Source organism: Ctenopharyngodon idella, chromosome 7 (genome assembly GCF_019924925.1).
Source record: "Ctenopharyngodon idella isolate HZGC_01 chromosome 7, HZGC01, whole genome shotgun sequence".
In the NCBI taxonomy this organism is placed as follows: Eukaryota; Metazoa; Chordata; class Actinopteri; order Cypriniformes; family Xenocyprididae; genus Ctenopharyngodon; species Ctenopharyngodon idella.
This window is the reverse complement of record NC_067226.1, coordinates 48318350-48440245: the sequence shown is the minus strand read 5'-3', so window position 1 is coordinate 48440245 and position 121896 is coordinate 48318350. Positions and strand designations below refer to the sequence as shown.

Here is a 121896-nt window from a genome sequence, read left to right as displayed (position 1 = left end):
GTCTCAGTCAGGTTTGCCACTTGTTTGGGTCCCTTTGAAACATTTCTGTTGTCGTCTGTGCTTGCAGCGTGTTTCTGTGTTTGGTCTTGGTTAAGTTGCTGGTGTTTTCACGTTGAGCTCTCTCAGCCACCGTAGGATATACTGAAGATGCAACTGGAAACTGGAAACCAATCAGAAGTCTGGACATACTGCTTATACTTTATTATGAATATGGACATTTTTTACTTTCTTATGATCATAACTTGGTTTTGATCAACAAGCATGATGCTTTTAAACAGTATTTTCTCTAATCAATTTCGATTATGATATATTATTGTCAGCATGTCATGTGGGGCTCTGTAGTACGGAAAATTGCAAGTACAATTTAAATTTCTATACAAAATGTAGTTTTTAATTAATTTTAACATAATGTCTGTAATTAATGAGCTCATAAGAAACAAATTCAGTCATGCATTTTGTGTTCTCAAAACATGAACTCTTTCCCTGCCATTTGATGGAATTTTATGTTATACGGTAGGGGGCGCTGTTATGCATCTTCTAAAAGACTACAGAATCTGGATCAAAACAAGCGAAAAAGAAGCAGAAACAAGTGATAGAAGCACATAGTCTCTGATAAAAGCGCAATTTTCTCAGCTTTTTGTTCAAAATGTTGCTTTTTTTAATGAAACACACATTCAAAAGAATGCATGAAGATAGAATAAAACGTTTTTGTTTGTTTGTTTAAAAGCAGAGGCTGTGTTCTTTATTTTAATATATATTGTATGTTCAGATATTCATACAACAAAATATTCTGGGGGCCATGAAAGTTTTGTGAAAAAATGATCAAAAATGCTGATGCTGGCTGGCAACTTTTTTTTAAAAAACTGGCGGGAAAGAGTTAAAAAATGCTAATGTAAGATAAATTGTTAAAAGAAACTGTAATGTCTAAACGAACATAAAATCCAATTTTGATTCTCAAGTTATGCATATTCTTCTTGACAGAAAATAAGGTAATGGGGAGATTAACGTTTCATTTTTTATTTTACATCGTTGCAACAGCAGAGGGGAGTATGAACAAAACTGCCAAATGTTGAATCACTCGTCCTCCCGCTCTGCTGTAGAGATACAAGTCGAGCAGATTCAAATCATACATTCAGCCATACTTTAAAACATGGGACAAGACGGAAAATGGGATGGAATTAAAAATTCATTCATTCACCCATTATAGTGAGTTTCCAATAAACACAGATGTTGCTGTATTGTCACACAGGAGATCTGAGAACACACACACACACACACACACACACAATGTTAGGGCTCGTACACCAAAACAAATAAATGACAGAATAACTGGATGTTTAATGACAGCATTCTTGATGAAAAAACAAGCAATTTCATCCACCGAATATATTCTCAATCTAAATAAAAACCATTCAGAAGCGTTCTGGGATTAAGAAAGACTACAGCATGATATTTATTCTTTGTTTTTAAATCTCAGTATAAATACATAGCCGGTTATTTCAGATATCTGATTGCTTGCACTTGGTTAACTGTGGTTACAAACTCACATGCCCAGAGATATTCAGATGATATTTGATCAGGTCTGCAGTGAGATTTTAAGCGAGTCATCTGAGATGTTTTAATTATACAGCAGTCCATCGATGCAGTTGTACAGCAGATACAGGAGACAAAAGAGTATAAGTCCAGTATTTACAAATGTCTGTTGAGCTCAGCGTCCAAACCGACTCTTCTTTATGTTTAGTTCTGCTTCTACAATAACACCGCAACCAAAATGACACACACTCACACACACAAAACATCTATGTTTTCATACAGTTCACTCCGCAATTCAGAAGGAAACACTATCTTTGGTCACAAAATGAGAAAATAAATTCAGTCAGGAAAATAAGAAAGACATTCAGCCATGGAGCAGTTAAAATGTTTACATTATTTGCCATGAATGAGAAGATCGAGCAATAATAAATAATAAAGGATAAAATGGGATCCGGTGAAGAATTATTCTGCGTGTAGAAAGGCCTGCAGAAGTCTGTGGTAAAGCCCGCGGCGGTTTATTGTTTGTCCTGCTCTGGCGCGTCCGGGTCTTCGGTGGGTTCGGGCGTACAGTAGCGCTGAAGCAGCTGGTGCAGGTGTCGCTGCAGGTCGTCGGGTCGCAGGGTGTCCGGGGCGTCCTCCAGCCGTTCCAGGTGTGTTTGTTTGGTTTGGCCGTCCGTCACTACCGTTTGTTTCTGGGTGCGCGTCTTATGCATGCGGGTCCTGCAAATCAACATATCAGAGTCACGACACCTGTGAACATCGCTGAAATGGGATGATTAGATGATCACTTGTTAATCATTCCTTTAGTTACACTCTCCAGATATTAAACAGGCCAGATTATGCCCTTTTACAAACTCTTGATGTTGTTTTTTGCTTGAATGTTGATTATTTTCCTCATATTCTCCATTGTTCAGCTCCTCTCTTCCCAGTCTGTCAGTAATGCTCTGTTTAGTTCCTGTCTCTACACCTTAAAACATGCTGGGTTAAAAACAACCCAAGCTGGGTTGAAAATGGACAAACCCAACAATTTGGTTGTTTTAACCCAGTGGTTGGGTTAAATGTTTGACCAACGTGCTGGGTAGTTTTATTTAACTCAACTATTGTTTAAAAATGACTATATGTCTGGCTTAAAATGAACCCAAAATAGGTTGGAAATTAAAAATCAGACACATAACTACTAGAGGCAACAATAATAATCAAAAGGTGAACATTTATAAATAAGAAATTTAATGTTTATTAATTATTATTAATTAAACATATTAATAAATGTTAATTTCCAACATATTTTGGGTTCATTTTAAGCAAGCAGTAGCCTACAGTGATTTTTAAACAATAGTTGAGTTAAATAAAACTACCCAGCAGATTGGTCAAACATTTAACCCAACCGTTGGGTTAAAACAACCCAATCGCTGGGTTTGTCCATTTTCAACCCAACTTGGTTTGTTTTTAACCCAACATTTTTTTAGTGTATGAAGCCCCTCCTTCTGAAAAGCACAATGTGCTCTGATTGGTCGGCTGGAGTAGTGTGTTGTGATTGGTGTTTGGGAAATGTCCCGCCCCTCACCATAACCGCCAGTTTCAACACACTACTAACTAACTCAACCAGGCCCCGCCCCTTTATTCTGCGTATGAATTATTTAAATGAGGAATATTGTGAAGAAAACTCAAGACTACAGTGGAGGCGTTTCAGAAACACTGACACTGATATAGAGAAGAACTGGGACTTTGCAGAGCTCTTTCATGATCAAACAGCAACATTACACACTAAAGAGAGAGAAGTTAAAAAAAGCATAATAGGTGTTTTTTTAAAAGTATTGATTTGCAAATGACACGTCGGCTAAGAAATACTACACCGAATGCATTCTTGAAATGAAATTGCATTGAAAATCATGTTCTGGAGAGCTTGACAGTGTGTGAAAAGTGACCAATGCAGGAGGAGCTTGAGTGAGAACTGAATCATGTTAGTAAAATAACACACTGTAGTTTAGAGGGACACAGGGCAGGATGGTTTTTAACACAAACATGCTTCTATAATGCCATCTAGACTTGATTTTAGCATCAACTTTCAGAAAACGATGAAAACACAAGCAGCAGATAAAGTCCAGTCTGTGGTCTTAAGAAATGCATTATGTTGCAGCACTTGGTGGATTAGGTATTATTAACTGCTCTTTATTATCATCACACTTTTCTCCTAGTCAACTACATGTTAAACAGTCATGCCACCGTCCAGACCTTCTGACCACTGATCCATCCTCTTTCACCGTCTCTCTCTCAACTAAATGAGGCAGGTGCACTTTCCCAAAGCTTCCTACATAGCTCAAAGCCTGGACATACGAGAGAGACAGTACTGAGCTCAGGAGAGAGAGAGCAAATACGACATTTAACACCACTTACAGTTCAGTGGTGAACACTAGTGACGGGCGCTTTCCAAACAGCTTTGAAACCTTTGTGAATCATTTGTTTGAACCAGTGATTCAGAACACGAATCAAACTGCCAAAGTCACGTTATTTCAGTAAACGAGGCTTAGTTACGTCATGTCAATATTTCACCACAACGGGACGATGATTTTTGTGAACCCGTGAACCACTGTCTATGACTTTTACTTGATCTTAGATCAGTTTTATGCATTTGTAGACATTTAATGACACATTTGTATAATTAATAATTATTCTGATTAACTCTATATAAAACTAACCAAACAAGCTCTACAATTCAATAAAATAACATATTATAGAAACACTTTATATTTAACAGTATTAAATGATTTATTAATTGCATTTAATAGATGACACCTTCAATGAAACATCGCAGTTGGTTTGTAAAAGGTGTTTTTATGCATGAGTTTTCGCTGCATTTACACTGTTCTGACCAGCAGGGGTCACCAGCGTGTGGCGTTTCCAGCCATTTTGCAAAGCAATTGGTTCAATTGATTCAAAGTTTCAAAACGCTTCGTTTCTCCAATCACTAGTGAACACTCTGAACCTGAGCTAGTGGTAAAAATACATACATAATATTTACTATACTATTAACTCACAACAAAAACGTATTTGGATACCACCCATAAAATGTCAGAATGTCTTTGAGATAACCAAATATCTAGACCTTTTCAAAGTCGTCCTTGGCTGACGGGAGATCCGATGAGAGTGAAGGGTCTCCGATTAGTTTTTCCATCCGTTCACCTTGCACTACCATGGTTTTGACGACCTTGCTGACCTTTCGACCTTGGGCGGGCTCTTCTTCGAACTCAGAAGCTGTCGCACCAATGTAAGAAGAAGGTTCAGAGAAGGTCACCTGAAATGCACAGACATGAGAAGACAAACAATTAGCATTACCTTCATAGAGGAGGCTTATACTGTGTGGATTAATGACAGTGACATTTATGCATTGGCAGACTCTGTTATACAAAGCAACGTATTGTACAGTGCATTCAAGATATATTAGGATATATAGAAACACGTACATATGAAGAGGCATAATTAAGCATGAAAATGACCACCAAGAACGATAACTATATTAGCGTTCACACCAGTGGACATTATTGTTCTGTTTATTCTGCAGTTTTGTCGTCTGTCTCTTTAAATGCTCGAGCTGTTAAAGCATGATGGATTCTGATTGGCTGTCAATGTTTTTATCGTTCATCAGCTGGAAAAAAATGTTCTGAAAGTGATTCCAACAATATTGTGTCTCTGTGCCGTTATCGTTAAAGTTGTGATGTGGACGCTATCCTTTTATATTTAGAATGATTTTAGAAAGATATCTTTATCGCTATAGTTATAGTTATCGTCCTCGGTGTGAAAGGGCCTTAAAGGAAACATCTGTTTACTAAACAAATGAAGCCAGCTAACAGGATTCATATCCGTTAGGTTTCTCTACCAAATGACAAACTCATTGAAAATACAGGTATAGGTATCAGCAAGCACCAAAAATGAAAGTATCGGTATCATACTCGTTCTTGAACAAAGCAGTATCGGAACATCCCAAGAATATACAGAGTATAGGTTACCCACCTCGGTCTGATCTCCCCCGCTCTTCACCACTGTCCTCTTCACAACTTTAGAGAAACCGTCAGCCTCGTCCACAGCGACAGCTTCCTGCTGCGGTCCCTCCAACATCACTTCCTCTCGCTCTACTCCGTCTGCGGACACATACTTACGGATGACTTTCCTTGTTATCTGTGCGGAGAAAATGACACACGGTTGAAAATGATCATGGTTATCAAGTAAACTTTAAACATGAGAAGACCTCACAACCTTTAAAATAATAAAACATTCTTTTTATAAAAAAATAAAAAAATAAAAACTTGTGGTGTAATACTAATTTTCACTGAAAATTATTTGGTAATTCATATTTCTCTCAAATAACGTGAATTATTCTAAAGAGATCCTACAATTAACCAATTAAAAGGTTTCTACCGCAGCATTTTTACAGTATTTTACCAAATATAGGGCAAATAAAAAAGCTGAAAGTTAAAGCATTTACCTTTTTGACCACCATGTTTCCAAACTCATCAGTGTATTGCTCTTCTGTCACTGTCTGAGGAGGGATTTCGGGCATCTCGTCACCCTAAAAAAAATAAAAAAATAATAATAATAACCATACAAAATTGACATGTAACACAAGCAAAATTTACATGTAAACTGTTTGTAAAACATGTTCTAAATGAACAAATTATTTCCAAAGAAATGTGTTCTGTTTTAATGAGATCATGAAGTGTTGCTGTAAGAATATAATTTAAATTGACTCCACCTACATTCATAGAAATTGATTTATACAAGCACAGTTTTATTTTATTTTATTCTTTTTTTTTTTTTTTTTTTTTTTTTAAACTTCAGTCCTGAGAGACAAATACTTTTATGGGAAATGAAATATAGTTTATGTTTTCTTTTATTATATCAGCAAATGAAAATACTTCCATTGTTCAATATCCCCCCAAAACATGTAAATGGAGGTCCATCGACACCAACTCACACATCCAGAACAGGTACCTGAATTATAACTCGGCGGCGCACCACCCTGGTGGTCAAAACCTCCTCCTCTGAACTATCAGACAGCAAACCTAGTTCCTCAGCTATTTCCTAAGAGTAGCAGAGATGCATTGTGGTCGCATGTCTCAAGTACTACTGTATATCTCATATACTTGCATGTCACACCATGCAAAGCCAATGTACTCTGAAAGTTCATTTTACTTTTTTTTTTTTTTAGTAAAAACAGTTATTTTCAGCAGTGTTATTATGTCTACATGTGTCTTCTCAGCAGTTTAACAGCTTTTGATGTAAACTGTAGACAGTTTACTCTGTCTGTTACTCTGTCAACAGACACTGTCAAATGATGACAATAAAAAGACTGCACTGCTGGGGATAGAAACCAACCAAAATCATGCAGTCAAGAAAATAAGTTAGTTTCAAAAATGGATGCTTGTCAATTGTCACATTATATCCAATAACCAAAGTTACTTCAGATAAAGCAAAGGAATGCACCAACACAATCTCATTTCAGTTTGTAACTATTTTACATTTTGGTGAACTGGTGATCTCATTCATATGTTTTTGTACGATCTGCTTACGCCCCAGTGACGGGTATGTTAGGGTGGGGTTAGGGGTGGACCTTCATGCTTACGTTTTTGTCTAATATTCATATGTTTTTTGTACAATTCACATCATACAAATTCACATGAAATCACCACCCCGTAGGATAGTTTTCCCGTGAGATCAGATTGCGCGTACACATATAAACTGATTTTAAATTGAAACACCAAACATTAGCTTGCTGGCATTTTGAAATGCTCCATTAGGGCTTAAATCAGTTTGTTAGCACAGGCCAGGGAGTTACAGCACTGAGGTCATGCTACATGGCTTACCCTCCCTAGAAAGTCATCATCGTCATCATATTGAAATCTCTCCATTGGAGGTAGCTCTTCAGCAAATGAATGATCACCTGTATAATCGTAAGGGAAAGACTTCTCACCAGCCTCACCAGTGTATTCATCCTCTGGCTCAAGAACTATGGGTAGGTCCTCACTGCCCCAGGATAAGGGCCGATCATCCTTTTTCAACTGGGTGTATTCTCTAAGTTTAGGTATGTCTGTCAGGTATTCAGGGCTGCTTGATAAAGATGGAAGTTCCTCAACTTGGTAAATTGCTTGAGGAACATCTAAAAGTTCTGATAATCCAACCTCTGGGTCAGATGTCTCAGAAAATGTTTGTTGGCAATCAAAAAACTCTGCATCTGACTCGGTGCTATCCGTGTGAACAAGTCTTGGTCTGGATTTAAGATTGAGACTATAAAGTGGAGAGTCAACATCTAAAACTGCAGTGGCATCTAACTGCATCTGGTCGCATGTCAGTTTTGTAGGCATCTCAGAGGCTTTGAGCTCTTGAGTCTCTTCCAGAGTACAAGGTGTCATGGCAGCTACAAATGGATAAGTTCCAGGTAAGGCTAAACTTGATTCAGGCTCATCATCACCAAATGATGGTAATGTCTGTTCAAATTTAGAGACAACGCATTTAAAGTCAGGGGAAAGCTGAACAACCTCTGCAGTACAAGGAATCATCTTGCCTAGAGATTCATGGGACTCTGGCAAATTCCCTTGATCAGAAGAGGATGTGCTAATTATTGGAGAGATGGAACTTAAATCAGTTAGTGACACCTGAAAACTTGTTGATGGTGTCTTCACAGATCTTGAGAGCAAATTTTTGTGATCAGGTGATTCGAGACTCAAACTAAATACAGAGGATTCAATTTGATTTAGTTCAACTCTTCTGTGAGAGTCTTTGAGATGAAACTGAAAAGAATTTACTTGCAGTACATGTGATGCTTTAGGCTCTTCAGGTGATGAATCAGAAGTGGATTTGTGGGCTTCCAAGTCAAAGACTGGTTGAGATCTGTTCTGCTCAGGTATGTTGGGGACACATGTGGCCAGAGATGACTCTTTCAATGATTCACGGGTCAATAAGGATGCTGTCAACTTTATTTGAGGCTCTAAACTTTTTGAAATGGATAATGCATCTCCTTTTCTTAAACATAAATCTTTCACTTGAGGCTCTAAACGAATGTCCTTTGAGACACTGTCCTGTGCAAAATGAAAGGGAACAAAACAATGTTTCTCCCCATTTGTAATAATTACTTCACACAAATTCAATAGATTTTATTGCACGGAAAGATTGAAAAGATTAACATGCATTAACATCCGATGCAAAATACGGATGTCTCTCCAAGGCAGGTGTTCCCAATCCTGTTCCTGGAGATCTACCTTCCTGCAAAGTTGAACTCCAACTCTGATCAAACAGAAATGAACCAGCTAATTTCGATCTTCAAGAGAACTTGATAATTACAATCAGGTTTGCTGGATCAGGTTTAGATCTGAACTCTGCAGGTAGGGAGATTTCCAGGAACAGCATTGGGCACCTCTGCTCTAAGGCTAAGATTCAAACATGCAGTTGAGAATAAGTCTTATGACAAATTATAAGAGTCTTAAAATTAGACAAAACCATTATGGTGTATTAGTTTACATTCTGAGAATGGACCATTTTCTCAACACTGCTAAAAGCTACATTTAGTCTTGATTTGTTAGTAGATACAGAATTGTGATAATCTGTTTCGGGGTAGGTTTGACACCACATTCATCTTAGTTCATACATTGTTATAAACTCACAAGATTCACAGCTGCATGCTCAACCTCTTACCCTTTTATTGGTGTCTTGAGGGAATAGTTTTCTTGAGTCATGCCCTAGATCTTCTCTTTGTTGCTGTGAACTTTCCGTGTGTTGATTGTCATCTCTTTCATGGATTATGAGGCCTTTACTTTCATTCTTTGCATATGAGCCTGTTGCTGTAATTACATCCCTTTCTTCACAGTAAGTAATTGTCTTTGTTACACCTTCTGTGTCCTTTTGTGCTTGCTCTAAGGCTATATCATGAGATGGGTTTGGTTTTAGGCCATCATCAAATGCACATTTAATCTTAATTTCAGAAACCGTTTGAAGCCCCTCTGTTTCAGGTGGAGACTTGATTTGTGCTGTGCATTGTTCAAATGTCACTAGATTCAGCAAAGCAGAATCATCTTTGAGGACAGATAGATCTTTCTTTATCTCATCAATGTCAGAAAATGTCAAATCATTCAAATTCTCATAAAACTCCTCATATTCAGATTCAATCACTGATTCAGGAGATTCAGATTGATAAATTGTCTCAAAAAGTAAAGGTTCTGGAGTAACCATTTCAGTTAGTTCTGTTTCTAATGTTGCTGCTTCAGGTGATGGGTTTCGCAGTTCAAGACAGAACATCTGGGGTGATGAGGACCTAGAATCGGTATCTGAAATATCGGCGATAGATGATAAAGGTCTGTTTTCAGACATGATCCATTGGGGCAGTGGATACCATGATGAGCATGATTCCGGAAACACTGAGTAAATATCAGAACTCTGATCATTACACAATGAAGGGGACAGTGGAGTGAAAATGGATTGGTGCTGCATGAGTACCACACTAAACTGTTCATTTGGAACTGGTGATGGAGTTGAGTATTCAGGTATAGGTGAATCAGATGAAAGACTTCGAAATTCATTCAGTGAGCATGTTGTCTCAGGAGATGAGGGTCGACTTTCGAACAAAAACTCTGCACATGGTAAAGAAGGTCTGTGCTCAGGAACTGGTGAATCAGGAGAGAGTTGTCTGTACTCATTCATGGATGTATATGATTCTGGTGAGGATGCTCTCCTATCTGAATTGTCCATTAGACATGGATATAAACTTGTACAATAAAACAAAGAATCTGTGGAAAGTGCTTGATCAAAGGATTCTGCTTGCACATGTGATTGCAGAGAACTGGTGTAAACAGGTGAAGAATATTTTTCAGAACTGCTTTGTTCAGTGTATTCATTATTTGCCTTAATTTCTGGAGAAGTCTTAAAAATCTCCTTTCTACGTCCAGCATACTCAAACACACCTGGCTTTGAACAGAAAGTTTCACCTCTATATTGAGGATCATACATATTGGATATCAATGATGAGGGTACAGCTTTGTACACAAGCTTATACTGAGGCACAGTCTTGTGTAATGACAGATATGTCACAGTATTGGATACTTCTTGGCCAAGTGATTCTTGGCTTTCATCAACAGTCTGATTGTGTTCTATTTCTAAATGATGTTGATCCACAGGAGATATTTTACCTGACTCAGGAGACAAGGGTCTATTTTCAGTCCATGTATTGCTCTCAGATGCTAAGCTTGCCATGTCAAATTCTATATCAGACACAATTGATTCTAGGGAGGATGATCTATATGTGGCTTTTTGGGTGACATTTACATACACTGACGATTTAAAGTCATAAATAGGTGATTCTGGTGATAATGGTCTTTTTTCATTCAAGGACATGATTGATTCAGGTGAGGATGTTCTTTGTTCAGTAGTTTGAGGTGCAAAAACCCAAAGCTCAATGTCTGTGTCTGATGATAGTGACTCAGAAGACTCTGATCGGTATAAATTCATTGCTGATATTTTATGTATACAAGAAAATTGTGGAACTGGTGAGTCTGGAGATAATGGTCTACACTCTTCCAATGATATAAAGGATTCTGGAGATGCTCGATCTACTATAGACATTGCTGTATGAGGTGACATTGGTCTGTAATCACTTTCTGAATCAGGGGAGAGTGGTCTATGCTCAATTTCTGATATTACTGATTCAGGAGAGTCAGGTCTTTGCTCTGTACTGATGTCTGACTGATAGAATTCATTTTCGACATCCAAAGAGACTGGAGAAGCTGACTGGGAATCTGATTCTGGCATGACAAGTGTCAATGTTAATGGTGTGAACTCAGGAACAGGTGAATCAGGGGACAGTGGTCTGCTTTCATTTACCGATGCCAGTGAATCAGGTGATGACAGTCTAAGATCAATCAGTGAGTCATTAAATACATCTGTGCTTATATCTAATTCTGATAATATTGGCCCTCTAGTGAACAGGTCTTCAAAGTAACTTTTGTATTCTGTATTCTCTGAGCACAGCGATTGAGGTGAACATGATCTAGATCCTGTTACTGGCAAAGTGCTCTGAGCGAATAATGCACCGAATTGAATTACAGGTGAATCAGGGGACAGTGGTCTAATCTCAATTTCTGATATTGTAGACTGAGGAGAGTCAGATCTTTCCTCTGGATTAAGGTCAGAATAACACAATTCATTTTCAACATCCAAAGTGACTGATTCTGGGGAGGTTGGTCGGGAGCCTGAAAGTGGCATGATAAATGTGTGTGTGGCCGGTGTGAAATCAGGAATAGGTGAATCAGGGGACAGAGGTCTGTTTTCATTAACTGATGTGATTGACTCAGATGAGGACCTTCTAAGGTCCATCACCAAGTCATCAAATACATCTGTCTGCATATCTATTTCTGATAGTATTGAATCAGGAGATAGTGACATGTAACCTGTTACTATTGTTGGTTCAAAATGATTGGTATAATATTGATATATTGGAGAATCAGGAGATAAAGATCTAGAGTCAGATCTCTCTCCATTTATAGACTCTGTTGATTCTGGAGAAGAATCTTGGGTTAAAACATTTAATTCCCATTCTTCATCTGATAATGCAGATTCAGGGGATGAGGACCTATAATCTGTTACCGAAATTGATTCAAAAACTGCTGGAAAATACTGTGGTGTAGGTGAGTCTGGAGATAGGGGTCTACATTCATTCATGGACCCATTTGACTGTGGAGAAGACCCTCTAATGTCTTCCAAAAGCATGGCAGATTCATGTGACATGGGTCTCCATTCAGGCAAGGAATCTGAGGAAAGTGGTCTTTTGTTAGTATCTGATAAAATTGAATCTGGGGAATCTGGTCGATTATCTATAGTTAGCAATTCTTCAAGGCAAGGTTCATATTCTATATTCTCTAAGCACAGAGATTGAGGTGAACATGATCTAGATCCTGTTACTGGCAAAGTACTCTGAGGGAATAATGCCATGAATTGAGGTACAGGGGAATCAGGGGACAGTGGTCTTATCTCAATCTCTGATATTGTAGACTGAGGAGAGTCAGATCTTTGCTCTGGATTAAGGTCAGATTGACACAATTCATTTTCAACATCCAAACTGACTGTTTCTGGGGAGGTTGGTCGGGAGCCTGAAAGTGGCATGATAAATGTGTGTGTGGCCGATGTGAAATCAGGAATAGGTGAATCAGGGGACAGAGGTCTGTTTTCATTAACTGATGTGATTGACTCAGACGAGGACCTTCTAAGGTGCATCAACAAGTCATCAAATACATCTGTGTGTATATCTATTTCTGATAGTATTGATTCAGGAGATTGTGATATGTAACCTGTTACTATTGTTGGTTCAAACCAATTGGTGTAATACTGATATATTGGAGAATCAGGAGATAAAGATCTTGAGTCAGATGATTCTTCATTTAAAGATTCTGTTGATTCTGGAGAAGAATCTTTGGTTAAAACATTTAATTCCCATTCTTCCTCTGAAAATGCAGATTCAGGGGAAGAGGACATATAATCTGTTACAGAAACTGATTCAAAACCTGCTGGAAAATACTGTGGTGTAGGTGAGTCTGGAGATAGGGGTCGACATTCATTCATGGATTCATTTGACTGTGGAGAAGACCCTCTAATGTCTTCCAAAAGCATGGCAGAATCAGGAGACATGGGTCTCCATTCAGGCAAGGAGTCTGGGGTAAGTGGTCTTTTGTCAGTATCTGATAAAATTGAATCGGGGGAATCTGGTCGATACTCTGTAGTTACTAATTCTTCAAGGTAAGATTCATATTCTGTATTCTCTGAGCACAGCGATTGAGGTGAACATGATCTAGATCCTGTTACCGGCAAAGTACCCTGAGTGAATAATTCACTGAATTGAGGTACAGGGGAATCAGGGGACAGTGGTCTAATCTCAGTCTCTGATATTGTAGACTGAGGAGAGTCAGATCTTTGCTCTGGTTTAAAGTCAGATTGACACAATTTGTTTTCAAGATCCAAAGTGACTGATTCTGGGGAGGTTGGTCGGGAGACTGAAAGTGGCATGATAAATGTGTGTGTGGCCGGTGTGAAATCAGGAATAGGTGAATCAGGGGACAGAGGTCTGTTTTCATTAACTGATGTGATTGACTCAGACGAGGACCTTCTAAGGTCCATGACCAAGTCATCCAATATATCTGTCTGCATATCTATTTCTGATAGTATTGATTCAGGAGATAGTGATATGTAACCTGTTACTATTGTTGGTTCAAACCAATTGGTGTAATACTGATATATTGGAGAATCGGGAGATAAAGATCTTGAGTCAGATGTTTCTTCATTTATAGATTCTGTTGATTCTGGAGAAGAATCTTTGGTTAAAACATTTAATTCCCATTCTTCCTCTGATAATGCAGATTCAGGGGATGAGGACCTATCATTTGTACCAGAAATTGATTCAAAAACTGCTGGAAAATACTGTGGTGTAGGTGAGTCTGGAGATAGGGGTCGACATTCATTCATGGACCCATTTGACTGTGGAGAAGACCGTCTAACGTCTTCCAAAAGCATGGCAGATTCAGGAGACATGGGTCTCCATTCAGGCAAGGAGTCTGGGGTAAGTGGTCTTTTGTCAGTATCTGATAAAATTGAATCGGGGGAATCTGGTCGATACTCTGTAGTTACTAATTCTTCAAGGTAAGATTCATATTCTGTACTCTCTGAGCACAGCGATTGAGGTGAACATGATCTAGATCCTGTTACCGGCAAAGTACCCTGAGTGAATAATTCACTGAATTGAGGTACAGGGGAATCAGGGGACAGTGGTCTAATCTCAATCTCTGATATTGTAGACTGAGGAGAGTCAGATCTTTGCTCTGGATTAAAGTCAGATTGACACAATTTGTTTTCAAGATCCAAAGTGACTGATTCTGGGGAGGTTGGTCGAGAGCCTGAAAGTGGCATGACAAATGTGTGTGTGGCCGGTGTGAAATCAGGAATAGGTGAATCAGGGGACAGAGGTCTGTTTTCATTAACTGATGTGATTGACTCAGACGAGGACCTTCTAAGGTCCATCACCAAGTCATCAAATACATCTGTGTGCATATCTATTTCTGATAGTATTGATTCAGAAGATGGTGATATGTAACCTGTTACTATTGTTGGTTCAAACCAACTGGTGTAATACTGATATATTGGAGAATCAGGAGATAAAGATCTTGAGTCAGATGTTTCTTCATTTATAGATTCTGTTGATTCTGGAGAAGAATCTTGGGTTAAAACATTTAATTCCCATTCTTCCTCTGAAAATGCAGATTCAGGGGATGAGGACATATAATCTGTACCAGAAATTGATTCAAAAACTGCTGGAAAATATTGTGGTGTAGGTGAGTCTGGAGATAGGGGTCGACATTCATTCATGGACCCATTTGACTGAGGAGAAGACCGTCTAATGTCTTCCAAAAGCATGGCAGATTCAGGTGACATGGGTCTCCATTCAGGCAAGCAGTCTGGAGAAAGTGGTCTTTTGTCAGTATCTGATAAAACTGAATCGGGGGAATCTGGTCGATACTCTGTAGTTACTAATTCTTCAAGGTAAGATTCATATTCTGTACTCTCTGAGCACAGTGATTGAGGTGAACATGATCTGGATCCTGTTACTGGCAAAGTACCCTGAGCGAATAATTCACTGAATTGAGGTACAGGGGAATCAGGGGACAGTGGTCTAATCTCAGTCTCTGATATTGTAGACTGAGGAGAGTCAGATCTTTGCTCTGGTTTAAAGTCAGATTGACACAATTTGTTTTCAAGATCCAAAGTGACTGATTCTGGGGAGGTTGGTCGGGAGCCTGAAAGTGGCATGATAAATGTGTGTGTGGCCGGTGTGAAATCAGGAATAGGTGAATCAGGGGACAGAGGTCTGTTTTCATTAACTGATGTGATTGACTCAGACGAGGACCTTCTAAGGTCCATGACCAAGTCATCCAATATATCTGTGTGCATATCTATTTCTGATAGTATTGATTCAGAAGATGGTGATATGTAACCTGTTACTATTGTTGGTTCAAACCAATTGGTGTAATACTGATATATTGGAGAATCAGGAGATAAAGATCTTGAGTCAGATGTTTCTTCATTTATAGATTCTGTTGATTCTGGAGAAGAATCTTGGGTTAAAACATTTAATTCCCATTCTTCATCTGATAATGCAGATTCAGGGGATGAGGACCTATAATCTGTACCAGAAATTGATTCAAAAACTGCTGGAAAATACTGTGGTGTAGGTGAGTCTGGAGATAGGGGTCGACATTCATTCATGGACCCATTTGACTGTGGAGAAGACCGTCTAATGTCTTCCAAAAGCATGGCAGATTCAGGAGACATGGGTCTCCATTCAGGCAAGGAGTCTGGATATAGTGGTCTTTTATCAGTATCTGATAAAACTGAATCGGGGGAATCTGGTCGATACTCTGTAGTTACTAATTCTTCAAGGTAAGATTCATATTCTGTATTCTCTGAGCACAGCGATTGAGGTGAACAAGATCTAGATCCTGTTACTGGCAAAGTACCCTGAGCGAATAATTCACTGAATTGAGGTACAGGGGAATCAGGGGACAGTGGTCTAATCTCAATCTCTGATATTGTAGACTGAGGAGAGTCAGATCTTTGCTCTGGTTTAAAGTCAGATTGACACAATTTGTTTTCAAGATCCAAAGTGACTGATTCTGGGGAGGTTGGTCGGGAGCCTGAAAGTGGCATGATAAATGTGTGTGTGGCCGGTGTGAAATCAGGAATAGGTGAATCAGGGGACAGATGTCTGTTTTCATTAATTGATGTGATTGACTCAGATGAAGTCCTTCTAAGGTCCATGACCAAGTCATCAAATACATCTGTCTGCATATCTATTTCTGATAGTATTGATTCAGGAGATAGTGATATGTAACCTGTTACTATTGTTGGTTCAAACCAATTGGTGTAATACTGATATATTGGAGAATCAGGAGATAAAGATCTTGAGTCAGATGTTTCTTCATTTATAGATTCTGTTGATTCTGGAGAAGAATCTTTGGTTAAAACATTTAATTCCCATTCTTCCTCTGAAAATGCAGATTCAGGGGATGAGGACCTATCATTTGTACCAGAAATTGATTCAAAAACTGCTGGAAAATACTGTGGTGTAGGTGAGTCTGGAGATAGGGGTCGACATTCATTCATGGACCCATTTGACTGTGGAGAAGACCGTCTAATGTCTTCCAAAAGCATGGCAGATTCAGGTGACATGGGTCTCCATTCAGGCAAGGAGTCTGGGGTAAGTGGTCTTTTGTCAGTATCTGATAAAACTGAGTCGGGGGAATCTGGTCGATACTCTGTAGTTACTAATTCTTCAAGGTAAGATTCATATTCTGTATTCTCTGAGCACAGCGATTGAGGTGAACATGATCTAGATCCTGTTACTGGCAAAGTACCCTGAGTGAATAATTCACTGAATTGAGGTACAGGGGAATCAGGGGACAATGGTCTAATCTCAATCTCTGATATTGTAGACTGAGGAGAGTCAGATCTTTGCTCTGGTTTAAAGTCAGATTGACACAATTTGTTTTCAAGATCCAAAGTGACTGATTCTGTGGAGGTTGGTCGAGAGCCTGAAAGTGGCATGACAAATGTGTGTGTGGCCGGTGTGAAATCAGGAATAGGTGAATCAGGGGACAGAGGTCTGTTTTCATTAACTGATGTGATTGACTCAGACGAGGACCTTCTAAGGTCCATCACCAAGTCATCAAATACATCTGTGTGCATATCTATTTCTGATAGTATTGATTCAGAAGATGGTGATATGTAACCTGTTACTATTGTTGGTTCAAACCAATTGGTGTAATACTGATATATTGGAGAATCAGGAGATAAAGATCTTGAGTCAGATGTTTCTTCATTTATAGATTCTGTTGATTCTGGAGAAGAATCTTGGGTTAAAACATTTAATTCCCATTCTTCCTCTGATAATGCAGATTCAGGGGATGAGGACCTATCATTTGTACCAGAAATTGATTCAAAAACTGCTGGAAAATACTGTGGTGTAGGTGAGTCTGGGGATAGTGGTCTACATTCATTCATGGACCCATTTGACTGTGGAGAAGACCCTCTAATGTCTTCCAAAAGAATGGCAGATTTAGGTGACATGGGTCTCCATTCAGGCAAGGAGTCTGGAGAAAGTGGTCTTTTGTCAGTATCTGATAAAATTGAATCGGGGGAATCTGGTCGATTATCTATAGTTAGCAATTCCTCAGGGCAAGGTTCATATTCTGTTTTTTCTGAGCACAGCGATTGAGGTGAATATGATCTAGATCCTGTTACTGGAAAGATACTCTGAGAGAAAAATCCAGTGAATTCAGCTACAGGCGAGTCAGGAGATAGTGGTCTGAACTCATTAACTGATGCTACTGATTCAGGAGACAAGGGTCTACACTCGCTTACTTCAAGTGTATCATCCAGCACAAGTGATTCTGGAGATATGGGTCTAAATTGATGATGTGACTCGGACAAAAGTGGTTTGTGTTCACATTGGAACATTGCTGGACTTTCAAAATTCACTTGTATCTGAGGTAAATCCTGAGCCAAAGTTATTGACTTCAAAGCAACAAGCTTGGAGCAGAATGTCCTGCCCTTGTAGTGTGGATCAAATATCTTAGCAATACGATTACTAAGCATAGCTTTAGACATAAAAGTAAACTTTGGTTTTGGCAATTGACTTGTGCTTTGTTCTTCATTGTATAAAGATTCAGTGGGCTCAATAGCTAATATTTTTTGAGAGTATGTTTCCTCTATTGGCTTGCTTTCAAAAGTGACACTTTCTACTATAACCTTGGACAAAGGAACCTCCTCAGACTCTGAAATGTAAGATTCTGGGGATTCTGATCTTGGTTCGTAGAGCGAGGACTCACACTGAGAATATTCCATATCTGATGTTTCTAATTCAGGAGATGAGTCTCTATGGCTCCAAAATGGAATGACATTAAAGTGCAATGTGGTTCTATATACAGGTAAAGGTGAATCAGGTGAAAGGGGTCTGTGTTCATTAATCGATGTAAATGATTCAGGAGATGATAGTCGGGTTTCAGGTAGTTCTTCTGATATTGCTTTGCTTTCATTGTCTGAGAGGCCTGACTCGTCTGAATCAGATCTATACACTTTAGTAGGTATGAACCATTCCCACATTGTTTGAGTAAAGCTGGGAGGAGGAGAATCAGGAGAGAGGCATCTCTGCCTATTGAGAGATGCAGTTGATTCAGGGGATGATGGTCGACTTCCATCTAGACACTCTAATGATATCTGATCACAATCTATGTCTGAAACTTCAGACTGCAACGAGGGTGATCTATATCCTGTCATGAGTGCCGAAGAGTCATTTTTCACTTCTGTTGCAAAACAAGGTATTGGGGAGTCAGGGGAAAGTACTCTGTATTCATTTACAGAAGCTATTGATTCTGGAGAAGATGGTCTTAATTCAGTCAAGAATACATATGGAGATGAAGTATAGCTTTCTATACTCATCTCTGTGGATGGTTCCCTATCTGAAATGTCAGAACTGATGGACACAGGAGACCAAGATCTATTTGATTCAGGCGATAATGATCGGTAGAGAATCACAGAACCAGGTGAAATTGGTCTTTCTGTGTCATCAGTCATCAGCAAATAAGATGCTGATGGTGTATCTTCTGTATATCCTGCAAGAGGGACCATTTTTTCACCAGGTACAGGGAATGTTTTGTATTCTTCAACATATATTTTTAATTCAGGTGTGTCATTTTCAAAAGCAGTTGGCAAAGGTGTAGCTGGCCTAAAATCAGGCAATGGAGAGTCAACAGAGAGAAGAGTGCAGTCATTTAGAGAAGTTACAGATTCAGGTGAAGATACTCTTAATTCCGCCATTAATATGCACGAGTCTGGAGAAGATGGTCTGTATTCAAATGGTATTGGTGAGTCTAAAGGCAAGGAGACCACTGATTCTGGTGAGGATGATCTATATTCAGATGAAGTCATTCCAAGGTTGTCAACATACTCAAACTCTGGAGACAATGATCGTAGCTCAAATTGGGATGTTAAAGGTGTAAGAGTTCTATACGTCACAACTTCTACTGAGCTAGGGGTTGTATATTTAGTTTTTGTGAATTTAGCATTGGTTTGTTTGATTAGAGTAATTGGTATGGTTATTTCAACTCTTGCTTCTGAAGACCCAGAATCAGTTATTGGAAGTGATAATATATGTGGCTGCTCAGTAACTGAATCAAGTGACATTTGGTTGAGTGTAGAGGTGGTAATCTTCTCTGTAATTCCACTTTCAAATGCAGCAGGCATGCTAAGTTGCTGAGGAGGACTGGAAATTGTTTGTGCTAAGCTTTGTACTCCTTCAGTAGACAGTTCTGTAAAGCTGACTGATTGGTTGACATCAATATCTTTGGAAACATCTGGAGACTCTTGTACACAGGCAGGGTTGATGTTACAATTCACTTCCTCCACAGAAGAAATCTCATTTTCAGGGGACTTATAGGTCTCTGCAATTACACTCTTTTTATGTAGCTGAAGTGAAACATAACTTTCACCAAAAAGGGTTCTATAGAATCTGTCAGAAACTTCCTCAACGTGGCGCTTTATATACTCCTCACTTTCACTTTCAGCTTCATATTTAATAGGTGATGTAGATACAGTTTCTGTCTTTTCACTTGACAGAGATGTAAAGGAAGTAATTGTACTAGAGACATGTGTGGTAAGATATTCTTCAGAATCTTGCTTGAGTTCCACATACAACTCACTGAAATCTGGTTCGACATTCTCTGATTCCAACAGTGTGTGCCCAAAATCTGACAGGGTTGATTGTCTCTGACTCAGTTTGTACCCTTCCATTGAATTTATGGGTGGGACCTTCAGTTCATCATCCTGTTGGGTGGAGACTGGGATAAACTGACCCCCAGTTGCTCCTAACTCTTGGAGAGGATCATCCACAGTTTCATGTATATCATTTGATGATTTGTCAGGAATAGTACCACCTTCGTACACTGTGTCACAAACGTGAGACTGTAGTCTCCAGGGAGCAGTTTTGTACAGGGTAAAGAAGGGACTTACTTGTTTGATAGTGCCTGGAAATTGTTTCTGCAGTCCAGCCATATCAAAAGAACTATGTGTTGGGGCCCTGACCACCCTGACAAATACAGAATCAAATTTAAATTGCTTAATATATTTTAATACATTTTCAATGTATAGGTCAGAAATAAAATTGACTTACTCTGAACCCATCTCTTTGTCTGTCAACAACCTCTCTTTCTGGGAATCAATGAGGGAAGACACATTGCAGGAGAGATCCTCAACAGATGCCACCAGAGGCCCAGGTTCTGACCCTCTTTGCTCAGCGCGACCCGGCCTGGGGCTGTCCATATCCTCCTGAAGCGCTGAAAAACCTGCAAAGGCCAATATAGTTTCTGTTGTACGGCTGTAAAATAATTGTAATAGTAATGCAGTGGATCATCATCTTCTGTAAAGTTAGAAATAACATCAGCCATACCTTCACTATGATCCAATGATATGGTTTGCTCAATTTCGGCGTAGGTGTGTGATGACTGGTCTTGACTGGACTGGATGATTTTTGTTTCAATGAGATGCACAATGTCCATGCGATTTATTTTTGTAAGTGTCTTCATCAAAGTGTTCTCTGCTGATAAGTGGAGAGATCTTATGTATACTTTTGTCCACTAGAATGCAACATACAACTAGATATGTAAATGAGTGATTCCCTTCTGATTGAGTGATGCCATAATATCATAATTTGTTCCCCTTTACTGTGCACATAACAAGCATCACTACACTGCCCTGTGATTAATGGTATATGTCCACTGGTACATTGGTGGTGGCTGAGGGGAAATCCTAAACAAATTATTTAAAGTTCACTGCTCTTTGATTCAATAGTGTTTGTTATATCTGGTGATTAGAACAATGAAAATTCATAGAATCTAAAGGAAAACATGATCAGTAGTCTTACCTGCAGTGTTTTTGCCCTCTCTTTCTTTCCATAGCCTTATGAGTGCATGGCTTTGGTCTTGTAGAGAATTTGGATTCTCATTTCTTATCTGTTTGATCTGTATCTCACTGAATTCAAGTTCTTGAGCCAATTCTGTTTGAATAAAAACACATTGGTAATGAGTCATGCATTTAATTCAGGACAACAAAGTATCCTTATGAAACAAAGTGACCTTATGACTGCAATGCAATATGTATTAATATATAATAAGGTTTACAACAATAAAGAGTCAGCATGACAATTATTGCAAACCAATGCAACCATTACTTGAATGTATCCCAACTTAATAAATAATTCTACCATTTTAACCAAGTACTGTACCACATAGTGCATTTCAAAAATGTCTGTATAGAGCAGACGTTTCCAAACTTTTTGAAACCAAGACACCTCTTATTATACATAGACTTTGTCTAGCTCTGTCAATATCTAAGCTCTCTGCTCATAGTCATTGTTAACTTAATTAATGTAATGACAAAAGTACTGTAAGTCAGTTAATTGATATTCAAATAAACTCCAAAATATTCATTTTAATTATAAATATTAATTTTAATGTTACATAAATATTTTATATTGAACCTTTTGTTTTTTAAAGAATTACATTCCCTGCCATTTCATTCAGTGTCATGTTGGAAATGTTAGTTCCTCTTATATTTGTTCTCCCTTGTACTATGCTGCCATAACTACTTAATGTATTGTTTTCTGACTGAGATGCCACATTGGATATTCAAGTGTTTCAAAATTGCTGCCCCTCTCGTGGTTTGAATAGGTTCATGTTTTTGTCTGCTAGTTCATGGCCGTTCGATCACAGCATGCTTCCAAAACTTAAATATATATACATATTTAAAATATTGAAAGGAGCAGAGATTGTGTAGCACTCATAGTCAGTCATCGGGGCAACCAGGGCTCTGCAGCACCCAGTTAGGGAACCACTGGTATAGAGGTAAGCTGCTTACCTGACCAGCTGAAACCAAGGTGGTCTGCTATTACAGCCAGGCGTGCTTCTTTCCTGTCAGCCTCATCCTGTGGATCTACTGCAAATTCCAGCAAATCAGCAAAAGACACATAAGCACACAAATCTAATACTGGTAGTCATGTACAAATAACTATTTACAACACTAAGTTAAATAAGGTCACTGGCTTTCTCATGTAAAAGATATTCATTTTAAATTATACTTTTAAAACTAACATTTCTGAGCAAATATGCTACAGAAACCATTATCATTTTAGATTAGTTTCAAGCAATGAGCAAAGACAAAACTATCAATCATGAATAAATACTATGAATAACTGTCCCAGGATTTGTGAACATGATAAAAATGTAATATCAACTGCAACTCATAACTGATGTTTTAAATTGAATTAATTTTGTCATAAACCTATATGCAGTCAGTAAATACACTGGCATTACAAACATTAGATAAATACTCCCCACTGCATCTGGTTTTATATTAATCTTGAGACTTATGTCAGATAAAAGGAAAGGAGACAGTCACAAACATAGCCCAAACATCAAAGAAGCACCACGAAGAGTTGAAGCATTAGTTACAACACAGAGAAGCAGCACTTTCATCACTGAGGTGCTGAGGCAGATGAGAAAGAGATAATGGGCCCCAAGAGATGGGGGATACCTTGACTTCGGACTTTATCAGCAGGGATTCGTTCCATCTGCGTCTCAACAGGGTTGTCCCATCTGGGCCTAATGACCAAGGAATCCTCAGGGAAAGGCATTTGCATGTCAAGGAAAGGTTCACTCTCTATTACTGAGGCATCGATGGTGATGCTTTTATCATCAGATAAGGCAGCAGCCCCCTGTTTGTCTTTCTCTGCCTGAGCCAAACTCTCCACTACCTTAGCTGCCTCATGACTAATCTCTTCACAAAATGCAACAGATTGTTTGTTTGTGTCAGTGGGCCGGGACTTTTTTTGTTTTGCTGGTGTGGAAGTTTGAATTGGCTGACCAGGCTTTCCCCTGACTGGTAGTCTTGAAGGAAGTGTCTTAGTTGTGCTGGATAGGTCAGTGCTTGTTGGACGTCTCTGGTCCTTTTTTGTTGGTTTCTTGGTGGAATCGCTTTCACAGAAGCTCTTGGCTTTGGAAGACTTTGTTAAACTTGAGGTTATGGGTGGGCCTGTGTCTGTCTCAGATTTTCTCCTCGATTGAGGTTTTATGGGCAACTTCGACTTCTTATCCTTGGAAAGTTCTACACTTTCAGACCTGAGGGAGCTGGCCTTAACAGGGATTCGGGATTTTGGTTTCTCCTCCTCTTTGGAGGTGGACATATCTTTTCTAGTCGTAGATGTTTGAGAGGTTGCAGTATAACTTTTAGAGACAAGTTTACTTTTAGATTCTGTCTTTTCTATGATTTTGGTTTGTTCTATAACTGAGTGCTGATCCTCTGGGGAGGAATCTGAGAACTCTTGGTCCTGTTGGGAATGAACTGACCTAGTAGTAGTTGACATTGCTGTCTGAACATTGGCTATGACCGTATCAGTGTAACCAGGATCAGATATTAACTGTCCCTCACTCATTACTTTGTCTGATTTAATCTCTGCTGTTTCTGGCATTCTTTGATCCTCCTCTGAGGTTTTGGTTGATACAGGAACACCCAATGTAATGGGGGTTTTAGACTTTAAAACATCTGACTTTGTAGCTGCAGCCAGATTAACCTCAGTAGGAGAATGTACAGATAAATCTGCAGCCTCTTTAGAGAGGTCATTATCCTCCTCTGCTTTTATCTGCAAAGAGAGGTTACAACCAACCTCATTCTCATCCTCATTCCCTGCCCTACCAGGTCCACTCCCTCCTTCTTCAGCTATGCCCTCTTCAATAGGTTGCTCTATTTGGTAAAATGCAAAGCCTTCCTCCTCGTAACTCCTTTTTGTCATGTCTATCGCACCACTTCTTGTCATCTCAAAAAGTTTTCCCTCTTGGAAGAGGAAAGGATTTTGTTCACTTGTTGGTGTACCCTCCTCAGTTGGTGTCCTTGCTGGTGTTGTGTCTGGAGTCGCCCCTTGGGAATGCCGTTCTACAACCAGACCCAAGATCTTTTGCTCTTCCTCTTTGACTCTTGCTGCAAATGCATCATCATCTTCTCGCATTGAATTCCAGGTGTCTGTCTCTGCTTTTGCTGTAACTCCTCTAGACTCAGTCTTAGGAGGTTCCTCCTCAGCATCATCTTCCTCTGTGTCATCATAAATACATATTTCTGGTTTAAATGTTTCTCCTGTTTGCCCAATAACAATTGGAATAGAATCAATATCTAGGCTGCCACTACAAATATCAACATAAGATGCCCCTGTATGCCTCATGTAATCACCTTTAATCTCATCTGTTACATTAGACTCTTCCTGACTAGGCAATGTGTAATCAACGTTTTGGTAATTAGCTGCCTCGTTCTGCTTTTCATGACTGTAAATTTCTTGATTTCCTTTTGATCTTTTTAAGCTTTGCTCTTTTTGTTCATCAGTTATATTTGCAGCCAGATTGTTGCTGTTAGAGGCAGTTTTATTCAACTGTACTAACTCTGAATCAACATATTCTTTGTCCTTAAATTTCTCACTATGAGATTCTTGAAGGTGTGGTTTTATGGTATGCTTTTCTGAGACAGACTGAGGTCTCCTCATTGCTGATTCAGCTGAAGATGCTGCACTTTGGGCCATGGTTTGTTGAATGTCCTCAGCAGTTTGGGGGCTCTTACGTATACCTGCTGGAAAAGGAGAGGGAGGTTGTACTTTAATGATCGGTTCAACAGACCGTGCTATCTCTGATGCTTGGTTGGGTTCAGTAAACCCAACATCATCCACAGAGGATGTTTCATATTTGGCTGTAAGCGCAAACAGTCTGATGCTGTCTGATGTCTGAGAAGATTCACTATCTTTTCTATTGTCCTTTTTGTCTTTTTCATCTTGTTCCATTTCATCAAATGTTTTTATTTTGGCAGCCATTTTAAACATCTCTTCCTCTGGAGTAATTTTCCTCTGTGTCAGGCCACACTTCAACTCATCATCTTCTACTGTCTCCTCTGGGATTACTGATGGCTTAAAGGGAACAATCAGGACCATGGGGTCTGGGGTTTTGGGATTGACCTCATAACTTACCTCTTCAGAACTTGGTGTGTCAGGGGAGAGAGGACTCTTACCCGAACTTGTCATCAGGGACGTCTGCTCACAACTGTCATCGTCGGCATTACCCTCCTGTTCTTTGAGCATTCTACTACGCAAACTCTCTGGGGGGATTTCAGGGGCTTTGGAGGATGTCAGGGGCCCTGTGGTCACACTGGGTTGTTCTACTGTAGGTGGAAAAGCCAGGTTGGTTTTCATCTCTACGGGACTGTTTTCTAAAGAGTCACGGCAAGGGGATTCATTTGTTGGACTAGGTTCAATAGAGTCTGGGGTTTTATGGGAAGAGTTGTCTTCCATCAAGGGACTACCCTCTAAAGAGTCTTTGTGGCTAATGGTAAAAGAGTCATCAGCTACTGGACTAAGGGTCTCTGAATCTTGGTGTCTAAGAGGCAGCACTAAACCACCATGATCCTGTGTAGCTGCCCTTGAGGCCAGGAAGTCAGCAGAGGTTGGTGTTGCTTGACCATCAAAGGATTCGTCATCACTCAAAAAACTCTCTAGTGTTTCAGATGCTCTTTTAGTTAGTTTTCGAGATTTAGATGGCTTGGATGACACAGAAACAATGTCCATGTCAACAGAAGTTTTTTCACCCTCAAAGTTCACCCCCCTATTCCTATGAGGAATAGACATAGACTCACTTTTTGTTGGCTCATCCACTGCTTTGCTCAATGCTGGATGATGAATTGCAGCCTCAGATGCCTGTTCATTAGTTGTCATCATCTCAGTAGAAAAGGAAACAGATATTTTACTTGTCTTGACCTTAGGGGTGACTGCTACTGATTTTGAGGACTTTGAGAGTATAGACTGAGCTGGGCTTTTTGGTGATAATGAGAGGCTCTCAGGGCTTGTTTCTGGAGTTTCGGCCATGCCCTCATGTTTGCAACTTTCCTCAGAACTCAATGGGGCTTCCACTTCAGCAAGACTGGCACTGGGTGAGTCGATCAATGCTTCATGTTTTACACTGTCAGAGCTGTCATCAAATGCATTGTTCTCTGTACTATCAGGCAAAAGATCTCTGCCATGTTTTGATAAACTTTGAGGAACAGTTGTTGTCGTGCTTGAGTGAGTAGAGGGACCTGCTGACTCTATTCCAGAAACCACACCCTCACCACTCTTCTGACTTGCTTTTGCATCTTCTTCAAAGTCTTTAGAGTGTTTTACGTGTGGACTAATTTTGACTTCTTTTTCTTCATGGTGACCTTCAGGCTTTAAAACGTCAAGAGACACTTCTTCATGTGATTTAGCTTGGGGAAGACATTGTGACTTTGTGAGTATAGCCTCTGGTTTACTCACTGTTGTGTGTTCTGTTTTGGAAGATGATTTGTGCTCAAAGAGCCCAGACTTTCTTTTTGAGGGGTCTTGGCCAGTTTGAAATGCTCTCATTAATTCTCTTACAGACATGGTTTCTTCTAGACTTCCAGGCTCAGGCTTAGGTGACCTAGAAGGAGACTGTTTCTGGGGTGTAGAAGTTTGTTTTTTCAGGCCTGATGTTTTCTGGTCTTTGACAACAGAAGATGCTTTGCCTTCTGTTGCTTTATATGGAGGTTTTTGGCCTGTCTGTTTTTTATGACCTTTTTGTTCTTCCTCCACTTTCTTTTGAAGAGCTTTAACTTTCTCTTTAATGGAACCAATTGGTGTCTCCTCAACCACTGGTGATACAGGAGACTTTTTTTGGTCTCCAGGTACAGGTAGGAAGGCATCCCCTTCGGAAGACTTCTCGGTACTCTTACTAACGTTACTTTCTTTTGTGCTAAATGATTGGGTTTCTTCTGTGTGTCCTTGAGGCCCTTTCCTCCTGACTGGCTTTTTCACTTCTGTTGTATGGGCTTTAGAGTCTTTTGTCACTGTAGCGACTATTTTTCGACCACCTCTGCGCAGAACAACCTCAGTGAACCTTTGCTGTGATGGAGTCTCTTGGGATGCAGGCATAGATGATTCAGGTGCATCCAATAAGTATTCCTTAACTTCACCAGTGGAAACAGTGTCCATGCCAGACCTGTCCCTAGCACCCTTTGGTCTCTGTGATCCTCTGTTGACTCTAACTTCCTTTAGAAGCGATTCTTGAGATTCGAAAGCAGCCATCATTTTGGCTTCTTCAATTTCACTTTCTGTTAGGAGAACCCACCCCTCATCCTTCCTATATGGACGACTCTCTGTTTTTGCAGACTCTTCCTTGTCAAATGTTCCACTTCTCAGAATTTCACTAACTTTCTCCAAATCCTCTTTGACTTTTTCCATGATCTCAAAAGGCTCTGCTGACACCTCCTCCACCCCCTTATCTAAATAATCCCCTTGCATAGGACCTGCTTTCTCTGAGGAATCAGTGGTCAGAATAGCAGTCATTTTGATAAGGTCTTGTTTCATCTCTGACACTTCAGAGAGTAAATCTGGACTTGCAAGCGCCGGGGAGTCTCGGATCAAGTGTGTTTTCAGGAATGATGTTTCAGTTGTTTCAGTGTCTTCATCATCTTCCATTTGGATGACATTTAAGGAGCAAATTAACCAAAATTTAAATTAAAGGGACAGAGATTGGAAAAGGACATAAGGGATAAATTCATAGCTTCAAGGACCAGAAGGCATCAAGATGACAAAAATGGTATGTGGACTGTGGGAGGATGAGTGGAGAGTCTACTGGACTTATGGGAGAATAACAACTGCAAAGCAAATACTAACCAAATCTTAAAGACAATGGAAGAATAAGCAAGAAACTTGCTTATCCACATTTGGTTTAACAACGCACTCACACACACACAAAAAGACAAACTAATGTGATATTTAAAAGGGAGACAAAAATAAGCCAACCCAAACACTGGGACATATACTGAAAAACAGTAACACAAAGTAGACATTGCTCAAGATGTATAACTCATGTCTACAGAAGAAGAAAGAGAGAAAGAGAGAATTCAAGAGAGAACTCAATAAAACTGAACTCATAAAAACAAGTATTTAATGTTTTTTAAAGAAAGCCAGTGATATGCAACTGAAACTGAATTTAATATCAAATTAAAGGTGTTTTTAGGATATGGAAATAAACGCATTTGAAAAACATAACATACACTCTCAGAATAAAATGTGCAAAAATTTGACCTTTAGGGGTACAACATCCTGTCATGGGGACAGTGGCCTTAAAGGGACATCTTTGTACCTTATTTACCCATTAAGGTTCATAATAGTAAAGGTACATATTACTACTCTAAGGTATTAAAATGCACCTTTTATGAGTAAATTAGGTACAAAGTTGTCATTTTAAGGGCACTGCCCCAGTGACAAGCTGTTGTACTACTAAAGGCACGATTTTTGCACGTTTTCAGACAGTGAACTGAAAGTAAAATATTGAAAAATTATTTTGAATATTAGTAGTTGCAATGATGAACAATGTTAAACAAAGATCAGTACTGAAAAAAATCATACACACAAGACAGCATTCAAAACATGAATGTTATTTCCTTGGTAAATTTGGTAAACTTGTTAGTGTGTAGTAAGTTTGAGGTAGTAATAGATTTGAATTCCAATTCATACTTACACCTGAACTGAGACTAGTGTATGTACTATACTTACAGGTTACATTACATAGTGTGGTGATTTAAATATTCTCTAAAGCAACAGTAAGCAAACTATGCAATATTAATATTCAACCGATGAAGCCACATATCTACAAAAAAGGGCACTGACTAGTTTAAACACAGGTTTATATTATATGCAAACTTTAATGTTTTGTACATTCATACATAAAGAGAGGGAATCCTCTTACTAGGCTGTCTTACATGAACACTTTGTTTATGTGTAAAAATGCAGGGGCACCAAAGAAAAGGTACTAAGGAGGGTGACTGCTACAGATTTGGATGGGAATCATAATTTGCTTTGCAGATTGTTATTGTGTTTAATGAAGGGAGTAGGGATCTAAAACAGTTGAAAACATAAACATCACCACAGTATGAATGAAGTTCACATTGTGTGCAAAGAGACAGAGACAAAAACTTCTCTTTCTATCAAAATTCAGAATAAAACATCAATATATATTTATATTAGGTGTGTAACGGTACCAAAAATTTTCATTATGGGTCTTTCGGTTCAGAATAGTGTTGTTTTAACCACTGCACATGCAGAACTTCTGTGTTCTGTGTGTTTAACAGACCTCAATGAACGAGTGCCACGCATATGTGTCAAATAGACGGAACGGATTGGAATGGGGCCGCAATAACTCTAACCTAATTCTAATATATGTTGCTAACGTATTTTGCATTCAGAATTGTAAGCACTTCAAATATCTTCTCCTAATTACAACAGCACCAGCATAAATTACAACGGCATAAACTGCAATGTGTGTTGCTGCCAGTTGCAGCAATATTGATTGAGAGAGCCAAAAAAAAAAATTTGTTAAATAAATAACATGGTTATTTATAGTGTTTTTGTGTACCGTTACACCCCTAGTATGTCGATAGTTAACTCACTCAGACACACGGTTACTTTACAGAATGTTAATATCATGCTTAGTGAGTTATTTTACAGTGGTGACATTCTCAGTTAGTAAGTTCAGTGGAAAAGTATCAACATATTTTAATTAATTAAACTTGATATCTTACATTTCTCAAGCGTTCGGCTCGTCTGTAAAGAAAAAAGAGGTGAAGAAAATTCAATTGTATACATGCTATGAATGAACAGACGTATATGTTTAGCTTAAAACTGCCAATTTACTTTCTTTCTTCATGCTATTTGACCCCACATAAGTTGTCTGCGTGATAACATTACAGCTGCTACACCAAACAAAGTACAGTTACAAGAAAATATGTGTAAACCCTTTTGGAATGAGCTGTATTTCATGCATGAATGGCTTCTAAAACAAACAAACAACATAAAATAAGGAGCCATTCGTGAAGTTCTAAGGGTTTCGAAACATTTTCTCACTATTACTGTTCACAAAACAACTTCTCTCTCTGCAATAATCATAATAATAATAATACTAAACAATTAAACCCAGTGGGACTGGACAGAGTTTTGAACTGAGAAAATGGAGGAAAGCAAAGGATCTTTTGTTAATTAAAGTGCAAAATCGCAGTTACCTCCTCATCAGGTTCTTGTTCTGAATCTGATTCCTTTGAGGAGCAAGAAGCAGCAAAAGAGGGCGAGAGCACCAGAAGATAGAAAGATGGACAGAGGTACAGGAGAGACAGAAGGGGACAGAGAGAGCAGGCTAAGCAGTTATCACAGCAACAGAACATGTCTGAGGCCAGCCGGTGAGGCGTGGTGGGACGGGTTAGGTGCAACAGAAACGCATTAAAGCATTTATCAGATGTTGATCCAAAAATGTTGTAAATAAAGATACAAATAATATGAGGCCTTCCAAATATCCACAGCAATAAGTTGTGTAATTGACTAATTACATTTAATGTTTCTTCAACTATGCAGATATTGTGGTATAAAGCAATCATATCATGGCAACAAAATGAACGTATAGAATGCATGCAAACCTGCCAGAAAAGCGGACGACAAACAATCACAAAATAAATGGAAATGAAGTTTTGTTGCATTTTGTAGCATATGGCATGAACTTACCTTTGAGTAAGCTGGCAGGGTGATGTTTAGATTGCATATTGCACCATGAGTCAAAGTCCTGTAAGATCTCGGCTCTTTTGTGAAGGACAAACGCCCGCAAGGCTCTTGAGTGTTGTCTCGGATCTACAAGTGATTTGCCAAGTGTGCAGTTAAATGGCTATATGGATCCTATTAGTATTATAGTAGACATATGAATGCATAGTTGACTTACTTTGATGAAAAGAGCCAGTCGGTTCTCTTTAAAGGCATAGAAGCTGAAGACATGATGCTGGCCACTTTTTGTTAAGGGAACCAGGTTTCCAAAGCAGTCTGCATATATTGGTTTTCCTTCTAAAACCTAGAATGCAACATAATGACAATCTCTATGTTAAAAACCCATTCAATTATGTCAGTACTACAGTGGAAATATTTCTCAATTTCTAATAGTTAAGACTACAAATTGTGACAGGATTTATGCGTTTATGCATTAATGCAGGATCTTAGAACAAATCAGGCCATGATGGCTTAATTAAAACTGTGCAGAATCAGGATCAGAATCAAGATGTCACATCCAAACTTCCAACCAATCAGCAAACCTTGGAAACCTCTTTCAGAGAAGCAATGCAACAGAGGAGAATGCCTAAAGATGCAAAACAAAGCAAGTGATACCTCCAGATGTGGAGGTATACTGAGAAGTCAGTACTCTATTTTATACCTAAAGCTGATCGGGCTGCATAGAAATATATTAGCAGGAATCCATTGCAGCAATACCCATTCAGAATTCTCAGTGTTGTTGACCAGGGCCTGTCCATTACTCACCTCCACGTCTCGGCTACGTGCCACTTCTGTGAAGTTCTCTTGCTGCTCCAACGTTTTATCCATTTTATCATCAGTCATACAGAAACAGCGCAGTCGAGCCTCAATAGGGTCATGCGTTTTGGCAAAGATGACGAATTTGGCCATGTAAGGTACACAGATGATCTCACGATACACCTGAGTGGCGAAGTTCACCGACTCCTGTACTTGCCTGCAGTCGATCAGCCAGAATCTGATGAGGAAAATATGGGATATATTGCTGCTTTTGTGAGCTTCAACCAGGATTGGCACATTTGCCCAAAGTATACTTCAGTTTTGACGCAAAAGTGTATGTGCAAAGTTTCATCCTCGTCAGGTATCTGCGCTATTTCTCTCCATAAGTTATGACTGATAAAAACATCTTAGTACTCATTTAAACTAGAGTTGTGGATATGTCTTAACCCCACACAAAAGTGCTCATCAATGCAGGTACTGCGTCTGCAGTACCACTAAACACTTTCATGTACTGTGATTCCTTCATACTGAAAACTAAGGGGCGCTCTATGCACATTTAGTCCACTCGTGTTGAACAGCCATATCATGTGACATTCCAGGAAATCCTTTACATAAACAAGGCTTCCAGAAATCACTGTAACATGCAGATAAGGACGTTTTGGAGACAATAAACACACGATTGCAACAATTTATGTTTTATCTGTGTTCTTCAAGCCATGTCGGGTATTTTCATAATAATAGATTATATTTATAATGCAATGCTAATCGACATAACCTTTATCATTGTGCAGAATACTATAAAAGAATATATTTTCTGTCTGATTTTTTGAACCGAAGCCACATCAGATCACAGAAGGTTATTTATAAACTTATAAAATAAGTTTGGAGCAAAAACATGGTTTTAATCTCATAAATTGATGTATATTGATGGTGTGCAAAGCTAACATGCTAGCTAGCCCTAACATGCACCTCCCACCTTGCTGATTATTTTTATGAATAATTTTGAATAGTAAAGCTCACTGAAAAGTTTCTTTTTTCAAGAAAGGCATTTGATATAGTTTCAAAGAAGGTGAAGTGAGAAGTTTGATCAAAGAAATTAGGGATTAAAACAGTGTGAATAGAAAGTCGTCAGTACTTATAATGAAGACAAAAGAAAAGAATAATTACAGCCATAACCAAGCAGGAGAGGTGTGAATGTGCGCAGGGGAGACTGAAACTGAATGGGGCAGTTTGCACCACAAAACAATATAGACAATACACTTAGAAGATTACAATAATAAACAGTTAGCATTTTAGAGACTTCTCAAAATAAAATCACCTGACATGGTCTTTAAAAACATTTAATAAAATTCAGAGTTTTAGTCTCATCATCTTCAGATTTGAAATGGCTTTAGCTGCAATGCACTTCAATTTTATTTTCATAAAGATATTTCATAAAAATAAATTTCTAATAACTTTACAAAACTTTGAAGCTATTTATATATTTTTTTCATTATGACAATAATTAATTCTGATTTTACAATAAACTTTCACTGCTTTTAAATGAGACCATACTTTTCAAAAGTGGGGGTGAAGGCTAACAGGTTAACTTAGTGCAAAAAAAGTTCAAGGGGGCATGTGTAAGCTGAGCGTACAGAGTATGTAGACAAAATTTGACGAAGACTAAATTTCCATCACGTGTACTGTATCGTACACAAGCATACGCATAAAAACCGGAGTATATTTGGGCTTTACAAAAATTCATCATTCAAAACATATATTCAGTAATGCTCTTCTGTTGCTTCTAGAGAATATACCTGGCAGACACATTTGTGGTGAAAGACACACAGTCATTGGTGAATGTTAATGGTGTAGTTCCAGTGATATCCTCCCATTGAGCCGGAGTGGTCCCACCTATTCATGGAAGAAACGTTTTTGGTTACAAAATACAAAAAAGTCAATATTTTTGGTATTTTAAAATGAGTCGCAGTGTTTGTTGTGTGTCGTGGGTTTCGTGATCACGGAGATTGAATGTAAACACATAATTTACACGACTGAAAGAGCAAAAAGTGGAGCTAAGAGACGAAATCTCCTATGACATGATATCATCGAGGCAGAGAAAAGGTGTTATCGCTGTTTTCCATGTTCGTGAAGTAAATATGTTTACACTGCTTTTAAAGATGCCGGGTGCCGGTGTTTGGCATGCGTTTGACCAATCAACGCACACTTACGTCACTGATAGTTCCTATAGTGCTGGTTTAGACCCTACTAGGAGCTAATTTAGTTCCCCCTAAAAAGTTCCTAGAACTAAAATCATTCTTAGTTCCTGCGGTGCGAACACGGAAAAATACGGGGACTTCAGCCAATAGTTCTAGGAACTGTGAAAAGGTTCCTCCGGTGCGAAAGCCCCTAATATAAACTGAATAAATCCTAAATTTATTCTTATAACTCTGGATCGTGACACTGTGTCAGCAATATTTTGATAGCACTGCAGTGTTACACTTACGAATGCATTACTGTATAGTTGCCTCTGCAGGGGTTGGGATTAAAAATGTATTCTAATACACCATATCATGCTACAGAACGCAGAGTTTTGTTTGTGTATGTCCCTGTGTACTTTCTCACCTGTGATGCTGCATAGCAAACGTAACGTAGGAGTATCTCCACCTCCGAAGCCGCCCAGGACTGGGTCAGCAGAGCTCTTCGGGACAGGGATGGTCATGGTTATGGGTTTGTGGAATTTCCTCCTCCGTGGTTCCAGAGTCACTATAGGGCTGAATGTGGCTTTATTACCCAAATTCTTCCTCACTACATCAACACTCATGGGTTGAGCCTGACCAAAAGGCAATAATGAATAAAATGATCACAACACTGTTAAAGCATCTGTTTAAATCTATTTCAGTATTGTCGCTGTTAGCAATAGAATGCTTTTGACAGCACATACGCTGAATTCCGATTCTACGATCTACGATTTCCATTGTAAAAACTAAATTTGCTACCTGCAGGCCGACCCGGATGCGTTTAGTGAGCGCTCCCTCTGGGAAGACGGCCTGTACTTGAGGAACCACTGTGCTGCTCAGAACTCCACCTTCTGGACCAATGAGATTACTGTCCTGCTTAATTCGCGACACCACAGCAAAATACTGTGGAAAGTCTCGAGTGATGATGCGACAGATGCGCTTCCTCTCCAACTCTTCTGGCGGGTCCAGTCCTGAAATTTAAGATGGATGTACTGTACAGCATCTGTCCATTTCTTATATGTATTCAAACTAGTGGAAACAAATCTCTATAATGGGAGGTTATGATTTGTAATTGACCATGTTATGTTTATACGTAGATTCTTTCCTCACCCTCGTCCATGCCGTTGAGGATCTGGTTGAGCTCTTCTTCTGTGTACTCACAATGATGCTCCTTCCAGCTCTCTCCTGTTTCACTGCGTAAGATCACCAGCTCCCGCTCCTTCCCTCTCAGAGCCGCAAAGTGAGGGATCTCCACAATCACCGGCCTAACAGCAAGTTACGAGAACGTTATTCATACAAATGTGTGTGTGTGTGTGTGTCTGTTTGTGTGTAAATGTCTCCAATTTTACCTGCAATTAGGCTAATACATTTAGCTTTAAATCACTGTAAAAATGGCCCTAAGAGGCTTATACTAAAACAATAATAGTATAATATACAGAGGAATCAGAAATTTCTCATTGTATTTACTTGTTTCTTGTTCAGTAATGGTAACTGCAAGCAACAACTGGATATTAAATAAAGTCTATGTCATGTAATAATAAATAATGTGTATTATATTGTTTTGTTTCATTGAAAAACACAAAAAGAAAAGAAATTTTATCAAAAGCAATTGGACTTAGTTACCAAGTCTCGATACTTTTGATTAAAATTCTACTGGGTGTAGTATGGCCTAAATTAATGAAATCTTTCACAAACGTACTGAAAACCGCCATAACAATAGTCATGTTATGTTCATACCTAAAAAAATGCACACAGCCACAGAAACTCATGCTGCAACTAAAGTAGCTCAGCAAATGGCAAAACAAATAAAAATAAAATAAGATGAGCACAAACAACTGGGCACGAACAGTCACCTAAAGGAGCTAAAGGACACACAGATATTCAGAATGACACACTTGTGACAAATCACTACAAACACTATGATGTTTTGGTCATGAATTTCCCAAACCTGTGACATTTTGATGGCAAAATATAGAAGTATATTTTGCTTGGAAACAAGTTTGGAAACAATCATGAGTAATCAAGGCTAAAATGAAAAATAAAAATGACACCTATGGTACCATTTACTACTAAACAGAGCTACTTTACAACAAAAGCAGAACCAATACAACACAATTAAAAGGAAGATAGTGAGAAAGGAGAAAGTGGGGTGTGGGACTGGCATCCATTGATTGTTTCATGTGTCACTCCTACCCCAGAAATTTTGTCCCTGGTGGGCCCAGTTGCAGAATGCGGCTAACCAAACTCTCGCCCTCATTCAGAGGGGGCGGGGCAGTAGGGAGGTGGAGCTTACTGTCATCCAATAGCAGCAGTGAGAAAAGAGAGCATAGGTGGCATATTGTCGAGTTTGTTTTGTAGACACCTTCCATTTAGAAGAACTTTTCTTGAAACAAATGTTTAAAAAAAAAACAACCCTGGAAGGGTTTAAATTTCTCTGTAAGTTGCAAGTAATAAACAAAGATGATGATGATTTTCCCTGTTTAGTTTTGTAGTCCACACTAAAAGCCTGTTCCTAATGGCACCCATAAGCTCTTGCACACAAGCTTCAGAGGGGGGTGAAAACTTCTGAAACCTAAAATGACAGACGGGACACTCTGCAGTCTTGTGGAATTTATGGACACTCGAACATGACTACAAGTACACATCAACTCTGCCATTTGGGAGAGAGTTTACTTGACAACAATGCCGTTTTGGCAGAGGCTAAATTGAAGAACTCTGTCACACCGCCAACGCATATCTGCCCTTTTCCTCATTGAAATTCTGCTCTGTCAGTTCCTACACATTCAGTTTTGCTCTGGCACTTTGCAATGACGCCTTCAAAGGATATTCCACCCAAAAATGTAAATCAGTGACTGTTTTTTCATTAAAATAATCCATCTCTGTGAGTCCATTTAATGCAAGTGTCTGGGACCCCCTAAATTCAAAAAGCCGGGGTTTGGTAATCCAAACAACCGCAGCTGATGAATCCATGTCTTCTTCAGAAAAGGTGTGTGTGAGAAAAATAATAATATTTGAAACTTTTTAAACTATAAACCATCACTTCCGGTCAACGGTCATACACACATTCATGAGTTTATGCTTGATGTAAACGTCAGCATGTTGTGATGAATGATGTAAGCAGAAGTTTTGGATTACCATCGTGTTTGCTTTGTGTGGTTTTTGATGTGTCAACTTAGAGGGTTCCATCCAATGCATTATGCGGACTCACAGAGATGGAATATTTTTCTAAAAATCTTTGTTTGTGTAGATCTGAAGAAAGAAAGTCATATACATCTAGGATGTATGAGGCAGGGGCATTTTCTCTGAGGAGGCAAGGGAGGCAGTGCCTCCTCAAAAAAACTGGATGAGAAAATAATCGATATTACAAAAAAAATAAAATAAATAAAACAACGCAAACATTACAAAATGTGACATTAAAAAGTGTAAAAGTCAATCGTTTTTTTATAAAGTAACAATGTCCAACAGCGACACCCGCAGGTGAAGTTACAGCGGGAGGCTTGCCTCCTCTGTCCCCATTGAGTTAAAACAGACACCCTAAAGTGTGCGGGGGTAGTGGGGGGTAATTGGGAATCAGTGGGGGAAAGTCACATGAGAGGAGGCAGTGCCTCCATCACGCTGTGATTGGATATGATCAGTTATGATTGAATATGATTGGTTCACGTGATAAATCCTGCCTCTTGTTTTTGTACACATTCTCATCGGCCTGAATGAAGACAATGATAATGGGAAGACTAATTGAAAAGTAAGTAAACAACCATTTCAACTCTTTATATCACGTCAAAATCACATTTAAAATAGCCTGAAAACACGATGACTGTGGGGGGGGGGTTTAGTGAGCAATCAGCTTAAAGGTACATCTTCATGTCTGTGGCCAGTGTGCATAAGCTTGGTGACTGCTGAAAATAAGTTGACAATTAAAATGAAACGCCCTCATACTCGGGCTTCAGCCATGAAACGCTTGACGCCTCTCTCACCTCATTAGGCAGCATGGTGACGTCTGCAGAATATGTCTTGTTAAAGTCTTAAAGAAGAGTATTTGGTCGCTCCAATTTTGACACCAACAAAGAATGGCAGTTTATGCTCAATCATGGGACTTACATACTGATGAACTTCACTCTGGAACACAGAAAGTTCCTTAGATCTGTATTTGGGGGAAAAGTTTACCAATCCCAAGTACTTCTTTCAGCCTGACCTTAGCATTTCCTACCTTCACAAAATACTCTGGCTCCACTGCAAATCCAAGGGCCACAACAATCGAGTTTAGATCAATCGGATACTTTGGTGTCTCAGAATAGAGACCTTGTTCTTGGTCACCTTCAGAGACTATATTTGAGAATTAACCTTCAGAGGAGTGTTTTGTTGCTGAGAGACTATATTCCTGCAGGTGCTCGAACCTAGAAAGATCTATATACTGTGCAACTTGAGCACATGTTGATAAAATTTTCATTCATTGGAATGTTCACTGTGCATGGGTATTCTTTAGTAGTTAATCGTTGATTTTACATCGGTTGTACACTCGCTATTGAGGTGCATTATGGGATTGAATGAGTGCACTCGATAATGTCCACTATGGTTTCGGACACCACTACAAATGGCTGTCCACCTCAAATAGTGCATAGACTTTATGTAGATTACCATTCATCAACTGTTAGTAAGGGAAAAACATATTAAATCAATTCAAGAAGGGTTTTTTTTTTTTTTTATGGTACATTGACCCCACCCCCCACCCCTGGAAAAAAAATAAAAAAATCAGGTGGTACAGCCTTGTTAAATACAGAAAAGCAGAAGCAGCATCAGTAATTTTAACAGGAGGTGAGTAATAAAGGCAGCAAAGAACACATGTAGACAAATGTACTGTACATTTTTTCATTAAAGCAGTGTTATAGGTGAAAAAGTGTTGATACTCAGAAAGTAGTTGAACTCATGTTACACCATAAACCAGAGGTGTGAAACTCAGCTCCCGTAGGGCCGCAGTCCTGCAGAGCTTTAGTTCTAACCCTGCTCCAGCTATCATACCTGCAGTTAGTGATGGGCGATTTCGAAACCTTAACAAATTTTTTGTTTCGAATCGGTGGTTCGGAGTGTGTATCAAACTGCCAAAGTCACGTGATTTCAGTAAACGAGGCTTAGTTACATCATAACTGCTTCCAAATGTGCGGATTCACTGAGATCGGCTACCAGCGGCAAACCATTGAACAAGTGTTTATGGGTTTTACCTGATCTCTGATCAGTTTTATATATTTGTTGACGTTTTAATTAGACATTAGTATAATTAAAAGGATTAATAGTATTTAATAGTCTTTTATTTAATTTATTTTAAATTTAATAGCCTGTTTAGCTGAGCCGTCCATAGAACAAACAAAACAATCCCTGAAAATTGATAAAAGAGCACATATTATACAGATACTTGATATTTAATCTTATTAGATGAGTAGTTAATTGCATTTGATAGATTTTACTTTCAATAAAACATTTGCAATGGGTTTGTAAAAGGTGTTTTTATGCATGTTTGGCCTGAGTTTTTGTTGCATTTACACTGTTCTGAGCAGCGAGTGGCGTTTTGGGCGCTTTGAAACAGTGAGTCATTTTGCAAAGCAATTGGTTCAATTGATTCGAAGCTTTGAAAAGCTTTGTTTCTCCCATCACTACCTGCAGTTCTCAAATAATCTTGATTAGCTGGATCAGGTGCATAAATTAGGGTTGCAGGACTGTGACCCTGTGCTTCCCTGCCATAAACCCATTTGTCTAATTTGGCATTAAATTTTTGCATAGTTCAGCCATGAAACTCTTCCGGGTAGCTGATTTGTTCTTTTAAGATGGCAGTGCCGCCAATCTATCTCTCTTTCCTATCTATTCAACCTTATATATATTCCCTTCCTGACCTGGTCCAACTCAGTCCTGTGCACCATGAGAATTTTCTTTACTCCTCCTCCTCCCCAGCACCACCTGTCTAGATCTGCTGCAGGAGTTCTCTTATACTCCACCTTGCAGAAGTAGCATTGTAATTCTGAGTGCATTTCAGAAGTAAGCTTTACTTCAATTGTTCCTACACTTCATTCTTACATAAAATTTTGTTTAATTAAAAGTTCACTAAGTTTACCAAAAGTTTACAAAGTTCATGGCTTTAAAGGGGCTATATGTAATAATTTTTCATGTATTAATCACTTTTTTTTTTTTTTGCTAATGTGTGAACAGCTTGTAATGAAACTTAAAAAACTTCCCTAACTTCCTAGGTTGTCTATGAAAGCCAGTAGACTGATTTTTATGTGAAGGACTCGGGTCGTTTTTGCCAGGGAAATCGAAAGGATGTGACTTTTACGATTGTATAATGCTTATACAATGTTCAGGGTAATGCCCAAAGATCCGTTCTGTACTGTAATGTCAATGTGTCATGCAAAGAAAAGGGATTCATTCAAACTATAGTGTCACACAGCCAGATCTACACAATCTCAAATATACTTTATAATCAAACTATCATAACAGTGTGATTTTAATGACCTCATCTGTCGCCATGAAAGCGCATATTTACATATTCATCTAAACATCGCTCTCAGCAGCGTGGACGGCGTCAGGATGATCGCTAACAGTATATCGCTGCAGAGGTATTTTCAACTTTTGACTTCTAAGCACAAGAAAGACCTTTGCAGTGAGTATATCAGGGACTTGAATCACGTTTAGTCTCGTGTGCAAAATAATTTGCTGCTGCAGTTCAATTAATGGCCACCGGTGTCGCTAATAATAAGGGTTTCTAAATTCTACATACAGCCCCTTTAAATATATATCCATGAATTTCATTTGAGGGATACAGTTAGAAGTAATGATTCTAGCATGTTTGCTGAAATACCACTTTTGATTTAGTTTAAAATACTCCAGCATTGTTCATTGACGAAAAGTCAGAATGTCATATTCTGATCATTCAAACAATCAATATAAAAATTATCAACATGTTCAGAGTTTAAATAGTGATGAGAGACTGCAATCATACTTTCACTCTCCAACACTTTGATAAAATAAACTCATATCAACGTTTGCTTACCCAAGGAACTGTGCTCCAGAGGGTCCAACCTCGATCAGCCTGCTGGCTAGACCGTCTCCCTCTACCATGGGGGGCATGGTTGCCAATCGGTGCCTTTTGACCAGTCTACAGGTGACTCGAGTAGGGGCGCTGCACTTCCGCGGCGGAATGAGCAGTCGCAGACCATTGTGGCGACATCCTCGCATGGCACCTCCACGGGCGTCCACCATGAAGCTGACCAAGAAACTGCAGTGAGGATGCACAATGTTAAAATGCATCTGAAAAAGGGATCGCATCTTCAGATGAAGGAAGAGTTTAGTAATAATAAACAAAAGAAAAACATATGCATGTCATGGAATCACAAGTCACTTCGAAAGGTGATCATGAAATTCCAGTCTCAGTGTTTATATGTAGGTATTAGTACGTAACAAGTACAAAAACACATTTGAAATATACAATATGGGCGTATAGACAACATCGAAAATGCAAACATTATTGTGTATTTACAGCTTTAGAATTTATGTTTATAGTTATAAATTTGTATACTTATATTTTTACCATTTTTAGATTAATTTAAGATCCCAAACTAAACATTACCACTGTTATAGAGAGTATAAAAAGAATATATAAAACATAACGGGCAGAAAAATGCTTTCCATTTTCAATGGAAAGTGGCTAAAAGTAGCCTGCTCAAAAAGTCTATAAATGTCACCAGATGACGTAATGCACCAACTGTCGACACTTTCCATCTGCTTTCTCTCCTAATCCATGTTCACATACTGTATTTTAATACAATATATAGCCGAATGTTCAATAAAGTGTCTAATTTACTTATTTTCTGTCAGACAACAGAACAGGTGTGATATAGTGACAGACTACATGTTAACCAGCAGTCTAAAAAGTGGCTAGATTTGTTGTTGTTACATTTTTGAGAAAAAAGTCAATAAAGGCGTGTGCAAAAATCTAGTGACGAAGTTGCTAAATTGGACAACACTGAACAGATGTCCTCTAATCACTATCATTTAATTATTACTAAACTGTCAAAAAGCAGTATCTAAGTGTCATGATTTGTCTGTTTTCATTGCTTGGGTTTAGAGTCAGTCCTTGGTTTCTATGGTTACTTTTTTTGGTCCTAATTAGTCTCACCTGTGCCTTGTTCCCCTCAATAATATGGATTATTTTTTATGATCATTTTATGTTTCGTTTTTTGGTGTATTTCATAGTAATTTTTTGTCACAGTATATTGAGAAAATATTTTGTGTATCCCACGGCAAACAACATAAATATTACGTGATAAGTAATGGATAAACGATTACAGAAAAGTTATTCATTTTAAGTTTTTAAAGTGTAGTCTTGTTTAACATTATGTAATAATTTGAATCAAGTTAATGTAATCGAGTCAACTATATTAAACAAATGCAACTGAGACAATACTGTAATCTCCATGATAATAAATACATAGTATCAAACGATTAATTCCATGAATTCAGTATTCATAAATAAGGATTTGTAAACGTGTATGTCAATAAAGTTGTTCATATGTAAATAATTTACATTTTAGATGCTGTCAGAATGTCAGTATTGTACATTTTGTTGTCTACTGTGTATGGAAACCACACTTTACATAAAATACATACGAATACCCATAAAATCACAGTGGATATTCAAACGCATCAACATTATCAAAACAACATATATCACTGTTTGATTTTCATGCAAACACACACACACACACACACACACACACACACACACACACACACACACACACACACACACACACCTGCACAGATCATCTGGAATTATGATTTAGAGATACAATCCTGGAGACACAACATGCATGGCAAACAAAAAAGTGCCTGTGTGATTTTAATGTAAATATAATGTAAATTTTACACAGTAATTACAATACTGAAAATTCTTATGCTGGTGAACTGTTATGGAAATGCACATATTTCACTTTCAGTAATTATAAGGCTTTTGTAAACACAAATTAACATGATCTTAAGTATATACTTAAATTGATCATTTATTTTGTTATATAATTTGTTATTTTGTTCTTCTGATCTCACTTAAGTGCTAGTGATTGAGAACCACCACTGGGATCATAGTAATGCTGGAAAGAACTAATGGCTGGATGATGATGTTAATAATGATGATAATAATAATAATAATGTTACTGTAATGGTGGAATATCACATCATACAGGATGAGTTTCGTCAGTTCCAAAATCTATGATTAAAAACATGAACCCTTTCACACAGAGAGCTCACTACGGTAGAGATCTATTAAAAACAAACAAATGAGAAATAAACAACAATATTGTGTTAGTCTCCAAGACGAGTTTGTGAAATGACCAACAACATTCAGATGACTTCAAACTTGCAGTGCCTTTTGGCATCTTTAGGGTCCTTTGATAAAATGATGTTATAAGATTCTACACATAAATCTAAAAGTCAAGTATATTAATGCCATAAGCCTGGTGTATATATATATATATATATATGTGTGTGTGTGTGTGTGTGTGTGAATTTGATCACAAATTGTAATATTCCAAGAGGCATAGCAAGAAGAACTAAGTGGTCCTTGTGCACACTGAATGGAGCAGAGGAGGTCAGAGGTCAAATGACACGTCGCTTTAGTCACCTGCTATTGTCATGGTCATGACATGGAGAACAACGGCTGAAATACCATCCATCAGAGAGAAAGAGTCAGAAAGAGAGAATGAAGTTTGAAAAACAGAGGAACTTACAGTAAAGTGAGCAGTGATATAGCAAGAAAACTGTAGGTTTCTGGTTATTAAAGATTTGTGCAGAATATGTACGCATATTTTGTTAAAAACCTTAGGCAATATCAAGAACAAATATTTAATTGTGATTTAAAAGAAGAATCATTCACAATAAAACCAGAAACATGTTGACTGTCATGTTTTTGATGACAGATGTTTTTCATACCCAGAATGAGCAGGACTTGAGGAAAGTGCGATGTTGTCCAAGTTTTCCATGTCCCAGCTCAGTCTGCACGAGTCCTGTTCATTTTCTCTTGCAAGAGAAGACACCTGGAGTGGGAAAAAGGCATCTCTGTTAAAACTGGGAATGATCCTGTTTAAATAGCAGCAGTTTAAGTGACTGATATTATTCACATTAAGTGTAAATAGTTGTTAGATGCTATTTATACTTAGTGCAGATAGTGGCAGATATGATTTGCACCTCAGTGTATTGTAGTATATTATAAAATAGTGTACAATAATAACAATATTGCAATAATAACAGTGTATATGATTATATATTTTTTTAAATCATAAATGGATGCTGCTTTATTCTATCCCTAAAGTCCTGTTAAACACTTTATTCTCAATATTAAAGCTGCAGTCCGTAGGTTTTGCCTCTTTGTCGCCATCTCTGTTTGAAACCTGCAATTGCAGTTATTTGCGGAAGTATCATCTTTACGTGTGTTGTGCATCCGCACGGCTCCTCAGCGTGTATGAATCTAATGTTTGCTGTCAGATTACAGATTCTACACCTTGGAAAATGACCAAAATAAGAATTTTCACCGGAAAATGTCATCTGAACAAGTAAGTAACATGTCTGCCACTTTTGTTCTGACCAACTGAGAAAAAAAAGCATTACAATAAATCACACTGCCAATGGTGATTAAATCTAATGATCACTTAGCTCATATCACATCAAACCGTGCAAATTATTATTATTGTTGTTATGCTTTCTTCTCAAATTGTTAATGATAACAACATCGTTTAATTATTCCAGCTGCTGTGAGAAAAGGCTATAAATGATCCATTACCTGCAGCATCCTCACATGATTTAGCCTATTAGCTGGGACTCCTTCTTCATGTAAACAGACGTGACGTAATGACGCAAAGACGAACGGCGATATGCTCAAATTTCCCACGGAAACCTACCAGTACCACTCGGATTAGGAAACTTTATTACAAGCTTACCGTTGTGAATCAGGCTAAGGTAAGGAGATAGTTTTGAACACTGGCTGGTTATGTACTTGCTCAAAAATTGATTTTAGATTATTTGTAACCAATAAAAAGTTACAGACTGCAGCTTTAAATACCCATTAGGCACTTTATTTCCACTTTTCAAATATGTTCTTAATTTTTATTTAAAATAAATTCCTCTCCGAGCTGATATGCGATGTGAATGAGTTTGGAAAAAGGTGGATTCGAACTTGGGTTGGTTGCGTCAAAAGCTAATGTCATCCGCCTTCCTTTCCACGCCGCTGATACTGTTATCAGACAGGTTTCTTTTGTCATTTTGTCTGGACCAATCAGGCCATGGTGGGCGGAGTTACTGTAAACAGCCTCTGCCAACAAGGCAGCCATTTTGCACTTGGTGTAAATAGACACTGTGTATGTTATATTGCTTTAAATACTTTGATACCAGGTAGTATAATACTCTAAATGAGCATTATGTTATAATGTTCAGCGTTTCTTCATTATATGTTATAATACGTATGACTACTGGTGCGTCCCAATTCATGTACTTGTGCACTATTCTATGCTGTTTTATAGTATAAACAGTGTGAGTAGTGTGTTCACACTGAAAATCCCAAATAGAAAAAGTGCATTTTAAATACCCGGATGATGCACTTAATTGTCACAGCTTTAATTATGTAGCAGAGGGGGAGGGGCTTCAGCCTCTGATGATGAATAACTAAATAACCGTATAAAGTTAAGTGCATAGTGTATAGTGCGTCCTTTGGGACACAACTTATATCTTTAAATTTCTGTCTTTTGTACTCAATTTTATGACTTTTAAGAGCAATTCACTTTCACTTTGATTAATTGCTGTCCAAAACTAAAGAATTAAAACTTTAGTTTTCAGTTTTAGTGGGTCGAGTTTTTTGCTTACATATTAATCCTTACAAATTCTTGAAGGGCACCAGAGGGTACATATACATTTATTATATGATTATACAATTATATTATATTTACATATTGCATTTTACAATATTCAAAAAAGCAAAAAAAAAACAAAAAAAAATTCTCAACTTCACCTGGTTACTGTACATCATCTCCTCCATCATCCCATAATGTTTTGCAGGATAGTAGCTTTGATGAGTGGGTGTGTAGGATCTGTCCAGACTGAAGGAAAACACACAGTACACATCCATCAGTAGTCCTCAAAATACACTGTATTGGAACCAAAATAGTGTGTCATCATAAAGGGAGTGCAACATCTCTCACATACCTTTGTAAGCGACTATGTCAGCGTTAGCAGAAAGAAAAATAAGTGGATTACATTTAAATTTATACATTTACTGTGAGTTCCACTAAGGAACTGTAGGTGATTACAACGTGTACACAAAAGAAAATTCGACAGTATCCAAACTGAAGTACCTGTCGGATTGGCCTCCTTCTAAACTGAAGCGCAGGTAGTTCATGCCGTCCAGGTACTGCCCAGGTAGAGAGTCGTCTCCTAACTCTCTCAGATCCTCTGCTCTCAGATATTCTCCACCATCACCTGTCATGGTGTCATCACCTGGTGACAGACAAACCATGTTATTACTGTAATTCCATATATCTATTTAAGCATTAACAAGCATTTATCCAAAAACATAAGAGACCTTGAGAGAAAACACCTGAGAAGCATCATATACGCACACACAAACGCAAACACACAACCTTCACTTTAGAGATTCTCTGTTCTTTCCATTTACACTATCAGCAAAGCCTGTCTCAGCAGTCTACTGTACACTGCAGCACTTCTAGGATAGGATAAGCTAAATGAAGCAGCCGCAGTTCTCAAGTCTGGCCAGCAGGGGCAGCATCTCTAGCATGTGCTGTAAGCCAATGACTGACAATTAAATCAAGACATACTGTAGACCGACAGTGGCGTTTGCCTTTCAGTTGCATATTGGCTGCCTGGAGTGTGGAGCAATGAAGAAAAAAATAGTTAAGTTGAAGTAACTAAAACTAAAAAGTAATAAAAACTATATAGACATTTTTTTTAACAAGAACAACAAAATTACAAAAAAAGAAAAAAGAAAAAAATTAAAATAAAAACAGAAAATGTAAAAATAAAGTATTAACAAAAAACATAAAAGTATATCAATGATACTAAAAATGTTAAATAACACAAATACGCTTTATGTATTTAATCTCACTTTATTAACCAATGTCTTTGCTGCTGATCTTCGATGATCCAGTTCAACCATACGAATAAGATAAACATCACATTTGAACTGCCAAACGTAGTTATTGTAAAGCATTACTTTTAAAAGTAACTTTCCCCAACACTGCGAGATAATTACTAGACAGACTTATAAATTCATATTTCAACTTATAAAATACTCCAATATTTGGCATACAACTAAAACCTTTTGACTGCACTAAATTCCAATCAACAATAGCAAAAATAAAATAATTTAATACATATCACTGTGTTAGGTTAGTCAGTCATTTAGTAAACTGCATAAATGTAACCAATCCCATCATGCCATGCACACTTCTTCCATATCATCACTGTCGGGCGGAAACCTTGTAACCTCATATTTTGTCTTTTTTTTTCAAACTGTCAGTCAAACCTCTTAACTCCGCCCACCTCTATCTTGAAGAAGTGCCGCACACAGTTTAGATTGTCTCTGCTTGTTTGCAGTGCAAGGGTAAATAAAGAACTGCTTGTTTGAATATGTACAGCGTTTTTCTTTACTCAAGAAACAATATGTATAAAGGCTAATGTTTTATGTATTTGAGGAGCGGAGAAGAGTGTCTTAGTCTAGCATCTGTGACTGTCATCGAGTCTTTAGAAGTAGCAGCCTTTGATATGTTTCACCCGTTTTACTTGAAACGTGCCTCGTAACTGAAGGAGCGACAAAGAGCCCCGCCTTCGCCATCACACCGCACACACACAACAGGGTTGGAAATTAACAGGGCCTCAGGGCAAAAATGCCACCAAAAATAATAAAAATGCTTCCAAAAACCAAGATATGGTGCAAAAAAGTTTCTGTATAAGTTCTTGTTTTTAATATTTATAAGCAATTCTACAAGAGCAAAAGTGCTGTTTTCCCGAATATCATCACGTTTGCAAATGTGAAATTGATTTTATACAACAATTCATTAAACAATAAGTTAATAGGCTATTAGGTGACTTACATTTTAGACACAATTTTGTCTGTTTTCCCTCTATTTTGCAAATGAAAATAATTCCAAACAGTAGAGCCATTGCACGTCTCAGAACAACAGTTTCAGTTTCGTTACTGAATGAATCCACGTTTTTGAAGGAATCGTTCTAATGAATAAATCGATAACTCACTTCTTATCGTCACTTCTGCTTAGTCTCTGAATGAATCAGCCATTTTGAATGAATCTTTTGACTGAATGATTCAATGACTCACTGGTTAAGACAATGATTTGCCACCACCTACTGGCGGTTTTAATATCATTTCATTTTAGCTAAGGGACGAAGATTGAATGCTGTTTTTGTTTTTGTCGTGATTGTAATAAATGTGGATATTGTTATGTATAGTCTCTGACTATATATAAATCCACAATATCAACTCTGACAACACAGTGTTCAATTATTTAAAAAATACAGTGTTTTTTCCATTTTGCTGAAAAGTATCGGTTTTGGACAAGGTTTCCGCCCGACAGCGACGACATACAACTATTATTAACATCATTAAAACCACAATCAGAAGTTTGAGCAGTTATTACACCACACCAATCCACGCTTTCTATACCTTCAAAATCAATAGAGTCATCTGACATAGCCTCATCATCTATCTGTATCTCTCTCGGAACTGCAGGAAATTCCACGTTAATACACATAATTAACCCGATCACAGCAGAATACATTCAACAGAAAACTTGTCAACAGATTACAAGAGAAAACTCATCAGACGTGCCAAGAGATCCTCGGGATTGACTGATTGATTGATTGACTGACTGATGGACTGATTGAATAAAGCAGTTTAATAAAATAAAAAAGCAATAAAGTAATTGTTGGTCACACTCACCCTCTTCATCAGACACTTCGAGCACTTCCGTCATGGTCTCTGGCACATTTAGCTTGTGTTTCTCTGTCACCGTCTGTATAGAAGCACATTTTTTTAAATACAGTAAAAACCAACAGTGTATTTATTTGCAGGACCTTCTTACAAATGCATATTCGTAGGTGAACTTGCCGTTGTTGTAGTGATAATTTCTTCTGTCACTACTTTCAGCGTGTCAACCACAGAAATGTAACCAAGACGACGTGCGATGGCAAGAGCGGTGTTTCCATTCTACACAATAAAGGACGTGACATCAACGACAAGATTAGTCAACGCCAGCTGCTTTTTTACATTTTTCTTCTTCTCAGGGTAACTTGTATTAAAGTCAGTATGGTCTATTTTGCCAGTGTGTGTGTGTGTGTGTGTGTGTGTGTGTGTGTGTGTACTTACCACAGTGACAGCATTGGGTTTGGCTCCATACTGGAGCAAGACGTTAATTAAGTGTGTGTTGCCTTGTTGTGCAGCCTGGTGTAGAGGCGTATAACCATTCTGACAAGAATGCAAATATTATATTTCACAATATGCCCACGTTGCAATCTTTTGTGTATTTCATATATATTTTACTTATGATTATATAGTATGAGTGACAAAACTGTCTTCATATTAATATAAAACATGAATAGATTAAGAAATACCTTTGTTTTAGCATTGACACTTGCCCCGCTCGTCAATAGAAAATTAACCATCTTAGCATTTCCATAGTGACACGAGACAATAAGAGGTGTGTATCCCAACTGCAATAGAGATCATATCGTCACAGTCAGTGAAATGTATTAAAGAATGTAAAAAGCCTTGTTTTGGGGTATAATAACGTTCTTCTTACTTTGGTTTGCTGGTCGAGGTTGGCACCATTTTTAACTAAGATCTCGCCAACACCGACTTTGTCTTCTTGGGCAGCAAGATGAAGGGATGTGAGTCCACTCTTAGAAAACATTAAAAACATGAACCAACCAAACCAGATATTTACTAGAGTTCAGCATCACAAAAAGAAGAGCTTAATAACAGTCTTGGTTATTCTCAAACAAATGTAGGGTCCAATAACACATAAAAGAAACTGAACAGGACAAGCACAATAAACAAGCTCCTCTATTTCTAAAGCACTTGAGAGCCTTTTATCAAGAGAACAAACACAAACCGTCATTCAAACCTCTAAATCATGAGTCTAGGGTCAAATGGCTTATATGTCCTTTCCTTTTCATTGCTTTGTGTTATCGTTATTTCTTTGCTGTTTGCTGTTGCTGTCAATCATCTTCACAGTGAAAATCCTCCACAGTCAATTTAATTTAATTTCCTATCGTATCAGAGAGAAATGTAGCAGCACGTTGATCTGCCAGTCGTAATGATGCATTTAATAGTTAATGACCAAACGTATCTTTATAAAAGTTCGCAGTGCTGTTGCAGAAGAAATATAATGTGGATACCATGAGGTATCTTTTCATGAGGTTAGATACTAATTTTTAATCACTCAAACCCCTTTATCTCAACCTCTCTACTTAACCGTCAGTCTCGCATATCCACCATGTTTGTAGTTTTTTAACACTTTTTATTTGCGTTTCAACATCGGTCGTTGGAGTGTGTAAACGGAAACTGTCGACCATCTTTGGAATACTCATTTCAACATTGTACGATTTGAGACACTAATTCTAATTTCGAAAACTATTTAGGACGGATATGCGAATTGGGACGCAGCACGGATATCGAATTTTATTACCTGACAGCATACTGACTTATCAGTGGATGCAAAATTAAAATTCTTAACTCAAGTTTGCAAACTCTGCCTCAAATATCATTCTACAATGTTTAAAAATGATATCTGTAGTATTTTCATAGCCATTCACCTTAGTGGTTACATTGACGTGAGCTCCTCGCTGCAGAAGCAGAGCTGCCATCTCACTGTGTCCCTCCTGCGAAGCCAGATGCAGCGGCATCACCCCTTGTTTGGTCTGGATGTTGGTCTCCGCTCCATACTGCAGGAGTGTGGTGGCTATTTCCATCTGATTCTTTTTCGCTGCGATATGAAGGGGAGTGTATCCATTCTACATGAATGGAGAAAAGATACGGAGCACAGTTAGGCTGGTGTGGCTGGATAGAGTTTTCATATCATCAATATTTCATCCATCTTCTCACCTTTGCTGTGGCATGGGGAGATGCTCCTTTGTCCAAAAGCAGGAGCGCCACCTTCTGGTTATCATAGTGAGCAGCGACATGTAGAGGAGTGAGACCGTTCTGCTGGGATGAGGGTCAGTGCAACATGATTAAGGGGAACTGTTAGCGTGGCAAAAGCATTAAACCAAACCCAAAGACACAAATCTGATGTTAGCAGGGAATGTTAGTTTGAAGGCAAGGTTATCGTCTATATTAGAGTGCAAGCTCGAGAGCAAACAAAACCTGGCTCCTTATTAAAGAAAAGAGGAAGAAAACAATGTTGTTTCCTTTTCTTAACAGAATGTTATCAGTAAGTGAAACGATGCTTACCAGGACTCTTGCAGTCAACATTGCCTCAATGTATTTCTTTTAAACAACATCCCAAACAAACCAGTCATGTCAAATATGCCCTGACAACCCATTATGTCTTCATCTAAAATCTACAGCGGTTTGCTTGTGCCTACCTTCCCAGCAGAGTCCGGTGGTGCACGTCGCTGCAGAAGTAGTTTCGCCACGTCCAGGCTGCCGTATTTTGATGCCACATGTAAAGGCGTGAACCCTTTCTGTAGATATTTAAATGCAGAACACAGATAAACCAACTAATCCTGGTCAAACACACTAATCTAACTGGATGTAGAAATAGAATGAGGCATCATTTCACTGTTGTGTCGCGTAACATCCAGTGTAGACAGCATCACTGATTATAATGGGTTCTATTGTCTTTTGTAGACACGTGTTACAGTGTGTTTGTAATAAATGTCAAACCAGCATTTAATGCTATTAACACACCTTTCCAACAGTGGCTATATGATTTAGAGATTCATCTTTTTACATTTACGACAAGAAAGGGACTCATACACAATTATTACAAAAGGTGCAATCATTCATTGATGCTCAACAAGGTAAAACTATATTAAGAGGCAAGGGTGTAATCGTTTTCTAGAAGACAAAAACATTTTGCAGATTCTGTAAGATGTATGTAAATGTATAAACTGGTCTTTTCACCAGGGTGGTAAAATCTTGCATTCACTGACCTTGGTAGCTAAGGAGTGGGAAGCACCAGCCTCCAACAACACTGTAGTAACGTCCAGATGTCCCTCGCGCGCAGCGATGTGAAGAGGAGTGTAACCGTTTGTGGTCGCTGCATCTGGATGAGCCATGTGTTGTAGCAGGAGCTGGACGATCTCTGTCTTACCCAGACGAGACGCGATGTGAAGCGGTGTCTGATCCTCCTGACGGGTGAGAAGAGTTCGGATAAAATTTTCTGTTTGGATGATATTAGATCAGATTTTAATATGTGAAGCACTCAGGTAGGAGTCTGTGAAACACCAGTCACGATAAACTTGTAGACGCAAGCTGAAATGGCATGGCTGCTTCAGCAAATGTGCTTTTATCTCTCATTTGCTTTTATTAACACTATCGGGTATTTTTAGGGTCTAGTGTTGGTGGTGCGTTATTTTAAAATGTGATGTAATAAAACATTACCAGATTCAGATTCATCTGTTTTGGATAAAACTGAACAGGCTTTTAGTGCCGATCGCTGGACATTTCACTTTTAAACTGTCACAAAACATGCAAAAGGCAACATAATATCTTTCAGAAATGTCACCACAGGTACGTACGGAGAAGAAAGCAACACTGTAAACAACAATGGACTGGAGGACATAGAGCAGATCTTGTTCTTCCTTCTCGACATGTGGCTGTTTTTCACAAGAAGCTTTGTTTGCTGCGTGGCAACATTAGGCGTTTCTCTTGCGTCCTTGGTAGTTCGCACTAGTTTGGTATCTCGCACATGCCAGCAAGCGTAAATAGCGGCGTAAATACTACTTTATTGTGTCATGAAATGTAGTTTTAAGAGTTTTTTAGGCGAGAATGTAGTTGTTTAAAGCTCAAATCTATGGTTTATTGATAAAGATAGCGCCTATTTGAATATTCAATCTGACGTTTTTGGAGTTGTGAGATCCAGGTGATCACCGGTCACTCAGTGCTCATGTACCCGCCGAGAACAGCTTTATCTCAGCTAGTCCTTCTGACATTTGCCGCTGGCTCTGGTGTCTCTGTATTGGTTAAACATGAAATATAATTTCTCTTGTGTATATCTAATGGGCAATCTTTAAAATTTATTTAACTGAACCACATTTGTGCGGCGCCTCGTGTTGTCATTCCCCTTGTAGCACGTGCAAGTGACGATTCTCTGTCAACTAATCAATGTTCTGCAGTGAGTTTAGCTCCACCCTTTAGGTACCGGACTACTGTGCTAGGTACCCCAACAGAAGAGTCCCAAAAAGTGGTACGGTACGGTTTGGGATTTTGGTGCCATTCACAACTTCTGACAATGGATGCAGTACCGTACTGTACTGTATTGTACCATACCGCTATAATTTGACAATATTGTTGAAGCATGCCTTTGTCTTACCCTTGCTCTAGCGTCCACCATGGCTCCATTCCTCAGAAGACAGCGAACAACTTCCATCTGTCCAGCACGGGCAGCCATGTGTAAAGCGGTCTCTCCACGCTGGGATAGAATACAGAGGGAGTTCATGATACAGAGATTCCTTCCCTTTTTTGTTAGCTGAACCCCACTGGTTTAAATAATTTACTTAATTTACTTGTTTATTAGAATATTGAGCTATCAGGTTAGCAACATGTAAACCTTAAACTCTATTGAAAATCAATTGCAACTTGATTCTTCTGCGTAGAGCGATATTTGTGTGGAATGCCTATATAGAAAATTCCACATTGGTCTCTTAGGGTCACATGATGGAAAAGAGGCGGCTCAGTGTTTACTCACTATGTTGCTGACATCAGGCGAAGCTCCATTCTGCAGCAGCAGAAGAACGATGTTGAGGTGACCCATGAAGGCTGCCACATGGATCGGTGTGAGACCAGACTAGAGAGAGAGTGAAGACATTAGCATAATTATCTAATCAGATCAGTACGTTAGATGAATAGCTTTCTGAAGAATGAGAATGCTATGAGAGCCAGCACCAGTTATAGTTTCTATACAATCATCACACCTACTGATGAACCTATGAAAGTAAACTGCAGATCGTTCTAAACAGATTCTATGCAGGCTTAATGATGATTCTGGCACATCACCAAACTACAAAAATAACTAAAACTTTCATACAAAAATGAGAAGAAATACCTCCACGCTGATCTCTGTGCTCATACCTCAGTGACGGCTTGAATAAAAGCTCCATACTTGATCAAGAGCTCCATCACCTTGACTCTGTTTTTCTTACAGGCGATGTGTAGAGGAGTGAAACCATTCTAAAAACAAACAAGAAGAAAGATTATAAAAAGCTTTATAGAGGACACAAGCCTCACAGGAATCAGAATGCACCTACCAATGCTCGAGCGTTCGGGTTGGCTCTCTTGTCCAGCAGGAGTTTGGTAACTCTGTAGTGACCACAGTGGGCGGCAACATGGAGGGCTGTCAGGTAGTCCAGTGTGACATCATCAACGGGCGCCTTGTGCTGCAGCAGGTGTTTGACACACTCCACATGGTCACCCTGCGCTGCCATGTGGAGTGGAGACAAACCATTCTAGACAGAAAAAGAAAGTAAGGAGAAATAACTTTATCATTGATACAAATTAATACTGTGTATGTGTAATATATTCATATTTGTCTTTGAACATTGAAACTTTAAGGGGAGAAAAAAAAAACTGTTGTTGGTAAGCGTTAGGGAACATTATAATATAAAGTAACACATCACATTATTGCGTTACTCTTAACAGGATTGAATTTAAAGGGGACCTATAATGCCCCTTTCACAAGATGTAATATAAGTCTCTGGTGTCTCCAGAATGTGTCTGTGAAGTTTCAGCTCAAAATACCCCACAGATCATTTATTATAGCTTGTCAAATTTGCCCCTATTTGGGTGTGAGCAAAAACACACCGTTTTTGTGTGTGTCCCTTTAAATGCAAATGAGCTGCTGTTCCCGGCCCTCTTTCCAGAAGAGGGCGGAGCTTTAACAGCTCACGCTTCGGTCGCTCAACAACAACAAAGCTGGAGAATCTCACGCAGCCAAAATGAGGATTGTCAGTAACAAATTGAATTGCTATTTCCTTGAATTTCCCTTTGTGTAACACAACAAGTAACACATTTTATAAAACATGATATTTTGAAGTAGAAACAATGAAATAGTATTTGTACTCCGATAATATAAAATATACGAAATGTACTCCAATCATCTTTCATTTAAAACTTCAAAAACTATTTTTTTCAGTATATAACTAAGATTACTTAATAATTCAGGTATTAGGATGCAATTTCAAACAGTAACACAAAACTCACCTCCTATAATGCATTAGAGTTAGATTGCAGAATTTATATTTATTATTATATTATATTCTAAAAGTCCTAATTTCAATCGCTACCTTGGTTCTGGCCAGCATAGGGGCTCCTCTCTCCAATAAGAGCTCCACTGCGGTGTCATGTCCACTTCTTGCTGCGCAGTGTAAAGGTGTGAGGCCATCCTGCAACACAGACACACAAGGTCACATCAGTAATTTCATTACAAAGCACTTTGGGACTTTAAACACCTCAAAAATGTGCTATATCATATACATTCCTCTTATCTCCTACACACTCAACCATAGTGCCTCTGCAGTACAGTGTAGTCATCACTGCTGATAGCACATAAAAAGCACTGCTGAAGTCAGAAACAACAGAGCGTGAAGTGTGTGTGTGTGTGTGTGTGTGTGTGTGTGTGTGTGTGTGTGTGTGTAGGATGATACATCAGTTACTGCAGGAGGGAGACTGCAGAAGAAAGGGACAGAACACAACCAGCTGGACTCCACACTGCAGTCAAAATCTGAGGAAGAACACAGCCGGCCATGGCTTTAATCAGACCACACACACACACACACACACACACACACACACACGCAGCTACAGTGACTCATCATCAGTGGAAACTGCACATAGGAACTATGATTTCCCCTAATATTTTGTTTACAAATCAAGCAACAAGAACTGTATCTACGTATATTATAATCTATAATACTAGAGATGTACCAATGTATCGGTTAATAATGGGTATCGGCTGATAAAAGCAATTATTTTCACAGTAGCACTTTATTTTACAGTTCTGTTCCCCATGTATATACAATGTACTTATTATTATAGTAATTACAATAATGGGTAATAACTAGGTACTAACCCTGAACCTACCCCTAAACCTAACCATAACCCATGCAGTTACCTTATATTTATTACCCAGTACCCAGTTGGTGGTGGTCGAGGAGATTCCCCCTTCCATATGTAAAGCGCTTTGAGTACCCAGAAAAGCGCTATATAAATGTAAGGAATTATTATTATTATTGTTATTATTACCTTAGGGTAAGGTAAGGTAAGGTAAGGTAAGTGCACATACTGCCATCGGTCGATTGTTTAAATTCAGCTGATGATCAGGGGGTGGAAAAAATGTGTTCAGACTGCAACTCGTACTCTGTGTGAATAAAATCTCTCGTGTTGAATTTAGGGTCAAATTAATGCGACAATAACGCATTAACAGTTAAAAATAGCGCCTTTAAAGCAGACTCCGTTTGACCCTATGAATCACACCAAACCACACCAAACATAACACTTATGACGGATGCTTCCCTCACGGGCTGGGGAGCAATCATGGATGGTCGGTCAGCTCAGGGTCTGTGGAGGGGTCATCTCTCTTGGCACATAATTGTCTTTCAAGCATTGAAGCACCTCCTCCTAGACCTGAGGGGCCATCATGTGCTTGTCCGGAAAGGCAACACATTGGTGGTCGCCTACATAAATCATCGGGGGGTCTGAGGTCACGCCCCCTTTACAAACTGGCACACCAGTTCCTCTTGTGTGTCACGATCACCAGCTGGAGTGCCCTTGATAGCCACCAGAAGGCACTCCACCCCACACTATTGCCACTCAATCAACAACTACACTTCCCATAAGTCAATGAGAGCATAGTCTGGGAGGTCAGTGAAATTAGCAATACCTAGAAACTCCTGGATGTGGTCCTCAAGCGAGCGACTTCCTTGACGAAGACGGACAAGACGTACTGTTGGATCCATTGTTGGCTCAGTCTTCTGTCCATCTTTGTCAAGAAACTTGCTCGCTCGAGGACCACATCCAGGACTTTCTAGGTATTGCTAATTTCACTGACACATCAAACACATCAAACACTGAGTCCAGGCAATGGGTTATGGGAAGTGTAGCTGTTGATTGAGTGGCAATAGTCTAGGGTGGAGTGCCCTCTGGTGGCTATCAAAGGCACTCCAGCTGGTGATCTTGACACTGTGGGCTCAGGGAAGCTCTACATCCCTGGGCACCAAAACCAGGGAGCAGACATTCTGGGCTGAGGCCCAGGGAATGGAGACTCCACCCCGAGGTGGTGGAGCTCATATGGAGGGAATTCGGCCAGGCAGAAGTGGATCTAGTTGAGTCTCAGAAAACGACACACTGTCTGCTTTGGTTCTCCCTCTCGTATCCAGCCCTTTTGTATTGGATGCCATGGTGCAGACGTGGCTGAGGCTGCGTCTGTATACAGATTCCCTCATCATTCTACTCCCTAGAGTTCTGGAGAGAGTCCGTCAGGTTGTGGCTTGTCTGTTGATGGTAGCCCCTTTCTGGCCGGCCCGAGTGTGGTCCACGGATCTTGCGTCCCTCCTTGACGCTCTCTATTGGAGATTCTGGTCAGGAGGGACCTTCTGTCTCAGGCAGGGGGGGCTCAATCCTTCACCCCCGCCCAGAGTTATGGAAGCTGTGGGTTTGGCCTCTGAGGGGGCCCAACTCATATGCTCAGGTCTCTCAACTATGGTTGTTGAGACCATGTTTCCCTCCAGAGCTCCCTGCAAAAGGAAATTAGCGGAAATCATCAGCTGGATCCAGTTAACTGTCCAGTTGGTACAGTGCTGGAATTCCTGCAGGATCGATTCTCCACAGGGTTATCCCCTTCCACTCTAAAGCTTTACATGGTGGCCTTAGCTGCTTACCATGCACCTTTGGGTGGTGTCTTTGGGGAGAAACCCATTGGTACCTTGTTTTCTCCGTGGTGTGTCAGATCAGGAGAAGCAGTGTGGCAGCTTAGCCTTATCATAAGGGGTATCCCTACAAGATGTGTGATGCGGCGGGCTGGTCCTCTCCACACACATTCGTCAGGTTTTACAACCTAGATTTGGGCTTTACCCCTAGGTACCAGGTGCTTGTGTCTTAGTCTTAGTAGGCACTGGCCAGTATGGGTATAACGCGTCAATTCTCGATGCAGTGCAAGTTCCCTTGAAAGGGAATGTCTCGGTTAGGACTGTAACCATGGTTCCCTGAAAAGGGAACGAAATGCTGCGTCACCCTGCCATGCTTCCGGCGTGCCTGTAATCGACTTGCTTCAGCCTATCAGAAGCTGACATTGTTTGGTCAGCGTCTTGTTCCCTTTCAAGTAACCAAGGTTACAGTCATAACCGAGACGGTTTTCAATCAAAGAAGGTTCCCGGTTCCAGTCCAGGCTGAGCCATTTGGCCTTTCTTTGTGGAGTCTGCATGTTTCCTTCAGGTGTTCCTGTTTCCCCCACTATACAAAGACATTCAGGTCAGGTGAATTGGTGACACTAATTTGCCTAAAGTTATAATTGGGAGTGTGAATGTTTTTTTTGTCCCTGTTATGGGTTGGTCATCCATCCGGGGTGTTTCCCTGCCAATGCCTGTTCTTTCTAACTGACATCTTTCTCATATCTGATTGATAAGTGCTAGCCACCTCGGCTATACATATGTACAAAATTCTAAAAATAAAGTTATTACTAACCCTTGTTTTGGCATCAATCTGAGCCCCTCTGTCCAACAGCAGATGAACCATATTAGCATTTCCTCTTTTAGATGCAACATGTAGTGGCGTGATCCCATTCTGTATAGAAAAAAGAAAAAATATATATAAAAAAAATGTATAATTAAATACTAAATGAGTCAAGTTTGATGACACACTTTGATGTTGGCTTGACAAAGCTTTGTCTGAAAGTTTGAAATAACTGAAAAAGTTTGAAGATTTTACTCAAAGAAGTCAATAATATGTTATTAACCTGTTCTAGCACATCAAACATGTTTTAGCAAGTTAACACATTATTAACATGTTTAGCAAATTGTTAACATGTTAACATGATTTGCACATTATTAGCATATTTTAGCAAGTTGTTTGCATATTTTAACAAATTATTAACATGTTTTGCATGATTCATACATTGCTAGCATGTTTTAACTTGTTGCTAGCATAGTTTAGTACATCGCTAGCATGTTTTAACATGATTTATCAAATTTTAGCATGTTTTAACATGTTAATAACATGATTTAGCACGTTACTAGCATTTTTCTAGCATGATTCAGTACACTGCTAACATAACACGCTTCAGGCATTATTTAGTACATTGTTAGCATGTTTCTAGCGTGATTTAACAGATTGCTTGCACGTTTTAGCATTTTGTTAAGATGATTTAGCATGTTGATAGCATGTTTCTTTCATTATTTAAGAGATTGCTAATGTTTTAACATGTTGCTAACATGATTTATCACATTGATAGCATGTTTTAACATGTTTTAACTTGTTGCTAGCATGTGTGTAAAGGTTGTGAAGACACACCCGTGCAGTGAAGTCCACAGCGGCGCCGCGATTGAGGAGCAGCGTCGCCACATTCACGTTTCCATAGTGAGCGGCAATATGCAGCGGCGTGAATCCACTCTACAAAAAGAATCAAAAAAGGGGGCGGGACACATAAAAAAAACACATGAGATGTCAGTCAACATTCCTACGATGCGTCAGAGCTGAGTCATGACTTCATCTTGTTCTAATAGACTGTGTTAGCATGCAGCAGTCACATGTTGCTTCACATGAAAGAATAAAAGACAATTATGTAAAACAAATTAAGCTCATTGTTGCCTCAAAGGCTGCTTTAGTCCCAGATGAAGAAGTCTGGAAAGAAACCTTGACAGCTAACATATAAACATACACATATAAACTGTAAGAGAGGTCAAACTCCTAGACACAGGCATGCAAACAGAAAAATATGACAAAAACAACAAATAAATGAACTCAGAAGTTGTTAAAGCTTAACAGAACATGACATAAAGACACAAACATTTCAGATGACACACTGTTTTAGTATAAGAAGAATAACCAAAGGAAACATAAAAGTATAAAAATAAAACACACAAGTGCAGTATATAGATCATATCAGTAATAAAATCATGTCTGCACTAAAGATTGTAGAGGAGTTTGAATATGTGAAATTCTTGCCTTACCTTCCCATTCTGAAAGTCACGGTCCGATTTAATGTGAAAACATCATTTACAAAAGTGTGAAGAATATATTGACTGTGTGACACGTTCAAAGCTGGTGCAAAATCAAATATGCGATGCAGCATGCCGTGCAGTGGATTATTTACATTAAAACCTAATGAATAAGTCACAAACAGCAAATCTCTGGCAAATTATAAAGACGGCTAACTACAAAAGCTTGATTTTGAACATATTTTTATAACACTGCATTGTGCTGTTAGCATTCATACATGCAGCCTGTGTATGATATAATCATCCATCAATATTACATATCAATAAAATGCATAATCATATCAAAACATTATAACTGATAATGCAACAGTTTAAGAACATTATCTGCTGGATGTATGGATGTTGAAATCCATCTAAACACATTTTAGCACAGGCTACATATTATATTATTAAAGAGCTTAATGCAATCACACTAATGCATGCTGGGAGTCGAGCAACTGTTGTTGAAAGGCAAATTCATGCCACTGGGGTCTATTTGACCTTTAGTGTAAGAGTAATGAAATAAATGACCATTCCATTAAAGCCATGTGACTGGCTTCCCTCGGCGTGTGTATGTTTCAGTATGGGCAGCAAGCAAAGCCAATATAGGACAGTGTTGTGCACTTGTATGGATATTTTTTATGACTTACATTAGAAACTATTGAATGAAAAAAGACTTATAATTCTATTTTTCTACTTAACTAAAGGAGCTACAGTATGTGAACATTTCAGAAGCCCTTGTTATTAGTGACACTGGTGGCCATTAAGTGAACTACAGCAGCAACTTATTGTTCCTGCAAGAGACCGAACGTGATTATTACGTACAAATTCATACATATAGCCCCTTTAAGACAATGGACATGAATTATATATATATACTGTATATCATCAGTCATTTCTCTTTGGTGTTTGCATGTAGCACTTACAAACTACATAGCATGAGAATTTCAGCTCAAGTGAGCATGCAGTAGTTTTGCATTGGAAACAGCTGTTAAGTTAAAGTGCCCTCGCAGCTTAAAAGCGACTACAGGTGAAGAGTAAAATATTAATTCATGATGAAGAGGATTATAGATGTTGGGAGGATAGACACTGCCTGGACTATTGACTTGAATCAGCCTGTCTCTGATTAGAATAGCTCCATATATGCAAATTAAACATCATCATCATCAATCACGGCACTGGATATAACGTAAAAACATTCTCATTCAATCTATTTTACAAATAAAACTGAAATGTGTAACATGACATATGCAAAGGCTTTTGGATGATGCTGTGATGAGACTACATGGCCATGCAAAAGAACTAAAAAAATGCTGAGAAGTTAAAGAACAGAAAAGCTAAATTCTACATGCCAAAAAGAGGACCAGATATGAGTGCAGTAAATCAATAGCTTTTTATTTTCCAAAGAATTAGGAACTAGATAAATATCTCTACCTCAGTTGTCCTATTGACCATCATCTGTTGCAGCAAAAACAGGGAAGGAAATAGGTGTGTTATATTTCACTCAAACACATTTTCTCAAAGATGGCGGCTGCATGCAAACGCAAAAGCAAGAGGTCTTCATTTTTCTCTGAGGGACCATTTCATCCAGCCTGACACTAGCAAACCATTCTTTAAGGATGATGAAAGGTATGACCGCTTAAATCACATTATTTCACAATCCCTCCTATTATTTACAGTCGCGATCAAAAATTTACATAGCGTGAAGCTGCATCCAGTGTTGGGGGTAACATGAGTTACTTAATCAGATTACTTTTTCAAGTAACGAGTTCTAGACTAAGGGTGTGTTCACACTTGTAATTCAGTTCACTTGGTCTGGACCAAAATCAAACAAACAAACAAAAAAAAAACATTTAGTCCTGGTCCACTTAGAGTTCACATAGGCATTTTTATCGCTGAACCTAAAGATACCGAACCTAAATGTTCACAACCTGACTGGTCGGCTTTTATGGATATTGACTATTTTGAGACGGAACTTACCGAACATCCAAAACAATGCTGTGTGCTGAGATAAATGCGACGAGAAACCAAACATACCAAGTGTGAACACACCCTAAGTGTGAGCAGGTGTTTATTCATCTCGCTTGCACAAAAACACATTCAGTATTCCTCAAAATGAATAAAAACAGTGAAATGCAAACTCAGAATATTACGCAAACCTGCAATAATTAAATATGTTAACACAAATATACTTTATGTATTTAATCTCACTTTATTATTAAAGGGGTCATGAATTGAGAAATCAACTTATTCTTGAGCTTTTGATATATAAAAAGTCATTGTACTACAAGAATATCCTGTAAGTTTCGGAACTAAAAACTTCCTTGTTAGTCCAATAAAAGCTTTTATTGACACCAGACCCAGAGAACGACTGATCCTTGAATGTGTCTATAGATAGATTAAACTCCGCCTCCACAGAAGAAATCAACCCCATACTTTATCATTTCAACATTAGCCCCGCCCACTGGTGTGTTAGTGAGATGAGGAGGAGAGAAGAGCGATACAGGACTAAAATAACATTACCTTTCAAAGGATCCTAATGCTAGGAATATGATTATTTATTTTCAACAATGTGAATGTCTCAGTTGAGCTTTATTTGTTTGTATTCGGTACATTTCACTGTGGATTCTTTGGTAAATCAATCACATTTCAGCGCAGGCTTTGCAAACAGACTTTTGCGATATGAACTCGACAGTAATGCGACAACATGTCAGTAACTGTGTTAATTCTGATGCCTGATCTGATATTAATGATTCATGTACAGTCAGATGTTCTTTGTCTGTGTGTCAGTAAATCAAACCAGTGACTAAACGCTCAACTTCACGTTGTTTCTCTTAGTAGGATGAAAATAATCTGTTATTTAAATGGTGATTAAATTATATATAGAAAGAGATCAAAGAACGCTCCCTTTACAATCGCTGGAGCTGTCAATCAAACAGCACAAGTTTATCAGTGACTAAGTTCTGGACTCGCAACAAAAATCCCGTTTTATTCAAGGAATCTCTTAGTTATATTGTGTTTGCACTGTTAGTTATGATGAAAGCATTTGTTAGTGTGCAGAAATTGATCTCAACAACATGTCTGTGATCGACTACAATGTTCATCACTGCAACCTTTCATGCCACGATCTAAATATAACGCTATAATCAACACTTTTCACGATTAGTTAACCTTAAGAGCTGTAATAGTAAAAACATGCTAAAAGTTTTCGAGAGAGTAATACTTAGCTATTTCATATTGCAAAGATGTCAGCTAATCACAGCAGTGGGCGTTTACACGCCCCTTTAAACACAAGGTTAGGACTAAAATCAGGGTGGCAAAATTGCCTTTTATTTCTAAATTATGACAATTTTTGATGTAAAAATCATACTAACAGTATAAGTGCATCCCAGGAAACATTATAAAACAATAAAACAACGCACTTCATGACTTTTTTAACCAATGTCTTTGCTGCTGACCTTCGATGATCCAATTTAACCATACGAATAAGCAAAAATGACTAGATAAACATCACATTTGTGTTGTTTTTTTGTTGTTGTTTTTATTGCTAAAGTAAGAGTGCTGAACTTTCTTCTTCTGAGATCCAGAATGGCAGCACAGCTGAAAGGTTTGTTTGAGCTGCGCCCTCTACTGTACAGGCCTGAATTTGCATTTCCTTCAGCCTGAGGCTTATTCATTTCACTTCTGGTGTTAAAAGGGCCCTTACATTCGCCAAAATATATATTTATATAAAATATATAAGCCCAGCACAGGTGAGAAAATGTTGCAAAAGTAACGTAACACATTACTTTCCATAAAAGTAACTAAATAACGCAGTTAGTTACTTTTTTTTTTTTTTTCGCTATTGCAATGCATTACTTTTAAAAGTAACTTTCCCCAACACTGGCTGCATCTATGCCAATAGATATCAAAAGACAGGACAACTGGTAAACCATCAACAAAATTATACGTTTAACTGTCTTATGATTAAATATTAAATAATATGATTATCTATATTTATAGCCATTAATAATTAAAATATTCAATATAAACTGAAACTATCTAATGTGTTTCAAAAGTTGATAACAGTACATAAATATTATCAAATGTCTAAAATTCTATTTAAATGAATCTTTGAACAACTATTTTGGTTGTTTCAAACTCAAACGGGTACATACGTACATTCTGAATGCTGAATGTTTTTCTTTGAACTCAAATGAAGTCATTACTTACAGTACAAATCATTGGCCACGTTTAAAGAAAAATAAATACCTCTACTAGCATTTCCCCAAACACACACAAACACACATCAGATTTGCATGCACACTTTCGCGTCTGTGCACATTCAGTTCTGCAAGCGCATGATGTTTCTGAGGCTTGGGTTATGATAAACACTAAGAAGAGGGAATGTTTTTTCACAACTGATAAAATGGAATGGGTAAGAAGATAAAACAGTGAAACCCGGATAGCGTCGGGATGGAAACACAGGACGCAGGCACATTTATACTGGAGAGAGAAACAGAGAAATGCAGAGAGACAGAAGATTTCATCTGGCACAATAATGGAAGACACCAAAAACATCCTGACACCACTGCAAGTCACATGACCACAAATGACCACACGCAAGAACACTGTGACAAGATGCTGAATCTTTAACGATCTGTTAGTACATGCAGAGCAGGGATTTGACTTTTAAAAGTATGAAATGATTCTGGTCCCTGAACAGTCCCGTGAATCGTTACCAGAAGCAAACGACATGAAAATCATTCAGCTCCAATGTTGACTGACTGACTCACATCACACCCACTGACATTACTTAAAATCCTTCAACACATCCAAATAAAAATGTATATTTCTCAATATATATTTCCTTCCAACTCTCAGCTCTATGTTCTGCCCATATTTACCTTAGACTGGACATCTGCGTTGTGGTCATTTTGGAGCAGCAGGGCAGCAGATTTGGTGTCGTCCTTGCGGGCTGCGATGTGCAGGGCCGGCAGACGGACTTTGCCCTTTGTGTCGTTCTCTAGAAGGATGGACACCACCTGATTATGGCCTTGTTGCAGGGCAATAGCTAGAGGCGTGAAGCCGTCCTGCAAAATGAGAAAAGGGGAAACTTAAAATAATACACCTAACCTCGCATTACACCAATAATCCTGACATACTTACAAAAGAAGGTTTCAAAAATGATTTTACAACCTGATGCCACAGAATGACCTTTTTGGTTCTTCAGAGAACCACCTACAGTATGTGCTGTTTCTTTGAAGCACTCCACTGTTAATGCTCTGATCTGCATGACTCTTTAACCACAAACCAGTTAAGCACAAATCCACTGATTTCATTAGTCAACTTAATCAGTTGTCAAGAAAAGTTTAGACCTCTGGGATATAGATATGTGTTAAAGGATTAGTTCACTTCAGAATTCAAATTTCCTGATAATTTACTCACCTCATCCAAGTTGTTTATGTCTTTCTTTCTTCAGTGGAAAAGAAATGAAGGTTTTTGAGGAAAAGATTCCAGGATTTTTCTCCATATAGTGGACTTCACTGGGGTTCAACGGGTTGAAGGTCCAAATGTCAGTTTCAGTGCAGCTTCAAAGAGCTCTACATGATCCCAGACGAGGAATAAGAGTCTTATCTAGAGAAACCATCGGCCATTTTCTAGAAAAAATAAAAATGTATATACTTTTTAACCACAAATGTTCGTCTTGCACTGCTCTGTGATGCTCCACGCATTACGTAATCATGTTGGAAAGGTCACGCGTGACGTAGGCTGAAGTACCGCGGTAGGGTGAAAAACTCCTTCAACTCCTCCAACTTCAAAATCGTCCGACATTGTTGTTTTACCTTTTTTTTCTGTAAAGGCCGTTTGTCTTAGTCTTTGCACATTCACTTTGTAAACACTGGATCGGTACTTCCGCCTACATCACGTGAGACCTTTCCAACATGATTATGTAATGCGTGGCACATCACAGAGCAGTGCAAGACGAGCATTTGTGGTTAAAAAGTATATACATTTTTATTTTTTTTTAGAAAATGTCAGATGGTTTCTCTAGATAAGACTCTTATTCCTCGTCTGGGATCATGTAGAGCTCTTTGAAGCTGCACTGAAACTGACATTTGGACCTTCAACCCGTTGAACCCCAGTGAACTCCACTATATGGAGAAAAATCCTGGAATGTTTTAAATGCTTTTTGACTGAAGAAAGAAAGACATGAACATCTTGGATGATATGAGGGTAAGTAAATTATTAGGAAATTTTCATTCTGAAGTGAACTAATCCTTTAAAAAATAATATGGATGGATCTGATCGCGAAATTAGGGATCAGTATTTGTTTCAGCATTACATGATTGACATGATCAATGAACTCTTTAGAATCAGCTGCCGGGCGGGTTTAGGGTGAACTGGTCTGAGAGAAAAAAATCACTTCTAAGATCTGAAGAGCCATTATGTAACATGAATTTATAGCAAACCTAAACACCCTATTCAGTACCAAAAAATGGTTCTTGATTACAAAAGAGTTATTTTCCAATTCTAAGGTGCTACAAAGAACCATTGAAACACCTTTAGGCCCAAAACATATGTGAACGCAAATGCTTTTAGTTAATTAGCTGGTTGTAATCATAGTAAGAAGTATATAAAGTTAAAGTCTTTGCCATGCTACAATTTTAGAAGCACTTTACCTCTGTTGCGGTGCTCTGGTTTCCACCATTCTCCAAAAGATATCGCACCACGTCTAAATGGTTTTCTTGGGAAGCCATGTACAGGGGAGTGAATCCATTCTGTGGAAGCACAGATCTTTAATGCTTGTTTTTAATTTGAACACTTTTGCAGGCATAAATGTCTTGTTCCTACCTGAGATTGTGCATTAATGTCTGCTCCCCTCTTGACCAGGATCTTTACCACATCTCCTTGTCCTGCCAGTGAAGCGATGTGGAGAGCTGTGTTTCCTTTCTGTGATCCAAACAAACACAATCATCATTTGAGCAGATCGCTCAGACATTGTCCTTTAACAGCGTGTCTACACCGGACATGAGCAGTGCAACAAAAGCAAATAAAACCCATTATAATCAGTGATGCTGTCTACACTTGATGCAGTGTAGCCCCGTTTTATTATTTCTGATGTACTCCACATACTTGTGCTACTTCTGACACAGCACAATTGGATTCAGGAACTTTCACTTTGATGTGATATACTTTAAGCAAAATTGAAGAACGAACTATTATGATGTCATTTCGATTCAAATAAGGCCAAAACAAAGTTCGTTTCAGGAGTTCAAAACAGCTTATCAAAGTGAACTTTTTGGAAAAGTTCGCTCTGGCTGGTAAACACCTTCTAACTATCATTGGTCTGTAGCCATGATGTAAGAAGTGGGTGTGGCTCTGAGGCTCCGTGTTTAGGTGTAAAGGCCCGTTCACACCAAGAACGATAACTATAAAGATGACGATAAAGATATAGTTCTAAAAATCATTCTAAATATAAAAGAATAGCAGTGTCCACATCACAGCTATAACGATAATGATATATAGAAACGATATCATTGGGATCACTTTCAGAACGATTTTTTTTTTCCAGCTGTTGAACGATAAAACACTGACAGCCAATCAGAATCCATTCTAATTTAAGGGCTCACGCATTTAAAATGGCAGACAACATTGCGGAGAAGTTAATCGCTGAGGTCCAGAAAATCCATCACTGTTTGACAAGGATACTTTAAAGAAAATGGATATATGGAAAACAATCGTTCACACCCTCGGAATAAATGGTGAGAAGTATTAATGATGAGATCATTATGCCAGGCTAGCAAACAGTGTAACATAAAATTACCTCAGGTGTCCAGTGCTAGTTTCAACATTGTCTTGCTTCCTTTGAAGTTGCAGTGAAAAAGACTAGGCGTTGTTTTTGTTCCACTATATTGACTTTGTCAGCTAAATTCACCGTTAGATTAGATCGATTACACTAGCTATTCACTCCAAACATAGCTGAGGACATCTGCTGGTTAAAGCCGTGTAAATGCAACAAGGACATGTTCTACACACTTTGAAACCGTAGCGCGTGAGCTTAGAATAAACAGACCGTTATCGTTCGTTGATGTGGATGCAAATAAAGTTATTGTTATAGTTATCTTTATAGTTATCACTCTTGGTGTGAACGGGGCCTTAAATCTTCTCCGGTTCATTTCTTCTGATCAGTCCATCGAGGTCAGACGCGAGTAAAAACATGAACACATTGGAGAGCTGCTTTGTAGTTTAAAATGAAGTTGTAATTCTTACTGAAAGAGACATTGACACTGTTTTTCATGTTTAATACTGCAAAGCTGCTTGATTTTAAACAATCTACCATATAAAGCACTGTATAAATAAACGTGACGTGACTGGAGTGCTGAATCGCAGAGCTGACGCAAACATATCCACATCTCTATGATCAGATGCTTTCTGAGCTGCTGTTTTCTCACCGCTCATTTTTGTTGTGTTTATTTTATTATTGAGAGGAAAACGCACAACACATATTTACATATTCATCTAAACAGCAGTGTGGACAGTGTATAGTCAGTAGAATGTCTGTTGAGGAGCATCAAAATAAAGTGTTAGCAGATATTAAGCAGACAGTCTACTAATACTCTAATGAGAGTTAGTTTGACACGTAGTTGCAAAGTTACTTCTCGTAGAATGTCTAAAGTGAAATAAAGTGAATTTTAAATTTGAATTGATGGAGTAGAATTGGCTAGGCCAAAAAAAAAAAAAACCTTAAAACTGCAGCCTCCCGTACTGCAGGATTATACTACTGGATCTAACACTGCAACAACTTGATGTAATACATTTTTTGTTCGCTTCTGGCCAGACTGGCACTTAACATTAAAGTTCTCTGTAACCCTTCACACCAGATCCATTCATGTTTTCCTCGAGGAACTGTACCTTAGTAGCAGAATCAACCAAAGAGCCCCTCTCCAGCAGCTCCTGGACCAGCTCCACGTGTCCTTCCTTTGCTGCCAAGTGTAAAGCGTTGAGGCCATTCTGTGGAGGTCAGAGACAGAAGTTACTAGTTTATTCTCTACCAAACATTCTCTACAATTCTTTTACAAGTGTAAAAGGAGAGCAACAAGACAGAGATGTACAGAGGAAAGAAGATATATAAAGAAGTATACCTCCTCATCCATTCCCAAGGTATGTTTTCTGTCTTTGAGATCTCAAACTCACATATTAAGGAGAGTTAAATGTACCAGAAGTTGTTGAATGTCAGGTTTATCCTATTAAACGTCTGTCAGAGCAATGTTCAGTCTCCAAAGAGTGTATTAAAAAGTAAAGGAGTGTTGCAAGCTGACATACGACTAAGACTAAGACGACTACTGCTGGCTAACTTAAAGGACAACGCAATCTTAAAATCACATGCGGATCCCTTTGGCAGCCAATCACTGATGCACCAAGAAATCTTACTTTCTGCACCTCACTTTCCGCAACCTAATTTAGAAAGCACAGCAAGCTTTCATTGTGTCATTATTTATAGATACACCTATCAAAGGTGTGGACAATCCTACTCGTTCTTTATTATTATCCATGTTTTATATTAATAGGAAAGTAATTAAAACTAGAAAATAACACAAATGTAAGTTTTGGAATTATGAAGTGAATATGAAGTACATGCATAAAAAAAAACATTGAACTCTTTCCCCATGTGCTCCTCTCAATCACAGTCCGAGCCGAATGATGGAATATATCATGTAACAAACACTGCGATCTGTCCTCTGACCCAGCGGTCGGCTCAACTTACAGCTACTCTAATATTGGACCAAATTACAAATATAGTTTGTGATACTCAGACAGTCCTGCCCAGCCAGTTTTATTCGTTTAATCTGTTTACAGATGTAATAAATGTTAAATTATTGCTCATCAAAAGCCCTAGTATGGGCTGTTAGTGTACAATTCAGTAGGAACAGGTTAAAAATAACTGTCTGTTTTCATTTTACTTTACTTTAAATCTGTCATCATTTACTCACCCTCACGTCTTTGCAAACCTGTACGACTTCTTCTGCGTGATGTTACATTTTTGTCCATACTGTACTATTTAAGTCAATAGGGACCAAAACTTTCATTGTATTATTTTTGGTTAGTACTCCCGATAATCGGTTTTACCGATATTTAAGCATTTTCCCAAAACTGGATATCGGTTTTGTAATATTGGATTCACTAATAAATGTGGGAGTTTTGAGAAACTGGCTTGCCTCCCTTAATTTGCAAAAATAATTAGCAAAATTAGTATAGTTTTTATACTGACATTTTACAATGTTTTTGCACTCTTTTTATTGATTAAGTGTGTTTGTTTTTTATGGTGGAGGAAGCGAAATTACAGATATTACAGTATTGACAAAAGTGTTATATAAAACAGTTTGTTCAGTGTTATTGTTATCATTGTGTCAAAAACAGAGATAAAACAATAAATAAATATCGGTTCTGCACATAAACATGCAAATCGGTATTGGTATGATTATAAAAAAATCAATATTGAATTTTTTTTTTACTTTTTTTTTTTTTTTTTTACATTTAAAAGATTTGAGCAACTAGGGAACATTCTATGGATGTGAACAGGAATGAAATAAATCATATGAAAAAAAAAAGTGAAATTCTATTTATGAATAGAAACTGAAGCATATTTTGGAAATATTGCATTACAATTTTTACCGATAATCTATGAGTTCACTGAAGAATGTTCAGAGATCTTCACGACACAGACTGTCAGATCAATGACAAAGCAACTTTTAGTGAGATATTAATAGCTGGCTGTTGTCGCCCGCCATGAAAGACTTTTCACAGGCTAATTCTTGCCTTAAAAGTTTTGTTTGGGAACGTTCACAGATTTGTCAACATTTATGCGAACCGCTCTCAGACCCTTGAAATGCACCCTTAACTATGTAATATTTTCTGGCCTCTTTAGCCTGTGTGGATGTTTGGCAGGTGCAGTCAGTCTTTAAAACTGCAGAACGAAAGGTTTTATATAATAAACCATCATTCTTTTCTTTGAAGAGATCCCTGCTGAACCTAAACCTGCTAACGGTTTCTGGTTTTACATGGTTTCTTTCTAGCAGGTTTGAGCTGGCCTACAGACAGTAGTTGATCAGCTTGACTACTTTCACTGGTAAAGGTCAACCTGATCCGGTAGATGACCTCAGATCACCAACAACACCATGTCTATCTACTGTGTTAACCTAAACAACATGATCGCCAAAGGAGAAAAAGCCAAAGGGCATTTGGTACTCCAGAGCGAACGGTCCATGTGCCTGTTGTTTACCACACTAGACACACACTGTTGCCATAGCAGAGCTGTTAACAAGCTCACATGATCCATCCACACGAGGACGGCACTTGATAATGGAGCTCCTAAAATAGCAGAAAACACTCTGTGTGTGTGTGTGTGTGTGTGTGTGTGTGTGTGTGTGTGTGTGTGTGTGATGATGAAGCACAGAGAAAAACTTAAACTGATGCTGTTCTTTTGAACTTTCTGTTCATCAAAGAATCCTGAAATAATCACAGTTTCCACAAAAGTATGAAGCAGCATGACTGTTTTCAACATTAATAAAAATCAGAAATGTTTCAGCAGTAAATCATCATATTAGAATGATTTCTGAAGGATCATGTGACACTGAAGACTGGAGTAATGATGCTGAAAATTCAGCTTTGATCACAGGAATAAATTAGACGTTACTATATATTCAAATAGAAAACAGCTGTTTAACTTTGGAATAATCTTTCACTTTTTTTCTGTATTTTTGATCAAATAAAGGCAGCCTTGGTGAGCAGAAGAGACTTTTCAAACATTAAAAAATCTCACACTGCCTGAATCTACTTTAGCCGTGTGTTTACTGGAAAATAATTTCACACCTTGAAACGTTCATCAACCAATCAGAGTCAAGCATTCAACAGCCCCGTAGTATAAGTATGTTTTATGTAATCAATACAAGAAGGGAATGTTTTATGATGTAATATGTAATACATATATTATTATAAAAGTACTACTAAACTAATACATAAAAATGTGATTTTTTGTAAACACTTTGGCTCTGTGGAGCCATTATTAGACCAATGGAAGATCAGGAAACCTGTCTGAAAACACTCATTGTTCACACAGTTTCATCTGATGCTGCTATAGAGGCACAGTATATTACAGGCGTGTTTACAGGGTTTTTGTAAGAATGGTCGCAGTGACCCAGTTTTCCTGACGCTATTGCATGTTTGTGCTGTTTAGAGGTCTATCTACAAATGGGTGAAAATGTCTTTTAATCTAATCATCTACATAAAATCCTCTTAATGTATACTCCAGTCAGCTGCAGTGGAAAGCTCTTTGTCTGGAAACACTGGTTTGAGCAGTAAAGCAAACACTTCCCAATCTCTAATACACTGAAAAACAAAAACTGGTGTAGGATTTACTTTGAAACTATTTTCAGGCATACATTGCTAGTAAATTTCACAAATAATGTCAATAAAAAAGGCAAGTAACACTGAATTAAATGTAAAGAATGTTAAGACTGAAAAAGCAAGTACTTGTAAAATGTACTTCAACAATCTTTGTTTTATTTGCAACTTTGAAAAATATTATTTTACATTGTAGTTACTGAGCAATCTGTTGCTGGATAGTCTTGTACTCCCTTGCTAGGGAGGTACATAACGAATAATATCTTTAAGATTATTAAAATGAGACAATATGACTGTGATATGAAAACTAGTTTTAAAAATAGTCCCAGGAACTACAGGAGTTACGGCCAGTTAAAAATCTCTTGTGCCAAATAATTTTCCAACTTGTGTTAGAAATTCCAGTAGGAAACCTGTACACATTCCTGTAGGATTTTGACAGTGTTTTTACTGTCTATGTATAAGAAAGAGACACACACCTGATTACACGTGCTGATGTCCACGCCGCCCTTCAAGAACTCCACAACCTTGTCAATATTTCCTGCTCTCGCTGCTCGAAGAAAACTGGTGTTGCTGTCCGACTAGGAGAAAAAGAAGAAGATTTCATCATTAGTACAGGTGGACATCGTTTTATATAAACAGTTTATCTCGAATTTACTGTATACTGTTCCATAGAAAATGTTCATCTTGAACAACATGTTTAATATAAACAGATAAAAAAGGCTGAAATGCACAGTGCTGGTCAAAGTCTTAAGAAGTCTAGATCAGTCTGATTTTGTAAGGATTTGTAAGGAGCAGCAAAAAAGAAAAGGAAAAAAAACAGCAATGAAAAACCTTTGCAGACTGCGTAAAACTGCAGTGCGTCATTAATACCTCAGCAGAAACCTCTTAAACAGATGATGAGTGAAGAACTGAACAGCTTTTCTCAGAGCTTCTGAGAGAAAATGAGTGTGTTTATGAGCAAAAATGGTTAAAGTCAGAATTTGCACACTATTCATACTAAATATCATGCAAGATTAGAATTATACTAAATCATAATACTTTAAAATGAATATCTACTAACTATAAGTAACTTTGCAACTACATGTCAACTTATTCTAAGTTAATCTAGTATTTAACTCTAACCTAACAGTCTTCTAATAGTTGACATATTGTTGCAAAGTTAGTAGAATGTCTAAAGTGTATATATATACTACACTAATGCACTGTATAACCAACAAAAAGAATGCTTTCTGTGTATAATAAAAGTATGAAAATAATTTATATATGAAAATTTGATTAATACAGAAACTGTAAGCAGAAAAAAATGTCACAAAAAAAAAAACTTGTCTAACAACAACTCTCTCCTGTCAGATGGCCTATTCTGGGTGATGCAACGTGTTTGTGTTTGTCAGTGTCAGTGTCAGTTCTCCAGGGCCGAGGCTGGCGTCTGTCTGACTCCTACTGAACCGTCCCTGTACAGAGGAGGATCTCAGGATAACACTCAGGAGAGATAGCTGTGTGCCGAGGGAGATTTCTCTTTATATAAGATGCGTAGTTTAATTCAAAATATGGTCCCACTTTATATTAGGTGGCCTTAAGTACTATGTACTTACATTTAAATGAATCATTTTATATAGTGCACTTATTGTGTACATACATGTTTTTACATTGTACTTATATTTAAAAAAAAAAATACCTGCATGTAATTACATCTGTAATTAATTTCTGTCATTACATTTATAATTACACTGTTGACCCATCTCTTACACATTAATCCACCCTTAAACCTTCCCAAACCACCAAACCTGTCACTATCCCACCTCAATAGCAGCAAAAGTGTTCTGCAATACTATGAACACAATAATATACACCTAATATAAAGTGGGACCCACTATTAAATATAAATCAAAACATTGCTTTTATGTAACACTGCCTTTCAGGTGGGTTTTCAACCAAATGATTAATTAGATCCCATGTGAATTTTTTGTGAATTTTAGATTTAAGTGTTATCTTTATCTGTATGATAGAGCACTGCTAAAAGTTTGACTATTTAACTTTTTGCAGATATTTTAAATGTTTTTTTTGTTTTTTTTCTAGCAAGAAAAGAGACCAAAATGTTTATGACCTTGATAATCTTATCACTCTTTTACGTCACTAATGACTGGTGGTTCACCTGATCAAGCATCTGAACCATCGTGGACCAGCTAATGACCATAAATGAGTATGATGGACCAGCCTGAAACCATTAAAACCAGCTAGCACCTGAAGCAGGATTTTAACAAGGTAAACATTGCTGATAAAGGTGCAAGGTATAACAGTGATTCATCCACTAAATCCTGCAACTTTAATATGCACAAAATGAATTAATGAAAAGATTCATTTTAAAGGACACCATGGCGGCTCAGAGGGTTTGAGTCTTGATTGAGCCTTTCTGTATGGATTCTGCACGTTCTCTCCATGTTGGCGTGGATTTCCTCCGGATGCTATAGTTTGCCACTACACAGGACAAGCGTTTTGGAAAATGGATGCATGATTGAGATACGAGACATTTCATAAGCTTTGAAGCCTCTCAGCTTTGTAAGTTCTGTATCATTTTATAAACGTTAAATGACAAAGTCTCAGTCTCAGACGTCACGCCCACAGAACGTTGGCTGAACATCTGATGCATATGGCACACTTAACTGGAAACAATTCAGAATTTTCGAAGTCATCATTTGGTTGGTTGAATTCTACAGGATGTCCAGGAGACGTGTGTGTCGCGTTCTTTACCGGTCCGCCTGGAAACAAATGCCGTGATGCCAAACCCCCTCATGGAAATGACAATGAGCGCGTATCAGGATCAACTAAACACTGGAGTTTCAAAAGTATGTGAAGTTCGCGGCAGTAAACTTGCACAACATTACTGAATGAATAATTTATTTCATGCATGCTGGTCTCTTATTGTAAGGACATTGATTTTACATTTTCACGACCCTAAACATGACGCGGAACAAAACGAAATGTGATTGGTTTGGTTACATGTCAGTCAAACGTCCTCTTGGGCGGTCCTTGGCCAATGAAAGCTGCGATAGAGTCCAGACCTTCTGCCGTCAGTCTGAAGGTCTGGCTATGCGAGACAAAATTATAAAATGCTAAAATACTAAACTTGTCGAAATAAGATACAATTGAAGATTTGCCAACCCCAACCATCATAAAGGCCAACAAACACATGACATCAAAGTCAAAGGATCACTATTTGCCTAGTAGAGCATAAAACATTCATTTACAGAGTGCTTCTCTGCTTTAATCCATGCACTGTGTGAAGGATTTATGAATAATTCACTATCCCATGACAAGTAAAGCTAAAAACATTCTCATCCCAGCCTAGTAACCAAGGAGACCGGCGGATCTACCCCTCTCTGAAACCACACAACCAACCTTCCTGTCTGTCGAGAATAAGAATTCCTTTAAAATCATATCCTTTTGTTAGAAGCTCCATTCCCAGCAAAAATAAAGACAAGCTTAGAATAGACCAGCTAGTGTTCTGCTATGGCCAAGCAGTTCACTAGCATCATCCAACCTGGTCCACATCCAAGTGTGACGTCAGAAGCCAGGCTCATGCCACCCTGCAGACAATTCCTAAGATTTTATTGGTCATGTCAATCACAGTACTGATTGCCTACACCCAACACTGGTCCCTAAACCTACCCGTCATTGTAACCAATGAAATTACCTGCAGGGCAGGATTTCTAGTGAAGTCATTTAGTGGGAAGTTACGAGGTGACGTATTGGGCACGGGCGTGACTTCTGACGTCACACTTTGATGTGGGCGGGGTTGGATGTCCTAGTTAAGCTAGTTAAAGAGTTAGATTGAGGACACCTGGTCTCCCAGCCTGCAATGTCCAAAATATCTCTAAAACCATCAAAACAAAGGATCGTAACTAACTTGCATGTTTCTGACTTGCAACACCTCTCAGGCAGCTGTTTCAGTCATGCAAGTGCAGCTCCTATCTCTCTGAATGGAGAAAGATCAAATTCACCAAGCTTGCGATTAACTTACATGTTTGAAATCACCAATGAAATCTGACAACTGTCTCCTAAACAGTCTCAAATCATGACAAAAAAACTGTGTCTCAGAACACTGACTGTTAATATACCTAGCAATCGGAGCTTCTAACGGTAGCTACAGTGACACGACGAGTTTACCAATTGGCGATTAGCTCTTTTATTTAGAGGGTGGGACTTATTCTGCCATATTGCGTGTTGCACTTTCTCCCATTCATAGTAATATGAGTGCACCGTCTTTGTATATCTAAAGTCTTTGCTACAAATGGCTTTTTTTACAAATATCCATGTGTACAAGTGCAGTGTCATTTCACCAAACATGTATGTAATCACAAAGTATTTTACCTACATGTACAACAAGTTTACCTAACTTGTAGATGACTTGTACTAAACTTAGCTAACCTATATATCCAGAGGAAACCGGGCTCGGCTTCTACCCAGTTTTGTTCGTTTTTTGTTTTTCTCCCTCTACTAATTCCTTAGGGAGTTTTTCATTCCTTGTCACAGTCGCTTTGGCTTTCTCACTTAAGGTTTACAGGGTTTAAATGAACTGCTGGAATTTTTTTTTTTTTTTCTCTGTAAGGCTTCTTTGAAAAAAGTCTATTGTGTAAAGGGCTATATAAATAAAGACTTGTAGAATTGATTTGATAGTTTCTCTGCAGCTCTCAAGGGCAGAAAAAAGTCATGAGAATAGAGTTGTGTACAGCAGCAGTTTAGCAGTTTTGAATACTGCAGCAAAAGTACTTTATTAGTCATGCTGACTTAGAGCTTGAGGCAGGAAAGTAATGTCACAGTTCGCAGGTTAAGAGGCAACAGATTCAACACTATAAACACACAATGACACACACAAATACTCATAAAGTAATTCGTTTTTGCAGCAATATATGGTTCTGGTTGCTTTTCATAGGTTCACTTGATGCTGCGTCAGTAGCTGACACTATAGGAACACCCTCCAGGTGTGACGATGGTCTGAAGCCTGTATAAATTCATGTAATTTCATTGGATCTGTGTCACCCATGACTCAAACGGACCCGCACCATCACTCCTCAGATTTATCTGTCCATGCTATGGTCTCATGAGGATCTGATTTTGAGCTTGAGACTATGGAGAGCGAGCCAACAGATTTTTTCCTTTCTCTCTTGCTCTCACTGGATGACGTGCAAAGTATCTCTCTGGTGGAATTTGCACGTGACCATCTGTGTTCGAGTCTGAAAACTCACGTTGTTGATCTCTTGATGATGTTATCTTCACTGCCGGTGGTGGTCAGGCGGACACTCTTCCCCAAGCGTTCAGGAAACATGACCCTCTCTGGCTTATACAGAGCATTTAGGTGTTATTTTATGTGCCATGAACAAGTTAAAGCTGGACTTGCAGGAGCTAGACAGATTTCAAAGTCCTGGAAACAACCCTTTTTGGCACAGATTACTAATCCCGCTGCCTCTGTCTTCCCCACCATTTCCGACAGTTAAAGAGACGCTTGCTGCTTATTTCTCACTGTCTTTGGCTACTTGGAAGTTGTAGACATTGCCATCTAAGCCCTGCAGTGTGGCTTTGGCCTTGATTGGCAAGTCCTATCTCTTCAAGGGATATGGTGCTTTTCACCACCAAACACACAGCTCTTAAGAGTGGGTGCTCAGCACAAGGGTTGGTGGTGACTGAGAGACATCTGTGGTTAAAATCACAGATATTAAGGAGAAGGAGTTCCTGCTGGACGCTCCTGTTTCACAGTTGACGCTTTTCGACAATGCTGTTTTTGACAAGTGAGACAGGCTGGCCACCCCTTGGAAACACTGAGATCTGCTGACTAGTTCAGCAGCACATTTGCACCCCCGCAGAAGCTAATGCTTCCTGACCTGCAGGCCCGGAGGGCTGTTCCTGATCAAATGGCATGGAAATGGAGGGCAAAAACATATTTGCCTTTCTACCCCTGCTGTCCTTCGGATTCTGTTCTGTCAGTACCACTGGATTGCATCAGGGCCCTGCGGCAAACGGACAGAGGGGGACCAATTCCCCCCCAAATACCCTCGCACTGGGCCCCTCCCCGTACTTCGGCCCTGATTTGCATTTTGGGAGACTCTGAGTTCGTGGTAGGAGATTCACTTCCTGTTAGAGGAAGGAGTCATAAAAGAAGTGCCTCCCGTTATGATGGATCTAAAAGATGCGTATTTTCATATTCAGACTGTCCAAAAATGCAGCAAGTTCCTCAAGTTTGTTTTTGAGAGGTAAAAATTGGGGGCAGCTCCGAGTTCTTTCTTTCAGTCTTTGCCATAGCACTCCATACCTTCACAAAGTGCATGGATGAGGCTAGATTTGATAATAAACCTGCAGAAAAGTGTTGTGTTGCCAAGGCAACAGACTATATTTCTGGGAGTGAATCTGAATTCATGCAGAATGCAGCCCCAGAGAATGGATGATGCATCCTCAGACCGTGGGTCTGATCTGGTGAAGGTTCGACAGAGCAGAGGTCGATCTGTTTGCTTCAATCAGATCTTCAATCGACCACATTGCTTCTTTCTGTCTCTTCTATCACCTTTGGGGATGGATGCTCTGGTGCATGCGTGGCCCACTTGTATGCCTTTTGGCTGATAAGTATGCGAAGTATGTGAGAGTGTGAGAAGACGGTGCATCTACTGCTGCTAGCACTGTTTTGGCCATCCCACATTTGGGACTTCCTTGGGAGATCCTGATCAGAGCAGATCTACTTTCCCAGGCTCGGAGCACCATGTGACATCCCCAGCTGGAAATGTGGAAACTTTGGGTTTGGCCTTTGGCTTTGATTAGTTGTTGTTTTTTGTCTGAGATTACAGAGCTCCTTGTAGGATCTATTGTTTTAAATGCTGGCTGTTTGCACTATGGTGCAGAGGGTGGAATTTGGATCCAGTTTACTGCCCTGTTGGTTCAGTGCTGACATTTCTTCAGGAGCGTTTTTCTGCTAACATGGCCCTAGCTTATACTCAAGGTGTTTGTGGTGTCAGTTGCTGCTGATCATGCACCAGTTGAAGTTGTTTCTTTGGGGAGGCATTCACTTGTTTCTCTTTTTATGCATGGGACAAGACAGCTGAGGCCTTTCCATCCTGTGTGTGTTCTATCTTGAGATCTACTCTATAGTCCAAGAAGGTTTTACAGGGCCTTCATTTAAACCACTTGAGTCAGCTTCAGATTTTCAGATGGTTTTGTTGTTGGCCTTGACATCCCTTAGGAGGATTGTGAATTTACAGGCCTCATTGGTGAGCCCATCCATTATGGATTTTGCTCTCGGTCTAGTAAAGGTTTAGTTGTGACAGAAGCTTGGTTACCTACTTATGGTTTCTTCCAGTTTATTGTGTGCTCAAGTTGTGATGTTGTTGTCATTTTCCCCTGTCCTCTTCCATAAAGGGCTTTGTCCTGTGAGGGCATCACAGATTACATTGACCACACAAGCCAGTGCCGTAAATCTGATCAGATGTTTGCTTGTTTTAGTGGATGTTGCTGCTATGAAACAAAGGATGATGCATTGGGTGAAAGAAGTGGTTTCTCTAGCTTATGACTTATGACTTTTTTTTTAATCTCGATGTGGACTTGACTCCTGCTTCCCAGGTTTCACTGTTTGAACAGGTGCCTATGCATGGGCTGATATATTGTCATTTAATTTGTAATATGGGAATGTGGTATAGTGTTCCAATACCATCAGCTACTGATGCACCATCAAGTGAACCTATTAATGGGAATGTCTTGGTTATGTATTGTATGTAACCCTTGTTCCCTTAGTAGGGAATGAGACGCTGAGTAGCTCTGCTATACTCCTTTGTTACTGCTATAATTCCTATGTAGTGTGGACCTCAGATGTTGCTAAACAAAATCAGTTTTGACCTAAAAGTTTATCTTTGGTTCAAGTGAAAGCACTGAAATGGCACAACATTAGTTGAAGCTTTCTGCTGGAATCCTGTGGGTGTAGAGACTGTGCAGACGCCTCACCCACAAGATTAAATCAACGGGCACGAGGCAAGAGCTTTAATTCATCTTCTGCTCTGTCTGGCTCACTCTCTGCCCTCTTATTAATACCTCATAAACTAAAGCAGATCAATCTCCATAACATACACTAATTGCTTTTAAAATATTGTGCAACATGCAGTCTATACGGAACCAATGTCTCGTCTCATCCATCTCATCTGATTTCATCTTTACATTCGGCTGACTGAAATTAGGAGCAAAAGGTCATCTGAACAATGTGAAAATACAGCTGGGAATGACTGGAATGCAAAGGTTTGTATTCACAAAGGTATTGATAGTGCAATGAATCCAACAAATTACTCCAACTAAAACTGGCCAGCCCTATGAAATACATGAAAGATACAAAACATACAGAATTTACCCTTGCTTTTGACATGCTGACTGCCAAACATTTGTGTCACCAGCCAATAGCTGTACACGTAGTATACTTATCTACTGTAACTTGACATCACAATTTTGATCCCACTCACATTCATATAAAGGTCATGCCAGGATTACAGCTGCCATGGAAACAGCCTTTTTAAAACCTTACAACACGAAGAACAAAAATCCATGTAGTCTGCTGCTCAGCACAACTACTGCAGCTGATGATACTGTCGTGTTGATGACTGACGTCAATACTTTTCAAAATTAAAGCACTACTTAACAAAACAAAACATTACTGAACCACAGAGAACAGAAACGTTTAGTGGATTATGGAAAATCCACAGTAAAATTGTGCTTTCAACTATTTTTAGATGTGCTACGGGCTTGTAGAAGTGCTTTGTTCGAACTGCTTGTAGGTTATCTAGAAGATAGCTTGAGTTTCACAGCTTCGGCCATAGAAGCAATGGAAGATTTCAGCCATGTTTTAGATATAAAAAGCAAGCTGAATGATCTGAGTGTTCTAGCTGTAGTGATGACAACAAAAATTCATGTCATGATTGACAGCTTCTTAGAAAATCAGGTCTATGATGTTGAAATGAAAAGAAAACATGGAAACATATACAGTTACAGACACGTATAAACTTTAATCAAGATATCTTTCTAAAATCTCATAAATTACATGATAATAAAACTACTTAGCAAACGCTTGCAGTCAGGGACAGATATATAGAACATTGTAAATTAACTTACGATTCCATAATTCCATTCCTCAGTTTGGCTGCCAATAGATTTATTAACAATCAAACACCTGAAAAGCTAACCGTAACATTGCCATTTTGTTTCCTTATATATCCTCTCCCAGATATTATGGTAACGGTAGGAGATAATGTTGTGTGTCGTATGATTCCTTAGATCTAGTATGAGTCGACATTTCTGTGGCTGAATTCAAAACTTTTTTTAAATGATCACTAAATGATCTCTTTACTGTTCCAGATCACCCAAACAGTGAACATTTCTTGATTATTTTTTTCAATTATTTTATATTTTCTACTTTGTTCACTTTGTTTGTGCAATGTACATGTTTGTGATGACTGAGTTGTTGAACAGAAATCAAGTTCATCATATAAATAATTTACGTGAAATTCACTGCACATTTTGTGTCTGTGACTTCATGTACATTGTTGGGTAAACCAAGGGAGATTAACATTCATCTTTTAATAATACGTGAGATAGTTTTAAGCCTTACAGTCCTTACTCTGATATATAACTTAACCCCAAAAAGCAGTTATACGCTGCAGTTTTCAGTCATTTTTGTTTATCAATAAAATTTATTTTCAAATTTAACTAAATGTTTAACTAATTAATTTTAAATTCATAAATGCAGTTTCGGGAGGAGTGAAGCCATCTAATCTTTCATTTAACTGCAGGAGCGTATAAGCGATGCTCACCTTGCTCCGGCATCAGCTGTTTCAGCATCCCTCCATCTGTTTAACTCCACTAACATAATTTAAGTATCTTGCCATCCATACTTATCTTTCAAGCACTAGTAATCCCTGGAGTTACATCAGAGCTCGAGTTAAAGCCAAGCCCCTCCACTGCAGACCGCAAGCCAAATAAGTTTAGACTAAACTTTCAGGGAAATGTCACATTCAGCTTTGTAGCGAAATGTATAATGTACGTCAAGGTGCTAATTCTGCACTACTAAAGATCCAGATTAGTCAACAAACTTCATGTCTGCTCACAATACAGCAGAAACACTTTGAGACAGGCACCTAAGCAAATATGTATCCAAAAATGTGAAATCTTACCAGGGAGTCCAAGCTTTCATTTTGACCTGATTCAAAGTTTGGAAGCATATCATCTTGTGCAGGATTTTCGACTGTATGTGCCTTACGCATTTCTGCATTGCCCATGGTGGATATACAAAGAAATCCTGAAACGATCAAAAAAGACTATTCCCTTGAGTTCCCATTTCTGGGCCCAACAGTGAAGCACCACACTATCCTAAAAGTTTAGACAACTAGTCCATTCCATAACCAGTGTATCTCCAAGGCAGCCAACTACTGGGTGCTAATGCTTCTCCTTCACTGCTAATTTGAGCCCTGGCTATTTTTACTCTCACCAGCCCAGCTATGCATGTCAATGGTGGTATGATTGGGATGTGGAAACAGGGAGGATGGCATGGCCAAAACAGGGAGACAAGGTGGGAGATTGCAGGGGCTTCTTCACAGCACCCAGAGCTCCAATGGCCACCGAGGATCATGTTAACAGAAGTGGCTCTGTCCAATGAGCTTGAAACAAACATGGCGAGTATTGATGATGTCAGAGGAGGGTGGGTGGGTAGAGTACATTCAAGGTTATTCTGTGACATTACTGTACGTTACATAGCATTAATTACTTTTTATAGAACTTTTGTAAATAATAAATGTAACATCACACTGACAATTGTGTTGTAATAATACAGTAGGTGCTTGTTAGCGTCATGTTTAGAGTTTTTATGAAGAATTCACAGTGCAGTTATGTGTGTATTGATGAATGTATTGATTTAACCTTAATGATCAATGATACAATTCATTTGTCATTCCTTTCCTTGTCCTTTGAGTTGTCATTTCTTGTAGTGTGTGTGTGTGTGTGTGTGTGTGTGGATGTATGACATGTTTAACAAAGAGGCAAATTACCTTGTTCTCTCATGAGCTGACCTTTAATAAACTCAACAAAAGACCTTCTCTACACAATACACCAACTGTTTTGGCTAAAATATTTCTCATTCAATTAAATATTTTAGCATGGGTTTAACAAAGAGCCCATTTAAAGGTCTCATCCACTTAGTGCTGTTTTAGCACCACAATCGTAATCTGAAGAGACGTAGAAAATGATCATTTTCAAAATAAAATAGCTTACATTTCATTCTGTTCCTTACATAAAGCTACTGTATGAATTACAATTCAGCACGAGTCGTTTTTGTAATATTTTAGAATGCATTTTTTGTTATTTCCATCCATTCTCCATACTGCTTATCATATACAACTTAAGAATCTTTACAAGAATCTCTTTACCCTCTAACGACTGTCTTTACTTTCTCATTGTTTAGCAGTTGTCTGTTTAGAAGACTAGTATCGAGAGTAAAGATAGCGGTTTTGCTCATAAAACATTGATAAAAATTTCTCTAAACATCCCATTGCAAACCACCAGCTACACACAGCCCCTCCCCTTATTATGCACTATGCCTCTCCACTAAGCAAACATCACGTTCCTGTACTGAGAGAGGATTTTATCTCAATATTCCCCTTGCTGCATCCAAATTAGAGGACCTAATCTTTTGGTCTGGACAGTCAACAAACTCCTTTAATCTGTAGTAAACCATATGGCCGAGGGGGGGTAGTGGGGTGGGAGACACGGAAAAGAGCTACTCACCGCTGTTGTGGGAGAACATGACCACTCTATGCACACAACCGAATCAGGCAGAACTCTTCAGCTGTAAAAAGCACTTATGTAAAAGAGGCCAGCTAGTAAAGAGCTGTGCAAGTAAACCTCACTCCCCTGGCCTCAAGAGTCACACTAGAGACTACGGTCTTTAGCGTCCTTATTAGCGAGCCCACCTCCCATGCCAGTAATGCTGGTTTGAATCCCACTCAGAGCGGGTGTGAGTTGGACCAGTTACATTGGTGCCGTGACCTGGATGGGAGTGAGGTTTAGGGGGGTGAGTGTAACAGAGGTCAGCTAATAAAGAGCTGTGCAGGCAAACCTCACTCCACTGCATTCAAGAGGCATGCTAGAGGCTGTGGTCTTTAGTGTCCTTGTTAGTGTGCCCACCTGGTGACACTGATTTGAATCCCACTCAAAGTGGGTGCGAGTAGGACCAGTTACATTGGTGCCGTGACCCGGATGGGCATGAGGTTTAGGGGCCTGAGTGTAACGGAGGCCAGCTAGTAAAGAGCTGTGCGAGTAAACCCCCCTGGCTTCAAGTGGCACAATAGGACTGACGCTAGAGACTATGGTCTTTAACATCCTTATTAGCGCACCCACCTCCCATGCCAGTGACATTGATTTGAATCCCAGTTACATTGGTGCCGTGACCCGGATGGGAGGTTTGGGGGCTGAGTGTAAAAGAGGCCAGCTAGTAAACCTCACTCCACTGCATTCAAGAGGCACACTAGAGGCTGTGGTCTTTAGTGTCCTTGTTAGTGTGCCCACCTGGTGACACTGATTTGAATCCCACTCAGAGCAGGAGCGAGTAGGACCAGTTACATTGGTGCCGTGACCCGGATTAGAATGAGGTTTAGGGCGGTGAGTGTAACGGAGGCCGGCTAGTAAAGAACTGTGGAGGTAAACCTCACTCCTCTGCATTCAAGAGGCACACTAGAGGCTGTGGTCTTTAGTGTCCTTATTAGCACGTCCACCTCCCATGCTGGTGACACAGTTCGAATCCCGCTTGGAGCAGGTGTGCGTAGGACCAATCACATTGGTGCCGTGACCCGGATGGAGTGAGTGTAACAGAGGCCAGCAAGTAAAGAGCTGGGCAAGTAAATCTCACACTCCTGGCCTCAAAAGGAGCACTAGCGACTGACGCTAGAAGTTGCGTTCTTTAGCATCTTTGTTGGCACACCAACCTCCCATGCTGGTGACGCTGGTTCGAATCCCGCTCAGACCAGGTACATTTACATGAATTTACCACAACACATTAAACTCAACATCTATTTGTGGTTGCCAGTACAAAACTCATTGCCACAGTACTGAGGGTGTTTTGAATCCCGCTTGGATAAGGTATTCTTATTAAACGTGATTGCTAGGCTGCATCTGTGCGGTTCCTAGGGCATTGCTAGTTGGTTGCTATGATATTCTGGTCCTAGATATTGCTGTCCCCCTTCAGTTTAATAGCCCTGGCATCATTATGGTTGTTTACAATGTTACAACAACATTATTGATAGAAATTAACGTTTCATGGAACGATTCTCTATAACACATCTACAGTATGGTACAGAAGTACAAAAAAATCAAACAAATAAAGTGTCTGGGATTATGTTTCCATAGCAACTCAGACATCTGCACTGCAACACATATTAAAACACCAAACATGTCCTTGATGTTGCTACAAAGCAGAAAGTCTGAACTGATGATGCACATCATTACCTCTGGACAAAGACAAATGAATATTCTAATCTCCTCTGCAATGTAATGTAGGTCAATCATTTTGCTTAGTGCATTTCAAGCAATATAAAGAATACGAAAAGTGCCACACTTTCAATCATGAAAGCATATTGAGAGGTTTTTGAGAAGTAGCTTTGACTGTCTATTACTTAAAATGCATGAGTTTACACAAAAGTAATAAAGAGTTGCAAATATGTTCATAAGTTAAATAAACATAAAAAATACTAATGTTACTGTAATGTGTATTACTGAAAAAGAAAATTCTCTTTTTATTGAATTTGAGTAAATGTTGGCATCAGATTTGGGTGCAGTCAGAGAAAGAGAGAGAGACAAATTTTCAAACTGAACCAAACATGGTTCACATTAAAATCTCTAGTATAAAAGTGTTCTCGAAAAAAAAGTCATGTGGGTTTGTAATGACGCAACGTTACGATTTTGGGATGAACTATTCCTATAATCCAAACTAAAAAGTTTGGGGATAATACAGATTACTGTGCAGTCGACCACACTGAGAAAGGCTTATTTTGTTCGCAGTTTGCGGTAATGTTGTCGTTATGTCTGGAGGTTGGTGATTGGTCAATGCGACCAAGTTCTGAGTGAGACGACTGTCAAATATTCTACAGTTACATTCTAAATGACCTGCACATTGATGTAGTAAGCCATCACCATCACAAAATAAATGATAAATAACACCTACACATCCTCAGAAATCACAATATATAATATGCTAATCTTTATCAAAGTCACAGTTTAGATTTAAATTGATTTATTATATAAAATTCTAAAAAGAGTAGTGTCATTTGAATCCTACCTGTCACAAAACTCTCAGTGATGCCTCTTACAAAACAGCATTTATTGTGGTGTAAACTCCAAATATTACTGTTTAATGGTAAACTCAAAGATTAGTGGACAGGCTGTCAATTCTTAAAGTGATCAGCTGGTGTCCTCAGAAAAGTCTGTGTACTGAAGCATCTATTGACATCCATTCAAAAAAGCCTGCCGTTTTACTAACGAAAATGTCATGTCATGATGTCTAAATTATACCCCAGCTCTTCATGATGATACAGTTCCCGTAACTTCTGCATCAGTAGCTATTTAGTCAGAAAATATTTCTCATTGAAATCAATGTATTTGCCATCAACGTCGCAATAAAGATACTAAAGGGCGCTAAAGGATAAAAGTCACATGACCATTTGACTACACACGTTCAAGCTGATTCAATGAAAGCAACAATCGGATCAGTCCGATTCACGAAATTAATCATTCAGTGCGAACCAATTCAATAGGTTCACTGGAAAGAATCAACTCATTCACGAGTCTCAGAGGGGGTGGTGATTTCTTCAGCTCGAATAACAAGGAACTATGTGATTTTATAAAATGTAGTGAAGTAAAAAGTACAATATTATGTTTTAGAATGTAGTTAATGTAGTGAAGTAAATGTTGGTTAGGGTTTAGGTCAGGATACGGAGTTATTTATTTCAGCATTGTGTTGGCATTAAAGGGGTCCTTGATTATGATCTGACTTTTTTAACTTTAGTTAGTGTGTAATGTTGCTGTTTGAGCATAAACAACATCTGCAAAGTTACAACGCTCAAAGTTTAATGCAAAGGGAGATATTTTCTTTTACAGAATTTGTTTTTTAAGGACTTCAACAAACGGCTGGTACGGACTACAACAAGCTTCTTCCCGGGTTGGTGGCATCACTAACCTTAAAATTTACATAAACCCCACCCCCAAGAACACACAACAAAGGGGGTGAGGCCATGTTGGGCTGCTTTAGAGAAGAGGAAGAGTTGTTGTAGTAGAGTGTTGTTGACATGCCGTCATTTTACGCCGGACTGCTTCACAAACGAGGGTCAATTCAACACTGGATTTGCACAAAAGATTAACATGACGGCACATGCTAGTCGATGAGTTGAATCAACTCCACAGCAACTACATACATGTATCCACTAACCATTCAGAAACGTCTAAAAGTTGTAACTTCTTCCTGAGTCTCTCCATCAGTGTCGACTCCGGTTTGAACAATGTAAGGCTGAACACCGTCACTGACAATCCTCATTTTGGCTGCGTGAGATTCTCCAGCTTTGTTGTTGTTGAGCGACCAAAGCGTGAGCTGTTAAAGCTCCGCCCTCTTCTGGAAAGGGGGCCGGGAGCAGCAGCTCATTTGCATTTAAAGGGACACACACAAAAACGGCGTGTTTTTGCTCACACCCAAATAGAAGCAAATTTGACAAGCTATAATAAATGATCTGTGGGGTATTTTGAGCTGAAACTTCACAGACACATTCTGGGGACTTATCTTACATCTTTATAGGTCCCCTTTAATTTCAAACCCTGCAGATCGGTCAGTCAGCTCAACACAGTGTTTCACACCATTTTACTTTCCTCAGCACTCTGAGGTAAAATGGTATTGCATAATCGATTATGCTGATTACATTTACGGAAAAAACACCACCAATCCTTTTTACAACTTGCTTGAAGTGTTTATGAGGCAGTCTGACCGATTACTATAGCCATAAGCATTTCATCAAGACTGATGACCTGTACAGTAGACATTTCAAGGACTAAATATAAAATAAATAGCTGGTCCTACAGCAGTTACAGACATTAGCTTTCCCATTGCTCTGCTGATTGCTTTTATTGTTCAAATGGGCATGTTTTATGGCATATAAAAGGCCAGTGATTATTTAAAGACCGTGTCAAATAGATGCATACACACCTATGACTTGGAAACAGATGCTCCCCTGTGCTTTACCACATTCAGAATGCATGATAGAAACACCCAGACACACACAGTCTCCAGCTCTGACTACAGGACTAAGACATGTCCATAATTTCTCTTTACTACGCACCGACAGAGCCTTCTGGTACACAACAACACTGATGGATGGATGGCAGGAACATTTTAAAGATGCGAAAGCACAATCAATACATAGGGAATGATGCTGTGCAGTAAAGTATGTGCAGATTCAGAGGATGTGAAAGAGGATAACTACAGTATTAATAAATATAAAAGGTAATCACATTGTGGTTTGGGTGCAACAACACACCCTGAGAGCTTTAAAATGGCTTTTAAAGATCTGTTTGTGTAGTGGACACCATGCATCAGAGGTGATGTGAATACAAACTACAGGCTACTAAATATTGACATAAACCATTTATAAAGAGTGCTACATAATCAATAAATAAGAGTGTATCCATGAAGAGGTTGTAATGCTAGTGTTCTTCTCTTCAGGCAGGTGCGTCTTGAGCCAGACTTGAATGCTGATGGATGGTTGATGGATGGTTGGATGGGAGGGTGGAGGAGTGCCCGTGTCCCTGGTGCTCTAAGGTGAGATGGAAAATGCCGACGCCTGCATTACCTTACGCCTGCGCTCGGCTCTTTCACGCGAGCGCCGTCTTTTCTCACGGGCTTTCTCCAGCGCTTTCAGATCGGGCGCCTGCTCCATCTCCCCTCGGGCCTTTTTGATGCTCGCTGCAGCATGCGCCATAGCAACAGTCCTTCAGTATCAGTAACGATAAGCAGAAATGATGAAGAAACGGGTCTTAGGTGACTTTCAAGCCCAAGGGCGGACGAGTAACACCCACTGTCACAGCTCTGGAAGTACACAGGGAGAGAGAGAAACGGAGAGTAGAGAGAAGCGGCGATGCTCAACTCCTCCCACGACAGGTCTAAATAGACGATCTGCAGCAAGCAGCCTCCTCCTTCTCCCGCTCTCTGGGAAACTACATTTAAGGTGTGAGTGAATGAGAGAGAAAGAGAGAGAGAAGGGGAGGGGGAAGCATATAAGCTTGGATAAAATAATCAGAGGTAAACAGGAAGAGGGAAGTAGGGCAGACCCATCCCCCGCGAGTCCTCAAGCTGCCGTTAGCCGCTTAGCTTTGGATTGTGCCACAATCAGTCAATCGACAACACGTCTTCCTGACCAATCATGTTTTTTATTCTGGGGTCTCTGAGGGGATGGAAGGGTGTGGCTTTCGTACTGTAGCCTACCGCTCGCTGTTGCTCAGTATGAGAAAACGGGTGCAGCCATGCGAGAAAAACAGGAGGGGGAGATGAAAGATTAAAGACACCTCTCTGTCTTCCACAATTTCCATCCCTCGGCATTCCCGCCGCCCCCTCCCACCCGGCAGAAGAGACACTGGTGCAGTCCGCCTCTGTGCGGTAATACTAGCTGGATGATTTCAACAAACACTCATAGATGGCTGCTCTGGTGTTACACACACAGAGACAATGGCTACATTTTGAAAGACAATCTCAATATTTATACTCAACAACCTTTTTAAAAAACAAGAGGGATCATTAAAATTGCATTCTTTTTTTTACTGTCCTGAGGAAGCAGCATAATAGAAGATACATAAGAATCTGTTATGTCCCATTGGTTTCTGAAAGCAGGACTAAATAATAATAAGAAGAATGTATGGAAGCTTGTTTCTGCCACTAAATAAAAACAAATAAAAAAGATAATTGTGACTCTTTATCTCACAATTCTGACTTTTTTCTCTCAATTGCGAATTTTTGTTATGCAATTCTTACTTTTTAACTCACAATTCTGATGTTTTCGCAGAATTGCGAGTTATAAAGTCAGAATTGCGAGATATAAAGTCAGAATTGCAAGTTTCAGAATTGCAAGATATAAAGTTAGAATTGTGTGATATAAAGTCAGAATTGTGAGTTGCGAGTTATAAAGTCAGAATTGTGTGACATAAAGTCAGAATTGTGTGACAAAAAGTCAGAATTGCGTAATATAAAGTCAGAATTGTGAGTTATAAAGTCAGAATTACGTGACATAAAGTCAGAATTGCGTAATATAAAGTCAGAATTGTGAGTTTTAAAGTCAGAATTGCGTAATATAAAGTCAGAATTGTGAGTTTTAAAGTCAGAATTGTGAGATATAAACTCGCAATTCTGAGAAAAAACCATCAGTCTTTTTTCCCTAACAATTGGACAACGCAATTGCAAGTTTATTTCACAATTCTGACTTTATAAGACGTAATTCTGACTTTTTATCAGACAATTCTGACTCAGAATTGTGAGATAAAAAGTCGCAATTACCTTTTTTATATTTATTATTTTCATGGCGGAAACAAGCTTCCATAAGAAAAATAAGCAGTTTTTAAGGTCTATTGTTTATTTTGTTGTTATTTTATCTTTTTTAATGAATAAAAATGCACCCCAAAATCAAGATATATGGGGCAAAAATGGCCCTGTCTGAGTTCTTGTTTTTAATATTTATAACCCGATTTAGAGTGCTGTTTTCCTGAATATTAGCACGATTGCAAATGTAATAGCCTATTGATTTTATTCAAAAATATATATTCAATAAACAAGAAGTTAATGTCAGGTGGCTTTCATTTCAGACTTAGAAGCTTGCCTGTTTTCGCTCTATTTCACAACAGATCCACAGTAGAGCCATTGTGCGCCTCAGAGCAACTGAATGATTCAATGACTCACTCGTTAAGACAATGATTTGCCGCCACCTACTGGCAGTTTTAATTTCATTACATTTTTCCCATCGTTTCATTTTCTATATTTATATCTCGCTCCTGCGGCTGATAAAATCATACATGCGGTCCACCATGCTGCAAGAAAGACTGTCCACACTTGCCCAGATGTCAAATAAACACAACGTTATGAAATCGCTGGATATGAATAAACTTGTCAGAGAGAAAGCCAAGTTCTAAACGTCAAAACCTGAGTAAGTGTAAAACATTTCCTGATGATGTAGCTCCAACTGTTTGTTTGAAACAGGCCTTATGCAAAAGTTGTAACACTAATATGATACATGGTCATTTTGAATTTTGTACATAACTTTATTGTAATAATACTGTTTATTTCTTCAAAATTAATGTAACTGCTATTATAATGAGTAGAGTGGGACACAACCTAACACTTTTGGTATTCTTAGTTTGTGTGAATGGACTGGGGGTTCAGCGTACGTCTTTATTTCATATTAATTTCATTGTCTAGTACAAATATGTGGCTTGTTTTATTAATGCAGTGTATATTACTTACCCTGAAAGAAGAAAAGTGATTTGTGACGTTATAACGTGATGGACATGTTGCAACATGACCCAATATGACATAATTTGATCTGATTTAATCCAAAACTATACAAGATAAACTAAAATACATTGTAATAAAAGACAAATTATTAACATTTTATTAACACTAAACAACTCAACACTGATGTACCAATATCAATGTACTAGTAGTATGTGTACTATTTTAATACTTATTGGGACTGAATTGGTGAACTTTTTAGGTTTATAAAAGTATACTCTGAAGTGTGTTTAAATGCAGCAGTTCAGTTTTGATGTACACAGATAGTTTATTTATAGCACACTTGAATGCACTTCTTTTTGGAGGAGCGTTTTAAATAAACATCACAAATTGAGCTGAAAAATCAACTCACTTTTGCATTTGCTATTGTTAAATGAGTGTTCAGTGATATATTTCAAAGTTTTTCATTTTTGGCACATTTTGTTTCTCTACATAATGTTGATATGACAACTAGCACAATAATTAATGATTTTACAAACATGTCCCGTGTTACAGCACTACCTGTCCTCCCCTTTAAACTAAATAGCAAATCAGATTCATCCAAAATTGCTGAAACTATTTATTTTACAAAGCACTGATTAACTTCTGTGTCAACCAGACTCAGCTGTGATTGAACTATTAAACTATTACTGGTCATTTGTGTAACACTCGTCAGTAACTCTTGGTCCACAACTAATAGTGTACTTGTTTGGCCTAAGCAGAAGTCCAGCGAAGGGCCCAGAAACCCCAGCGGCGCCTCAGGTTTTGTGTAAGGACATCAACTACAGCTCAGAGTAGAGTTTAGATTCATTATAAACACTTTATTGTGGCGCCATCTGCTGGTTATCTGTCCTCTAAAGCTGTGTCTCCAAACTCAAATTCAGCAGAAAGCCTGATAAACAGTGTTTCAACAACATTATACTAATAATATTGTTATCAACAGTTCCCAAGAGTATATTATATTATATTTTGTATATTATACTGTACATTACACTGTACTTACTGCATAAGCATTTTAAATTTTTGTATTTAGTGCAGGAATATACCCAGTACAACCAACAGACTGATATTATCACACACTGCAGGATTGTGAGAGTTTTTCTTCAAAGTTTTCACTCACATAGAGCAACATATGGCAGATGAAATTTTAGAGAAGAGGGAAAAAAACTGTATTTCAATGACTATTTTAAGCTTTTATTAATTTCCATGACTTTTCCAGGCTTGGAGATCACAAAATATTTTCATTTTCCATGTACTGTGGTCATATAAAATGTCTGAGCCATATTCAGTACATTAACATTTCACTTTAATTACATTTAAACAATCATTAGGTGTTTGTGTGAATATTAATTCAACATTACAATTAAATTCAAAAGTAATTACATTCATTTCATTTATTAAATACATTTATCATCTACTTATTATAGCAAAGTTTAAAAAAATTATACTAAAAGGTATTTATGCCACATAACATAACAAAAACCAGGCAATCCACATACGTCAAAATAATATCCAACAAAAGCAACAGAAAGGAGTATAAATGCACAACAAACTAAACAAGACACAGGTGATGAACTGATGCGTTTCCATGGTGACTGACACAAACACAGAAAACATGAGGAGTGTGAAGCCATAAACTGAAAAGCATAAACAATTTCAAAATAAGAGTCCTTGGGTGTTACTGAACCAAATTCGTGACAGGGAGCCAATCAGCAGTAAAGGGTGTGTCCATCATGATGGAGAGTAAGCCAATCAGCAGTAAGGGTGTGTCCGCTCATGACGGGGGAGGAGAGTGAGCTAATCAGCACTAAGGGGCGTGTCCACTAATAAGGGGGGAGGAGAGAGAGTGAACCAATCAACATTAAGGGTGTGTCCACTCATGATGGGGGAGAGAGAGTGAACCAATCAGCAGTAAGGGGCGTGTCCACTCATAACAGGGGAGGAGAGAGAGTGAACCAATCAACAGTAAGGGCGTGTCCACTCATGACAGGGGAGGAGAGAGAGTGAACCAATCAGCAGTAAGGGCGTGTCCACTCATGATGGGGGAGGAGAGAGTGTTTAGCTTCTTCAAAATTAATATAATATGTTGAATAATAACAGCAACCTTAATGTGACATCAGAATTTAGAGAACAGGGAAGGTGACAGATCTGTAAGTGTGTGTGAGTGTGTGTGTTGAGAGTGGGAGTGTATTTGTAGCTATTCGAGTGTTTTGGAGTGTGTCAGTAGGCCGACACACAGGGTTGACTCACAGATTACACTAGTGATGCCATCTGTCTGGCTCATCTTACACACACACACACACACACACACATGCTACAGTAACAGCACCTCACACAATCCTCGCTGTACGCATGGCCACGAGTGGCAATACATGGCTTTACATATCAGCAGTTTCAACCCAGGTTCACTGCAAAAATGTCGTATGACCTACACCTCCAACATAAGTACCCTAACCTGAACCTAACAGTCTACTAATACTCTAACGAGAGTTAGCTGACATGTAGTCACAAAGTTACTTATAGTAAGTAGTCGAAAGTGGACTACTGAGATAAAGTGCAACCGGGTTGCAACCATGCTAATATCTTGATGACATATATACAAAAAATACAGTTTTGGTCTATAGTAAGTTTATTCACTATCCTCTCTATTTCAAGCTTCTCCAGAAAGATTATATGAGATTTTACTCAAATGTATGCAAATGTATCTACTATTATATGCTTAATCATGTACAGCTTTCTGCAGTAATTGCATGTGATGCAACGTGGTGTAACGCCTTTCTACAACACTGTTCATCATGATTTACATATTTCTATTATCACAAGATCTGGAAATATGGTTATGGACCAATTGTCCAAAATCAAGCCTTTATATTATACGCAAACAAAATCAAATAAATACTCAAAGCACTGCAATGAACTGGCCACAGCCTCCCCTGCTACTCCATAAAGAACAATGGAAAACGGCTTGGAAAATGGATGGATGAAAGGAATACAGAGACACAGTCAGAATTTGGAAGCAGTTTGGTAGCAAGGGATCAAGATCATGGCTGGAGTCCACTACATGACTTTTGCCCAGATTTTTGATACTGGGTGGTCGGAGATGACAGATTTCACAGAGAATCGTGTAATGTACGACTGGATGAGTATTTAGATTCAGACATGAATCTGTTCAGCTAGCGTGTGATTCTCATTTTATCGTTTTGTGTGTGATACCCAGTTTTTCTCTGTTTCCATTTACAAAGTCTGCATGATGCCTAGTGTTTAAAACACAAACACACACACACACACACACACACACACACACACACACACACACACAAACCCGATTCAAACAACTACAACTAACTCAGAGCCACACAGCCATAGATGAAATCAACTACAAATAAAATCTCTGAAATCTCTCAATATCTCATGCTTGACCAGCTCCAAAACAGCATTTTGGGATATCGCATTAAAAAAAACGCTGGATGGAAACAACAAGATGCGCATAAATTCTAAAAAATCAATTGAGGGTGATCATTTTCTTATCCGATAAGAAGACGTGCATAAACTATGATGGAAACATATTTACTGAATAAATCGCTCAAACCCTCATGTGACTTTGCCTCATCAGAGGCTGTGATTGGATAACTGGACTAACCAGTGGACCAATCGCATCGCAGCACCTCAAATGTTGGTTTGGTGGTTCTGAAACGCCCGAGTCCAAGTCTGTCATCAGAATGATCTGGTTTAATTCCCTCCAGAAGCGTCTCACACGATTGTGTTCCCAAACACCAGCATCCGAACGCAAGATCACATGACAGCATTTATTGCGTTTCGTCTGACGCTCTGAGACGAAACTCATTTATGATGGAGCAAAAAAGAGCCCAATTGCAGCAACTTCCATTTTTATTACTGATATTTTGCGCCAAATTTCCAAGAAAGTGATGATTTTGTACTCTTGAACACATGGGATGGAAATGCTGCTTTATTCGCAAATGTTTTATGCGATATTCCAATTTTATGTACAAGTTAAATTGGCAACTTTGAATGGAAACACAGCTATTTTTCACTCATTATAATCCATTTTGGCTGGTTTTATACAGTCCTTGAACAAAAGACATTTCAGTCAATTGGAAGTCACCATTATGGTGATGAATGTTCCCTTTAGTTGGGATCTTGGCTCTCGTCTTTTGTCACATTAATTATTATCTTTGAGCAATTGCTAAAAATGCATGCAGTCACTATTGTCTACAATATTTTATGCTCCTCTCTAATGACATACACCTTTACTATGAGCACTTTTATGGAGATATAGTGGCTGTCGGTTCCTAAATGAGTTTTTAATAACAGCAGCTTCTAATTTTAAACTTTCATTATCAAGTTATTACCTCTTCTCATAACCCCTGCTCTTGTACAAACTGCTTATAAGCATATTTTTCTAGGTTATTTGTCACATCTAATGTTTTTGTTTTGCAAAGTACACAAGCTCTCTTTTAACTGATCATGAAATATTTTGACATTTCTATGTGGAAAACATTGTGCATGTGAAACAGAACACAGTTGTTATGAAGATTAAGATGAAGTTGCATAATTTGAGTCTTCAAATGCTGATGGACGAGTGACGTGTTAAAGTTAGCGGTTTTCCAAATCCCTAACCGGAAGTATGGGTAATAGAAGCACTAATGGATGTTTTAATAGAAAAAACAAGCACTTCCAGATTGTGTGACTGACAGAAACAGTAAAGTGAAACTATATTATGACAATAAGGAATCAGATGTGTGGTGATAGTAAACTGGATCACATTTTTCATGACAACAGACAAATATAGTTTTGGAATTACATGAGTAAAAGAAGACTATCATGTTTGGTAGACTAAAGGCCCGTTTAAACCAACTTTTAATGATAACGATAAAGATATCGTTCTAAAAATCGTTCTAAATGTAAAATAACAGCAGAGTTCATTTCACTGACAGCCAATCAGAATCCATCCTGCTTTAAGAGCTCGAGCATTTAAAGAGACAGACGACAAAACAGAGCGATATCATCCGCTGGCCTGAACCCTTCATGGTTGTTAAGATGAATCAGACCGCTTAACATTTAGATGCAGTTATTTGGCCACAGACGATTATGAAATGTGGAGCAGCAGGTTAAAGGCTGCAGATATAAAAACTAAAACAAAACACAAAGCTAGATAAAAGTGCCTTGGCAATGGGATATGAAGGGTTTGATATAAAGCCTTACCTGAGCTGTTGCTCTCGTCACCATTGCAACACTCATGGGTGTTTTGGGAGGTTTCAATGAGGTAGATCCAAAATCAGGAATGCCGTGAATAAATAAAAGCAGGGAACAAGGGGTAGAGAGGATGTCTATTGAAGAGCCGGCCACTGTGGATGGATGGATTACTGAGGTATTAGTACACTGTGATTACACACACACACACACACACACACACACACACCAAGATGCTCGCAGGAAAAAATGCTTAGAGGATTAAGTGGCTAGAAATAGTGGAGTCTTCAACTGACCCAGAATCAGATCTTAGTTCAGTTATACGACAGAGAAGCCCTCTAGGAAACACATGCTAACACACACACACCCCGTCGGCACAGGGGGCATCCAGAGCTCAAGCAATCGGTTCACAAGGGCAAATTCACACCATATTTCCCCATTCGCTCCAAAAGAGAGAGACCTCAGTCAGCATTTGCTTCTTGTCTAAAACCGGTGCAGATTAAACTTGGACAAACCTGTTAATCATCCACTGCGGTGGATTTGTGATGTTTATGGGCATTAAATCTTACCAACCCTGAGCCAGAATCTCTTTCAGTGATATTATGTCCTATTATGAAACAATAGCTGGCTTGACCGAGAGAAGAAAAACAAAAATGAAAGGCAAAGCCGTTGGGTGTATTTATTTTTTATGTGTGAAATCTCTCTTTTATGAACATGTTGATGTTTTAATGCACATATGACCGCCCATCTGCACCAGTGTTAATGAGATATCAGGGATCTGTCTACACATAAATGCACAAAAAACAAGGTGATAAAAACAACAACACAATCACAGAGTAAGGAGTCATTCATCTAGGAGAGACAGACTTACGAACTCGATTACAAAATGGATTTCTGTGGACTGTAGGCAAAGAAATTTTGGTTTGCATTTTGTTTCCATTTTTTTTATTTTTTTTATTTGATTCAATTGAACCAATTGCTTCGCCAAATGATTCGCGTCGCCACACGCTGGTGACCCCTGCTGGTCAGAACAGTGTAAATGCAGCGAAAACTCAGTCAAAACATGCATAAAAACACCTTTTACAAACCAACAACTGCAATGTTTCATTGAAGGTGTCATCTGTTAAACACAATCTCTATAATATGAGTTATTTTATTAATTTGTAGGGTTTGTTTTGTTTGTTTTATGGAGAGTTTGGTTAATCAGACCAGTAAGAGACTTTTAACTACATATCTTCCTTTTTATTATACAAATGTGTTATTAAATGTCTACAAATGTATAAAACTGATCCGAGATCAGGTAAAAAAAATCATATATAGACACCGGTTCATGTGTTCACATAGAAATCATCGCCCCCTAGCAGCGAAACACTGCCATTTCGAAATGGTTATGACGTAACGAAGCCTCGTTTACTGAAGTCATGTGACTTTGGCAGTTTGATATGCGCTCTGAATCACTGTTTCAAAACAAATGATTCACAATGGTTTCGAAGCTTCACCAAGCGAATATTTTTTGCAAACCACTACAATACTGACTTCTAAACCCACTTGCTTTGCCATAATACAATATAATTGTCTTTCTTTTATTCGATTGGCAGTCCTAGTCATGGTATCACAATACCATGATGTTACAGTATCTTCCTCTATGAAACAGGCCTTTGATGGGGCTGAAGAATTTCACAATGAACAAAACAAAGATAATTTCAATATACTCATTTCTTTGTTAATTGTTCTGCAATATTATGCAGTACCAAAATAGATGTGACATCACAGTTTGCGAGTTTATTAAGGTCTCCAAAGGGAGTCGATTTCAAAACGCTGTGGGGCAAACCAATAGAAATGCTATACAGAGATCCTCCTACAGATTCTATTAGCTGGTGTCGTTTTGCAAACTTGGAACAAAATCAATAACAGCCCAGGGGACAAAGTGTGCTGTCGAACAGAGCAGAAGCTTATGTAACACTTTACAGCTCGTTTACTGCTCCATTCCAACTACACGATGGACATATTGAGCAAAATATGCAAGAAAAGCTATTTTGTGATAATGAACATTTATTTGCATGAATGTGGTATGCTTTTTCAAACATTACCTTTCATGTAGAGTGTAATAGAGCTGTTTGTGAATGTAAAAGGTCTACAAAGTTTTAAAGATCAAAGTGCATGACAATTAAAGTTATTGTCTCCAAAAGAAAGAATCGATTCTGAACTGAAACGAGTCGTCAGTAATTCTAGTCTCATTTCCTGTTACAAACCAATGTAACAAATTTGCATATGTTCTTTCATTGGCTGAACAGCATCTGCTTTGCCCCGCCCTCAAACACTGTAGTTGTATCCGAGACTGGAAGAGTTTGGTTTGTGTTGTTCATGTTGAGAAGACGCTGTTTTCTTCTGCCAAAGTAAATCCACTTTGATGGTATATGTTACGCATATTCCATCATATTTGTGTTAATATGCCAAACCACACATTTGACAGTGTAACACCCCTACTGTTCGAACCGCCCGCCCAGCCTATGTCCGTTACATTCACCCTGCTAAACCTCACTCCCTTCCGGGGTCACGGCACCAATGTAACCCCTCATGTTGAACCGCCTGCTCTAAGCGGGACTCGAACCCAAGTCCGCCGGCATGGGAGGCGGGCCCTCTAACAAGGAGGCTAAAGATTGCAGTCTCTAGCGTCAGTCGCTAAAGCACCTTTTGAGATCAGGGGAGTGAGGTTTACACACATAGCTCTTACCGATCTACGTCCGTTACACTCACCCCCCTAAACCACACTTCCATCCGGGTCATGGCACCAATGTAACCCCTCCTATTGGAAGCGCCCGCTGTAAGCGGGACTCGAACCCTGGTCCGCTGGCATGGGAGGCGGGCCCTCTAACAAGGAGGCTAAAGATCGCAGTCTCTAGCATCAGTCGCTAGAGCACCTCTTGAGATCAGGAGAGTGAGGTTTACACGCACAGCTCTTACCGGCCTACGTCTGTTACAACAGCAACATTTGGCAAAAAATACACTAAGCTAATAGCCTGGCATCTGTCTTGCTCATCTTTTGACTCAAGCAGGTCACTGTGATGTTTTACCTCCAAAGAGTATTCATATGTACACATTTGAGAAAAAACAGTAAGCAAAATGTCATTTACTCCAGGACCCAGGTCAGATTTTCTTTCTTACCATCAGACACGAATAGTAAACCAACACAACCCCCTCCTCAGATGAATAATTGATCAAACCCATATAGCCTGGAGCTCACCAAGACAGCGTTCATTAAATGGGGATATGATTTCCATATTTTCAGTTTTGGGCTGAGATAGTGGTTTGACTTTTTTCATACTCTTTATTCTGGCAAGAAGAAATAACAAGAACATGAACAAAAGAGACCTGTCTGCCTTAGAGACCAGAGAAACCTAGATTCTGGGATAATATAATGCAAAGGGAGGAGGAGTGAATACAATCCTCTATGTAAGCTGTTTAAAACCTAATGTTCAAGTTCAATTGTAAACATACTTTTAAAATAAAAAAAAAATCCATAGTTTTTAGTATAAAAATGAAACTTTGGATATGTGATAAGACTGCTGAAATTCACACCAGCAAATATGATATTATAGACATATTTAGTTGTAAACACACAGTATTTTGATGATATAATCAGTAAAAATCACAAATATTAAAGCCAGTTGCTCTGGTGTCCAACAGGGTTCAAATTTTGAGAGTGACTTGTTTTCACACGACACCAGCTTTAAAAGTCTGTCAATCTTTATGTAATCAAATACATACGAAGCAGAGATGGGTTGAATGAGCTACTGAAAGGCAGACTTTGTAATGTGTAATGGAAAGTAATGTTCTATGAGGAAAAATGAATGTGGAGACACTGTGTGGAACTGTTGAATAGAGGGCATGAAAAAGACTTTGAGTAGAGAAATGATATTCATTCCCCAAACATTAGGAGAATGTTTCCAGTATTTTGGTCAAGGATTCCAGTCTGACACTATCTTCACTGTTTCACATTCAATAGCTCTTTCTTTGAGAACTGAAAGCTCATAATCGATCCTTTCTTTAACAGTAAATAGAGACTCTGTTTATGATACTCTCTATTTTTCACCAAGACTATTACCTCCTCTGAACTTTGGTTCATCTTTATTTTTCTCACACAGTTTTTATCTCTCCCGTTCACATTCACACACAACCTTCAGGTAGTCAATCATATACATAATCCTCAATTTTTTTTCACATATTATGAATAGTGTTGCCAGTTTTACAGCGTTTTGTCCACTTTGAAGTTCACTGCTGCTCACCTGAGTCTGAAAAACTCCTGATGTCAAACGGACCTTGGTCTGAACCACCATGCATAATCCAACACTTACTTTTTGGCTTACAAAAAAGAAAAAGAAAAGCTGAGAATGGTGAGGAATCAAGAATACTAACCCTTTTAAACAGAAAAAGAAGTGTGTTATTTAATCAAATTTAATGCATGTAGTACATAAAAATGTTATTGCTTCATTCTGTGGTTGTTGCACTACAGCGTTCACTTCATCTCTGAGTCATCTGGGTGGTAAAGAGGGAATGACTCTGGGATGAAGCAGAACGAAAACTGCAACAATTGGATTAGGAGAACAAAAGATTCAACCGAAACAGTCAGGGGAGCATCAGGGTTTGATGGGTAACTGGATTTCCCTCTGTCTATTGTTAGTCAAAGCGATGGGCTTTCCTGACCACAGGCGTAGACTAGGGCTTACATTGACTAGCCTTGTAGTTGACTACTAGTCAGCGCTGTCAGAAAAATCCCACCAAAATTAATAAAAATGCTTCCAAAAACCAAGATATGGTGCAAAAAAAATGTCTCTGTATAAGTTCTTGTTTTTAATATTTATAAGCAATACTACAAGATGTTACAAAAAAAAGTGCTGTTTTCCCGAATATTAGCATGTTTGCAAATGTGATATTCATTTTATACAACGATTCAATAAACAATAAGTTAATAGGCTATTTGTTGACTTACATTTTAGACACAATATTGTCTGTTTTTCCTCTATTTTGCCAACAAAAATAGTTCCAAACAGTGGAGCCATTGCACATCTCAGCAGCACAGTTTCGTTACTAAATGAATCCATGTTTTTGAACGAATCGTTCTAATGAATGACTCGACGACTCACTTCTGCTTTGTCCCTGAATGAATCAGCCATTTTGAATGAATCGTTTGACTGACTCACTCGTTAAGACAACGATTTGCCGCCACCTACTGGCAGTTTTAGTATAATTTCATTCTAGCTGAGGGGCGAAGATTGAATGCTGTTTGTTTTCGGTCATGATTGTAACAATACTCCGTACTCCGACCATTGCTTTGAAACGGCCTCTGGACATGAACTGTCTATTTTTTTTTAAACGGTAACATAAACCACGAGTACTTGAGCAACTCGGGTATTGTTTTGACAAGTAACTGACTAGGAGAAATCAGTAGAAACAGTAAGAAAGCGACAGCTGAAAAATGATGATGAATTTTATATGAATACATTTATAATGAGTCTTTAAGCAAATGATATACTGAAATTGTAGAGGCAAGAATAGATGTAGAAGATGCCAGACAAAACAAGACAAATGAAGATAAAAAGAAATGCATGTAATTGGTAACGTCGCCATGCATTTGATCAAATGTTTAAAGGGCTGTCAAGCTTTTCTTGCAGTTATCCTTTATGTCAGTTAAAGAGGCTTCAGCTCTTGTCTTGTGCACATAAAACATTCTAATCCCACAGCATTCTTTCCCTTTAATGCAGGAACTGTGGGATCTGTTTTGTGAAAAGATTATATGGCATGTCAGTTTCATTGAATGAAACCGCATTGGTGAGTAGTGACAGAGCAGTATATTGGCCAGGCTGATAACTAAAATTTTATACAGTATGTTTATATATCTCTCAGTTTTCTTAGTGTAAGCTAGATCTAATGCAGCACACTTGATAAACGCCTTACACACAGATAAACACATGTATTCACACACACAGACACAAAATTACCACCCGGGGCAAAGTTTCTCTGGCCATTTCCAGCCCCCATCTGTCATTGTGTTTCGGTTCATGTAACACCCACCGCTGACCGAAAAAGCAGCGAGTGAGAGGAAGTGTATTCAGCCGAACTTTTACAAACGATTAAGTACAAACCACAGTAATTCTGCCGACAGTTTTATTATAACTTGCTGAGCTGATTCTGTCGAGTAGTCCAAGTCGAAAGAGCCAGTCCTACATATATATCAGAGTTATTATAATTACGTCTCCTAATATGTTTTGGGGATTTTTTTCATCTAATAGATAAAAGTCTGATTAGAAAAGTAATAGAGCACATCTCTTCAACAAGCTTCAACCTGCAGACTAAAAAACAACCTGCGGCAACTGTAAAAGTAGCCCAATTCCTCAGACTGATGAGAACAAGATGAGAGAAAATGAATGTTGATGGAGTCGAGAGAGAGAGAGAGAGAGAGAGAGAGAGAGAGAGAGGATGAGATCAGTGTCACTGTGCTTTACTGTCTGAAAAACCGTAGTACGAAACAAATGAATATATAAAAATTAAAGATGAATCAAAAGTGACACTGTCTTTGGTGAATAATAAAAATATAATAAATGAAATGAAATAATGAAAAATAACAATTTGCATTTTAAAGCGATATATAAATGATTATATAATCAATGCATTCTTGCATTAAATCAGCTGGACGGAGCACAATGGAACGAAACAGAATAGATGATTATTTGAACTAATTTTATTAAAAATGTCACTAAAACACTGATGAAAGACGTGACGCAACAGCAAAAGATGTCAGTTTTGACATTTGTTTTAATTATATTGTCTTGTCTTTGTTTACATACTTCATATTATGTGTATTTTACATAAATATATTAACTTAATATGTTTGATAACTTGCAAATAACAACAATATGCTTCAGATATGAGGTTTAAATCTAGCCTGTGTTATCCATTTGAGCTATATAACATAAAGAAATACATAAATCTGGCAAAAACCCAAATATTAGAATCATGTCTTTTCTAACACAATCACAACTCTTTAACTCGTCTGTCTAATTACCCCTCTGTGCCCCTTAACCTGAAACATCATTAATAATTTAACAGCATTATTATTAATGAATGCTGCTTCATGTGTCAGTCAGAGATATTTTACTGTCAGGTTATTGTTATCCATTCAGATCACTTGGAATTCTGACAGTTCCGACTCTAAATTCTAAATTATGATTGGATGAGCTGCCTTTATTGTTGTTTAGCAAACATAAACCAAATAATGAACCATATTAATTGGCATAATTGGCTTATTATCAATGCATTTAGGCCTAACTATTAGTTAAAATTGATGTTTTGTCGTATTAATATTGCTATAATGAACATTGAACAATGCAATGAGGAAAAAATCTGTGTAATTAATATCTACAGAAATACAGTCGCCTACACTGACTGAAATCAAGTTGGTTTGTAAATAAATCTTTCTTCTAAGGTTCCTCTGTCACTGCGGAGTCTCTCTTCTACATCCACATCTTTTCATTTAAAAGAGATTAAAGCATCAGGTTTTATGATGCCTCTCTCTCTCTTTCTCTTGTATCAGGATTAAAAGAACAGTTCATTAATAACTCTAACACACAGCAATATACACTCATGATCAGCACCTTTCTTCCCCCTCCCTGTTTTATTGTCTAATCCTGTCCTCCACCCCCACCACTCTTCAACCTACTAGATTATGGAAACATCCCCACAGAGTGACTGTTGTCTTGGTAACCGGCCCCACCCTGTCTAATTCAGAGGTGGCATCACGTGCACTGAACAATCTGGAAGATGAATATGCCTCTTCTTACTTAATATAATCTACACATAAACACACTGCATATTCACAAACGACACAGTTTGATAAATATAATCGTACTGTATGTCATTATGTTTACTATATACTATTTCTATTATCATTTTCAAGGAGGTGACATCTCGGGCACGAGGACCCTTTTTTCAACCCCTTGTTGCTGTGGTAACAGTTGAATGTCATTTCAGGAAGCATTTCCCATCTGCGCTGCTGTTCGGCATCCAGGAGACGCCCCGGGCCTTCGAACAGAGACCATATGAGTTGAGCAAAGTTTCGTCAGTGATAAACACACAAACATGCTGGAATCATCTTGCATCATCTTTAACATGACAGAGACATTCATATTGTTTGGGCCCTGAGGCATCACAGAAACTCACAGCAGCTTTAAATAGGTGTCTGTTGACAATCTCACAAAGCAAAAGCTGGTACAGTAGTCCAGGGTGCTTCAACTCCAGTGTCCTTCAGACTTTAGTACCAATTCCAATTTAGCTCACCTGTGGATAATTTTTCAATTCATTCTAAACAGCTTCATTAGCTTGTTCAGGTGTGTTTGGTTGGGGTTAGAGCCAGAGACGGCCTTTGCAATTCAGAGGCCCGTTTCTGCTATATTTACAATGTTATCTCATATTTCGTTCTTAAAAGTCTATTTATGCATTCTATCTCTTTAACCAAAACTGCTGTTACAATTACTACCGGAAAAAAACAACAACATTCAATCTTCTTCCTTTAGTCCCTCAGCTAAAATGAAATTATACTAAAACCGCCAGTAGGTGGCGACAAATCATTGTCCTAACCAGTGAGTCATTGGGCCCTATTTTAACAATCTAAGCGCATGGTCTAAAGCACACGGCACAAGGGCGTGTCCGAATCCACTTTTTCTAGTTTAAGGATGGGAAAAATGGTTGGCGGTCTAAAGCCTGGAATACACTGCACGATTTTAGCAAATCCTATAGGATCATTACAAATCACACTGTGCGGCATGGATCTATTAAACTTGGGTACGACATGCATGTAGACTGTGCGATGATCATGCTGAATTTCTGACACTGTCGGAAAATGATCGTAGGCTATCTTTGGTCGCAAGACGGGGAAAACAGCCGTCTTTGAACCTCTCTCACTGTACGACATAGGACCACAGATTAAGAGCCACGATCACAGAAATCGCCACGATTGTTTCACGATGGCAATCTTTCGTCTGGGACAGCAAAAAAATCGTGCACTGTATCCCGGGCTTAAAAGGGTTGTCCCTGTTCTCTTAATGAGTCATGGGTGTGTTTTGGGCGTAACGTGCAATAAACTAATCAGAGTCTCATCTCCCATTCCCTTTAAAAGCCAGTTGCGTTAGCGCCATGGCTGATTCCTCAAAATAGCAACACGCCAACAATGCACCTGAACACACCTCGTTTTCAGACCAGCACGCCCATGGGCGCACAAATGCATTTGCTATTTAAACAATGTGGCGCTGGACATGAAAATGATAACTGCCTCGGGCTGAAACTAGCAAAAAACACTTGCGTTGCGCCTGGCACTGCATTGCGCTGGGTGTATGATAGGGCCCACTGAATCATTCAGTGAAATTATTCATTCAAAACGGCAAGGGACAAAGCAGAAGTCATCGAGTCATTCATTAGAATGATTCTGTCAAAAACGTGGATTCATTCAGTAATGAAAATGAAACCGTGTCGCTCGGAGACGTGCAATGGCTCTACAGTTTGGATCTATTTTCATTGGCAAAATAGAGGAAAAACAGACAATATTGTGTCTAAAATATAAGTCACCTAACAGCCTATTAACTTTTTTTTAAATTGTTGTATAAAATCAATATCACATTTGAAAACGTGCTGATATTCGGGAAAACAGCAATTTTGTTTATGTGATATTGTTTATAAATATTAAAATAGCACAAGTGGAGGCCTCCTCAGTTGCGAGGCCCGTTTCAAGTGAAACAGGTGAAATGTAGCAAAGGCCACTGGTTAGAGCTAAACTCAGCACTGGCTCTCCAGGACTGGATCTGAAGAGCCCTGCAGTAGTCTAGCAGAACTTGAGTATTGGTGATCCAAACTGCATTCTGATCAAGCTTTGCCATCCACTGACACTCTAGACAGTTTCTGATTAATCAGGTGGCACCAGTGCTGACACTAAGGCTGTGTTCAGACTGCAGGCTAATCAGATTTTTCTCAAATCAGATCTTTTCAGGCAGACCGTCCACACTATTAATTGCAAGTGATCAAATAAGATTTGTGTGTCCGGACATAGCCAACATATCTGCATGTGTTGCTCTGGTAACGACCCACCAATGTGACGAGGCTTTCAAAACAAATGCAAGGAAAATGGAGGTGCATCATATCGCTCTCCAAATAAGCGCCCTGTCGAGTCTGATGAAATCTAATTTGATCACTTGCAATTAATAGTGTGAACAGTCTGCCTGAAAAGATGTGATTCGAAAAAAAAAAAAAAAAAACTGATTTCACAGCCTTAGATATACTTATTGCATGGAAAATCACATAATTCCAACTATGGGAAACAGTAATAGCAAAACACCACTAAATCCATTTCAGTATAGTTCAGGATGCTTACAGAAGAATGAGATAATGCTGACAAAGGAAAGGGTTTTGTTTGCAGAGTTGCACTTCTCACATGTCAAACCTGAGCTATAGGCTCTGTGCCGCATTCATCAGAATCTGAGAACACCTTCCTCAGCTGCATCCTCATCGTCTTTGAAAGCATGTGACACCGTTGAGTGCTCTTTGCTAAAACACCAATTACCCCCCTGAGGATGTTACCAATGATGACAAATTACCTGAGATAAAAGACTGCCTAGAGAAATTGCTACATAAAGATGAAGCACAGTCAGCAATGGGAATACATGCCTCACAGGCCCAGGTAATCGCAACAATGCAAAAGTCTTTGTTTACAGACTGACACTCCTCTCTTGGGGTCTCCAAAGCATACAAAAGCTGGTCAGACTTACGCCATTGAACAATTCCAGCTCCAAAGACAAATCCCATAAAGCAACATGAGCTAACCGAAAAGGAACTTGTTCTGCTGCAATAGAAGATTCATGAACTTTAGGTGTTGAATGAATCATTCCAGCTCCCAGCTGCTCCTGTAAACAATCCAACTCTGAACCAACTGGGCACTGAAAAGGTTCCTCTTTCCAAGCTGTGCGTTAAGCGAATACAGCCACCTCATCGATGGGGTTCTTGCATTTACAGTAGTGTCAACCATAGCGACAGCCTCAATAGTTCTGGGAGTGGGTGCTAAATGGTGCCCTACACTTGAGACAACGTCCTTCCGAAACACAACCTCCCACAATACACCGTCCAGGAGAGACACCAGCTCCAAGCGCAAGCGGAGGCCCCTTCAGTTGCGAGGCCTGTTTCAAGTGAAATAGGTGAAACATAGCAAAGGCCGCTACTGGTTAGAGCTAAACTCAGCACTGGCCCTCCAGGACTGGATCTGAAGAGCCCTGCAGTAGTCTAGCAGAACTTGACTATTGGTGGTCTAAACTGCATTCTGATCAAGCTTTTTATTTCTCCCACAATACACCGTCCAGGAGAGATACCAGCTCCAAAACCAAACTTGAAATGGCTGATATGTTGCCAAATGTAGATAGAGCATCAATACCATATGGCACTGAAATCAACAGGGTGAACTAAGGGAAATGTGTTGTCTTGCTTGAAGGGCCTGCCAATCTTCTTACTGACCAGTCTTGTCCTGCACCCACAAAAGAGACATGAGACTCCATAGCTGAAAGGGTCTTAGTGCAGTATTCCTAGGTGATGAGCCACAACCATAAGCCCCAACATCCTTTGAAAAGTCCTGGTGGTCAGAAGATGCTTCAACATTTTCACACAATGTAGTAACAATCGAAAGCAAGCTGGAGTGAGTCACACCCATATCGCCGCTAACTAATATTCCAGACGTGACGAGCTTCTCAGACTCCAACGCCACAGAAGGTGTAGTAACCACTCCTTCATCCTTTGGCCTCCGCATGATGGACCTCCAAACAGGAGACATGTCGTACCCGTTGTCACCAAAGATGAAGCACGTGAATGGAGGGAGACATTTCCTAAACGGCATTTTGCCACTCAAGAGGGGGAATCAAAAGCACTTGAAAGTGAACTGTGGCATAACTGAAGTAAAATTGTTTATGGACATCAATCATTAGAAAGTATCAATTAAAACTTTTTTTTTTTTCAAAGGCCATTATCTAGATCAGGGCTGGGCATACAATGTGCGATTTCAGCAAGGTTACCAACTCACACTGTGCAAATAAATCACATGCGATGTAAAGCCAAACTTTACGATCTATGTGCTCACGCTATACAGTCCGATCGTCGAGCTGCGACTTGACACAATTGCGCAGTAAGGGAAAAATCACACAGTTTAGGGCAATCAGTTTATAGCTCTGCTTCAACTGTGCGATACCTTCACGAGGGGTGACCAAAATTTCTGACATGTCAGAAATTCACCCGACCATCCAATTGCCATTCGGGAGAGGTTAATCGCCTCTCGCTTCCCCTTGTACACTGCAAGACAAACAACGCACAACAAAGCTGAAATTCGGCCTGACTCAACAAATACTCACACGAGCATTGGACGAAAATCGCAGTGTTCGCCTGGCTTTAGCGAATGTTAAAAAAATGTATTTGTCATTGAATCATTTATTCAAGAGATTTGTTCAAAAACGCTGATTCATCCAGTAATGAAACAAGTCAAGTCTTTATGAGTGAGTCATTGAATCATTCACTTAACCTGATTTTAAAAAAATCATTCAAATTAATATTTTTTAAAACAGACTGCAGTATTAACATTTTGTCAGAACCTCTAGTAAATGATGTTATTTTGTTTAGTTGTCTATTCAGAATCGTGGGAGCTTTATTTTACGAATTCAAGGCATATTGGCTATATGTAAATATAGTCCCTAAATGAAGGGAACAGAATTAGTTAAAATGGACTTCCAGTTTAAGCCCCACCCACATCTGGTTTTATCAGAATACAGATACAGACAGGTCTACAGCTAACCTCTGTGCTCATTATCAGAGCCACACAGAATCTGTGTCAAGAACTCAGTCGAAAGCTCCACACATCTGTAAACATATATTTAGTTTGGGTAATTCTGTATGATTTATTTGTATTATTTTGTGTAATAATAAACCTTTTTAGCTATAGTACTGTCATCTCTGCTTAACACATTTTACAATTTCACAGAATTCCACAGACTTCCCCCTAACAAAATCGCACAGAAAATCAGTCATTAGTACAGTCTGCAGAGAAACAGATGCCCTCTCATCTGATCCTCGCTTAGATTAAACTTCAATCCCCTTCACCACCCCATCCGCCACCGCCCGAGTGAAGGGGAGACATATCAATAATGCAAACACCATTGATTGTGCATGATCCCTCATTGCCTTCCACCATGAAAGCCAAACCATATTGCTGAACTGATGCTAATTCAGCTAAAGACCTTTTCTGACCGTGTTCCAAGTGGCGATAAATTCCTGTGAATACACTTTAGCTGTATCAGAGTCTTCGTACATTTTGACCATTGAATTGACTTTTCTAGTCAGTTGCAATTATTAGATTAAATTAATTGAGAATAAATTCTAACACAAGGCATAAATAGATCTAAATGTATGTAATTTAGCTTTTTTTACTATTTATTTTCCCTGACTTTTCCAGGCATAAAAAAGAAAAATCTGAATTAATAAAAATTCTCTTATGTTTCTGGTTTCCCATGACTGTAGACAATATAGTAATATAATAATGATGCAGACAAATCAAATAAATGATCCAGGGATTCTAAACTGATGTGTTGTCTATTTGCATATTAAATATTAGTTATGTGGGCAGCTGCAAATAACGAAAATCACAGTTCCTTTCGTCCTATAGTTGCTTGTTTATTTTTCAGTGGAACATGCACATTCTGTCATGGTGTCAATTTTTCATTAATTTGTATTGTTTTTATACTGAAATAATAATATTTTGTCTCTCACAAAAACATTTTTTTTTTAAATTTTAATAGTCATTATTTAGTATGTTTATTAAACCATTTTCCTCATAGGGACTATCAACTGACGCCCACAATGTAGATTTTACTATCCTTGTGGAGACAAAAACACAAACATCCACAATGGCTTCCATAAAAAATGTGTTAAAGCATGATCTTGTTTACTAAATTGGACAGATAAGTGTAGAGCGCGCACACACACACACACACACACACAAAGAGCAGCGGACACACCCCACTCTCAGCGTCAGACACATGGAACAAAGGTGTTTCACAGCGAGGGATGCTTAATGCTTTTGACATCTTCATTTCACACCATTAAACACGTGCTGTATGTATGTTGCATGCTGTATTCTTGAGCATTCTGTGTATATATCGTATATTGTTGTATGCATAAATGTTGCATATTGTGTGTAATGTTACATATCATGAATAGTCAGCTTTATACAGCATGTATACTCTTCCTTTTGGAAATCAAATTCAGTAAACATGAATTCGGGTTCTGATTCGAAGGAAAGCGCTATCAATTGAGGGTAAGAGAATAGGTGGGCAGAAGCAGCTGTCGATCAAAACACTGTAATCAGCAGATGAACAGAAATATAAAACGTCTGTGGAGGATTCTCATAGTGTGGAGAGAGAGAGAGAGAGAGAGAGAGAGAGAGAGAGAGAGAGAGAGATTGCCTGGAGTAAATGCAACAAAAACCTGCCAGCACTTCTCCTGAACACACACACACACACACACACACACACACACGCCCATCTTCAATTCACAGAGTCCTCATAAAAACAAAACCTTCAGCATGCCTTGAAAAATCAAGGAACCAATCCGAGGCAGAAAACATACGCGAGGATTTCCACCTGTCCATCAGACGACCTGTTCAGAATTATAGCAGTTACAAAGAAAAATCACTTTGCTTTCCTAATCTACTACAATTCTTGTGTATCTCAGCAGGGTTTGTTTAAAGTAAATCACCAACAACTCCAACTCACTCAGTTTCAAACTGTACTTAAGAAATACTGTAATTTGAGCATAAATGGCACCAGGAACTTCCGAAACGCTCCGATCCTCTGGAACTACATCAACACAGAGCAGGTCCTCAAAGTGAAGCTCATGTTTACCTTCTTCGGACGCCTCCTCCTCCCTCCGAGCCCGTTGAGTTTGTCTGTAGCCTCCATCCTGAGATGGGACTGAGTGTCTTCATTCATCACCCTCTCTAAGAAGTCACCGTATCCCTCTTGATGTCTTTTCTTAAGCGTTAAGTACTCAATAGATCCTTGGTTCAACCATCCAATGGAGATCCCCCTCCACTCTCTCTAGACTCCCAGTTCACTGTGACGGTAGTAACAAATAAAGAGCGAGGGACTGGAAAGGGGGAGTGGCCGAGAGAGAGAGAGAAGAGAGAGAGAGAGAGAGAGAGAGAGAAAGAGAGAGAGGCTTGCCGCTAAAATAAGAAGGGTGATGGGCTTGGAGGGAGAAGGGAGGCACAATGGTGTAACCATGGTAACAATTCCCACCAGTGTTTATTGGGAAGCACAACCAATCCCAGTTGCCACCCATGTGTGTGTGTGTGTGTGTGTGTGTGTGTGTGTGTGTGTGTGTCAGAGAAAGAGAGAGAAAGAGAGTGTGTGTGTGTGTGTGTGTGTGTGTGTGTGTGTGAGAGAGAGAGAGAGAGAGAGAGAGAGAGAGAGAGAGAGAGTATATATTATTGTCATTTTAAACTATTTATACATGATGGTTGTTGCACTGATTTTTATGTATTCTGGTTTAAATAAATCATTAAATTAGCTTTTACAGCGAAAAATATTATATGAGTACAGTATTGTGAATACGACTTTATTCGATGAGAATTACTATTGAGAATAAAATGAACTACAAAATAATGAAAAAGTAAAATGTGCTGATTCATGATAATGGGGTGTGTGCTGGTGGCTTCAATCAATTTTAGTTAATTTACAAATAAACAAACAAACAAACAAATCCATCCATCAATCCATCCATCCATCCATCCATCCAATCAATCAATGTTCAATGTGCTAAAATAGGCTTAATTTTCTTGTGAAATGTGACCCAGACATTTTTCCTAACATTAACAGTCACATATTTTGGTGTTATCAACACTGAGGATTTAATGATTAACTAAAACTTACCCACAATAACAAATAGTAAAACTGTGAAAGCAAGATCCCTAACACCTAAATTTCCCTTCGCAGTGTCAAACTCATAACAGTGTAACCTCAGCGAACGGCTGATCTTCACAGAGATGCTGATGTTAATGATGGCCTCTGGTCATGTGCCACTGCCACAGCTGACAGAACATCATTACAGATCAGCGGCTGCTCTCACAACAGTGCTGTAATGGAGGTTACTTTCAATTCTCATTTCAAATTAAACTGAAAATTGAAAGTTAGACTGAAAAGTTAAGACTGAAAATTATACAGTCTTGTTAGAGTTGATAAAACACATCAAATAACACGTTCTGCATGTTTACTTTTGATCAATTAGCCCTTAAATGCATGAATGTTTCACCAATCATTATTACATATTCAGGTCTTTATCGACCCGGATCTATATCTAACACTGATGGATCTCTCACTGCAGCAATAGTATAAAACTGTTACGGTCCTGTGCTGGAGTGCCCTTGAGAGCCACCAGAGGGCACTCCCCTGTTCATTGCCATTTTCATCTCGGACTTCATTTCCCATAACCCACTGCCCGGACTAATCAACCATGACTGTCTGAAGACACAGGCGTAGTGGCAATCTTTTCTGAAGACACAGGCATGGCGGCCATGACAGGACGAGACTCTGGAATGGCGGCCATGATGGAACGAGACTCTGGAATGGCGGTCATGATGCGACGAAACTCTGGCATGGCAGCCATCTTGACTGGTGACTCTGGTGCAGAAACTACAGGACAGGAAGGTACATAAAGCACTGGGCTAGCAACCAGGTTCCAACTGTCATGGCCGCCATTCCAGAGTTTCGTTCCGTCATGGCCGCTATGCCTGTGTGTTCAGACAATCATGGTTGATTAGTCCGGGCAGTGGGTTATGGGAAATGAAGTCTGAGATGAAAATGGCAATGAACAGGGGAGTGCCTTCTGATGGCTCTCAAGGGCACTTCAGCACAGGACCATAACAAAAACTCTCCTGATATATTAATAACAATTACAAAATAATAAAATTAAGCATATTTTGTTACCTTTTGGAACTTGGAAGGGTTAAATTTGAATAGATGTCACCGCTGTCCTCATCAGAGCACATTTCCCCAGTACATTTGCAATCTCAACCATATCTATTGTTTTCAACATCTTCAAAATCAATATTTTGATTGCTGACAGCTTCTTCACCAGATCCACCATCAGTGACACTAATATTTGATTGCAATAAAATACTTGCTCCGCAGTAAATCACTGAATCGTTTCAAGTTTTTCTGATGATACCTGTGTATTGTTTTGTTTTATGCCTGCAGTGATTATGAGTGAAACGTCACATCATCAATGTGTATCAGCGGGGCCTAAAACTAACTTTTTGCCACACCTGTTAATGGCTGTTGACAAAATAAAATTTACTGGCCAAAACTATTTTTTACCAGCCATGAAACAAAAACAGGTAGTTATGACACCAATATTTTAGATACTAGTGAAAATTCACAATCCTCTATCCCAATTCCAATACCACAGCTAAAACTACTAGCTTAATTAATATCATTTTAATAGCCTACTTTTTTAATGACAAGTAAACAGTCAGTAATATAATAACAAATAATCAAATTACAAGCAATAGCACAAATAAATACAATGCAACATAGATACAAATGAAATAAACAGTGCTTTTCATGCAGGTCTAACAGTAGTTACAGAAATTGAATAAAGTAAGCTAATCTAATAAATAACACTGCATAGTCTTCCTGTCCTTTTTAAAGTTCAAGAGTAGTGAAAGATTTTTTTTTCCCTTTGTTGTTTAATTAACATTAAATACAAAGACATCAGCAGGATTATTAGGATGCTGTCACTTTAAGAGCGAATGCACGCACAGATCATGCGTTTTCTTTCTCAACTGAAGACATAACCAACTATGTTTACTAGGATACTCATCGAGACGGGCATTTTTTTATATAATTTTGTGTGAATTAGTCCGTCCAAGCACAGGAAAGCATGAAAGAGAGTTCACCTTAGTATTTGTGCGCTGTCTGAGATGTGGCTTTCAGGACGTGTGATTCGGATGTTTCGGGTGTTGAACTTCCTACATAGTGTGTGAGTAATGAATTCCCTTTCGCATGAATGGCTTAAACTTTCTTTATGATGCAGCACTGACCGTCAACTGTACAGAGCGCCGTTCACGTTCATGTTCTCACAACATTGCATTGTTAGAATTCATAAAAATGTTACTGGCCATCTGGCGACTGGCACAGTTTCATATACTCACCAACACCAATTTTTACTCACATTTGTCGTTTGGTGAGTGTTAATTTTAGGACCTGTGTATCAGATATTGCCACCTTGAGGAATAAAGGTGAATCTCATGAGAAATTCAATTATTGTTGCGCAGAAAAATAATACACTATTACATACCTTGGGTCGCTGGCAACCCTATACACTTATATATATATACATATATATATAAAATTTTTCTTGTTATACTGTTTATAATGAATGTCTTGTTTAATGCTCATTCAACTGGTTCCGTTCGGACTGCTCAGAGCAGGAATCAGCCTTCCTTTCTTTTAAACATTGACTACTGAAGGGATATCTAGGATGATCTGGTATGAGACATACTGTAGACTGCACTAAGTATAGATGTACATTCATTTAATTACCAAGCTTCTCAAAGTTGCAAACCAAGTGACTCTGCAGTGTCAGCCATGCCAGCCGGTCCACCTGAGTTTTCTGGCACCCGAAGGTTGTTAGATTCGTGCATGGAAGAACAGACAGATGGGGAGGTGGATGAGAGTGTGTGTACATCCACATCAAAACCACATCAAAGATTCATTATCGATCATGAAGGGATTTTAAGATAGCCAAATATCTTGCCTTTTTAACTAAAACAAAACTATATGTTGTGGCAGGCTCATATGTAATACAACATTTTCACCTAAATACACACTATTATTTTGTTTTTATTAATGTGCGTTTAAAAAAAATAAACAGAAAATGTATGAATTTTACATCAGGAAAGTACTAATAGCAACGACTAAAGTCAATGGGGCCTTGATAATTGTGTAACATCTCTTTAATTACTATAGTGCAGCTGTCATGCACTCAGACAGACATGCTGCTCAAGGTTTAGTGCAATTACATATGCATCAGTGAGCCCATTCATAGATGTCTATGGGTTGAAAAGCAATAAAACATAAAGTGTAGTTCCAACTGCATTCAACCAAGTATCTGAGTGACTAACTGCATACTTAATGAGCTTCAACAGGCTCAGTGTAAGCCAGAGTAATCACTGCTCTATACTTGCATGTTTAAAAAAGTGGTAGTCGATGTTCTTATCAGAAACAGACAAAAGGATAATGACAGTCATTGTCACTGGTTTATAGGCAACTGGGTTCAACAAAAATGGTTGTTTTTGTTTGAATGAAAGCTCATATTTAGGGATCACTTAAAGGTTTATTCAAGACTGGAGAGTGTAAAATCTGACTGTATTTTGAGCTTGTAAATCAAAGGACCTCCACCCAACAATCAACACCCAATCACCTACAGTACCCATTCTGACCTTGTCCTGCCACGGAATAAACCGTCCCATGACCACATAAATCAGAATACCTCTCAATGCTGGGCGTCAACACTGTGCTGCTTTAAGTTTTATCTGTTTGGTGCACATACAGCCTCCAGGGAATCTTGGACGTGAGGGGTATTTCAAATTAACACTGGGGTACATCAGGGTTCGGTGCTTGGACCGTTCTTTTTTTGATATTCACAAATTTGCCGGATCCTATCATCAGGCACATAGATTATTTTATCACTGTTATGCTGATGACATGCAGCTCTTCTATCACTTATAGATCGTCATATATTGGTATTCTATAGATAGAATACTGGTAAAATATTCTATGTGCCTGATGATAGGATCCGGCAAATTTGTGAATATCAAAAAAAGAAGGGTCCAAGCACCGAACCCTGATGTACCCCAGTGTTAATTCATCCCCTTTTAGACTTTGCCTCTAAACATATCTACACTGTTAAAATAAATCAAAATTTTTACTAAAAAACATTCTATAGCTGCTACAGTAGAAAGGTAGGTTTCCTTATACAGTTGTGGCCAAAAGTGGTCCGGAGGGGATATTTGTGTTTTTGACAATTTCCCCATGTAAGACATCACTTTTGGCCACTACTGTGTATTTGGTGAAAAACTGCAAGAAACCTAACAGGACATTTTATCTAATTTTACAGTAATAACACTGTTAAATGTAAAGTGAAAAACAGCAAGTGAAAAAAGTGTAATTGACATTCCCAGAAATCCCTGTGACACTTCACATTTGATGTTTTTTCATTTAAAGAATTATGTTTCATCAGGTATATGCATGTGGGTTTTATGTTACTTCTTATGCTAAATTATTGTTCATTGCATTATTGTAGTGTCATTTTGTGACCATGATGATGTTCTGTGCTTGTGTGCATGGCACTGTGCATCTTCTATATATTCATATTTTTACTTAACTTGTGGAAAAGCTGCTTGTGGTGAGCTTTGATTCATCATGTGTCTTTCTCTTCACCACCTGTGTTTTTATGGTGGTTGTCAGTATATTAAAAAGATACAAAACAGAATTTGATACTTCAGTACATTTACGGTAAATTTCTGGCAAACAGCTGCCAGTTTTTTTTTTTTGTTGTTGTTGTTTTCTAGAGGTCTGCTTAAAGCCCTTAGGGAAGCGTCAGTGTGAACAATATGAACACAGTGCGGACAATGTGAAGAGTTCATGAACAGTGAACCCCAAACTAATGAAGGGGCAACTCCACCTCCCCCAGTGAAAAGAGGGGTGACTGACTCAACAGAACTCATGCGTCCCTCCCCCACTCTCCACACTCACATCAGCTAAACCAAACGGGTTCATGTGGCTGATCAAACTGGACTACCAGTCATTAGGGGATTGTCTAACTGGCTACCAAACATCCATTAGCCAGGATGGTCTACAAACTCAGGCTTACCAGCTGATAGTCCAGCAAGTGAACTGCATTAACCAATTTGGATCAACCAAATTGGTGATTTCAGCAATAATATCCAGCAAGGAAATCTGCCCTTTGAAAGCACTGATTTACATGGAGTGAAGGACCAGCCCATTCTGTATTTGTTCATACTGCATTAGGTTTGTAACTGACCAATAACCAGGCCGAGTTGGAATCTGTTTTGTTGAAAACCGCATCATCTGTGCTGGTTTTTGTGGGAAAATCTTTGGAATTCTGCAAAATGTTTAAAATAGCTAGAGCTGCATAAAACATACAGCCTAAGTGTGTCAATTTCCAAAATCATTGTTACCAAACAGGTTTCCAAAACGAGTCAATTCCCAACGAAACAGCTCATTATAGCCAGTGCCAGCCCGAACTGAGCCATTAGAACAGCGAAATAAAAGACTACAGTCTAAGATTTAGATTTATGTACATAGAAATGAAATAACAATTTTGACATTCAGCATTTTGCATTTCAAAATTAGTGCTTGTGTAAATTACAGATAGTATGAGAAAGTGTGTGTGTGTGTGTGTGTGTGTGTGTGAGCATGTGTCTGGGCACCTTGATCTCTGCTGGGGAACTTTCAGGCCCGGGGAAAGAGTGTTGCCATAGAGACACATCTAAGTGAATATCCATAGCAACTGCCGCTGAAATGCACGGTCAATATCATAATATGAGCGATATTAGGGAAATATGGCAGGGGGAGACTGTAGTATTTATATTAGGAGAAGATGATTGGATGAAGGTTTTTATCTGATGATTACATTAAAAATGATGGAATCATGTATATGTGTGTGCGCGAGCGTTTGTGTGTTTATGTGCGACTGTGTGTGTGTGATAGAGAGAGAGAGAGAAAGAGCGAGTGTGTGTTTGAATTTATGTGTGTGTTTATGTGTGTGAGAGAGAGCGAGAACTTTTAGAGAGAGAAATATTAAGAAAAAAAAATATTCTTGCTCTTATTAATCAAAATTATTGTTCAACAATTTCACACACCAATTACATTAATTAATTGAGGCTGTTATGTCCAAACAGCTTTATGATTTCCTCTAAACAACAGACTAAAAAAAAAATCAATATTTCACAAACAGGGTCAGTGTTTGTGTGTGTGTGTCTATTGGTGTATGTGAATGTAGTTATAATCCACAAGAGGGCAGCCCTGCTTATTCTTCCTACTAAAATCATTCTTCCAATATTTTAAATCAAACAAATAAATATATATTTAGTGGATATTTCATCACAAAATGAGAGCATACTTTCACGTCCAAGCATTCTGGCATTAAAAAGCCTTTATTAGAGGGGCTACATCCTTAAAATCACCAACACATACGGGACCAAACAGACCTTTATCAGGGTGCAAAACAACAGAGAGAGATTTACCTGTCTAAACATGTACCAACTCTAACTACTAAAACATTACACCAAAAATCAAAAAGAACAAATCAATCCAGAAAACAACAAAATTGTGAATTATATATGTGTAATATATATAATTATTTATAATATAATATATATAATAATTAATAAAGAATTAATTATGTTGACAATGATTGTTTAGTTGTTTAGTTTTATTTCAAATCACTATTATGGTGATCAGTGTTCCCTTCTTTAAGGCTGGACCCTGTTCAGTTCAAACCGCTCCAGTAGAGGGAGCACAGCTGAGGTGAGAATACGATTGGAGATTGAATATGAGCTGGCCAGAAGGCAGCATTCTGAATGAGCTTCAAAGATTTAATTGCAATATGCAAAGAGGCCTGCCAGGGGTAAGAAGTAGCCAAGAATCCCTGCAACGCTATCCATTAGCATTCCCATTCATCTCAGTGGCAGTTCTTCAGCTGGCACACAATCATCCAGAATAATGAAATCTGCCAATGTCTGAAAACAGTTCTGCATCTCATTCACTTTCATTTCAGGGAAAAGTGGCCAGTAAATTCTTCAACAATTCGAAATTTAAGCTTAGACTTCTAGGAGCCTTAAGCGAATAAAGCTGGTCTAGTTTGATGCCAAGGTTCTTGGTTTTCTGTGATATCATAATCTCTATGAAAAATGGCTCTGCCTCCTTTAGCGCAAGCTGTTCCTACTCGGCATCATGCTTTTCTGCCAACTTCACCATCGTCAGGTAAAACACACTGCATTTCAAAACAATAATATATAATGTCCCATCAGAGGGCAAATTCCACTTGTATTCTCCATTCACACAGGAGAGAAATGTCAAAAAACAACTTTAACTTGTGTCAAACACATACAGATGAATTGCATGTCATTGGATATCACAGGTCAAATGTGAATATATCATTTGCAGCTTGTAAATCAAGATAATATCTAATATCTTAAGGCCTTTTATTTTTTATTTCTATAATATCTGTTTCCTTCTAACCTTTCATATTGCATATTTGTTTAAACAGTTGTTTGTTTATACACTGAAACTACAACCAAGTGAATATATACAGTATATTATAATCTAAGCATAAAGGACAGGCAGATTTTTGCACTTTGATAGCATAAAAATTGTTTACTAGTGTACGAAAACAAGCAGTTGATGATTGGCGCACTATGCAAAAAAAAAAAAAAAAAAAAAAAATTAAACAAATTCTAATATAGTAATATGGCAATGCAAAAATACTACACAAAACATGATATGTCTATAAGCATTTCACAGATTCTTTTGTAAACTGATTATATAAAATCATATTGTCAATTCTACAAATGAACTGGTTTTAGGGCTGTCACTATTTTGGTCATCGAGTAATCAGACATTTATTTTGATGATTAATCGAGTAATTGGATTGTTTTTGTGGTACTAAAAATAGAAGTGAACAATAACTATTAAAATGACTTAAAATACATATGTATAATTAATAACAATGAGGCAACAGCAAACAGGTTCTGTGCAATTTATTTGCGTTCAAATTGATGGAAACTGAATGAAAAAGATTTGACTTAAAAAAATTCTTATCCTGAGGCTCCATCTATTGGACAACATTAGTATTAC

At 38.6% G+C, this 121896-nt stretch overlaps 1 protein-coding gene across 18 annotated transcripts; it reads right to left on the bottom strand.

Annotated features, from left to right (window-relative positions):
* Positions 1–1001: 1001 nt before the first annotated feature.
* Positions 1002–113068, bottom strand: ank2b (ankyrin 2b, neuronal). 18 transcript variants are annotated; one of them, XM_051901323.1, is made up of 51 exons: positions 112858–113068; positions 73578–73679; positions 69613–69711; positions 67552–67650; positions 67380–67478; positions 65604–65789; positions 62152–62175; positions 60032–60130; positions 59207–59305; positions 55813–55911; positions 54778–54975; positions 54602–54700; positions 54219–54317; positions 53844–53942; positions 52462–52659; positions 51892–51990; positions 51758–51793; positions 51410–51511; positions 51121–51318; positions 50106–50204; positions 49918–50016; positions 49673–49771; positions 49415–49513; positions 49247–49319; positions 46629–46770; positions 46480–46491; positions 46286–46373; positions 44218–44321; positions 43910–43945; positions 41285–41509; positions 36442–36540; positions 35359–35513; positions 35008–35219; positions 34634–34841; positions 33826–33922; positions 32039–32267; positions 31452–31577; positions 31241–31363; positions 30748–30780; positions 30271–30292; positions 23197–28155; positions 22522–22599; positions 21530–21661; positions 21056–21205; positions 20780–20951; positions 20620–20695; positions 6014–6097; positions 5542–5706; positions 4637–4825; positions 3766–3857; positions 1002–2253 (listed from the first exon to the last, which is right to left on the bottom strand). In XM_051901323.1, exons 1-51 carry the CDS (start codon positions 112942–112944, stop codon positions 2049–2051), a joined length of 10803 nt encoding a protein of 3600 aa, XP_051757283.1. In that variant the 5' UTR covers positions 112945–113068; the 3' UTR covers positions 1002–2048. The 18 variants fall into 18 exon arrangements, with proteins under 18 accessions (XP_051757283.1, XP_051757278.1, XP_051757279.1 ...); XM_051901318.1 differs by lacking the exon at positions 112858–113068 and adding an exon at positions 89994–90492; XM_051901319.1 differs by lacking the exon at positions 112858–113068 and adding an exon at positions 89994–90492 and having other exon boundaries at positions 51410–51508.
* Positions 113069–121896: the final 8828 nt, after the last annotated feature.

What these genes read in the sequence shown, in the direction of transcription:
- ank2b (XM_051901318.1), bottom strand. Translation starts at nt 90,122, where the DNA reads ATGGCGCATGCTGCAGCGAGCATCAAAAAGGCCCGAGGGGAGATGGAG. An exon ending in ACATTAATGCACAATCTCAG is followed by an intron (nt 67,479 to 67,551) that starts GTAGGAACAAGA and finishes GTGCTTCCACAG; the next exon opens with AATGGATTCACTCCCCTGTA. An exon ending in TCTGGAGCACAGTTCCTTGG is followed by an intron (nt 36,541 to 41,284) that starts GTAAGCAAACGT and finishes ATTGGATGACAG; the next exon opens with TAAGCTCCACCTCCCTACTG.